Genomic DNA, 144,179 nt, shown 5'->3' with positions numbered 1-144,179 from the left:
CAGCAATAAATCTGTCAGGTTTAGCAGGCATGTTTGATTGAAACTGTGAACTCATTATTGAAATAAACACCATGTGACAAGAGTTACATGGAGGCCAAACAAGGTCGTGATCCCTTGCCTGAAAGCAATTAGAGAACTAGTTGGGTTTTGACAATATTCCAACTGCTTTCATGGTCATTTTCTAGTGTGAGCCACAAATTACCACACTTAATGAATTCAGTTTCATCATTGCCATGATGGGATTTGAACTCTCAATTTCTTGGTTGCTAATCCCGTACATAACCCTCCAGAATGTAACTCTTGTATTAAAGCTTCGAGTGGGACTTGAACCCTTGGCCACCTCTACCACTCAGCGGTGACTGTGCGGAAGCAGTGTTATTTAGCTATTGTGACAGGAACCAAGAATTATTAAAAAAAGTAAACTCTTTATCACAGGGTTATATAAATAAGTAAAAGGGTAAAATTGGCTCAAATAAAGTGAATCCTTGAAGTTAATCCTCATAAAAGTCCACCCATACAGCATCACTGTCAGAAAATAAGGAAAAATTCAATCTGAATAGACGAAGCTGGACAATCATCAAGATTTCACTTTTGTTGCTGTTAGAGATACATGGTTATATTATAGGCAATTGGTGACTTGACTCCCCATTAACACTACTTCATATAGTAGCTGCTTTAGAGACAAGGGTGCAAAATCCAAAAACAAAATACTGTAAACTGATCACATCGCTTCCCAAACACTGGTATATCAATTAGTCAGATCCAAAATTAAGAGACCTTTACTGTATTAAATAGTTTTATTTAAAAGATACAGGCTGGTCAAACACTCGAGGAAGGAAGCTCCACCAGGTTCCTCAGGCAATGAACTGTCGATCAATAATACATAAAAAGCCTCTCTTCTGCTGCACAAGGAAACTATGCCTTTACTTACAGGAAGCTTGTGTTATGACTGTAAGGTTTATAAGATCATTTCTCTAATTCTAGGCAAAAATGGAATAGTGAAGATGGTCGAACGTGAGCTGCTGCACGTTCTGTCTGACAAGCTTGGTTACCATAGGAAAATGGAGATCTGGGGTCAGACTTAGTGGGAGCAAAGTGTTAAATGCTCACGCCTGACAACAAAGGTAAGAACAGCTGGACTAACTGGATAGATTTTCAGTCACCAAGTCTGAGAGAGAGGGAGAAAGAGAGACAAAGGCTGCAGCTGCTGTGATCAGCAGGGAGAAGAAGGCTGCAAGATCTCAAGGTTACCAAATGGAAATGAGGAAAGAAAGATGGTCTTGGGCAAAAGAAACGCATTCAGTAGCAATTTAATGAAACCAGAAAATTTGTCCTGGTGTTTCCAGCAAGGGGGAGTGGGTTTTGCTGTTGGTATTCGTAATGGGAGTGGGCCTTACTGCTTGTATTCAGTTCAGGCCTTCTGCATAAGCTGAAGTTAGCACCTCATGACAGTCACTCAAGTTTTACAACTTGTTGAAATGGGGAAAAACAAACCCGTGGGAAGCTGCGAGTGGTACTGGAGGAGCTCCTGCAAAACCTGCAGTGCTGTGGAGAATGGGTAGTGAGGTCCAACTGCGGCATGGGGTTCTTGGTTGTGTTAAGAAATTAAATGAAGGATACCTTACTGCAGTTTAAAGTGTCAGTTGCCTAGCAAATAGTGTTGATGTTGTGTTTACTTTGTTAGTTAAATGTCTTAAAAACTTGAAATCTTGCCATGTGACCCTTTCAGTTGGTCACTGAATCTCCTGTTAAAAGTTCTGTCTTTACAGGAATCATAACATCTCAATAACTCTACCACACTTACAGAACCAGTTAAAAATAAGCCAAAGCACCCAACAGAGCTGCCTTTGTATTTACTCTACTGTAAATCAAAAGCATCCACTGTAGTTACAGATCTCTATAGCCAATATTTTGGAAATGCTTTTCCAAGTCTTTTCTTTGATAATAGGATAACACAACATGAAAGGTTAGCCTACAATTTTTGAACTGGCCCAGTAAAATAAAGGAAAAATGAATTACCCATGATAGACTAGAATTCTGTCTTTTATAAAATTGAGTATTTTGTCGAAATATGCCAGGTACCGCATATTAATGATTTGACCCCTAAGGAAGAAAGAACACAATTAGTTACTGCCAGTATAAATGCTGCACAATCTACAGAGCACAAAAACGTTAAATACTTCAACTGAAGTTGTGTGAAATCAATTGACAAGCGCAGAGAACCCTCATATTAAGAGGATTTAGAGGTTCCCATTTACCAGGAAATAAGCAGAGATGGCTGGAAGAACTGCTCTCAGATTTTAGATTGAATAAACTAGGCTTGTACTCGTTAGAGTTTAGAAGAATGAGGGGAAATCTCATTGAGACGTATAAGATGATGAATGGGATGGATAGGATAGAGGTGGAGAGACTCTTCCCGCTCAAAAAAGACAGTAGGACTAGGGGGCACAGCCTCAAGATAAAGGGGGGGCGGTTTAGAACGGAGTTGAGGAGGAACTTCTTCACTCAAAGGGTGGTGAATCTCTGGAATTCTCTGCCCGTTGAAGTGGTGGAGGCTGCCTCGCTAAATATTTTTAAGACGCGGGTTGATGGGTTTTTGATAAGAGAGGGGATTAAGGGTTATGGGGAGAGGGCGGGAAGGTGGAACTGAGCCTCGACAGATCAGCCATGATCTTATTGAAAGGCGGGGCAGGCTTGAAGGGCTAGATGGCCTACTCCTGCTCCTATTTCTTATGTTCTTATTGTTTACGAGTAGTGTACTTATCTTAAATTTTACCTGTTTTCCTCACACTCACTTGCTCTCATTCACAAACATGCCAGCTCTGGGACTCACCAATCTGAGTACCACAGGAGCACAATTGTGTTCCATCATTCAACGGTGCAAGCTGATTAATACAGACCAAGTTTTGTATACTAGGTTTATGAGCTACCTAAGTACATAGTCACAGAGTGATAGAGGTTTATAGCATGGAAAACTCTTCAGCCCAACTTGTCCATGCTGCCCCCTTCTTATTAAACCCTTTAGCTGGTCCCAGTTGCCTGCATTTGGCCCATATCCCCCTATACCCATCTTATCCATGTAACTGTCTAAACAATTTTTAATAGAGAAAATTGTACCCGCCTCTACTACTATATCTGGCAGTTTGCTCCAGACACTCACCACCTTCTGTGTGAAAAAATTGCCCCTCTGGACACTTTTGTATCTCTCCCCTCTCACCTTAAACCTATGCCCTCTAATTTTAAACTCCCTGACCTTTGGGAAAAGGTATTGACTATGTAGTTGATCTGTGCCCCTCATTATTTTATAGACCTCTATAAGATCACCCCTCAGCCTCCTATACTCCAGAGAAAAATGCCCCAGTTTATCCAGCCTCTCTTTATAACTCGAACCATCAAGTCCCAGTAGCATCCTAGTAAATCTCTTCTGCACTCTTTCTAGTTTAATAATATCCTTTCTATAATGTGGTGACCAGATCTGTACACAGTATTCCAAGTGTGGCCTTACCAATGTCTTGTACAACTTCAACAAGATGTCCCAACTCCTGTATTCAATGTTCTGACCTGTGAAACCAAGCATACTGAATGCCTTCTTCACCACTTTGTCCACCTGTGACTCCACCTTCAAGGAGTTATGAACCTGTACTCCTAGATCTCTGTTCTGTAACTCTCCCTAACGCCCCACCATTAACTGAGTAAGTCCTGCCCTGGTTCAATCTACCAAAATACATCACTTCGCATTTATCTGAATTAAACTCCATCTGCCATTCATCAGCTCACTGGCCCAACTGATCAAGATCCCGTTGCAATCGAGATAACCTTCTTCACTGTCCACTATTCCACCAATCTTGATATCATCTGCAAACTTACTAACCAAGCCTCCCTATATTCTCATCCAAATCATTTAATGTAAGTGACAAGTAACAATGGACCCAGCACCGATCCCTGAAGCACATCGCTGGTCAGTTCTCCAATTTGAAAAACAACCCTCTACAACCATCCTCTGGCTTCTGTCATCCAGCCAATTTTGCTAATTCACCCTGGATCCCGTGAGGTTTAACCTAATGCAATAACCTACCACATGGCACCTTGTCAAAGAGCTTGCTGAAGTCCATGTAAACAACATCAACTGCACTGCCCTCATCTAACTTCTTGGTTACCCCTTCAAAAAAGTCAATTAAATTTGTGAGACATGATTTTCCACTCACAAAACCATGCTGACTGTCCCTAATCAGTCCTTGTGTCTCTATATGCCTGTAGATCCTGTCTCTCAAAATACCTTCCAACAACTTACCCACCACAGATATGAGGCTCATTGGCCTGTATTTTCCAGGCTTTTCCCTACAACATTTTTAAACAAAGTCACAACATCTCCACTCTCCAATCTTCAGGCACCTCACCTGTGACTATTGATGATTCAAGTATCTCTGCTAAGGGACCCACAATTTCCTCCCTGGCCTCTCACAATGTCCTGGGATACACTTCATCAGGTCCTGGGGATTTATCTACCTTGATGCACTTTAAGATTTCCTGCATCTCCTTTTCTATAATATGTACACTCCTTAAGACATCACTATTTATTTCCCCAAGTTCCCTAACATCCATGCTTTTCTCAACAGAAAATACTGATGAGAAATATTCATTTAGGATCTCACCCATCTCTTGTGGATCCGCACATAAAATTACCTTGTTGACTGTTAAGAGGCCCTATTCTTACCCTGGTTACTCTTTTGGTCTTCATGTATTTGTAGAAGCTCTTTGAATTCTTCTTTGCCATATCAGCCAAAACAATCTTGTGTCCCCCTTTTGCCTTCATGATTTCTCTCTTAACTCTAACTCTATTCCTACAACCCCTATACTCTTCAAGGAATTCACTTGATCCCAGCTGCCTATACATTTCACGTGCCTCCTTCTTTTTGGGGACTGTATAAAGTTTAAATCAGTATTCCCATTCATATGCACATATTTGTGGTTAGTGATACTGATAGATTGTGATGTCCTGGCTTTAGAAATTGTTGCCATCCAGCCATTTCCGAACCTTCAGGCTCACATTATTTAAACAAACTAGCGAACAAGAAACATAAACACATGTGGGAATGAGTTGACTGGGCTTCAAGGGTCATTATGGGGTATATATATGGTCCATATGCCAAAGTCAGGAGACTCTGTTTTACTGAACCCTGTAGCAACAGACAGCTCCAAGGACAACAGCAGTATTTCTATATCCAGCTTCCCTCTTTCCTCCACTCACTCCAACATAAATATGAAAGATTAATATATTAAGACAGCCTTGGAACAGAACACAAACATGTCACAAGTTAGTCTATTTTTTGGACCAACAAAGAAAGGACTTTGAAAAATTTTGACAATTAGCATCACTGCACACTGACAATAAGCACTTCTAATCTTCCCCATTCTCAATATGCTAATTCATCAAGTTAATTGTCACAGAAGCAAAGCTATGTTCTGCATTGCAATGGTGTAAGCTAAGTATCAGTCTTGGTTTAATGCTAGCACTCTCATTCGAGCCAGAATGTCTTCAAGTGTTGGAGGAGCCACCTGTCAGATGGGACATTAGTCAGGTGGGACTTGAGTTTATCAGGAGAACATAAACATTCCCATGGCATTACTCAAACTGCATAAAGTTCTCCTTAATGTTCTGGCCAACATTTATCTTTACTCTATATCACTACAAGTCTGGTCACTTATTTTGTTAGTTTGTGGAGCTGGCTATGCTCATATTTACAGCCACGTTTCCCAACATTACAACAATTTCAAAAGTACTTTATTGGCTGTGAAGCGCTTTGGGATACCTTGAAGTCATGAATGGCACTATAAAATCACAAGTTCTTTCTTTATAGCCTCTATGAAGAAATATTTTTACTTGTAACAAAGTGGTCTTTGCTTTAAATTCCCATGCCGTTTATTCACATTATGTTGCCTTGGGGATGAGAAAATCAATTTTCATGAGGAAAATAAAACCAGAAGAAAATTACAGAAAACAAAATAAATGAACAATGGTCAAAAACAGAGTGTAAAATTTCCATGATTTTAAACAATCAATTTCACTGGTTTAGTAAAATGAACACATACCTGATGAGATTTATATGATTATTGAAACCCCTGCTCAGACTCTGAGCTGGCATCTGGTCTAACCATAGTACTGGTTGATCAGGATCTGCAATCCTATGGTCGAAATGCAAAGAAAGGCTGAATTAACATATGCAGTAAACCCAAATGATCCGGAATCAACTGCTTATCAGTATCGTCAGTTTAGCACGAGCTTTTTATTGTGACATTAAATGCCTAGTGAGCCAATGTTTTCTGTGGCAGCAGCAACAACGATGTGGAGATGCCGGCGTTGGACTGGGATGGGCACAGTAAGAAGTCTCACAACACCAGGTTAAAGTCCAACAAGTTTCTATGGGATCATGGGCTTTCGGAGTGCTGCTCCTTCCTCAGGTGAGTGACTCACCTGATGAAGGAGCAGCGCTCTGAAAGCTTGTGACACCATATAAACCTGTTGGACTTTAACCTGGTGTTGTGAGACTTCTTACTGAGCAGCAACATAGGCCAAAGGCAGTTATGCTTCTTAAAAGTACAAAAGTACCATCCAACTGAGAGTCAACAAGACAGCAAGGGATTAGAGGATTCAGAGCATGAGCCAGGTACACTTTCAGTGAAAATCAGGCATAGATTGCATTTAAGCAACATCAAGATTGCAACAACTGGTCAGGTTGAATTTGCACTCGGATTTGACAAGAACGTTAAATTTCAAAACCTCCAAAGATGCACTTACAGCCAACGTAAAATCCAAATGCTCAGCTCATTGCAATCCATCTTCACGAGGCACAAAATAAAAAGCTACAAAATAGGACTCCTTAAATCAAGGGCATTTTAATATTGTCAAACAAAATGTGTAGAACGATGACAATATCAACAAGAGAATTTGTATTATAGACTGGACATTTCATACCAAAGTTGGCCAATATCCCAACAACAGCAACCAGATTCAGCTGTTACTTTTATCTTCAAATTTTAACATGGTTTACGGCTATAATTGTTTAGTCACAACTATGTATTTTTATGGACACTGAAAGTACCAATGTACATTGTGCTGGAAAGATTACAAAGGTACAACTCCCTTCTCAGTTTGAATCCTACCATCTCAGTCTGCCATTACCTCCTCCATTTCACAGCAATATCAAACATGTCCTTCCACTGCATCAATCTGGTTTTGCCATTCACACGAATTTTTGAATTTGACCACGCTCGTTGCACAACCTGCATAATTTCTAATGTTGCAAGCCCCATCGCTGCAGAGAAACAAAATAGATGTAAATTAAAACAAAACACGTTCAGGATAAAAATGTACAACTTTTCTTTTTAAATTGGATTGTGTATTTTGTTTCTTGGTTCCATATCAGAGTCTACCGTGCATTGCACACTATATTCAGATAATGTTCAGCAAGAAATTTTCTTCACAGTCTTGTGAAGATACAACAGTAAAAACTTCTGCTGTCATCTTATAATATTCAATAGAGCACTCAGAAGGCATAAGTTCACAGTAAAGAACTATTTAGAAGAGTATCTTGCTGTAAACCAGAAGGTGTACATTTTTTCTACCACCGTTTAACACAGAATTATTAACCACACAAAACTAAAATTCAAAACAGCCAATGCCAGACCTTTGATAAGAAAGCCAATCAAAGGGTGGCACGATGGCACAGTGGTTAGCACTATTGCTTCACGCGCCAGGGACCCGGGTTCAACTCTGGCCTCGGGTGACTATGAGGAGTTTGCATAATTTTCCCTGTGTTTGCATGGGATTCCAGTTTCCTCCTAAACTCCAAAGTTTATTAGGTCGATTAGCCATGTTAAATTGTAGGCCGATTAGCAGGACAAATACATAAGATAATGGGGATAGGGCTGGATGGGACTGTTGTCAGCGCAGGCTTGACGGGCCAAATGGCCTCCTTCTACACTGTAGGCGTTCTATGATTCGAGATTGAAATCCAATTAAATGAAGAGAAAATATATATTTTACTAAAAAAGAATGACATTCACAAAAAAGCTTTTTTTTTTCTTTTACATAATTCATGATTGTCACCAGAACTTAAAACAGGTCTTAAAGACAAGGATTCAACAAAAAGTATATTGTCCCAGTAGAATGTTACTGCAAGAATGAATGGTTAGAACTAAACAGAATCTTCAAGAAAATTTGGCATAACAAAATATTCCGTTCTCAAACTGCAGAGGGTGCCGTTGTTCATTAGTGAACTGTGATTTTAGGTACTGAAAACCGCTTACTTAAAACCGTGAGACATTAACTACTCCTATACACAGCAAACATTTCAGTAAATGTTCCTCTTATTGAGGGGATTAGTGCTGAAGCTGGGGGGAGGGGAATCAGAAGTTGAGGTGTAAAGTCCATGGCCTGAGTCACCTCAGCAACGAGGTCCTCTGCTGGAATGGCCTCGAGAAGCAGTTAAACCACACCTTAGTGGGCACTACCTTTAACATGAACACCAATAACATCATGAGAGAGTTAGCGTAGGGATGAGCAAACCCGATATGAAATCTGGAGTAGAATCCCATTAGATGGCTGGTCTTTCCTTCAAGGCAAGCTCTTTTCAATAACTCATGTAACCATCTCAGCATGGGTTGGGGTTGCAAGGATTCAGATGCGAGGCAGCTCAGCCTCCTAAAGCCATGCCTCAGCTAGCAAACATAAAAAAGAAACTGGATTTGCTGCACGTCCATCAACTTACATATTGTAGGAGATGTTTAAAATGAACACATGACTTTAGCAGTCATTACTACATGCAGCTGTTTACTCAAGTTAGATGGTAATAAATGCCCATAAACACTCACAGTTCATTGCTCATCAACCTGACTGCCAGCAAGAGCATTCCAATGAAAGAAAAGATGGGATAGTGAGCCATTTCTCTCATTGAAACTCAATAGTGGTACACCCCACTCCACCCACAGAGTTTAAAAACTACATCTTGGCTTTATGCAGTTGACTGCAGCAACAAAGACTGGGATGAAGAGAAGTTCCTTTACTGAATTAAGAATCTTTGGAATTCTGTACTCCAGGTAGCTGTTGGAGCTCAGTCAATGAATCATACACAAAAGATTTTGGTAACTAAGGAAATTGAGGGATATGGAGATAATGTGAGAAAGTGGCGGACGATCAGTTATGATCTTCTGCATTAATGCAGCAAGCTGAAAATGCCATGTGGCGTGCTCCTGCTTCTATTGCTTTTGTTGTTAAAAGGGGCACAGAATGTTCCAAGGGCAAGAGCCGACACAAATGTAATCAAGCAGGGTCCTCCGTGGCTAAAAGTACACATCAGAATATTCTGACTGCCTCAGCTTGAGCATCTTACCTCGATGTATTCTTTTGTTTGGAAGAAAGCCAGGTGTGTCATATTGCATAAGAGATCCCAAGCGATCTGCAGCGCATATTAGCTCTTGGACCTCTACACTATAGCTTTCAAACTTCTGAGGTAGAACGTCCCTGTGATTTAAAAAAAATGTTTGCAATCAAGCACAGCATATACAGGGAGTAGATAGGTAAGATAATATTTAAAATAGATAAAATTTTGAGAATATGATCCAAAGAGCCACATTTTCTTTCTTTTCTCATAACCAAGTGACTCCCCCCAGTCACCTCAAGATATTGACAACTTTTCTGAAGCTCCCACATTTGGAAGAGAATCTTTTCTCAGTATTTCCTTTCTAAGTCAGGAATGCTGACACCATTTGTGTATTTACTTAGCACAGTTGGAACCTGGGATCTCCGGATTGGCAAAACCTCAGTCAGCACTAGCTAACTTCATTGAGCAATCACGGGAAGTGCCAAAAATCCTATTCCACATAGGCTGCATTCAATCCCTCCAGTCTACATCATCTTCCTTTAAGTTGACTGCCTCAGTGCTCACAGCCTCCGATGAAAATACCAAATCACTGTATCTTGATTTCTTTAATATCCTTTGATGGTGCTCTGAAAATTTCATCCAATTCTTCTAGGAGACAGTTTATTCATTTCTTTCAGTCTCTTGCAATTGGTGCCCCTATTCACCACTAGTAGCAGCTCTATGCTTAAACATTACACACACACATTAAAAAGTCTGACTGAGGAAGCGGTAAAGAACCAACAGCTTGACAATACACAGTAGGAATTTCATTTTTAAAATCAAACTCACTTTATGTGAGGCTGCAATCCTGGTTGTTCTTCGTAGTCTTCTATAAGGAAGGGAAGGTTTTTGGCCCAGTGATCCTTGAAATTTCCAGGAAGATCAAGGTCTATATTGTACTCCGTCACTGGCAGATCGAGGTGTGCATGCAAGTAACGTGAATATTCTACAAAGGATTAAGCAATAATGTGCAAAGTATTTATAAAGCATACACGCTAATTCAAGACACGTTCAGATTTACCACAAAATTCCAGTCCACGTAAATCATTAATTGATGCATTACTGATTACTAAATGTCGCAACAGGCTTTGCTGAAACTTTTGAGTTGGCACCCTCTATAATAATTTCACCTACAATGAGGAGCACCAATGTGGTGGTAGCTTTAATGGCACACATTACAGTGCCAATAAACTATAAGGGGCTGAATAGCTACCTTCTCTGCTGTGCTAGTCTATAATTCTATGAATAAGTAGGTTTGCGCACACAGTGAGTTGCTGTGCACAAATCTCAAGGACAGGCAAGGTGCTCACCATAAAAGGTAGATTGGGGAGAAAAGAAAAATCAGACAAACAATATTGTTGTATATGCTTGCATTGATCATGGAATTAGCAGAAGCTTACCAGCCCTCTTTCTAGTGCTGGGAACATGTGAAGCATAAAAGGGACAATGTATAATTAGGAGAAACAATACCAGTTATTATTTGAGGCAGGCGATGGCCTTGTGGTATTATCGCTAGACTATTAATCCAGAAACTCAGTTAATGTTCTGGGGACCCAGGTTCGAACCCACCATGGAAGATAGTGGAATTTGAATTCAACAAAAAAAATCTGGAATTAAGAATCTACTGATAACCATGAAAGGATTGTTGATTGTCAGAAAAACCCATCTGGTTCACAAATGTCCTTTAGGGAAGGAAATCTGCCATCCTTATCTGGTGATGATGTGGAATGCCAGCGTTGGACTGGGGTAAACACAGTAAGAAGTCTCACAACACCAGGTTAAAGTCCAACAGGTTTATTTGGTAGCAAAAGCATTAGCTTTCAGAGAACTGCACCTTCATCAGGTGAGTGGGATTTCAGTTCACAAACAGGACATATAAAGATACAAACTCAATTTACAAAATAATGGTTGGAATGCGAGTCTTTATAGGTAATCAAGTCTTAAAACACGTGACTCCAGAACCACAGCAATGTGGTTGACTCCAAACTGCCCTCAGACAACCAGCAAAGCCCATATTCCACAAACGAGTAAAGAAAAAATGTCAAGAAGCAACAAATGGTCACTACCCGAATTGTGCAGTAAGTTACATAGATCAGAAATGTCCCAATTTTGAGTGGGGTTTCTGATGGGAACATTATATATATAACATCCGTACACTAGGCTAAGAAGAAAAAAAATCCAACAGGGCTCCTAGTTCCAATGACTGAAATTACATGTACCAACATTTATATACAAATGATGGCCACTAGGGGGAAATTACAGGAAGGTAACTGACAGAACTTTCCATATTTAACCCACTCTTCACTCCATTATCAACCAGCTATATGCCCCCTTTTCCTGCTTCATCTTATTCCCTATTTCCTTCATCGATCAGGGAGTTTTCACGCAGATAAGAAAGGACCGAAGAGGTTTGTAAAAATTTCACAGAATTACTCAAGGATGGAAGTACTGCTATTAAAGCACAAATAGCTTTAGTTTTACGTTGTAATAAATTTCATAAGAACAATAGAATAAGCAAATGATATTGAGTTATCACAATAAATCCCAATGGATACAATGGACTAGTTTTTTAAAAATTAATTTGCGGGACATGGGCGTTGCTGGCTGGTTGGCATTTATTACCCACCCCTAATTGCCCTTGTTCAGAGGGCAGTTGAGAGTCAACCACACCGCTGTGGCTCTGGAATCACATGTAGGCCAGACTAGATAAAATGGCAGATTTCCTACCCTAAAGGATATTGGTGAATCAGGTGGGTTTTTCTGACAATCAACAATGGTTTCATGATCATCAGTAGATTCTTAATTCAGGTATTTTATACTGAATTTAAATTCTACCATCTGCTGTGGCGGGATTCGAACCTGGGTGCCTAGAACATTAGCTGAGTTTCTGGACTAATAGCCCAGCAATAATACCACTAGGCTGTCGCTTGCCCATGATTAATTAAGTTGATTAATGCAGTAAGATTACAGAATACAATGTCTGCACAGTATTCCAATATGCTGGGAAAAAAACCATCAAAATATCCAGAATTTTTTTTTCCTAAGTATATACACCTTTGCATCAGAGGTATCAAAATTAAAGTATTATATAGACTCACCTCTGAGGTATTTCACTTTGAGATATTCCGAACTGGCTTTCTGACCTGGAAGTGGGTCATTTAACATCACTTTAGTCTGAGCTTTAATTCCCTCATAAAACTGACCCATAGCAACATGGCCCAGGCCTCTCATGTACTGGCAAACCTCATTGTATGGTTCCAACTGCAGGCATCCCTACATTTTTTAAAAAAAGGAACCAAACATATTTGCTGAGTTAATTTCTTAAGCTTCATAAATTCTGTGGCAGTATTTGTAGAAATAGGTACTTAAACAATATTAAACTGATCCATAACTCCTTCACTGTACTTGCACAAAAAAATTGGCAGTAGCAGTATTGAGAAAATTTCAGAATGGTAAAGCGTGCAAGGATAACATTCAAACCAATGAAAGTTTGTTACCAAGAAAGATGATTGAAAAACATGCCAAGTTCAAGTTGTAAGGTGACAGTAACCCCCACAATGTTGTGCTTCAGTTAACTTAATGTGGCTTTTCGACATGACTATAGGATAAGATAGTGCTGGAAATGGTTTAAGGGGATGGATAGGCACCTAAATATACTACACTCATATTTTGTGGGGCTGGTAGAGCATACATTAGTGAAGAAATACAAGTGTTGTTCCGAAGGTCACTGGATGCAGTTCCACTTGACCATGCAAAATTCTTTGAAGCAACTTAAGCAATTGAAAGGGTGAAAGCTATTTATAGACTGACAATAAGCAGAAGACAATAGTAGATATGAATTGGTGCAGCAAACTAAAAACCAATGTAGCTGGTATAAATAGGTGAAATCTCTGAAGGTAGACAAAATAGACTACTAACAAACTGCATGGATGGAGTGACATAGTCAGGAAAAGTGTGGAAAAATATATCAAGGAGCCAGCTTTAGCCATTGGATCAATTTCGGTTCCTGTTTTGGTGATGGGCAGGAAGAAGAAGCAGGGACAGGAGGAGGTGAGGATGTGCTACCAACTTGAGCAAACCTGACAGTCTGGATCTATAGGCAGAGTGTGGCTACTTTGGAGCACAACCTGTTACAATCATTAGGTGCAGAAGGTGGAATGTAGCAGAAAGTGAAGATAAAAATGTTAATCAACAAAGAAGAGCAGTGACTGAGATTGTGAAGGAGGAGTAGCAGGTTAGAAAAGCTTGGAAGAACAGAAGAGAGATCTTATGTTCTTCAATTTCTTTCTTCATAAGACATTAGAAAATCAGAGAAGATCTTGGGCAAGCAGGCACTTTGCCTGTGCTTCAACCTGGTACTGTGAGTTGATAAGATTTGATAAACGGCATGCACACGGTGGAACTGATGGTTTTTGTTAGGTGCACAGATCAAGTGATGCAAAGAAAGCTGAAATTTGCAAGCAAGCAGCTGAAAACAGAAATAGACATGTGAGGTGCCGACAATGGAAATTAGATGCTCTGGCTTTACAGAAGAATGGATATGAAGATGATTAATGAGACTGGAAATGAGAAACACAAGGGCTGATACAATGATTAAGAGAGTTGAGGGTACAGCACAGAAAGCATCAGGGTGCACTGCTAAGCATCACACAAACAATTCAGGGGACAAACTACTGTGCAGTGGTTTGTAGGGGGTTGTGCACTCACAATTTCACCAGCTGGACTATTGTGGAGGCTAAAACCACATTGATACTCAGACAACACTGATAGTTGAATGAGGGAGGAAGTGACCATTTTTCCTGTTGGTGAGATACATATAGACTTTGTGTTTAACACCAAGCTTTAAATGCATTGTCAATCACAATTCAAGATAGACAACATGTTTTTATTTCATCTTTAAATACGAAAGCGGGTTTTCATTTTCCAACATATAGATAACAAATGGAGATTTAGTGCCTTTCGCATGTACCGAAGAACCTAGACCCTAAAAAAGCATCATGCATTATGCCTATTAATAGCCTTATGTTGACATCAATTTTGAATATACAAGTAGAGAAATTATGCTTCAGTCAAACAGGACATTGATGAGGCCACATCTGGAGTACTGTGTACAGTATTGGGTCTCCTTATTTCAGGAAAGATGTAAATGCACTTGAAGCAGTTCAGAGAAGGTTTATTAGACTAATACCAGGAATGGGCAAGTTGTCTTATGAGGAAAGGTCAGACAGGCTGGGCTTGTAACAACTGGAGTTTAGAAGAGTAAGAGACATTTGATTGAATCATACAAGATCTTGAGAGGTCTTGACAGGATGGATGTGGAGAGATTGTTTCCCCTGGTGGGAGAATCTCGAACCAGGAGTCACTGTTCAAAAATAAAAGGTCGCCCACTGAAGAGAGATGAGAATTTTTTTCTCCTCAGAGTCATGATTCTTTGGAATTCTCTTCCTCAAAAGGCAAGGGAGCAGAGTCTTTGAATATCTTAAAGACAGAGGTAGATAGATTCTTGATAAGAAAGCGGCGCGAGCTTATCAAGAATCAGGGGGAGGTTACAGTGGTTAGCACTGCTGCCTCAGCGCCAGGGTCACAGGTTCAATTCCCAGTTTGAGTCAGTCTGTGCAGAGTTTGCAGATTCTCCCTGTGTCTGCGTTGGTTTCCTCCAGATGCTCCAGTTTCCTCCCACAACCTGGTTAGCGCATTGGCCGTGCTAAATTCTCCCTCAGTGTATCTGAACAGGTGCGTAGTGTGGCGACTAGGGGATTTTCACAGTAACTTCATTGCAACGTTAGTGTAAGCCTACTTGTGACAAATAAATAAGCTTCAGCCATGATCTCTTTGATTGGCAGAGCAAGTTTGAAAGGCCGAGTAGCCTACTTCTGCTTCTTAATTGTACATATGTTTGCATGTATGTTTGTAATCCATGATAAAACATCATGCTCCAAGGGAAATAACAGCACAGGCAATCAACATAAAATGAAATACTTCCATTCCCAAAATAGACTGCTCACAAAAAAATCACAACTGCCAAACAGGCAACTCTGCATTGCACTGGAATGTTGTGGGAGATTAAATAACAAACACAAGCTGAGCTCAGTGCCTGACATTATCTGAAGCCTGAGATATCATTACTTTGCTAATTTACATTTTCCCTTTTAAAAGAAAAAATCCTCACCGAATCCCCTGCACTTCTGCTGTCATTTAGAACATCATAAAGTAAACCTGGTGCCAGATACAGCATTACATTTTTCAAAATGTCATCCAGAAAAAGTATTTTCAAATTGCCAGAGCAGTTGTTAAAAGTATGGTGAAATGCATTCAAGCTTTTATTCTGACTCCAAATATGGCATGGCATGGTGGCACAGTGGTTAGCACTGTTGCCTCATAGGGCCAGGGACCTGGATTCAATTTCCTTGGGTCTCTGTCAGAGTGGAGTTTGCTCTTTCCCCCCGTGTCCGCATGGGTTTCCTCTGGGTGCTCTGATTTCCTCCCACAGTCCAAAGGTGCGCGGATTAGGTTGATTGGCCATACTAAATTGTCAGGGGGATTAGCAGGGTAAAGTGTGGGGTTACAGGAATAGGGCCTGGGTGGGATTGTGTTTGGTACAGAATCAATGGGTCGAAAGGCTTCCTTCTGTACTGTAGGGATTCTATGATTCTATATGTAAACTTTGACCTTAGCCTCGTCAGGGCTAGCCTTTTGGTTAGATCAAGCGTACTAAGATCAAACCCAGGATCAGGTCTAATGCTTGTTCTCGTCAGCTTGGATCCAGTTTATTTCTGTTGTGGGGACAAAGAATGGGATTCAGTTTGAATCTGAATTCTTTTTTGGAGCAAGCAAGAAGATGGTTTAGGGACTTGCCTGTCCACTCTGCGCATTGGTTTGTAACTTTGAGAAGGAAAGAAGTTTTTTAAAAATCAGAAAAGATTTCAATTCATGCCAACGTGTGGAGGGATCCTTTATTTTTCACATGGAAATTGCGGTCTTGGCTACACTGTTGTGAACTGTCAATCGGAGATCCCACCCACAGGAAGGAAAGAAAAAGAAAAACAAACACATCAGATAGTGGAAAAGTCATCCCAGACACTTTGTAAATATCAGCCATGGCAACGAAGAGCTTAGAGAGAAAGCCAGATGCCTTACGATCCCTCTGGCCCACAGTACTCCAGGCTAAGATGGTGGGGCGCAGGGATCAGGGAAAACCGAGGAGAAGAAGAAATAAATCTAAAACACCTTATACATTATTTGAAAAACATGCAATATCTTCAAATAGCCTATACCTTAAAGTCCTTCAAAGCCTCTTGGAGACTACCATGATGATAAAGCATCATTCCTCTCAACTGGAGAGACTGAATGTGGTTCTGATTCAATATTAAAGCCTTTTGGAAACTTTCCATAGCTGCTGCAAAGTCACCCAGCTCTCTAGAGAAAAATGCAAATTTAAAAAAAATCTCATAGGCATAGCACTAATAACAGGTGCAAGGTTTTAAAAATAAATCCAAATGCTTATAAGGACCTTAGACAAGAATTTGCCACTGTAAATAAATACTAGTGTACTTTCTGTACTTCTGACTGACAGACCAGCACTTCTCAATTTCCTTTTTTCCATCTGTTTAACATCTGATTAGTTCATTAATCTTACGTGCAAGAAATCATTTGTAAACTCATATCAATGCTGTCAACATTTTCCAAATATTAAGAAACCAAGAGGAAAAGCCAAGACTCATCATGGAGCACAAGCCTGTGACTGTAAAAAGTTGAGAGAGACATGGTCATTAAGGAAGTAGTGATTAGGCAAGGTCAAACCTCTGACCTATAAGCCTAGGAGATTTAAGACAGACAAACTGAGAGAAAAACACTATTCAGTTTTTAGGTTCTGGAAAAGAACAAGATAGAGTAGCAGATTGTCAATTTTGATTTAAGCACAGGGAGGATTCCAGGTGGAGGATGAATGCTTAAAATACCATATTTGGAGTTTAGGATTTACATCAATTGGAATCGCTACTTAGAATAGTTACTTTTATGGAGGTCACTCCCACTGAATTTATTATTGTTGATCATTTGAAGGTTCCACGTGTTCATTAACGTAAAAAAAACCACATATACACCTAGACATGTTCCCTCAAATAGTGGACGAGAGGGTCTGAATCTACAAAGACACGGTAGAAGTGGTAATGTTCTGGAAGTAGTAATCGAGAGGGTTAAACCTGAGGTACTGTAACATGAGTTCAAACCTCAGAAGACAACTGGGAAATTTAAGTTCAGTTAATCAAAAAATCTGGGATATAAAGGTGACCATGTAATTATCAGAATATTGTAAAGTGCAACTCCAGATCCAAAACAATGTGATTAACTCTTAACTGTCCTCTGAAATGAACTAGTAAACAAACGAGCTGAAGGGAATGTGGAGTTGAGGTTACAATCAGATCAGTCAAGGTCTTATTGAATGGTGAAGCAGGCCGAGATGCCTACTCCTGCTCCTAATTTGTATGTTCCTTCATACGTCCAGCCAAAATTGATCTTATCCAAATTGTACAAAAATATAACTCTTGATTTTGTTTAAACAGGAATGTAAAAAACATACAGATATCAAGGGAGAGTCACTGGAGAGTAAACTAGTTTTTACAATCCTACTGGCGGATCAAAACCAGTGATTTTCAGTTGCTGGTTTGGCGCCTTTATATTTATTCTAACTTATTACCAAACAGAATTAATTACAATTTATTACTTCCCTTCCCAAATTCAAAATCAAACCAACCTGTATGCTTGCCCTAGACTTCTATAAGCATCTGTAAAATCTGTTTTGAGTTTAACAGCTTCTTTGAAAGCATCAATTGCTTCCTACAAGACAAAAGAACAAAAAGACTTCAGTTTACCATGTAATCACATGAAATAAACATAAATCTGCCAAAGTTTATTTTTGCAGCATAATTTTTCTCTAAATCATCATTTACATCCATCCAGCAGATCAACACAAACTGCAAGTAATTTACACTATTCACTAACAGAAGAGGATGGATTTGAAAATACCTAAGGCAACACTTAACTGTTGCCCAATAACTGAGCCTCAACACACTGTAGCATAAATTAGTAAAGTGCTAGCTTGAGCTGTGATCCTAAATGTCAACTCCCTGTCTCAATCATAGGAATGGCATGGAGCTGAAGGTCACTGCTGGAGAATTGCTCTAAGAATTGCCTTTAATATGTTCTCCAGATACAGTCGGTAGTCTGATTCAATTCTAGGAAAGAAAAGAGCTAATGCTAATTCAACCAGGAAGGGTCCAATACAACAACACATGCTGCACCAGGCATTGAAGCTCCATCTTAAGTATACCTATGTGTAATCACTTTCTTAGTAAAGGCCCATGAAGCTATGGAATAAAGAAGGAACTTTGCAAGTCCAGGTCCTAAATGTTTCATTGCTCAAGGGTTATTGAGATATAATTCTTTTAGTAATTTGTGGGGTAGTTTTATAGAAGCTGTACGTGTACTGTGTCGAATTTGTGGAAAATGGCTTCACAGCAAAATCCTGAATACATCGACAACAGTTTCAGAAGTTAAAATTGTATAGCTATAACTCCCAGATTAAAGCACAAGTTCTTCCAAGATTGAGGGAGAGGAGATTTAAGATGACTACAGGTAGAGAAATCAACATGGATGGTGAATTGACCCAGGAGCTGAAATTCAGGAAGAACAGGTAACACCTCGACAGATGGATGTTCATCACTCTTGCATCTCAGAAGGTCAACTCCATTCTCCCAAAGGAAAACGAGGCAACCAGTTAATCCACTCCAGTTTATGATGTGGCCATACAGGTTGTGAAGACATTGCTACCTACAAACATATAGATTTTAACTTCAAATAATTGGTCAGCTGTCTAAAGAGTCTAATCCAAAATTTATTCCTCAACAGTACCTGTAATTCCAGGTTTATCAGACACCTAAAGTGGACAGATCAGATGTAAAATCTTTATTCTTGCACAACACACTCACCTTCAGCATACCTCTGTGATAGAAAGTTAACCCTTTGTACAGCATTGCAATTGGCTGATATTTCTTCATTTCTAAGGACAGCTGGAAGTCTTCATGCGCTGCTGCATAATCCTAGACGATGCAAAGATACAAAAGTTAACATACTTAAAACTTTCAAATGAAACCAGTAGAATACTTTTAAAACTTAACATAAATAACTATTTTTCCAATTCTATTATGCAAACACATCCAACTTATTATCTTGCTTATAACAAAGTTTGCATGATATTGTGTTTTGTCACACATTAACAGGTCCTAATCAGTCAGAACGTCAATGAGTACAGGTGCCTGTGGTGAAAGAGGGAAGTGAAAAATATCCCGAGGTCCACTTACATAAAAAAACTTAAATTCTTCCAATATCTTAGCTTTGATAACTGCACCTTCTCACATACCAGGCCTTTATCTTCTCTCCCTTTCCTCAGAATTGCTGAGTTACAATTCCGTATTTTCTGGTTGCCCTTCTTTCATGTATCAACATAAAGAGTGTGTTTGGAGGATATTTCTTCAGAAAAACACTGAATCTTGAATATGTATACCCCTGCACTATTAGTCAAAATTGCTGGATAGCAATCAGGGTGGCATCTCTGGCCAATTTTCCATTCACCAACGGCACTGTATTAAATTGTAACACCCCTAGTGCCATTCCAGCTAAAGGATAATTTAGTCTCAACCTGTCACCAATATGGGTGCATCCCTTCTGTGTATGATTGATCTACCCAAAAAGGAAGAAAAAGTGTGAAAATATATTAGGAAAAAAACTCTCTGCTTCAATCAACTGATCCACTAAATGGGCTTATCTTCATATATAGTAATATTTGAGCAAGTATGTACAAATTTGTCTGCCTCAAGAATTTGGCTTTAATGTGAGTCTTGCTAACTGTCATTTATAGTCATAACTTTCTTTGCAGACCTTGAAATTGTAATCAGATTTTATCTTTTCAATTTTTTTAAAGTGTTTTAGATATTTCAACAAGCTCCCTCTCTGCTACAATACAGGATTTAAAATCAGTTATATTTCTGGTCGCTAAAATTTTGCAATGCAACAAGTAATATTTATAACATTTCTTAAACTCAATTTTTATGGTTGGATGATTAGTTTGTGACCACAGTGTAATACAAAAATTGTTGATAAATACAGGAAGCATGATCACCTATGTACATACCTCAGATATAAAGTAAAGGGTGCCTCTATGTCTGTACAAGCGTGCTGATGGGCGCAACTGAATGGCCCTGCTAAGATCGTTTAACGCCTCACTAATTCGGCCAAGTGGGGACAAAATCTGTAGAGTTAAAACACAGAATCACCACCCAATATCATAATGTGCATGTATACCCTCCTAAATAGTATGTATAATAACATTCATGTCATCCGAAATAAATAAGAAGTCACTGAATAAAGACAAATCTTACCTCTGCTCTCTGCTCAAATACCTCAGGTGCATTTGGTTCTAGCGTGATAACTCTGTTCAGTTCAAAGAGGGCAAGTTCAGCATTTTTAATATCCTGAAACATAATTATCACTTTGAAAACCAATACTCTCCAATAAGTTCAATAAAAATAAACGTGAATTGGTGCATTACCAGTACTGTCCAGTAAATTCAATAAAGATAAATGGTAGTAAGGGGAGGTTAAATTAAGTAGGAAAAGGAGATAGCTTGAATAGTCACTTATTGCTTGAATGATGCAAATTTTGATGGCAAAGAGGCATAAAGGGATTTGTGTATGAATACACCCAATCACAAAGTTATAGCAAGGCCATAAAAAAAAAACCAAACCAAATTCAAGATTTTCTTTCTAGAGAGACAGAATTGCAAAGTAGGGAAGGTATGTTAAACCCATATCAAACTTTGGTTTTACCACACTTAGTCTGGCCACCTCTGGAGAAGGTGCAAGGAAGACTTACAAGGATGGCAGCAGAAATGTATGTGTAGATATATCAGGAAAGAATCAACAGGCTGGGTCACTTAAAGAAAAGGGCTGACGATTAAAATTCAGAAATGTTTTGACAGAATGGATATGGAGAAAAAAAATGCTTCCTCTTGTGGGGAACAGCATAACCAGAAGCCATCAATATAAGATAGCCACCAAGAAATCTAATAGGGAATTCAGAATAATGCTCTTTCTCCAAAGAGTTATAAGATGTAGACCTCGCAACCGCAGGGTGCAACTAAAGCAAATCGTACAGATGCATTTAAGGGGAAGCAAAACAAGCATATGAGAGAGAGAAAGCTACAATAATAGATTTAGAGAAGCAAAGATAGGGTAGGCTAGAATCCAGCATAAACACCTGCATGGCCAAGTTGGCTGAATTGCCTGTTTCCGAGCCATATATCCCATGTATGGGTCATTTCCTTTTGGTCCCCCTTCCTTATGCTTACATGAGCATTTCTGAGATTAATGTGGTAGATGGTGGTCAATTAATAAGAAATAATGATCGGCATATATACATTTGTTTATAACCACATTTACAATGCAGATAAACATATTCAAAAAATAATTCCAAATCTGTAATTAAAAATCAAAGCTGATGACAAATTCACAGAAATATCACAAGCTTTTGTGGATCACACCTCGAGCTGTAACTCTAACAGGAGAGCCACTGACCTGTAAACCCTTCTTTCCATATGCTATTCCCCTTCCATAGATGGCACCCACGAGTTCCGGGTTTCCCTACTCCCAGACATAAGAACAAAGGAAAGGCAAGTAGTAGAAATGTAGCTACTTCAAGACAAATTTTCATTGTAAACAGATGCTACATCTCCTATGTCATTATGACTGACACAAATTGTATTTTACCATCAAATTATATATTCAAAAGGAATGCATCCTGTCAGAGGTAATTTATTCAATGTCTATGTCCGAAATTTTCCATCTAATCCATCAGGTCTTAAACAAAGCAAAATGTGTGTGAAATGTATATTACATTCAGTACTGGCTCAGTGATAAATATCCAACTATGCAGTCTCCATATGTTCAGAGCATGCTTTTCAGATGACAGGCACTCATTTACTGAGTACAGAAAACATATCACGCATACACATGCACATAATGAGCACAGGAGTGTACAGCTAAAGCTATGTGTCAGTTTTGTTGTAATTTTTACAAAATGTACATACTTGCAGCAATGCTGAAAAATGTTTTATTGCTTCATCATACAAGCTGTTTCCAATCAAGGCATAGCCAAATGCTGGGGAGAAACAAAAGTGGTTTAACATTAACTTGTAAAATAATTCAAAATCTAAGTGATGCTGCAATTTATTTCCAACAAATTCTAAATATTTTTATTTTGTTTCATCTTCTTATAATTTATAAGCAAATAAGCAGATGATATCAAAAGGTCAGTTGAAAATAAGACCATGAGGGAGATGGATTTAACCCATGGAAATTAAAGATCAGCTTGATAGTTAATAACTGAGTGAGTAACTATTAAAAGCAGCAACAGTCACTAACAGAAAAATTCAGCAATTTGGTCAGTTCAACGGCTATATTTCATCTCTGGAATGACCAAGCTTAGCACAGGCATTCTGCACCCCAATGGGCTCATCATATTCAAAACCAACAAAGATACAGCAAAAACAAAGTTAAATTTATCAATAGTATTTTTGTATCCATCAGATCTAATAAGAACATAAGAAATAGGAGTAGGCCATCTAGCCCCTCGAGCCTGCCCCGCCATTCAATAAGATCATGGCTGATCTGTCGTGGCTCAGTTCCACATTCCCGCCCTCTCCCCATAACCCTTAATCCCCTCTCTTATCAAAAACCCATCAACCCGCGTCTTAAAAACATTTAGCGAGGTAGCCTCCACCACTTCAACGGGCAGAGAATTCCAGAGATTCACCACCCTTTGAGTGAAGAACTTCTTCCTCAACTCCGTTCTAAACCGCCCCTCCTTTATCTTGAGGCTGTGCCCTCCAGTCCTACTGTCCTTTCTGAGCGGGAAGAGTCTCTCCACCTCTATCCTATCCATCCCATTCATCATCTTATACGTCTCAATGAGATCTCCCCTCATTCTTCTAAACTCTAACGAGTACAAGCCTAGTTTATTCAGCCTCTCCTCATAGTTCAACCCCCTCAACTCCGGCATCAGCCTAGTAAACCTCCTCTGCACTCCCTCCAAGGCCAAAATATCCTTGCGTAAGTACGGCGCCCAAAACTGCACACAGTACTCCAGCTGCGGCCTCACCAATGCCCTATACAGCCGCAGCAAGACCTCCCTACTTTTATATTCAATCCCCCTCGCTATGAAGGCCAGCATCCCATTCGCCTTCCTGACCACCTGCTGCACCTGCAAGCTGGGTTTTTGCGACTCATGCACAAGGACCCCGAGGTCCCTCTGCACCGTCGCCTGCTGCAGTTTTTCGCCACGTAATAATCCTTCCTACCATTATTCCTACCAAAGTGGACCACCTCACACTTGCCAACATTAAATTCCATTTGCCAGCTCCTGGCCCATTCGCCCAGCCTATCTAGATCCTTCTGTAGACTCTCCACACCCTCCGCACAATTTGTCGTTCCACCAATCTTGGTGTCATCAGCAAATTTTGACACCATACACTCGGTTCCCTCCTCCAGATCATCTATATAAATGGTAAATAGCTGAGGCCCCAGCACTGACCCCTGGGGCACTCCACTAGTCACCAACCGCCAATCCGAATAGCACCCATTGACCCCCACTCTCTGCCTCCTATTTGACAACCAGTCCTCTATCCACGCTAACACCCTATCCCCAACTCCATGTCCCCTGACCTTCTGCAATAACCTCTTGTGAGGTACCTTGTCAAACGCCTTCTGAAAATCAAGGAAGACCACATCCATCGGCTCTCCTCTATCCACCGCCCTAGACACATCCTCATAGAACTCCAGTAAATTTGTCAGGCACGACTTCCCTTTAACGAAACCGTGCTGCGTCTGCTCTATCAAGCAATTCCCCTCAAGATGCCTCGCTATTTCCTCCTTGATGACAGATTCTAACATTTTACCTACAACAGGCGTTAAACTAACCGGCCTATAACTCCCTGCCTTTTGCCTGGCACCCTTCTTAAACAACGGCGTAACATTAGCCGTTTTCCAATCTTCCGGCACTTCCCCGGAATCCAGCGACGTCTGGAAAATAACCACCAAGGCATCCACTATCACCTCCGCCATTTCTTTCAGAACCCTCGGATGCATTCCATCCGGTCCTGGCGACTTGTCCACAATCAGCCCTCCAGTCTGTCGAGCACCGCCTCTCTAGCAACAGTAATGTCATTCAGACCCTCCAGTCCTACCACTTTTCCATCTCTAACACCCGACAAATTATTCACATCCTCATCCGTGAAGACCGAAACAAAAAAGTTGTTCAAGACCTCAGCCATATCCCCATTCCCTACCACTAAGTCCCCCTTCGCATCCTCTAAGGGTCCAACGTTCACACTAGCCAGCCTCTTCCTTTTTATATATTTATAAAAACTCTTGCTATCCTTTTTTATATTAAGCGCTAGCCCAGCTTCATAGTTTCTCCTACCCTTCTTTATCAACTTCTTTGTCAATCCTTGTTGACGTTTAAACCTCTCCCAATCCTCTTCTCGCCCACTACTCTTAGCTACTCTAAACGCCTCTGCTTTTAGTTTAACATTTTCCTTCACCTCCTTCGTTATCCACGGCTTATTACCTCTCCTCCTACAGTCCTTTTTGACCATCGGAATAAATTTCTGCTGAGCACCAAGAAAGATCTCCTTAAAGATCCTCCACTGCTCCTCAGCAGACTTACCTTCCAACACGCTCCCCCAGTCCACATTATGCAATATAAAACAGAAAGCTCCAAGTACAACCCTTATCCTATGCTGGCTACTGATCTAGAGCAACAACAGGCTCTGGTGCTCAGGTCAAGAAAAGGAAATGCTTCCTGCTCGCCGTCTAATAACAACCTAAAAGATATGGACGCGAGGTGCATCAGGATCATGTCTGTCCATGCTACTCCTGATGTGGGTATGCCGGCGTTGGACTGGCGTAAACACAGTAAAAAGTCTGACAACACCAGGTTTTAGTCCAACCTATTTATTTGATAATATACTCACAAGCTTTCGAGGGGACTGCCTCTTCGTCAGGTGAAGAGGCAGTCCCCTCGAAAGCTTGTGAGTATATTATCAAATAAATAGGTTGGACTAAAACCTGGTGTTGTCAGACTTTTTACCATGCTACTCCTCACAGCCAAACAGTTTTGACATGGTAGGGCTTCACTGTCGAGGTTCACACATAAGAATGGTCCTTTTGGAAACACACCAAAGGTTGGATTATGCTTACAGAATTATCTTTCAGGAGATTACAATAAAAGAAAGAGGTTTTTCTTCTAACCATGTCACAGTTGCAACAACTTTTCCCATAATCAACATTTATCTAAATGTTTTACAGATAATCAACTTCAAATACAGCTACCCAATGACGACACAGTGATCCCAAATGGGACATTTCTGAAATATAGCATCCAAGAACTGCTTGCAATAATTAGATTAGGTTTATGGGATTTACATAGCACTTCGCACAAGTGGCAGGTGCCGACGGAAGGCTGTCAGGTCAGAGCTCCTATGACCATTACCTCAGTTGGAAATGGGATACAACTTTCAACAGTACAATACTTACCCTGCAGAAAAATTATGGCTTTTTGTTGATTTGACAATCCAAATTAAAAATCACCGACAACTGTCAAATGAATACCTACCCAATTCCTCATTTGTATTTGCATCGACCGTGGAAAAGGGAAACCTCTTTTGTTCTGCTAATACTTTAGCTTGACTCTGAAATTGAGAAACATAATGCATTGGCGCAGAATATGCCACGAAACTACAAATTATGTTGCTTCCATTGTTCAAGAAGTTATTGCTACACAGATCACCATCATTAATCCTCAAAGAATGCAATCCAGATACTTTGCATTATGTAATTGATTTTACATGTGTTCACCACCACAAAAAATTCAATATAATCACACTGAAGTCATGAAACCCTCCTTGTATGAATCAACTTCTGTCCATAATATGAAAAATAATGGTTCTGATTAATTTTCTACAAACTCCTGGTCTCTAGAGGTGCCACATTCGCCTGTTGTGACTTTTTTAAAAATCAAATACCTGGTGTTCCTTGCAAGAGGCAATAACTTATGAATCATTTAGAGTCTTAGTGGTGGAAAAAGGTGAAATAACACCCCTCAAGAGCAGCACAGCAAGACCAGAGGGAGAAGTTCACCAATTTGCTCTGTTAGTTAAATACTTGTGGTTTTGCAGAGGCATTTAATTTCTGCCACTGCAGGCCATATTAGCAAAGAGATCTTTCATTTACTAAAACATGCCCTTTCTGTTCAACTGGAGACTATTAGAATTCTGGCACAGTCTCCACATTGCAATATTTGAAAGTCACCACGCAAACCGCATTATCCTCATCCACCCCCTCTGCTATCACATCAAAAATCTCAAGCAACCCTGTGACCTCGGAGTAAAAAGAACTGTAACAGCAGGGGCTTGGAGAGTGACAGGAGCAGTAGTGATGACTGGTCATTTTTTGACAGGAAGAAAGTTTATAATGGAATTCCCCAGGGTTTGCAATAGGACCTCTGCTCTTCTTGATATGCATTCATGACCTAGACTTAGCACACAAGGCACAATTCAAACTTTGCAGGTGACAAGAAAGCATTGCAAATGAAGGAGGATAGTGTAGAGCTTCAAAAGGCCATAGACAAGCTGGTGGAATGGGCAGACAAGTGACAGATGAAATTTGATCCACAGAAGTGTGAAAGGATTAATTTTGGTAAGAAGAATGGGGAAAGGCAATATAAGTTAAAGGGTACAAATCTAAAGGGCATGTAGGAGCAGAGGGATTATGTGCTTAATCATTGAAGGGAGAAGGATAGGTTGAGAGCACAAATTAGAAAAGAATACAGAATTCTCTATTTTTATAAATAGGAGCATAGAGTACAAAAGCAAGGTAATAGTGATAAATTTATTGGTTTGGCCTCAACTGGAGAATTACATTCTATTCTGGGCACCACACCCAACGAAGGATGTGAACACATTACAGTAGATGCAGAAAAGGTTCATGAGAATTATTCCAGGGATAAGAAACTTCATTTATGTGAATAAATTGCAAAAGCTAGGGCTGAGAGCAGAAGATTTGAGAGAAGATTTGATAGAGGTATTCAATATCATGAAAAGCCTGGACAGGGTAGATGGGAAGAAACTTTTCTCATTTGTGCATTGGTAGAAGAATCATGGACAAGAGGATACCAATTTAAGCTGATTGGCAAAAGAATCAATGGCCTCATGGTGAAAGTCCTGTTTCTGTATTTTACACAGCCGGTGGTTAGGATCTTGAATGCACTGCCTGAAAATGTGGTGGAGGCAGATTCAGTCACTGCTTTCAAAGAGAGAATTGAATCCTTATCTGAAGAGGAAGAATTTGCAAGGCTGTAGGGTGACACAGGTGAATTGCTCATGTGAGAGCCAGCACATACATGACATGCTGAATGGTCTCCTTCTGTATTGTACCCATTCTGTGATTCTACGATATTTATTATGAACAATGGTATATTACATTTTTATATTATGCCCCAGAAAGCATTTATAATTTAGGCCAAATTAATTATGCTAGACACCTGAAAACTCTAATTTCTTGAAGTAAAGACAAAATAAATCTTAAGAAATGTCTGAATAATGCGGATACTCACTGTACACAATGCTGCACATATCTTTTTGAAACCTAGTTGAATACAGGGTTAGTTACAAAATTAACAGATTTTATGACTGGAGCTGCTCCAGTTGACTTAATCCTTTTCATTTGGTACTTTTATGACTCATTAAACTGCAGTTGTAAATTACAGGTACAAATTTGACCAGCATTTAAGCCAAGACTGAATTAATTATTTATTTCAAAACAACAAGTCGATTCAGAATCATGAATGGATTTGTGCTAGCCAAGTATTTTCTTTTTAAAATAAACAGAACAACATACCAGGATTTTTTCTGTATCAAGGGACAGTACTGGTTCACATGGTGGAGCTCCACTGGGCACGCAGTCAGTGTCTTCAGGATTCAGAAATGAAGATTCTAAAACAGTACACAAAACAATCCTTTCATGGAGTCACAAAACATTAACACTTTTCCTTTTCATTTTTGCAGTCTTAACCTCAGCCCAGTGATGGATACATAACTGAAACATCATAATTTGTCTTAATTTTGAGCGCTGACTGATCTGCCGCATAATTCCAACATTCTCTGTTTTCATTTTGAACTTCGTTTTTTTAAAATCCCACTATATTTTAATTATTTGTTCAATGGGTTACTTAGATGAATGAAGCTTCACAGGACCACTGGGATGATAAAATAGAATTGTGGTTATGTAAATATGGAAAAATTTGTTAGAAAAAATCATTACAGAGGTCCAACACAGGATAATTTACATCAAATTTTATTAAGGAAACCAAAGCTCATGGATCGGACCCATAGCTGGACTAACAGCTAGCTTCATTGTCAGACTTTAGGCAAATACCTTTGTGTCCCTGATCGTTCATGTGGACATTAAAGTTCCCGTGGTACTAACTGAAGACTGGAAAGATCTAGTTTCCCTCTTCGACCAATATTGCATTGCCGCCGATAGGACACCGTTGTTACACAATGGATGTCATTGCAAAGCAATTAATTTGTGGCACAATTCAAGCTGTTTTATTCTTTCATCTTTTCTTAAGATGATAGTGATGCAATGATCTTTTTCTGAAGTATAGCAATGAGCTAAGTGCACACAGTAATATTATTTTGAATATTCAAAACAACGAACATACACTAAACAACATTTGAAAAGAATAGGCATTAAGATTTAAATATATTTGTTTATATCTGAAGATTTTGCATTGATACATTGCCACATTCCATAAGTGAAAAAACTTTATTGTCACATCATATGTGAAAAGAAATTGCAGCAAATGAACTAAAAAAGTGTAATTAGTAACACGTAATGATAGAATGGTAACAGCACAGATAGTGGCCATTTGGCCAAACATATTCATGCCAACTCTCTTTATGAGCTATCCAGCTAGTCCTATGTTTTGCCTATTTACTGGATCCTTACATATTTTCTCAAGATAGTTAACTAATTCCCTTTGAAAGCCATGATTAAATCTGCCTTCATCCCATTTTCAGGCAACGTATTCCCAATCCTAATCACATGCTGTGTAAAAAAGTCACCTCTGGTGCTTCTGCCAATCACCTTAAATCTGTAGCCTTTGGTTCACAATGCTTTGATCTCCTCTCAACTCTCTGTTTGCCAAGTAAAACAGCTAGCTTTTCCAATCTATCCATGTAACTTGAAGTCTCTTATCCCTGGAATGATTTTCATATTTTTTTCATTACATTCTCATAAGTGCCTTCACATTCATCCTACACTACAGTGCCCAGAATTGGACACAATATATTATTTGAGGCTGAACCGTGTCATAGAAAGTTTCACTAAAGAACAAAGAAAATTACAGCACAGGAACAGGCCCTTCGGCCCTTCAAGCCTCCACCGACAATGCTATTCAACTGAACCAAAAACCCCTACCCTTCCAGGGACCATATCCCTCCAATTCATGTATTTGTCCAGTACTCAAAAGTACTTGACGTTGATCTAAGGTTGAAAATTATAACAGCACACTTTGTAGCCTCATGAAATCCAAGTGTGACCCTTGTTGGAATGAAAGAAGTGTGGCAGCCAATTTACACACAGCAGGTGCAACAAACCGCTGGATAATTTGCTGGCTGAAGAATAAATATTAGTCAGACCACCAAGGAGAACTCAAAGACTCTTCCACCTGTGGACAAGTGACAGAGAAGAGTTAATGTCTCCGCTGAAAGTACAGTAAATCCATTAGGAGTGCCTTCTTAGATTTTATGTTCATTTCCCAGGGTGAGACTTAAAGAATACAGAACTACAGGTTTGAAGATAGATTGATATACAGTTGTTTCTGGACTGCCAAAAGTTTGACGAAATATAGGCATTATCAGAACCAAAAAATTTCCAAACTACTGAAAAATCCTTGCAGGCATCTGGTGTGTGTCTGCCTTTTCATTGTCAATACGGCGATAGGAATATAGGAGTAGGCAGTTCAGCCCATCAAGGGGCAGCATGGTAGCACAGTGATTAGTACTGTTGCCTCACAGCGCCAGGGACCCAGGTTTGATTCCCGGCTTGGGTCACTGTCTGTGTGGAGTTTGCACACTCTCCCCACGTCTGTGTGAGGTTCCTCTGGGTGCTCCGGTTTCCTCCCACAATCCAAAAATGTACAGGTTAGACGGATTGCCCATAATAAATGCTCCCTCAGTGTATCCGAACAGGTGCCGGAGGGTGGCAACTAGGGGATTATCACTGTAACTTCATTGAAGTGTGACTGTAAGCCTACTTGTGACAAAAAAGAACAAGCCTGCCCTGCCATTCAATACTTTCATGGCATATCATCCATTTCAATGCCTTTTTTCAAACTATTCTGTTATCCTTTAACATCATTGACGGATGCCGAAACATCAATCTTTAGTTTAAACATGCTCAATGATTGAACTTCCACAGCCCCTGAGGTAGAGAATTCCAAATATTATCAACCCTCTGAGTGAAACATTTGAATATAATTAAAGCAAGACTTCACTACTCTTGTATTCAATCCTTGTAATAAATGCTAACATGCCATTAATCTTCCCAATTGCTTGATACAGCAGCATGTCGGCCTTTAGTAACTTATTGACAAGGGCACAAAGGTCCCTTTGCATATCTACGCTTCCAATTCTCTCATCATTTAAGAAATACTCTGCACATTTGTTTCTCCTTCCAAAGTGGATAACTTCTCAGTTTTCCACTGCTTTAGCACTGCTGCCTCACAGCGCCAGAGCCCCAGGTTAGATTCCTGGCTTCAGTCACTGTCTGTGCATGTTCTCCTCATGTCTGCATGGGTTTCCTCCAGGTTCTCCAGTTTCCTCCCACAGTCTTAAAAATGTGCTGGTTCAGTATATTGGCCATGTTAAATTCTCACTGAGTGTACCTGAACAGGCACCAGAGTGTGGCAACTAGGGGATTTTCAGTAACTTCACTGCAGTGTTAATGTAAGCCCAGTTGTGACACTAATAAATAAACTTGAACTTATTATATTCCATCTTCCATGTTCTTGCTCAGACTCACTGGCTGGAAATCTACCACCTCATCCACCAGGGAATTAGTGCAGGTGAGGGTCCGACAACGGAAATCTCCATTGACCTCGGGCAGGAATTTCCAATCTCGCCCAAATGAGGCCATAAAATCCTGCCCACTAAATTTGTCCAAATTCTCTGATGCAACTTTGTATCTTCGTCGCAACATGGCAACGCAGTAGCACAGTGGTTAGCACTGCTGCCTCACAGTGCCAGGGACCTGGATTTGATTCCTGGCTTGGGTCAATGTGTGGAGTTTGCACGTTTTCCCTGTATCTGCGTGGGTTTCCTCTGGGTGCTCCGGTTTCCTCCCACAGTCCACAAAGTGCGCTGGTTAGGTGGATTGGCCATGTTAAATTCTCCCACAGTGCACCCAAACAGGCACTGGATTGTGGTGGAGGGGATTTTCACAATAACTTCATTGCAGTATTAAAGTAAATCTATTTGTGACAATAATAAATAAACTTCAAACTTCAACACCCATTCCCACTTTGCTCTGTGTTACCTGCAACTTGGAAATATTACATTTGGATAGAATCTGTGGTTTTAAACTTGTAGATATTTTGAGAAAGACCCCAACAGAAAAAAGGGAAACAGAGAAAGAAACCTGACCCTTTCAAAAAACAAAAATTGAAACAGTGATTGAAAACCAAAAACTTCCAGGGAGATTGAACCAGACAGAATATCATACAAAAGGACACAGATCAATCCAAGCTCAGTAAATATTGATGAATCCATAAGCAAAGTACAGGCAAGCTGAACAGGCTATATTCAGAAGCTGAGAATAAGTAAATACATAATGGTTAGAGCTGTCTCAGTTACCCTAACATAACATTGGTGGATCTATGCCATCAGATTGAGGTCCTGCAGATGTGTACCATTTTTGGTGAAGATGGTGCCCATGGAACTCAGGTTGATTGTGCTGCTGCTGTTGGGAATCAAGCTAAATCCAAGAAGGTGAAGAATTGAAATTCTTCAAGAGGAAGACACTTTTATGACTGAGATTGATGCTTAATGGAGTGCGCAGCCAATTTGTAAGATCTGCATTAGGTGCATCTGCAATTTAACGTGTAATTTATAGTTTGTGAGTGAGCACAATTTCCCATGAACTCATGTCTTAAAACCAAGCATCAAAATGTGCAGCATCAACATATGTTAGAGTTGTAGATGGTTATCCAAGACTGTATTTAATGTTTGCTTTGTTTGATGCTTGTTTAGTAAAAAGTCTTCTACTTTACTGTGGAATTTTGTGACTTCATTCTCTTTATAAATAACTGGGATTTCAGATTTTTATTTTTTACTGGTTTCAACTGAGATTGTAACAATAAACCCTTTTCCACGTCTGGGGATTTTAGATACAGTTACTAAAAGTCAGCGCTCAGGGATCCTCAAATATTTGCAGCAGTGGTGCTGAAGATTAGACAGCTTGCTATCATAGAGCATTTGGCAAACTTCCTGCTAATTATCCAGCCAATCACAAGAGGATGACTGGATGACTTGTTTACGATTTACATAGATGATTTGGAGCTGAGACCAAGTCTACTGTGTCAAAATTCACAGATGACACTAAGATGAGTGCAGAGGATTCTGAAAGTCTGCAAAGGGATATAGATAATGTAAGTGAGTGGGCAAGGGTCTGGCAAATGGAGTACAATGTTGGTAAATGTGAGGTCATCCATTTTGGTACAAATAACAGCAAAATGGAATATTATTTAAATGGTAAAAAATTGCAGCATGCTGCTGTGCAGAGGGACCTGGGTGTCCTTGTGCAAGAATCACAAGAAGTTGGTTTGCAGGTGCAGCAGGTAATTAAGAAGGCAAATGGAATTTTGTCCTTCGTTGCTAGAGGAATGGAGTTTAAAAACAGCGAGGTTATGTTACAGCTGTATAAGGCACTGGTGAGGCCACTCCTGGAATACTGTGTACACTTTTTGTCTCCTCAGCTGAGAAAGGATATACTGACACTGGAGAGGGTGCAGAGGAGATTCACTAGGTTGATTCCAGAATTGAGAGGGTTGGCTTATTAGGAGAGACTGAGTAGACTGGGGCTATACTCATTGGAATTCGGAAGAATGACAGGAGATCTTGTAGAAACATTTCAAATTACGAAGGGAATAGATAAGATAGAAGGAGGGAAGTTGTTTCCGCTGGCAGGGAACTCAGAACTAGGGGGGCATGGCCTCAAAATAAGGGGAAGCAGATTTAGGACTAAGTTGAGGAGGGACTTCTTCACACAAAAGGTTGTGAATCTGTGGAATTCCCTGCATATTGAAGCAGTTGAGGCTACCTCATTGAATGTTTTTAAGGCAAGGATAGATACATTTTTGAACAGCAAGGAATTAAGGGTTATGGTGAGCGGGCAGATAAGTGGAGCTGACTTCACAAAAAGATCAGCCATGATCTTATTGAGTGGCAGAGCATGCTCAAGGGGCCAGATGGCCTACTCCTGTTTCTCATTCTTTTGGCAGGCAAGAACTCAACAAGGAGAATTCAGTGACTATTCGACTCTTCCAGGTTCCACTGATGTGCCAATAATGACTGGTCAAATAAATACCACCTATGCCCAACTCAACTCATACTCAACTGAATCTACAACAGATGATTAGGTTTGTTACACTCTCCCATCAGTGGACAAGTTAGATAAGAACCACATCAACTCCAAACAGACCATTTAACTAGTTCCCCACCCTCCAATTAAGCTAATAATTAGACTACAACAAATGCAGTTTAATATGTTCTCTAGGGGCCCAGTGTCAAGGTGGCTTCTGATTGAACCTTCACCCCCTGTCTTTTTGCCACAGATTCATCTCACAACATTGAGATGAAACCTTTCCAAGACTTACTACACCCAGGCAATTAGGATTGGGCTACAAATGCTAACAGGGCTACATTCAAAATCATCATGGTATAAATTTGAAGTGGACAACAGAGCGCTCTTTGTCGGGGAGTTAGGTGAAGAGTAAATCCTTGTTATTCTTGCATATCCATTTTCAGTCAGATGTAGGAAGTAAAATCAAAAGTGTAGCAAGGAGGAAATAAACCTTTCAAAAACTTCCCATGTCTTTCTCCAGTAGCATAGGGCAACTCCTAATTTTATGTTTATTTATTTGTGTCAAAAGTAGGCTTATATGGCAATGAAATTACTGTGAAAATCCCTAGTCGCCACACTCCGGTGTCTGTTTGGGTACACTGAGGGAGGATTTAGCATGACCAATGCACCCAACCGGCACGTCTTTCAGTTTTCACTCAGCTTTTCAGATTAGAGAAGGTCTGAATTCCCACTCCTCTTGGTTTTCCGGTGAACTTGCACAACTGACCTATCAACACCTGGCAGTCACACACACAGAAATAGAGAAACAGCAGAGTGAAACTGCACTCCTGAGAAAATGGCTAAGAAAATAACGTTCCATGAGAATAAGCTAGAGCCAGCAATTCCTTTCCTTTGGCAACTGTGAATTTGCATAAAGGAGCTGCATCACTTTCAAAACAATATAATAATTGAATTTGATGTTTTCCAACATTAATCAACATTGTACAAATGATAAATAGTTTGCGAAAAATTTTCCATAGATCTGGTGCCTTTTTAAAATAGATGCCACCAAACAGGTGGTATCAGTTAATATTAATCCTTCACGACGCAGGAAATAAATAAAATTGGCAAACAGCTGCTATGCTCTCCACATGACAGACAATATTTACAAACAGTTACGTTTTCAGTACACTAATGACAGTCACTTGTCTTCTAACAAGACACTGGAGACTAATTTACCATTTGGGACAAAATACAAGCCTTCAAACTCTAATACATGCCTAAAGCTAGCCTACAGGCAACTGAAGGCCAAGGTGCAGCAAAGAACCCATGACCTCAAAAGCAACTGGTGAGCAACTTGCCAACAACAACAACTTGCATGGCTTCTTCAACGCAATTAAACCAACTGTGGTCCAAATACCCAGGGGCCCACCCCACAGAGCCATAATTGGACAGGCACTCAAAGACGGAGAGGCAGTCAATGCCTGCTGGAGACAGCACTTCAAGGACCTCCTCAACCACGACACAGCCTACGATGCAAATGCCTTCGACACCATCCCGCAACACACTACTCGCCACTCCATTCATGCAATAGACCAGCTAGATCCCTCTGTACTTCATTCACCTGCAGTCTCTCTCCATTTAGATAATACTCTACCTTTTGATTTCTCCTGCCGAAGTGCATGACCTCACACTTCCCCACATTAAACTCCATTTGCCAGGTTTTCACCCAGTCACCCAATCTATCTATATCCTATGCAGTCATAATATCCTCATCACAGCATGCCCTTCCATCCATCTTCGTTTCAATGGCAAATTTGGAAACCTTATATTCTGTTTCTTCTTTCAGGTCATTAAGGTAAATAATTGTGGGCCAAGAACTAGCCCCTGCAGTACGCCATGAGTTTCATCTTTCCATTCTTAAAAGGATCCATTTATTCCAACTCTCTGTTTTCTACGTGACAGCCAGTTTTCAACTCATGCTTCCTCCAATTCAATGGACTTTTACTTTATGCAGTAGTCTCTTACATGGCACCTTGTCAAATGCCTTTTGGAAATCTAAATACACTACATCTACAGGTTCCCCTCTATCTACTCTCCCTATTACATCCTCAAAGAATTGAAGCAAATTTGTCAAACACGATTTAACTTTCATAAAACCATGTTGACTAGGTTTGATTATATTCTGCTTTCCTAAATGATTAGCTATTTCCTCCTTGAATAGTGACTCCAGCATCTTGCCAATAATAGATGTTAAACTAACTGACCTATACTTTCCTATCTTCTGTCTTTCTCCCTTTTTGAACAAGGGAGTCCAATCTGTTTTCCAATCTTTTGGTACCTTCCCAAATTTAGCGAGTTACGAAAATTTTCAATCAATGGGTCCGCTATCTCTGAAGCCACTTCCATTAAAATCCTAACATGCAGTTCATCAGGTCCTGGCAACTTACCTACCTTTAGCCCTTTGAGATTCTTTAATTCTCTATCTCTTGTAATTCGGATTTTTATAAGTTCTAGCATGTTGTTTGAAATCAGCCCATTTGATATCTTAGGGACATGTGCAATATCATTCATGATGAAGACTGATGCAAAATGTTTATTTATGCTCCATTTCTTTGTTTGCCATTATTAATCCACCAGCCTCATTTAGTCGAGGTCCCACATTTACCTTAGCTGCTGCTTCCTATTTATATTTCCATAAAAACTCTTACTGCTTGTTTTTATGCCGCATGCAAGTTTTCTCTCAACGTTGATTTTCTCCTTTCTTATGAGTTTTTAGTTTTTTGCTGCTGGATCCAGTCCTCTGGCCCACCACTATCCCTTGCCACTTTGCATATCCTACTTTGTAATTTAACATTATCCTTGAGCTCCTTTGTTATCCATGGAGCTTCCCTCTTTCTCATGGAATCTCTCTTTTTAATCCCGCTAAGCATTTTGCACCAGCTGTTTGAATATCTGCCAGTGCCCATCTCCTGACCTGCAGCTTAGCTTGTTTATCCATTTCATCTTAGACAATGCCTCCCTCATACCATAATTGCCCTTATTTAGGTTGAAGACACTAGTTATGGATCTATGGTGTTCATTCTCAAACTGTACCTGGAATTCTATCATATTGTGGTCACTACCCCCCTTGGGGATCCTTAACTACACAATCCCTTATCAGTCCTTCTTCATTATACACAAGCAAATCTAAAGTAGCCTACTCTCTTTTTGTGTGCACACTCTGAGGCTGAGCTACAAACCAGTGTCGACGCATTCATTGAGGCATATGAGAGAATGGACCTCCGACTAAGCATCCGGAAAACAAAGGTTCTCTACCAGCCTGTTCCTGCCATACAAAACTGCCCCTAGACCATCAAGATCCATGGTGAGTCCCCAGACAATGTGGATCATTTCCCATATCTCAGGAACCTCCTCTTGGCACAGAAAGACAACAATGAAATTCAACATCAATTTGATTTAGTTTGTCACTTGTATTAGCATTCAGTGAAAAGTATTGTTGGGGAGGCGGTGGCGTAGTGGTATTGTCGCTGGACTAGTAATCCAGCTACACAGGGTAATGCTCTGGGGGTCCAGATTCGAATCTCATCACTGTAGATGGTGGAATTTGAATTCAGTTTAAAAAATTGATTTAAAAATCCAACGATGACCATGTTGATTGTTGCAAAAACCCATCTGATTCATCTGAATTCAATAAAAATCTGAAAAGTATTGTTTCCTGCTGACAAATCATACCATACATAGACAACGAAAGGAGAGGGTGCATAATGTAGAGTTATAGTCATAGCTAGAGTGTAGAAAAAGATCAACTTAATATGAAGTAGGTCCATTCAAAAGTCTGAGAGCAGCAGGGAAGAAGCTGTTCTTGAGTCGAATGGTATGTGACCTTAGACATTTGTATCTTTTTCCTGATGGAAGAAGGTAGAAGAGTGTGTGTCTGAGGTGCGTGGGGCCCTTGATTATGCTGGTTGTTTTTCCGAGGCAGCAGGAAGTATAGACAGAATCAATGGAAGGGAGGGTGGTTTGCGTGTTGAACTGGGCTTCGCTCATGACCTTTTGTAATTTCTTGTGGTCTTAGACAGAGCAGGAGCCATGCCAAGCTGTGATACAACCAGGAAGAATGCTTTCTAATGGGCATCTGCAGAAGCTGGTGAGAATCATAGTGGCCATGCCAAATTTCCTTAGCCTCCTGAGAAAGTAGAGGCATTGGTGGGCTTTCTTAACTATAACGTCAGTGCGGAGGGAGCAGGACAGGATGTTGGTGATCTGGAAACCTAGAAATTTGAAGCTCTCGACCATTTCCGCTTCATCCCTGTTGATGTAGGCTGGGGCACATTCTCCTCTATGCTTCCTGAAGTCAACGGCTATCTCCTTTGTTTTGCTGACATTGAGGGAGAGATTATTGCCTTTGCACCAGTTAATCAGATTCTCTATCTCTTTCTGTACTCCGTCTCATCAACTTCCAATGCCCCAGTGCAATCTTTGGATGCCTGAGGAAGTGTGTTTGAAGTCAGAGACCTCAAATCCAGTACCAAGCTCATGATCTACAGAGCAGCCATGGTTCCCACGCCCCTATATGCATCAGAAACATGGACAATATATAGCAGACACCTCAAATCCCTGGAGAGACAGCACCAATGGTGCCTCTGCAAAATTCTACAAATCCAATGGCAGGATAGGCATACCAATATGAGCGTCCTCTCCCAGGCCAACATCCCCAGTACCGAGGCACTGGTCGTGCTCGACATTGTCTGCATACCCAACACAAGACTCCTAAAATAAGCCCTCTAGTCCGAGCTCCACAATGGCAAATGATCACTAGGAGGACAGAAGAAATGCTACAATGACACTCTGAAAGCCTCTCTAAATAAATGCAAAACCCTCATCAACACGTGACAATATTATGCGTGGGAATGCACAAACTGTAGCAGCATCCGAGAAGGTACTAATCACCTTCAACATCACTGGGTGGATTATGTGGAGGCCAAGCATAAACAGTGGAAAGAAAGTGCAGAATCCAGAGCATCCCATCCCATCCCTCCACACACACACCCACACCCATCAAAACCTGCCAAACCTATGCCAGAGTCTGCGGAACCAGGGTTGGACTATTTAGCCACCACCAAACCCACCTCCCTGGAGTGAAAACAAGGGATTGACAGAAGAATAACTAAAATATTGCCTTGCCAAAAAAAAGTGAGAGAGAATTCCAATTGAACCTTGAAGCCGAAACTGACTTTTCTTACCCTTTCATAAAAATCTGAATTCACTATAACTCCCTTCGCCAATCCCTGTAGCTTCCAATTTCTCTCGTTGCCTGCACTAAGCCTATATGTCTCAACTTTTGATTACCTCCCGTATTTTTCCTATAATTGAGCGTCTCCTGAAAGACCTTGACATGTTCATTGCATTGAAGGCTAAATCTGTTGTTGCTCTTGCAAGGAATGAGAGAATAAAGCATGCATTAAACTCAGACATTTTTTGAACAATCAGATGTCAAGACTGTTGGTCATTGTGCACAAAAACATTGCAAACAGTTTATCTTAATGTCACTATGCATTTTTTGAAAACTTCAGGGCATCCAGAATACATATTTAAGAAAGGAAATCGATAAATGCAACCCAACACAACCCTGCCTTGGACCCAATCTCCACAGTGACTTAGCAGCTACCTGTCCTGACCGCGGATGCGGAAATCAGAAACAATTCGCAATGGGCAAAAAAAGGACGTGGCAAAAAAAATAAAAGTCCAGGCTCTCACCGCACTCCACAAAGTCTTCCGAGTTTCCAAATTCAGACTGAGTGACGCAGCCTTGCTTCTGTACCTGGTTGTTATTGCTAAAGGACAAGAGGGAAGAAAAGTACTCGGCCCAGGCCGATCGGCACAACGAAAACAATAAAAGTTGAGCGACAACCGCCGCCGCCGCCACTCGCTGACTGGCAGCTGCCATTTTTTTTTGCGCTGCTTCTTGTTCGGGGGCGGGGTGGGGAGAAGAAATGCGGCCGCGGTGCCCTCTGGGAGATGTAGTTCCTCTGGCACGGATGCCAGTTGCGTCATCAGAGGGAAGGACTACATCTCCCGTCAAGCCGTGCACGACGCTCTTTCTCTCTCTCTCTCCAGCGACCACCACACCAGACCCCAGCGCCGCGAGCTGGTAACTGGGGCAACGACGACCAGCTGGCCGAGGGGCGGCTGGCTTGGGCCTCGCGCTTGCCCCTTTGAAAATAAACCGCCGTTTGTTGGTAATGGCGACGCTGGTTTATCGCTGCGTCGAATGTAATGAGGAGGCGTCCGAGCTGCACAGGGATTACAGTCATGGTATTATCAAGATAACCATTTGTGTAAGTTCAGAATGCCCCCTCAGCGCTATCTCGACAATCGCACGCAATGGTTATAGCGCAGAAAGAGGTGGTTCGACCTGTCGTTGCCATGCTGGCCCATTGAAAGAACAGTTCATCTCATGCTATTCCCCCGGCCTTCTCCATGTACCCCACCACATTCTTCCTTTTCAGAAAATACTCCAATTCTCTTTTGTACACCTCCTTTGAACTTGAGTTGATTTATTATTGTCACGTATTGGGATACAGTGAGAAGTATTGTTTCTTGCGCTATGCCAACAAAGCATACCGTTCATAGAGTACTTTGGGGAGAAGGAAAAGTGTGGGTACAAAACATGGTGTCACAGTCATAAGCTAAGATACAGGGAAAGATCAAATTAATGTATAAGTACATTCAAAGTCTGATGGCAGCAGGGAAGAAGCTGTTCTTGAGCTGGTTGGTACATATTTTCAGATTTCTGTATCTTTTTTCTGACAGAAGAAGGTGGAAAAGAGTATGTCTGGGATGTGTGGAGTACTAGATTCTGCTGACTGCTTTTCCAAGGCAGCAGGAAGTGTAGACACCGTCAATGGATCTGCCTCCACCACACTTATTAGGTGGTCCATTCCAAATCCTAACCATTGATAGAATGAAAAAGCTTTTCCTCATGTCTCCACTGCTTCTTTCACTAATTAGTGTTAAATCTGTGCCCTCAGGCTCTCAGTCCTTATATCATGGAAACAATTGCTACCTTGTCCAGACCCTTCATGATATTGAATACTTTTAACAAATCTCTCTCAACCTTTCCAATATATCCAATTGTTCCTCCTTATCCTGAGACTGTCCCCCTTTGTTAGATTCCTGGCTAGGGCAAATAATTTTTCAGTGTCTACTTTATTGAGCTCCTTCAGAATCTTGTATTTTTCAGTGTGATCGTCTCTCATTTTTCTAAATTCCAGAGAATTTAAGCTCAATTTACTCAGCCTCTAAACACATCTCCATCCATTCATCACAGGCACCATTCTAAAGCACCTTTGCTGTACCCACTTCCAATGTTTCCAATATCTTTCCTTAAACATGGAGATAAAATCTGCACACACCATTCCAGACGTCGTCTCATCAACATCCTGTACAATTGTTGTAGGACCATTTTATTCCTGTACTCATTTCTTTGCAGTAAAGATCAGCATGCCATTTATCTTCCTGATTGATTGTAACTGCATGGTAATCTTCTGTTTCCAAAAATCAGCACCTCTGATAATGTGGAATTCTCTTATGCCAGTTTTTAAAAAATTATTATTGTCATGTGTTGGAATACAATGAAAAGTATTGTGTTTTGCGCACTATACAGACAAAAACATACCCTTCATAGAGTACCCAGGAGAAGGAAAGGAAAGGGAGCAGAATATAGTTTTGAAAAAAGACATTGTCTGACAAATTTACTGGAGTTCTATGAGGATGTGTCTAGGGCAGTGGATAGAGGAGAGCCGGTGGATGTGGTCTTTCTGGATTTTCAGAAGGCGTTTGACAAGGTACCTCACAAGAGGTTATTGCAGAAGGTCAGGGGACATGGAGTTGGGGGTAGGGTGTTAGCGTGGATAGAGGATTGGTTGTCAAATAGGAGGCAGAGAGTGGGGGTCAATGGGTGCTATTCGGATTGGCGGTTGGTGACTAGTGGGGTGCCCCAGGGGTCGGTGCTGGGGCCTCAGCTATTTACCATTTATATAGATGATCTGGAGGAGGGAACCGAGTGCAGGGTGTCGAAATTTGCTGATGACACCAAGATTGGGGGAAAGGCAAATTGTGCGGAGGGTGTGGAGAGTCTGCAGAAGGATCTAGATAGGCTGGGCGAATGGGCCAGGAAATGGCAAATGGAATTTAATGTTGGCAAGTGTGAGGTGGTCCACTTTGGTAGGAATAATGGTAGGAAGGATTATTACTTACGTGGCGAAAAACTGCAGCAGGCGACGGTGCAGAGGGACCTTGGGGTCCTTGTGCATGAGTCGCAAAAACCCAGCTTGCAGGTGCAGCAGGTGGTCAGGAAGGCGAATGGGATGCTGGCCTTCATAGCGAGGGGGATTGAATATAAAAGTAGGGAGGTCTTGCTGCAGCTGTATAGGGCATTGGTGAGGCCGCAGCTGGAGTACTGTGTGCAGTTTTGGGCGCCGCACCTGCGCAAGGATATTTTGGCCCTGGAGGGAGTGCAGAGGAGGTTTACTAGGCTGATACCGGAGTTGAGGGGATTGAGCTATGAGGAGAGGCTGAATAAACTAGGCTTGTACTCGTTAGAGTTTAGAAGAATGAGGGGAGATCTCATTGAGACGTATAAGATGATGAATGGGATGGATAGGATAGAGGTGGAGAGACTCTTCCCGCTCAAAAAAGACAGTAGGACTAGGGGGCACAGCCTCAAGATAAGGGGGAGGCGGTTTAGAACGGAGTTGAGGAGGAACTTCTTCACTCAAAGGGTGGTGAATCTCTGGAATTCTCTGCCCGTTGAAGTGGTGGAGGCTGCCTCGCTAAATATTTTTAAGAAGCGGGTTGATGGGTTCTTGATAAGAGAGGGGATTAAGGGTTATGGGGAGAGGGCGGGAAAGTGGAACTGAGCCACGACAGATCAGCCATGATCTTATTGAATGGCGGGGCAGGCTCGAAGGGCTAGATGGCCTACTCCTGCTCCTATTTCTTATGTTCTTATTCCTAGCCCCCAGGTGGGAAGAGTGGCACTTAATTTACACTTCAGTCTGTGTTACATAAAAGTCCACATCCATTCTCTTTTATGCAATAAGTTGTTTAGTGTCCCTTGCTGACATTATTTCACACAATGTTACATTTTTAATTTCAGTAATGATCTCCACCTATTTCTTACATCCTTAAGTTTGCAAAACATTTCATCAATTTTTTTTTCATGATTATACAATGACATTATAGACCTAGGGTCATAGTGGTGCTAAGGCTTATAAATATGTAAATATTAACTTAATAGTATAACAATTAATTATCAGTGGTTCTGAAAAATAATTTTAACTTTTACTTCCAGAAATCATGCCAGAAACCTGTTGACAAGTATATTGAATATGATCCAGTGATAATTCTCATTGATGCAATCTTATGTAAAGTTCAAGCTTATAGGCATATAATCCTCAATACCAAGATTAATGTAAGTATGTCTAAATTGTAGGATTATTTCACAATGAACTCCTTGGTAATTACCTTAAAATATAATATAAGTATTCTCTGTGCACAATGTGACTGACACTTGCCAGTAAAATTGATAAAGTTTATTTATTAGTCACAAGTAGGCTTACATTAACATTGCAGTGAAGTTACTGTGATAATCCCCTATCATGAGGACACCTTTCTGGTCACACTAATCAAATGTTGCTTTATTTCTTCTCTCAATTTTCTATCTTTTCCCCTGTAAGGCATTGACTCTTGAGCGTATGGTGAAAAGGCATCAAGAGCCCGCCAGCATCTTCCTTGGATTTCAATTAGTCATGCATAATTATTTTATTTTAGCCTTTTAAAATATCAGCGTGGTTAATTCAATGTTTTTTTAATAACCTTTTCCTTCAGATTCATTGGAAGCTGTGCATATTCTGCTTGTTGTGTGAAGCATATCTTAGGTGGTCACAGCTGCAGGATTCACAACAAACTGTTGATCCTACAGATATAATTCGTTATGCCAAAGAGTGGGATTTCTACCAAATGTTTGGATTAGCTAGTTTGGGTAAGATCACATTGTTTTACTTCATAAGAAAATCACCTTAAATGCTCATCCTTCTTGAGTGAAAGAATGTCATTTGAACTGGAAGGAATCTGTTTGTCTCATAGCCCTGTTGAGGAAATATAATACATATGTGAACTTTGTTCATGTTTCATAAAATAAAGGCTACTTTGATTGAAACAGATTGTGCTATCTTCAACTCTCTTTCTGTTTGACCCCTTTTCATCATTTACATTGTCCCACCCACCCCCAGTAGAAGATTTACATTTGATCCTGCATGCTTTTGAATGCCACAAAGGCTTTTCCAGGATGCTACAAGAAAGTTCCTGCTTCAATTGGTGACAGAAAATGGACTTTAAGCAACATTGTTACAAACATGAAATGCAGATTACTGTAGTTAATGTGACCTGGGGGAAAGCAAGTGGACTAGAAAGGAAAAAAAGCTAATAAAATTGCCTACCAACTTGAATTCCATTGATTCTTTACAGTGCAGTGCATTTGGCCCATCAAGTCTACGCCGACTTTCTGAAAGCAACTTGCCCATGCCAACCCCTGTCCTATTTCCATAACGCCATACATTTACTATGACTGATCACCTAATCTGCACATCTTCAGATTGTGGGAAGAAACCCAGACAGATACATTGAGAACATGCACACTCCACAAGAGAGTCGCCCAAGGCTGGAATTGAACTCAGGTCCCTGACACTATGAAGAAGCAGAGCTAACCACCGTGCCACCTAAGCTATTAGACTACATAAATCAAGTTATGTAAATAATTTAAAATGGGAATGTTCTCAAAAATTCAGATTACCAGATAATTAGAATGAGGATGAGACAACTTTCAAAAACTTAATTGAGTCAACGGTTATGCCTTGTATGAGTTGTGACTCACTTGTTCAATTATTTAACCATACCAGGTAATCATCTGTGGCTTCTCTTCCTGCTCCCTTCCCTCACTGTTACCTCTGGAGCCCTACCCAAACTCTAATTTACATGCTGTCTGTTGCTGACATTATCCAAAAACATCACACATTGATGACCTTTAGCTCTACCTCACCAACACATTGCTGGACTCCTCCACCATCTGATTTATCTCTGTTTTTCTGATATCCAATACCAGATGAGTATAACTTTCCTCCCACAAAATATTGGGATGATTTAACTCATTGTCTTCAGTCGTTGCCACAAACTTCATTCCTTAGTCACTAATTCTATCCCTCATCCAGACCATTCGAAATCTTGGTATTTTGTTTGATGCCAAGCTTCCAACCACAAATCCAGTCCATGTTTAGTGCTACCTACATCTACTTCCATAGTGTTGACTATCTCTGCTCCTGCTTCAGCTCATCAGTTGAAAGCTTCATCCATGTCTTGGTTGCCTCTAGACTTAAATTCCAAAGCTCTCATGGTCAGCATCTTACCTTCCATTCTCCATAAACCTGAAATCACCTAAAAATAAACTTCCTCCCTGTATCTTAATGCATCAAGTTGCTTTTACCCCTTACCCCTGTACTCACTGGCTTATATTGATTCCAGTCCAAATTGATTTTCAAATTCTCTTCTCTGTTTTCAAATCCTTTCATCAGTGTCCCTCCTTATTTCTGTAACCTCCACCAATCCCACAACATTCTGAGATCCCTGCTTAATTGTGAATCTGGCCACTTGTGCATCCTAAATTTTAATCACTCCAACATGTGCCTTCAGCCACGTTGGCCCTCAGCTCTGGAATTCTCTCCCTTAACCTCTCAGCTTCTCTACCTCCTTTAAGACACTCCTGAAAAACTATCTCTTCTTTTGGTCCCCTGACCTAACACCTTTTGTGGCTCTGTGTTGAACTTTAATTTGCTAATGCACCTGTCACGCAGTCTGGTATGTTTAATGTTAAAAGCAGCATATGAATTAAAGTTTAAAAAAAAGAGTACAGTTGTAACAATCCTGCAAAAAAAAAGGCAAATATGTTTTTTGTTTTATTTCTAGAGCTGGCAGGATTCCTGAGTGGGGCGTTTTTTTTCTTGTGGTTAACAAAAGATGATTTCATCCAGAAAAAATCAAATCGCAACACCTTGCTAATAGCTTTATTATTGTCTGGTTACGGGAAGCTCCTTGTCATTCCAGCTGTGATCTGGGAACATGACTACTCACCATTATACATTAACCTCATCAAATTCTTTGTTCTTGCATCAAATGCACAAGCTGTCAGAGGTAATCTGCTCATTATATCAATTAACTAGCGATATTAAAGTTGTAATCTTCTTTGTTAACTGTGTTTCATTCTGTGAGTTTGCAATGTAAAAGTAAGTTTCCATAACTAGCTTAAATTGGTGATAAATCTATCTACCGACATTTTTGTTTTACATTTGCAATGAAAGAAGGCAATTGACATGAAAGCAGTAGTGGTTTGTGTGTAATAAGATCCATATGACTTATCCACCTCCCTGATCAATTTTTTTCAGAGAGATTCTGAATGTGGTAAATTTAATTTATGTACAAAAGTCATGTTTACTGTTAATTCAAAATTGTGACGAGTAGTTTGTATTTGCTGTAAAATAGTTTGTGGTTTTCAGGAACAGCTATCTGATAGCTTCCATCGCTGAAAGCTAAGTGGAAATGCTGCAGGTTTCTTTTTAATTATGAATATTCATGATTGAAAAGTTTATTTATTAGTATCTCAAGTAGACTTACATTCGCACCGCAATGAAGTTACTGTGAAAATCTCTGAGAAGTCAGTCATTTTGTGCAGAAATCAGATTTTTATCAGTCATTCTCTCTAGGTCAGGTTAGATTGTGGCACCTTCTTCTGAGTTGCAGTTTTAATGGTTAGAAAATGTATTCTATCCCTGTCTGCGCACAAAGGACAAAGAACTTGAGTTTTTCTTTAAAATATTTTGTACTTACTGTCTTCAAGTATTAGCTATAACATTGGCATCTCCCCAGCATTGTGGAAAATTGCCCAGGTATGTCCTATACACAACAATCAGGACAAATCCAACCTGACCAATTACTGCCTCGTCAGGAAAGTGGTGAAAGGAGGTCATCAAAAGTGCCATCAAGCAGCATTTACTCAGCAGTAACCAGCTTGCGCACGCTCAGTTTGGGTTCCGCCAGGATCATTCAAAAGAGCTGAGTGCCCTCAACATTAAGGCATCTTTTGACCAAAGGCATCAAGGAGCCTTAACTCCTTATTGGTCACAAAGTGGCACAATTGCAACCTCCATAGATAGCCCTTCTCCTCAAAAAATATACACAACGCAGATGTTCTTAGGATATTAAACGTGGCTGAACTCTGATCTGTTATTCTGACTACATTGTGTTAATGTTTAAATAATCAGCACAATTGCTGCTCTGTTAGAAATTGTTCTCTGGTTTATCTCTGCGAAACTCAACACCTTTTTCCCCAATTTCATTTATTTGTCTATTAAGCTGAAATTTGTGTAGTTACTTCATTTTTTTTCCTGTATTCAGCCTTGGCTCACTGATACCCGCTGACTTTGGGACATTAGGTTGTGAAAGATGCAATATATATGCCAAGTTCAATGTTTCTCTTGTGAACAGCTAATTTTTATCTTCATCCCCTTCCCACAATAACAGTGCACCATCTTTTAGTTTTATTTTCCTTTCTGCACTGTTATTGTGTTGAGCCTCCAATCTCTAGACACACACTGCCAATTAGAAATTTCATGGGACCTTCACAAATAATTAAAATCCTGTTTTTTTTCAGTTCAAGGATCAATGTAAAAATAAACATTCCGTTTTTTACATAGTTATATTCCTTTTCCGTGTTTATTTTAATGTACTCTAATGGTTTGTTTTCTCTTACAGTGGCACTGAATAGCAGCAGGAGGTTTGCATTGTCTGTTATTTTCGTTGGATGGATGGTGGAGCAGTTTATAGCCTTCATCTTTCAACAGCTCAAATTGAGCACATCATATGTTGCAAATACCTAAGGGCACACATACAGGCTCTTGAACCATCTGACGTTATTCTAGCTGAAAAACTTTTATGGTTTGCACACTTTCCACAATAAGCTCCTGAGAGATTTTAACAGCAACAAGTAAATAGGCAAGATTGTAAGATGCCTTTCTGATCATAAAGGCAATCAAATATAAATTTCAAAATCTGTATCCATCAATCACATGTAACCTATTTATGGTCAAAATCATATTCAATGACTTCATGCATATCATGGACAGAACAGGCAGACATTGTGTGAAGATAAAATTCAGATTCTGAAGAATCATATGGCTTTTTGTACAAAATAGTAAGGTTTTTCCCACTCTGACAGCTGCTGTAACAATTTTAGCTATCTATTGTTTATTTCTAACAAGATTATGAATCTTAAATATTCTGTTGTAGTTTTTGTACTTAAATTATTATATGGCAATACAATAATTATTCAAATGCATACTGAAAAAAAAACATGTTACTACTTTGCCAGATGTATTTACCAGAAAGGACAACTTTAAAATAGAGCAGCTTCATCTCAGTAAGATCTGCAGTGCAATCCATTAGTTTGTTGTAAACTCAACTGGGTAACTTCTGAATTATTCCAATAAAGGTGTTTAGTCTGCTCTGCCACTGAAATAACATTGACCACTGCTGCTATTGAATTTTTATTGTTTTCTTATATGTTTATCTTAGTTAACAATAATTGAAATAAGTGTGATATCATCACATTTCTTAAGTAATTTTTAAATTGCTGGCAAGGCCTGCATTTGTTGATAGTCCTTAATTATCCTTGAGAAGGTGCTAATAAGCACCTGCTTGAACTGCTGCAAATTCTTGTGATGTAAGGAGCAAGTTCCATGATTTTGACCCAGCAATGGTGAAGGAACAATGATGTATTTCCAAGTTGGGATGGTGTATGATTTGGAAGACAACTTGTAAGTGCCAGTGTTCCCATATGCCAGCTATCCTTGTTTCAGGTGATGGCATTTGTGGGTTTGGAAGGTGCTATCTAAGAAGCTACAGTGCACTGGTGTTGGAGGGAGTGGATATTTAAGATGGTGCAGTGGGTGATGATCAAGCATGCTGCTTTTTGCTGTATAGCGTCAAACTTCTTATGCTGTTGGACTCATGCAGGCATGCGGAAAGTATTTAATCACTCATAATTTGTGTATTGTAAGTGGTATTCAGTAAGGTGCCACACAGTGGTTAATATGCAAGATAAGGACTCGAAGTTGGGAGCAATATAGAAAGAAGATTGATTAACAGATTTGAAACGAAGAGTAAGAATAAGTGGGGCATTTTCAAGTTGGTAAGTTGTGACTGTAGTGCCACAAATATGATGGTGTCTCAGCTACTTGCAAACTATATTGTTAGGGACCAGATCAGAAACTCCATGGTATTTTATGAAGTTAACCAAAACCCCAACTTTTTTTGATTGTTACATAGGACGAGCATAAGGTGTTTCACTCCAAGTATTGTTCAATGAACCCTCTAGGAAGCTTTTATTAAAACAAACTTTATTGAACTAAACAAGTAAACTATAACAAAAAGAATCAACATAATTTTTACCAACTGAAAATACTTAAAAACGACGAGGTATAATTCTTAACAGCTAACCATCTCAAAAGTTCCAGACATTACCCTACAGACATAACTCTATTCAGACTGTTAGCACCAAAGAACATCTCACATGGATGTTGGATTTCCATGTTTTTAACCCCTCTGGACAGATAGAGAAAGACAACTGTCTTCTGACTTCCATACAGCAGCCTCCAGGGAAAGGGTCTTATTTCCTGTCAGATCCCAGTCTCCAAATCCAAAGAGAGAAATCTACCTCTTTGTAAAGATGCCAAGTAGCATCTGACTTGATTTCTCTGTGTAAGCCTAATCCCACCCAGTCACATGATCTTTCATATTCGTCACCTCATTAAGTTCTATTCTGAAAAAAAGGTAAAACACTAAAATAACAACAGCATTAGCCCATATTAAAACAAAAATTTGAATAATTAACCAAAAGAGAAAATGCTGGAAAGTCTCAACAGATCTGACAACATCTGTAAGGAGAGAAAAGAGCTGATGTTTCGAGTCCAGATGACCCTTTGTCAAACCTTTTTTTTCCTTAGAGATACTGCCAGACTTGCTGAGATTTTCCAGCATTTTCTCTTTTGGTTTCAGATTCCAGTATCTGCAGTAATTGGCTTTTATTTGAGTAATTAAGATCAATTATGCTGCTGTTGAAAGAGCTGACTGCTAAAATAAATCCTGCCCAAGAAACTTGTTTGTGTCAAGTTTCTTGGGCAGGATTTGTTTTAATATGATCACAGTATTAATGACCTAGATGTGTTTGCAGATTATATAAAATTAGATAGGAATGCGAGATGTGAGAAGGACACAGAAAGACTGCAAAGAAACATAGGTTGAGGGGGCATCAAGGAGACAGATGTAGAGAAGCCTGGAGCAGTTATTCATTTTGTTCATAATAGAAAGGCAGAGTAATTTTAAAAGGTGTGAAACTTGTGAATACTTGTGACTTTTAAGAAGGGCTTGGATAAAACCATACAAGGAAGACAAAGTTGACATGCAGGTACAGCAAGAATTAGGGAGGAAAATAGCATTATTGTAAGTGGATTAATGTACAAGAATAAATGAGTCTTACTACAATTGTACAGGGGTCTGGAATACTGTGTGCAGTTTTGGGTCTCCATATTTAAGGAAGGATGTATTTGCATTGGAGGCAATACAGTGAAGGTTCACTACATTAATTCCTGAGATGTAGGTGTCAAAAAATGAAATATACCTCCTAGTACAGTTGATCTATTAGCCTCAAGTTATCTGAAGAAGAAACTCAACTGTCTTGGCAATGTTCATTAAAACAGGTTTGTGAGGCAAACAGATTAGGAACAGAAAATGGAATTAAAATGTGAGCTGAGATCAACACATCAACAGAAAGAAGGGTTTTGCAGGTGGGTATCTAATCTGCTTTTGATCTCCCAATATAGAGACCACACCATAAACAATGGTTATAATACACTAGTTTTAAAGTATTATGGGCTGAAGTCCCATTCTTGAGTTGTGCCCCATGCAAGGCTTATTGAGAAAGTGAGGGGGCATGGGATCCAAGGGGACATTGCTTTGTGGGTCCAGAACTGGCTTGCCCACAGAAGGCAAAGAGTGGTTATAGATGGGTCATATTCTGCATGGAGGTCGGTCACCAGTGGCGTGCCCCAGGGATCTGTTCTGGGACACTTACTCTTTGTGATTTTTCTAAATGACCTGGATGAGGAAGTGGAGGGATGGGTTGGTAAGTTTGCTGATGACACAAAGGTTGGAGGTGTTGTGGATAGTATGGAGGGTTGTCAGAAGTTGCAGCGAGACATTAATAGGATACAAGACTGGGTGGAGAAGTGGCAGATGGAATTCAACCCTGATAATTGTGAAGTGGTTCATTTTGCCAGGTCAAATAGGATGACAATATAATACTAATGGTAGGACTCTTGGCAGTGTGGAAGATCAGAAGGATCTTGGGGTCCGAGTTCCTAGGACGCTCGAAGCAGCTGCGCAGGTTGAAGCTGTGGTTAAGAAGGCATATGGTGTAGTGGCCTTCATCAATCAAAGAATTGAGTTTAGGAGTCGAGAGATAATGTTGCAGCTATATAGGACCGCGGTCAGACCCTACTTGGAGTACCATGCTCAGTTATGGTCGCCTCATTACAGAAAGGATGTGGAAACCTTGGAAAGGGTGCAGAGGAGATTTACAAGGATGTTTCCTGGATTGGGGAGTATGCCTTATGAGGATAGGTTGCGAGAGCTCAGCCTTTTCTCCTTGGAGAGACGAAGGATGAGGAGTGACCTGATAGAGGTGTATAAGATGTTGAGAGGTATTGATTGAGTGGATAGTCAGAGGCTTTTTCCCAGGGCCACAAGAGGACACAGATTTAAGGTGTTGGGGAGTAGGTACAGAGGAGATGTCAGGGGTAAGTTTTTGACGCGGAGAGTGGTGGGTGTGTGGAATGGGCTGCCAGCAACAGTGGTGGAGGCGTGTTCGATAGGGGGTAGGGTCTTTTAAGAGACTTTAAGATAAGTACATGGAACTTAGTAAGATGGAGGGTTATAGGTAAGCCGAGTAACCTCTAAGGTAGGGACATGTTCAGCATAACTTTGTGGGCCGAAGGGCCTGTATTGTGCTGTAGTTTTTCTATGTTTCTATATAAGCTAAACAGATACTCCAGTGAATTACAAGAGAGTGTTGCACTGACTTTTGGCAAGCCTGAATCCATATCTGTGCTTGCTCAAAAAACCAAATTCATCATTAAGTCCAATTCATTGTCCCCACAAAGAAGACATACACGATAAGCCCATCATGGACTTGATTTTAGCCAAAAGGTGATAGCTGAAACACAGTGGTCGTTTATTTCATAGTTGTTTGCGGGAGCTACTTTTGTACAATTTGGCTGCACCCTTTCAGCATTATAATGATTGCATATCTAGGAGTACTTAATTGATTGTAAATTACTTAATAATGCATTAAATGAATTCCCACGAATGAATAAAAAAGGATGAATTGTGCTTATAAAAAAATGCAAGTTTTTGTTTTTTGATAAACTTTCAGCTTCACCACTCCCACTCGTGCCTATTGATGAATCGCAAGAGATTCTATCTGCATTTAGCTAACTTGAATTTTCAGTCTACAGCATTTCCAGAAAAGTTTGAAAATCACAAATTTATCACATGATTGCATTCATAGATTCATAGAGGTTTATAGCTTGGAAACAGGCCCTTTGGCCCAACTTGTCCATGTTGCCCCCTTTTTATTAAACCCCTAAAGCTAGTCCCATTTGCCCCATGTCCCCCTATTACCCATCTTACCCATGTAACTGTCTAAACGCTTTTTAAAAGACAAAATTGTACCCGCCTCTACTACTACACTCTGGCAATTTGTTGGTAGATGTATCCATGCTATCCATTTATAAAACTATATTTTTAATGAGGCAATTTACGATTTTACCGAATAGCCAACTTTGAGCTCTGCTATTTCGAGATATGACATACACTTTATTCCACTTTTAAGGCTAATTCGGTCAATTACAATAAGTTAAATTCGGATCAGTTTCTCAGTTGTGATTATGTACCAACTAAGTGGAAGAAAAGCAATCGGACCACGGAGGTGATTTTTATTTGTATTGTCTCACTCCTGGCATTTTGAATCGTCTTACAGAAACTGCTTATGACGACGTATATGTCAGAGAATAGACGCAATAAAGTGCCTTTGTGTGACTGACTAACGTCTGAAAACAGCGGCGAGGCTGGGTGGGACCAGCAACATGGTGACCAGGGGCAGGACAGACATTCCCAGACTGAAAACGGAATCTCACATTATTGTATTGAAAAGAGGAAGTACAGGTCAGCAGAGAAACTCTGGCATCCTCCATGCTCGGTTCGGAACAGGATATAAATTGTTATCTTGGATCAGCTGTACTGAGGTTGTTAAAGTGTATCCAACAATTTTTTAAAATGACATTTTTACTATTTTAGTTCTCACCAGTATTCCGTCCTTACAAAGACTGGTGAAGGAAAGTTAGTTTTAAGATTGAAATTTGTATAGTAATAGCATATTTCCCAAAAACCTTTTGTACCTGTAGCTTTTGCTGTAATGTAGGAAGAAAGTTGCAGAAGTTGCAACAAAATAATGACCACTTGATGATTGATGCTGGTTCAGCGTTATATATTGACCAGGACACCAAGGAAAATAATCTCACGAATAAAATAAGCAAAATACTGGAGATGCTAGAATCTGAAAGGACAGAGGATGCTGGAAAAACTCAGCAAGTCTGGTAGCAGCTACGAGTAGAGAAAGTAAACATTTCAAGTCCTTTGACTCTTCCTCAGAACTGAAAGGAGGGAGAATGTGTTAGAGCTGTGAGAGATTGCAACAAAGAGTAGCAACTTCAAGAACAAAAACCAAATGGTCTGGTGTGGAAGGAGATAAGGCAACTACACACATGTGATTTAAAAGGGTTTAGAATGGAGGAGAAAGGCCACAATCTAAATAAAAGCAAATTACTGCAGCTGCTGGAATCTGAAACCAAAAGAGAAAATGCTGGAAAATCTCACCAGGTTGGCAACATCTGCAAGGAGAGAAAAGAGCTGATGTTTTGAGTCCAAATGACCCAATCTCCTTCCAGATGCTGCCAGATCTACTGAGATTTTCCAGCATTTGATTTGATTTATTATTGTCACATGTACTAACGTACAGTGAAAAGCATTGTTTCTTGCAGACTATACAGACAAAACACTGTTCATAGAGAAGGAAAGGAGAGAGTGCAGAATGTAGTGTTACAGTCATAGCTAGGGTGTTAATGCAAAGGAGGTCCATTGAAAAGTCTGAGGGCAGCAGGGAAGAAGCAGTTCTTGAGTTGGTTGGTACGTGATCTCAGACTTTCATATCTTTTTCCTGAAGGAAGACGGTGGAAGAGAGAATGTCTGGGCTGCGCGGGATCCTTAATTATGCTGGCTGCTTTGCATAGGCAGCGGGAAGTGTAGACAGAGTCAATGGACGGAAGGCTGGTTTGCGTGATGGATTGGATTTTCTCTTTCCGACACAATCAAACATTGCTCAATTCAATGTTGAGTCATAAGAACATAAGAAATAGGAGCAGGAGTAGGCCATCTAGCCCTTCGAGCCTGCCCTGCCATTCAATAAGATCATGGCTGATCTGTCATGGCTCAGTTCCACATTCCTGCCCTCTCCCCATAACCCTTAATCCCCTCTCTTATCAAAAACCCATCAACCCGCGTCTTAAAAATATTTAGCGAGGCAGCCTCCACCACTTCAACGGGCAGAGAGTTCCCGAGATTCACCACCCTTTGAGTGAAGAAGTTCCTCCTCAACTCCGTTCTAAACCGCCCCCCCTTTATCTTGAGGCTGTGCCCCCTAGTCCTACTGTCCTTTCTGAGCGGGAAGAGTCTCTCCACCTCTATCCTATCCATCCCATTCATCATCTTATACGTCTCAATGAGATCTCCCCTCATTCTTCTAAACTCTAACAAGTACAAGCCTAGTTTATTCAGCCTCTCCTCATAGTTCAACCCGCTCAACTCCGGCATCAGCCTAGTAAACCTCCTCTGCACTCCCTCCAAGGCCAAAATATCCTTGCGTAAGCCAGTGAGTTGAAAATGCTTTAACCAGAAGATGAGACACTGCTCCTCCAGCTTGCACCAAGCTTCACTGGAGCATTGCAGCAGTGATATGGAGATGCCGGCGTTGGACTGGGGTAAACACAGTAAGAAGTCTCACCACACCAGGTTAAAGTCCAACAGGTTTATTTGGTAACATTATTTGGAAAGCTAGTGGTGTTTGTTACCAAATAAACCTGCTGGACTTTAACCTCGTGTTGTGAGACTTCTTACCACATTGCAGCAGGCCAAGGATGGACATGTGAAAATGGCAAGCAACAAGAAGGTTAAGGTCGTGCTTCTGAGCTGAACAAAGGTGTTCCGCAAAGTGGTCACCCACTCTGTGATTAGTCTCCCTAATGTAGAGGAGACTGCATTGGGAACAGCGAATACAACAGACCAAACTGAAGGAAGTGCAAGTGAAACACTGCTTAACCTAAAAGGAATATATGGGGCCTTGAATGGTGAGGCAATATGAGGCGCAGAAGTGCAGGTGTTGCACTTTATGCGATTGCCATGGGAAGGGGATGGGGAATTGCTCATGGTTGAGAAGAAAACAAGAGTATTATGAGATCTTCCTGCAGAATGCTGATGGAGTTGAGGGGAAGATGTGTTTCATTAGAGCATTGTGCTGGAGTTGGTGGAAATGGAGAAGGTTGACCCTTTGGATGTATATGATGGAAGGGGTCATCAATAGTGGCATTTGCTTAACAATAATCTGTCCACTGATGTTCAGTTTGGGTTCCACCAGGACCACTCTGCTCTTGCCTTGTTACAGCATTGGTTCAAACATGGACAAAAGAACTGAATGCCAGGAGGTGAGGTGAGACTGACTACTCTTGACAACAAGGCAGCATTTGACCAAACATGACATCAAGGAGCCCTAAAAAAATTGGGGTAAAGGAGAATCAGGATGGAAACCCTCAACTGGTTAGAGCCATACCTGGCAGAAAGGAAGATGGTTGTGATGATTGGAGGTTAATCATCTCAATTCCAGGACATCACTGCAGGAGCTCCTCATCTTCAGCTGTTTCATTAACAATGTTCCTTCCATCATATGGTCAGAAGTGGGGATGTTTGCTGATGATTGCACAATGTTCAACATCATCCTTGCCTCCACAGATACAGAGGCAGTCCATGCCCAAATGCAGCAAGACTTGGACAATATCCAGGGTTGGGGTGACAAATGGTAATTAATATTTGTGCCGCAAAAATGGCAGGCAATGACCATCTCCAACAAGACAGGATCTAACTGTTGCCTCTTGACATTTAATCAAATTGGAAATGGTCATTGCCTGGCACTTTTGTGGCACAAATGTGAATCTCAACATCCTGGGGGGTTACCACTGAACTGTCATATAAATACTGTGTTACAAAAGCAGTTCCAAGGTTAGGAATCCTGCAGCAAGTAACTCACTTGCTGACTTCCCAAGTCTTTCCAACATCTACAAGACCACAAGTCAGGAGTGTGATAGAATACTCTCCACTTGCCTGGATGAATGCAGATCCAACAACACTGAATAATCTCAATACCAGATAGGAGAAAGCAGCTTCCCTGATTGCACCCTTTGCACAAATTTCCAATCCCTCCACCATGATTTATAGTTATAGTTATTTAGACAGTATAGTTATTTAGAGAGTAATGAATTGATTGGAGATAGTCAGCACGGTTCTGTGAAGGGTAGGTCGTGCCTTACTAACCTTATTGAGTTTTTTGAGAAAGTGACCAAAGAGGTGGATGGGGGTAAGGCAGTTGTCGTGGTATATATGGACTTTAGTAAGGCGTTTGATAAGGTTGATAATGGAAGGCTTCTGCAGAAAATGCAGATGTATGGGATTGGGGATGATTTAGTTAATTGGATCAGGAATTGGCTAGCAGATAAGAGACAGAGCGTGGTGGTTGATGGAAAGTATTCGTCATGGAGTTCGGTTACAAGTGGTGTGCCTCAGGGATCTGTTTTGGGGCCACTGCTGTTTGTAATTTTTATAAATGATCTGGATGAGGGTATAGTTGGGTGGATCAGTAAATTTGCTGATGACACCAAAGTCAGAGGAGTGGTAGATAGTGAAGAGGGGTGTCATTGTTTACAGAGAGACTTGGACAAGTTGCAGAGCTGGGCCGAGAGGTGGCAGATGGAGTTTAATGTGGAAAAGTGTGAGGTAATTCACTTTGGAGGGAATAACAGATGTGTATAGGGCTAACGGTAGGACTCTGAATAGTGTTGATGAACAGAGGGATCTAGGTGTATGTGTACATAGATCCCTGAAAGTTGGGAATCAATTAGATAAGGTAGTTAGGAAGGCATACGGTGTCTTGGCGTTTATTGGTAGGGGGATTGAATTTAGGAGCCGCAACGTCATATTGCAACTGTACAAAACTCTGGTGCGTCCGCACTTGGAGTATTGTGTGCAGTTCTGGTCCCCACATTATAGGAAGAATGTGGAGGCATTGGAGAGGGTGCAGAGGAGGTTTACCAGGATGTTGCCTGGTATGGAGGGAAGGTCCTATGAGGAGAGACTGAGGGATTAGGTGTTGTTTTCATTAGAAAGAAGGCAGCTAAGAGGGGACCTTATTGAAACATATAAGATGATTAGAGGTTTAGATAGGGTGGACAGTGATAGCCTTTTTCCTCAGATGGAGAAAGCTAGCACGAGGGGGCATAGCTTTAAATTAAGGGGTGGTAGATATAGGACGGATGTCAGAGGTAGGTTCTTTACCCAGAGGGTGGTGAGGGATTGGAATGCCCTGCCTGCTGCAGTTGTGGATGCGCCTAGTTTGGGGGCATTTAAGAGATCCGTGGATAGGTTTATGGATGGAAAGGGATTGGTTTAGGTTAAAGGGTCATTGCTTTTTTTAATTGGTCGGTGCAACATTGTGGGCCGAAGGGCCTGTTCTGCGCTGTAATGTTCTATGTTCTATGATGAACAGTAGCAGCAGTATGCACCATCTACAAGATCCACTCCAGGAACTCACCAAGGATCTTTAGGCAGCACCTTCCAAACTGATAACCATGACCACCTAGAACAGGTTTCCCAAACATTACCAGCCACGGAACCCTTTTAACCTCCCAAGAGTACAAAGGAGCTCTGAGAAACATCCTTATTATTTGAAGAATCAAACCACAAAAAAATGCAATAGGCACAAACATACAAAAACAAATTTAAAATGTGTTGGTGACTTGTATGTATATATTTATTATAACAAAAAGTCCTGTTATTCAACAAATACCTCCAAGTCTCATCTTCTTGTCATTTTTAATGGGAACGCACTCACTCACCTACATCTACTCATCCTCGCCCTCACCCACCCACACCGTCACCCATTCATCTTCCTCTTGGGCTCCTGCTCTTCACAGCTTTGGCTCTTCTTGGTGCTCCTGATTATGGTTTTCCTCAGGGGCCCTCCATCCCCAACCTTGGATCCTTTTGGACTGTCTTCCCCCAACTTGGCTCTTCTCACTGTCTCCCAGCCTTGGTTCTTCTCAGACTGACTGCAGAACATCTCAGGCATCCCATGGAACCCAATTTGGGAATCTCTGATCTCGAAGGACAAGAGTAAGTCACTCACCATCTTTACTTGGAAATATTCCTTCACTGTCGCTGGATCAAAATCCTGGAACTCCCTGACAGCACTGTGGGAGTACCTACACCACAGGGACTGTAGCAGTTCAAGGAGGCAGCTCACCACCACTACCTCAAGGGCAACTAGGGATGGGCAACAAATGTTAACCCAGTCAATGACACCCAGATCCCATAAATGAATTTTAAAAATTGGGAATTGCTCTGTATTTTTATTTTTCTGACCAAACTGGGTAACTTCACATTTTTCCACTTTAAATTCTAACTGCTATTTTCTAATCCATTGAGTTAGCCTCTGTAAATCACCTTGAAGACACCTAACATCTTTGTCACAACTCACATATGGCCCATGGATTTGTTTGCTTCTATTTGTGCCATCAATTCACCTTCCTTACTGCAAGTGTGGTGTGCATTCATTTAGAATGCCTTTAATTCTCTTGTTACTATTTTCACAATCTCTAGTTTTATTTGCTGGTGCACTCAAGTTTATCTGCTCTCTCCCTTCCTGCCACTCTCTGATTATCATTTTCCTTAATACTACCCTACTCTCTTGCTCTCTTACTGAGGTTTTTTTTATACCACAAAGAACCAGTTTACTGAACTATGTCTGCCATATGGACTTTTAAATCATAAACTCTGAGTTGTGAATCTAGTAGAACCATAGTTCTAAATTAATTTGTTGTCACGCACTTGGGAACATCCGGAGATAGTGGTAATGTGCTAATAAGTGCAATCTCTTCCTAATAGTGGAACAGAAGATGCATGGCAAAATGAAATGATGTAGCTTGTTACATGGGAAAAGCTGATTCCAGAATTTATGCGTGATAAAGTAATTGCAGTGAATTAGTTGTTGAATGGAAGCCAGCATTTCAATTTAGACAAATTTTAAACAACATCATGAACTGAATGTTTGCTGAATGTAGAAGAGCCAGCTGGAAACTTTCTTCAGTGTTAAATGGGTGAAGAGGAACAGAACAGCAGCACTATGAATTCAAATTGCAGGAAGTAGTGTTTAAAATTGGACTACAGAGATGAGTGAAATGTTCTACAGCTGACCAAATGCAGTATCCGGTCCAGCTGCCCACATGTATCACTGTCAGCAATATACAGATCAGTCATTGTCTGATCGATTAGTGGAACAGGCTGAATAGCCTGCTTTTGTTCCACTGTTCCATTTCACCTCTGTGTTTCCACCAAATACAGTGAGGAGTCTCACAACACCAGGTTAAAGTCCAACCAGTTTATTTGATAGTAATCCCACAAGCTTTCAGAAATGCTGTTTCTTTGTTAGGTGTGTGTGGAAGGTTCTGATCAGAGGAGGGCATATAAAGTCACACACAGTTTACAGGATACTGATTAGAATGCAAGTCTTTACAGCTAACCTGCTATTCAAGTCTTAAAGGTGCAGACAATGTGAATGGAGATAGCATTCGGTATAGGTTAAAGAGATGTGTATTGTCTCCAGACAGGACAGTAAGGGAGATTTTGCAAGCCCAGGCAAGTCATGGGGGTACAGATAGTGTGATATGAATCCAAGATCCCAGTTGAGGCCGCCCTCACGTGTGCGGAACTTGGCTATCAGTCTCTGCTCAGCGACTCTGCGCTATCGTGTGTCATGAAGGCCGCCTTGGAGAACGCTTACCCGAAGATCAGAGGCTGAATGCCCGTGACCGCTGAAGTGTTCGCCAACAGGAAGGGAACAGTCTTGCCTAGTGATTGTCGAGCAATGTTCATTCATCCATTGTCGTAGCAACTGCATGGTCTCCCCAGTGTACCATGCTTTGGGACATCCTTTCCTGCAGCGTTTTAGGAAGACAACGTTGGTTGAGTTGCAAGAGTAAGTGCCGTGTACCTGGTGGACAGTGTTCTCACGTGACATGATGTCATCCATGCCGATGATCTGGCATGTCTTGCAGAGGTTGCTGTGGCAGGGTTGTGTGGTGTTGTGGTCACTGTTCTCCTGAAGGCTGGGTAGTTTGCTGCGAACAACCGTCTGTTTGAGGTTGTGTGGTTGTTTGAAGGCAAGAAGTGGGGGTGTGGGGATGGCCCTGGTGAGATGTTCGTCTTCATCAATGATGTGTTGAAGACTCCGGAGAAGATGTCGTAGCTTGTGACTAATAAATAAACTTTAAACTTAAACTTGATTAAGGACAGCAGTTTCCTTCTTAAAAGAACATTAGTAAACAAGCTAGGGTTTTGTCACAAGCTAACAGTTTCATGGCCACTTTTGGTCACTTTTACTGACCAGATTTCAACTGAATTCAAATACTCAAACTGTTATAGTGGGATTTGCACTAAAATTCGTTGGGTTATTTCTCTGGATTTTTAGCCTGGTGATAAATACCTCAATAACCAATAAGTGCCCCATCTTTTTTTTTGCAGTTTTAATTCACTTGCCTTTATGATTTTATATGTATAAATAGATGATGATAGCTATCTCCCGTGCAAACAAGATTATTATTGAAGAGTTTTATTGTACCTAACATTACAATTCAGTGTCATTTTGATTTACATTCATGCTTGGTACTTATTTACAGGGTTTGGGTTTAACATCTTGGGAGGAGTAGATAAACCCTGTTATCCTGGAAATTTTGGAATCTATGTTGCTAAAATAAGAGAAAATGAATCAGCAGCTCTTGATGGAAGACTTAGAGAGGGCGACAAGATCTTGGAGGTATGTTCCTGCAATTGTTTTGATCTAAACATGATTTTTTTTCTTGAATTATGGATTATGGCAAAGAAAGAAAAAATCAAAACAGAAAATTTGATAGGTCTCCCAGCATCTGAGAAGACTGGTTAATATTTGTTATGTATATTTTTGGCAGAGCTCAAAAGGTAAGTGAACGAGAAGCTATTAAATGGTCAGAACAAAGAACAAAACAGCCTGGGAAACAGGCCCTTCGGCCCGATGAGCCCGCGCCGCCATTTTAACATTGTGAGTTCCCCCCTCCACCCATGACCTAACAAGTCAGCTAACAAGTTTTAGTTTGTCCATATGAAGTGTCACTGGCACAGCTGGTCCCATTCCAAATTACCCTTGAGAAAGTCTTCATGAACAGCTGCAGCTCATGTGGTGTAGGTACACACACAGTGTTGTTGAGGAGGAAGTTCCGGAATTTTGGCCCAGTAGCAGTAAATAGTGGCTTGTTTCCAAGTCAGGATGGCTTGTGATTTGAAGGGGAACTTGCAGTGCTGGTGTTCCCATGTCCCTGCTCCCCTGGTTATGATAGGCAGTGGAGGTTGTGTGTTTGGAACTATCATCTCAGTACATGTATGGGACTTTTGGATATTCGAGACAACTATAAATTTGTACTTTGTGAAATGGCCACAAACTCTGATAAGGTTGCTGCAACATGTAACTGTGGGCATTTAAACTATGAAAAGTGTTTGATTCTGTGGCCAACATTTAGTTAAATAGGACTGGAATAAGGGTGCTTTGCAACCACCTATGAATTTAAACATTTCATTGTTTAAGGATGAATCAATATTTGAGGAGTATGGGATCACCAGACTGGCCACCAGGTGTCATATTGAAGAAAGGGGACTATTTGAACTCAAGTTGGGACAGAATGAAAGACCATTGTCAACTACTATTGTATCATGGTGGTCTGAATTGTGTTAATCCTGCAGTCATGTGACTGAAACTAACTTTCTGGCATTGCAGTATAATATAATCTGACCGAAGCACATCTGGCAGGAAGAATTATCTGAAAGAGCTGAATGCCTTCTAATGCAGCCCAAAGTACTCTACTTGTTCCAGTTTCCAAGTTGACATGAGATCCAAACTCCTAGCTATTTGTAGACAAGAAGCTGTGCAGTTTTTTTTTGTTTCTAAATAATGTTCACTCCAATTAAAGTATCAACTCAACTAAGAGGATATCAGACTTATATTGATATTGAAACGGAGTTAGACATCTCATTTTTATAATTACAAATTTAACTTAATCTGTATCTAACCTTTGCATGTGAGGTAGTGTGAGTGAGATGCGTGATTGAGGTGTTGCATTTCAAAATTGGAGCAAGTGTGTGATAATAAATAACTTAAAACCACCAAAAGCCTGCTGCCACAATTTATTTTTAATTAGAAAAAATCATCTGAAAACCAAGAAATACACAGACTTTACATACAAACATCCTGATTATGGACTGGAAAGGACCTGTCAAATTATGTCTGCTGTCAAAGCTGCCTCACTGAGTTGTTAGTGTGCATCTCATAGATGGTATACACTGCAGCCATGGTGCATTGGTGATGGAGGCAGCGGATGGTTAACAGTACTTAACTACGTCACTGTTGGTGAAAATTAACTCCATCAGTGGTTCAATTATGATGCTTTCTTAAAAAATACTATTTCATCTATAAGCTTATCCACAAGGATGCCACCTCCAGGCTTCCTCCAATCGTTATTTGGAGCTATCCCAATGAGGCAACCATTTCCCAATTTCATGATTGGAAAGGTGCATGGAAAGCATTTGATTGCCATTTTCAGCTCAACCATCAAGATATGATGCAGTCAAGATTGAAGAAAATAAAAGATGAGTTAAATAGAACATAGAACATTACAGCGCAGAACAGGCCCTTCGGCCCACGATGTTGCGCCGACCAGTTAAAAAACAATGACCCTCTAACCTAAACCAATCCCTTTCCATCCATAAACCTATCCACGGATCTCTTAAACACCCCCAAACTAGGCGCATTTACAACTGCAGCAGGCAGGGCATTCCAATCCCTCACCACCCTCTGGGTAAAGAACCTACCTCTGACATCCGTCCTATAACTACCCCCCCTTAATTTAAAGCTATGCCCCCTCGTGCTAGCCCTCTCCATCCGAGGAAAAAGGCTATCACTGTCCACCCTATCTAAACCTCTAATCATCTTATATGTTTCAATAAGATCCCCTCTTAGCCGCCTTCTTTCTAACGAAAACAACCCCAAATCCCTCAGTCTCTCCTCATAGGACCTCCCCTCCATACCAGGCAACATCCTGGTAAACCTCCTCTGCACCCTCTCCAAAGCCTCCACTTCCTTCCTATAATGTGGGGACCAGAACTGCACACAATACTCCAAGTGCGGCCGCACCAGAGTTGTGTACAGTTGCAACATGACACTGCGACTCCTAAATTCAATCCCCCTACCAATAAACGCCAAGGCACTGTATGCCTTCTTAACAACCTTATCTACTTGATTCCCAACTTTCAGGGATCTATGTACACATACACCTAGATCCCTCTGTTCATCCACACTATTCAGAGTCCTCTCATTAGCCCTATACTCGACACATCTGTTATTCCTGCCAAAGTGAATTACCTCACACTTCTCCGTATTAAACTCCATCCACCACCTCTCGGCCCAGCTCTGCAACCTGTCCAAGTCTCCCTGCAAACTATGACACCCTTCCTCACTATCTACCACACCTCCGACTTTGGTGTCATCAGCAAATTTACTAATTCACCCAAATATACCCTCATCCAGATCATTAATAAAAATTACAAACAGCAGTGGCCCCAAAACAGATCCCTGAGGCACACCACTCGTAACTGAACTCCATGACGAATACTTACCATCAACCGCCACCCTCTGTCTCCTATCTGCTAGCCAATTCCTGATCCAATTACCTAGATTACCCCCAATCCCATACATCTGCATTTTCTGCAGAAGCCTTCCATAGTGAACCTTATCAAACGCCTTACTAAAATCCATATATACCACGTCAACTGCCTTACCCCCATCCATCTCTTTGGTCACTTTCTCAAAAAACTCAATAAGATTAGTAAGGCACGACCTACCCGCTACAAAACCATGCTGACTATCTCCAATCAATTCATTACTCTCCAAATAACTATAAATCCTATCCCTAATAATTTTTTCTAAAACCTTGCCCACAACAGAAGTAAGACTCACTGGTCTATAATTCCTGGGGAAGTCTCTGTTCCCCTTCTTAAACAATGGGACAACATTCGCTATCCTCCAATCTTCCGGCACTATACCTGAGACCAACGACGACCTGAAGATCAGAGCCAGAGGCTCTGCAATCGCCTCTCTTGCCTCCCAGAGAATCCTAGGATAAATCCCATCCGGCCCAGGGGACTTATCTATTTTCAAACCCTCAAGAATATCCAGCACATCCCCCCTATCAACTGCAATACTGTCTAGTTTACACCCCTGTAACCCAGTGTTCTCCTCAGCTACATTTATGTCCCCCTGCGTGAACACCGAAGAGAAATATTGGTTCAATGCCTCTCCAATCTCTTCTGGTTCCACACACAACTTCCCTCTGCTGTCTGTAACTGGCCCTAATCTTGCCCTAACCAACCTTCTGTTCTTAACATGTCTATAGAACGCCTTAGGATTCTCCTTAATCCTATCAGCCAAAGTCTTCTCATGTCCTCTTTTAGCCCTTCTTAACTCACTGTTCAACTCCCTCCTAGCCAATCTAAGGCTTTCTAGTGCACTACCTGAGCCCTCAAGTCTCATCCGAACATAAGCCTCCTTTTTCTTTTTAACCAGCGAATCAACTTTTGTACAACAATAGTGTACTGTTTTGAAGCTAAGCTCAGAGTTTAAATGCTGAAAATTATGGGAGCAACTGGAAGGTAAAAATTCTGACAGTTTTGAAAATTGAGTTATAAAAGCGTGCAATAAAGTTTAATTAGTACATGTTCAGTAGAGGAGGAAGAAAAGCATATCGACAGAAAAGAACCTTTTCTTGAGCTACTTTTGAATCCACATTCTAAATGTGAAAGAATAGTGCTAACCCATTGCACAATCTAGTTCCCATCCAATATTTGCATAAAAATTATCACTTGCATCTGCACTGCTACGTCATTGTACCTCCTTTGATCTCCTGTCTTTAGGCTGGTGGAGTTTCACTTGTTAATGTACAGCATGAGGAAGCAGCAGAAATTTTTCGGAACGTGACCAACAATGAGTTAGTATTACTAATTGAGAGGCAGGTAAGGAACAATTCAAAAGAAGTCAATTGTTTGCAATAGATTTTTGTGGATAGAGTCAGCTAGAGCAACTTGCGTTTGGTAATACTGATACAGACCATAGCATACACCAATATAGGAACTGCTCTTCACAAGAAGGTAAATAAGATCCCACCTGGGGAAAGCAATTCTTGTAAGGACAGGGTAGGTTAGCCCTGAACATTCTGCTGTTCTAAGCCAATAGATCATTTGAATGAATATGCGGTCACTCAGTTACCATATAAGCAAAATGTGTGGCACCTTCACCAACATGTAAACTAATTTCAAACTCTGCGTAAATTTAAAATATATATATTGGAACTCTATTTTTGCTTTGACAATAGGGTAATATGAAGCACATCTTTGAAGAAATGCTTTCATAAAGAAGCTGTTTAGGAGTCAGGTTTTGGAATTTTTGGTTTCAGCCTTACTTGAGCCACTGATTTCAATCTATTCTTAATTGTTTTGTATGTAAGCAAAACATGTACATTGCTGACACACTGACTGGACAGCATATAATGGTCCTAGAAGTTTTCTACAGTGCGGAAGGAGGCCATTTGGCCCATTGGGTCTGCACCAACTCTCCAAAAGAGTATCTTACGCAGCCTCTCCATCCCGCCACCCCCATCCCCATAACACTGTGCATTTTCAAAGGCTAATCCATCCAACCTACACATCTTTTGCAGTGTAGGAGGAAACTGGAGCACCCTGAGGAAACCCACACAGAGAGGACATGCAAACTACATATAGACAATTACCCAAGGCTGGAATTGAACCCAGGTCCCAGGTGCTGCCAGGCAGCAATGCTAGCCACTGTGTCGATGTCCTGTTCTAGAAGCAAAAATAATGGATATTACAAAGAGAAAGGAAATCTTTTCTTGATCAATTCCCTTTTCTTTCCCATAATTTTGTTTGGGATTTGGAGTTCACCGTGTATCATTCTCAGCAGAGGATGATGATGTATCCTTCGCACAGAAATCAGAAACAAGGGGCTGAATTTGACAGTGCCTGCCAGGCGTGTTTTCAGCAGAGGTGGGTGCATGTAAAATATGAGGAGTGCCCAGACCACCAACATTCGACTTCAGCAGCCTGCCTCCATATTTAAATAAATAATTGTCAATGGAGCTTGTTAAGAAGCCAGTTAACCCAGACAATACCCTGGTTGACATCGAAAGGCAGGAGTGGGCAAGTGTTTAAAAGGCAGGGAGGGGTACATCCTCTGGGAGTGCCTCTGTGGGAATCAGGGGCACCCCTTCCCTAAATCTGTAACACTCCCACCTGGCCTCCAAAGCCAGCTACCCCTCTCCTCCGCCCCCACCCCTGGCTGTCCCTGTTCTTTTGCTATCTGATTCTCTCCCTGCCCAAAAAGGCCCAACCTATCTGGCTCCAAAGTCCATCTTGTCTTCCTTATGGGTGTGCTTGCAGTCCCAGCAGTTATGCCAATGACCAGACTGGCCAATCAGATTGGCCAGCGGTTCACAAGGGTGGCATGTCTTCCAATTGAATTATCATCCAGTTTAGCCCACCTGTAGCATGTCATGGCTGTGGGTGAGCTGCAGTCCGGTCCTCCATAGATAACATTCAGCACAGGGAGCCTTTTGACAGCAACCTGAGAAGACTCTTGTGTTTCTCTGTGGAAAGCATGGTCTCTACTCGTCAATCTTCCTCAACGGCAAGGCTGAGATTGATAATTATGTGCAGATTTCTGAACTTAGTCCTTATCACAAAGGCTGCAACCAGCAAGATGAGATTTTGAAATGTACATACTTGAATATGGAATTCATAACAGCAAAAATCCTGTTCCTGACTCCACAGTCAAAGGATTGCGACCACCTCCAGCCATCAATTTCCCTGCCATCCTCATCAGATCACTGCTGCCTCTGTTTCCTAACCATCCTTTCCCCAACCTGCCTCTCATTTATGCCCTTTTCTCATTAGCTGGGGGTCACTATGGTGCCAGCAGTGACCTGATCTCCCATTATGCTACATGGAAGAGACTTGATAGGCCCATAATCAGGAATGCCTCAGCCCTCACCATGCAGACATGCTCAAATTTCTCAGCCACACTGTTATACAAAACCAACATTTCTAAAACTATTCAAGTGATGTTTTTCAGGTTGGATGTCAGCTTGACAATGAGGTGTGTGCAACAGCCGAATGGAAGCCACCACAACTCTGGCAGGTCATTTGAATATCTTCCACTGCGTATTAAAACAATGTGGTATAGACAGCTTTCCCTCAGGTTCAATAACAAAAATTCCTATTGATACACTAAAATAGCCCAAGGTTTTTCACAGGGACATCTATAATTTGACATTGAGAGACATGAAATATTAGGGCAGATTGGTTTTAAGGAGTGTCTTAAAGGAGAAAGGAAAGACAGGCGAGGCTTATGCAGGAAATTCCAGAGATTCTCCTTTATCTGCAAAATACGAAAAACAAAACATACATAAATTACACTACACTCTTTATTGCAATTGCAAACAAACTTAAAAAGCATGAGGAAAAAATGAGATAGTTATATAATGATAGGTGTTTCTGACCTGAAGCAGAAATGATAACCATAATGTTTAAAGTTCCCTGAACAAGCTGCAATCAAACCGAATGATTTAACCTGTATTTGCTTTAAAAAGAGACACAGATACACCCAGCAGAATAATACTTTGTGTTGTGCTTTGTATAAACCTCCCATCCTGAAAAGCAGAATATGCTTTGGCTTGTCTTGGACAACACAGGACTATTTTGGTATTTAAAATTGGAACATGGACATCCCAACCAGAATGATAGCTGGATTGAGAGGATTAAATTATGAGCACAACTTCCATTCCCTTAAGTTTAAGTTAATATCACAAGTAGGTTTACATTAAGATTGCAATGAAGTTACTGTGAAAATCCCCTAGTGGTTACACTCCAGTGCCTGTTCTGGTACACGGAGGGAGAATTTAGCATGGCCAATGCACCTAACCAGCGCATCTTTCAGACTGTGGGAGGAAACCGGAGCACCTGGAGGAAACCCACGCAGATAAAGAGAAAATTTTTTATCTGTTAAGTGAATCCAGGATGAGGAGATACAAAACTCAAATGATATTGGGATATCTCACTCCCAAAAGACTGCAAATGCTGGGACAAGTCTTCAAGACTGATATTGATAGATTCTTGTTAGATAAAAGTATCAAGGGATGTGGGGTTGAGGTACAGATTCACCACAATATAATTGAATGCTTGGGCCAGTTCAAGAATTGAATGCTTTACTGCTGTCTCTGTTAGGGTTTTACAGAAAGCTGTTTCTGGTTGTTCTAAAAATACATACTTGTCTAAAACTCTCAAATGAGGTGAGAAATCATATGGAATAAAGTGAAGAAAGAGTAAATCCAGGAGCAACAATATATTATCATCACAGAAATTACTGGAAAAGCTCAGCAGGTCTGGCAGCGCCTGTGGAGAGGCACACAATTAACATGTCAAGTTGAATTTAACTGCAGAACCATTCTTTACCAAATAGACTCATTTGAGCTTATTCCATTGGTGCTGATTGTCTCACTAAATTGTCAAGAATGGGTGAGGGGAAACATTAACACAAAACTAGTGATCACTGTTGAGTTGATGATGACAAAATAGGTTTAGTGTAAAGTACTACAGCTCAAAGTTAATTTCACCCCACTTCACATATAAATCTGGGCACTAACTCTAGAAGAACTGGACATCACTATCAACCACCATTCATAAACAAAAGCAATATACTACAGATGCTGAAAATCTGAAATAAAAATGAAATGCTGGAAACACTCAGCAGATCTGACAGCATCTGTGGAGAGAGACAGTTAACAATTGAGGTCAAGGATCTTTCTTCAGAACTGAAGGGAGATAAAAAAAAAAGCAGAGGTGCAGTTGGAGGGGGAGTAGGAGAAAGAACAAAAGGGAAGGTCTGTGATAGATTGGAGGGCAAGAGAAATTAACTGACAAAAGAAATATTGGTAAAAAAGGCAAAGGGAATGGTAATGGTTGTAGTAAAGAAACTAAACATGTGCCCAGAATGGGTGTGTATAATGAACAGCTGTGTCCATAAGCAAAAAAAAATGAAAAATAAAATAAGATGCGGGCAGGGGGTAACACTGCAGGGAGGCTGGCAGTAAAGGCAGAGTTTATGATCTGAAATTGTTGAACCCTCAGTGTTGTGTCCAAAAGTACCTACTCAAATTATGAGATGCACTCCTTCAGCTTGTTTAGAGCTTCAATGGAACATTGTACCAGACTTTGGACAGAGATAGCTGCTTGGGAGAAAGGTGGAGAATTAAAATACCAGCCCCCGAAATCTCAGGATTGCATTTGCAGACCGAGAGGAGGAATTCTGTAGAGACCCAACTTGCATTGAATTTCTCCAGCGCAGAGGAGATTGTATTGTGAGCAACGAATACTGATTTGATTTTGATTTATTATTGTCACATGTATTAACATAGTGAAAAGTATTGTTTCTTGCACGTTATACAAAGTATACCATTCATAGAGAAGGAGATGTTGCAAAATGTAGTGTTACAGTCATAGCTAGGGTGCTGAGGAAGATCAACTGAATGCAAGGTAGGTCCGTTCAAAAGTCTGATGGTAGCAGGGAAAAAGCTGTTCTTGAGTCAGTTGGTATGTGACCTCAGACTTTTGTATCTTTTTCCCGATGAAAGAAGGTGGAAGAGAGCACGTCCAGGGTGCGTGGCGACCTTATGCTGGTTGCTTTGCCGGGGCAGCAGGACGTGCAGACAAGAGTCAATCAATGGAAGGCTAGTATGTGTGATAGATTGGGGCTACATTCACGACCTTTGGTACTTTGTTGTGGTGTTGGGCAGAGCAGGAGCCATACCAAGCTGTTACACAACCAGAAAGAATGCTTTCTATGGTGCATCTGTAAACACTGGAGAGAGTCAAAGCTGAAATGGCAAATTTCCTTAGTCTTCTGTGGAAGTAGAGGCATTGGTGGGCTTTCTTAACCATTGTGTCAGCATGGTCAAGTTGTTGGTGACCTGGATACCTTAAAGCTTGAAGCTCTCGATCCTTTCTACTTTGTCCCTCTTGATGTAGATAGGGGCTTGTTCTCCTTTACACTTCCTGAAGTCAATGACAATTCCTTTGTTTGTTGACATTGAGGGAGATTATTGTCAGAACCCTAATTCACCAGATTCTCTATTTCATTCCTGTACTCTGTCTTGTCATTGTTTGAGATCCGACCCACTATGGTAGTTTCATCAGCAAACTTGAAAATTGAATTGGAGGGAATTTGGCCACACAGTCATGGGTGTGTAAGAAGTATAGTAGAGGGCTGAGAACACATCCTTGTGGGGCACCCATGTTGTTGTCTTTCCTTACTGATTGTGATCTGTGAGTTACGAAGTTCATCCAGAAGTGCTTGTGGTCTTGCCCAATGAGAGAGGAGGTCTCAAGGCAGGTATTGTGCCTCCTTTGTTTGCATTAAGGAGGTGCCTTCGGAAAGAAGTGAAGGGTTGGGCATAATTGAGAAGTGGACAAGGGTGTTGTAGAGGGAACAATCCTTTCAGAATGTTAACAGGGAATAATGAATATTAGTTAAATTATCAACTATTATCACATAATATTCATTATAAACCGACTGATCGTCAAGCTGCAGTTCCTCACACCCTGCTCTCTTTACGGACTTCATTTTAAATTTCAAACAATGTTTGTCAGATAACTGTCAATCATCATCAATTGGAGAGGCAATGCCTCTCTAATCAAAGGTCACCTGCCAACCAAACAGTACTCTCTTCTCATACAGTATCATTTTTTGTTTTCCCCTTACATTGATATTTTTGCAAAGTGTCCTGATGAGGCAAGATGAAAAGTTTCGACACGTCTCTTTTTTCCAGCGATATTCAAGTTCTGGACTACCAAAGAACTGTTTGCCTTCGTTGATTCTATATTAAACTAGTAGCCAAAATCCTCTTCAGGTGCTTATGATAGGGTGTCAGTAGTCATAAATAAAGTGACAAATAAAATGTTTCCTATTGATGTCTAAGCAATTAATCATTTACAAAAGCTTCACAGATCCCTAAAAAAATGGGTAGTAGCTGAAACTGAACCAGAACCAGAATAAATATCAACAAACTCAGATTTTGTGCTGGGGGGTGGAAGGCTGAGGCTAAGAGACTGAATGTATGGTGACAACTTTATTGTCTGACCAACCTGCCAACCTCAGTCTGATACAACTGAGTGTTCGGGCAACTGAACTGGTACGATATCCTGCAAATTCCTGCCTTTATGCAACTGCTGTACAGTTTACTGCTGCACTGATTGCTCAATTAAATCCCAAAGGCTATAAAACTATAATAAATAATTTTTGTGATAATTCACTTCTAATTAAAAGCAAAGTACTCCGGATGCTGGAAATTGGAAATAAAAACAAAATGCTGGATAAACTCAGCAGGTTTGGCAGCATCTGTAGAGAGAGAAACAAGAGTTAATGTTTCAAGTCCATATAACCCTTCAACAGAACTCTTCAAATTTCTTGATTACTGTTTAGTTGTGGTTTATGTTTGTAATAACAATAAAACACTGTTTTGTATGCTGACCCCTAATTTTCTGTTTTATTTATGGCAGTACTCTGTAAAGAAACCTCAAAAACCGCAGCACAGGTCAAGGACGTTTAATAAAGGTAGATTGCCATGGATCGTTCTAGCAACTTCTGTGATGACTGTAGCCATCGTGATAGGGGCATTGAAACTCACAGCTGTAAAGAAATGAAATAAATCCTCATTTATTTATGTAATAACCTTGCCAGTGACAATAAAAGTGTGCCAGTGCCTTTATTTTGTTAGAGCACAATTACAGCCACATCAAACTATTAGTGCAAAGGACAGGTAGCACAAAGCAGAAATATGGTTTATAAATGCAGATTCAGGAAATGTGAAACACTAAAGACAATACCAGGAATCCACAGTAAGATTGGTCAGCATTTGAAAGAGAAAGAAAAGTAATCTTTTCAAAGAAAGCTGCTGTGTCAGAACTGATGTAGTACTGTTACATACCATAGAAATCATAGAAACCCGACAGAGCAGGCCATTTGGCCCACTGGGTCTGCACCAAAATCAACCCCACACGTTTGGCCTGTTAATCCTAACCTACATATTCTAGAACACTAAGGGGCAATTCAGCATAGTCATCATACCTAACTTGCACATCTTTGGACTGTGGGAGGAAAGCAGAGCACCTGGAGAAAACCCACACAGACATGGGGAGAATGTGCAAACTCCACACCGACAGTGACTCAAGCCAGGAATCGAATCTAGTCCCTGGAGCTGTAAGGCAACAGTGCTAACCACTATGCCACCGTGCTGCTCATAAATATACCCGAAAATGTATCTTTCCAGATACTGTCTGATTTGCTGTGGCACTTCCAGCATTTAATGGTTGACTTTTTAAAAAGTCAACATTTGCTCTGGATGAACGATGGCTGATACTCCTTTGATATATCTGAGGCAGGACCTATATTTAGAGAAAAATACCTTCAATTACATATGCAAGATACAAAACACAGTATTTGGGCAAAAGCAAGAGTTTTAACAAAGGACCGGCTGGGCTTGAAACGTCAGATCTTTTCTCTCCTTACAGATGCTGCCAGACCCGCTGAGATTTTCCAGCATTTTCTCTTTTGGTTACAGTATTTGGATTATTATGAAAACGAATGACAATTAACGTCCCCCTCCTGGATCCTTGCTGTAATGAGACGCAAGAGGTCCATCTCCTGCTCCATTTTATCTCCCTGACTACGGATGCATTGACACTCTGACCTTTCGATTACCTCTCATTCAGCGATGCCCTTCCGTGGGATAGTCGCTGCGTTCTCCCGGGGCAGAGCCCCTCCTCCTGGTATAGCGCTCCCCGGCGGTGGGGAGGTCTGGATTTCAATCACCATAACCACCTCCTACCGCTGCAGCGCCCCTGGGCGGTGGGGAGGGCTGATTTCCATCACTACCACCTCGTCCGACCGCCGCAGCGCCCCTAGGCGGTGGGAAGGTCTGATTTCCATCACTACCACCTTGTCCGACCGCTGCAGCCCCCCTGGGCGATGGAGTGGAAAGACTTGATTGACTTCCACCACCACCACCTCCTGCTCCAGCGCGACCAGGCGGTGTGGAGGATTGGATTTCTATCACCATAGCCCGCCTCCGACTACCGCTGCAGCGCCCCCGGGAGCTGGGGAGGGCTGGACCTCCGCCACCACCTCCTACCGCTGCAGCGCCCCCGGGCGGTGCGGAGGGATGAAAAACCGTTCCGTCTTTTGTCCGCCGACGATGGGGACGGGGAGAGAGTGGATGCGGTGATAGAGTAGCTCGAGCGCCGTTGCTGAAGGAGCGGCCGTTGGGGCGGCGGCGGCGTCGTCTCGCCCGGTGAGACGGAGGGGGCCAGGGCGAGGGCGGGGTCGGGGTCGGGGCCGGGCCGGGGGGAGGGGGAAACCGGAGGGGATAGCCCCGGGAAGCCGCGGCTTGGGGAGAGCGAAGAGGAGGGGGAAGCCCAACCTGCGCCGCCCGCTGGAGCAACCGGGAGAGAATGGCCAACGAGCTGGTGATCCTCAATGTGTACGACATGGTGAGTGAGCGGCAATTTAACCCTCAGTAACGTTCACAACTTATTAACTCATACACTCTGCCTTTCAACTGCTACAGATAATCTTGAAGCTGCTTCAAGATATTTGTTCCATTGCTGCTGATATAAACTCGAGAAATTTAGGACTAGAGAAGTGAAGTAGATCTCAAAATCCATTCAAACTTTTAACTCGGAGTTCATCCCAAAATCCACTCGGAGTTCATCCCAAAATCCACTCGGAGTTCATCCCAAAATCCACTCGGAGTTCATCCCAAAATCCATCTGAAAAACCATTCAAATTTCATCCATTCAAACCTATATAAATGAAACGTTCCCCCCCACACACATTTATTTATTTTTATGATTGCACTTTTGAGCCAAAAAAATCCAATTTGCTTTAAGCAAATTAGTCAAATTCAGTTTTTCTCATTTGAGATTTTTGTTTAAATCTGGTTTGGAAGTTGAATTCCTGTTTTCTCTTAAATTATTGTCTTTGTGATTTGCTGATCTTATTGCTTTTGCTTTAATGATTTGATCAAATAAAGGCAAAACTAACCTTTTAAACTGTGAATATATTTGTTGCACTGTGTTACATGGTGAAATGGTTTATGTGATGAAAGTCACTGTGAAAATGGAACTGAAGTGGAACCTTTCAAAACTAAGAAACTTTGTCTGAAGCTGAAAGGCACTCTGTTGCAGATTAAAATGTTTCTGGTAAATTATTAGTGACAGTGCATTTATTTGTTTAACTTATCAACAATGAGGTTCAGTCATTACCACTTTTACTTGAGACAATTTTAGTTCTTGTTGAATAACTTGATTCTGATATTTTTTAACAAAATTTAGAGCTTACCTTTGTGTATTTTATTGAGTGTGATCAAAATAACCTAACCCTTTGGAGTTACAAATTTATGTAAATCTCCACAACTTTACTGGCCCAGCAGATGGTGATATTGTGGTAACTGGACTATCAATTCAGAGACTCTGACTGCTGGAGACATGGGTTCAAGTCCCACTGTGGCAGCTGCTGGAACTGGAATCACAATAAAAATCCGGAATTGAAAACAAGTATTAGTGACGGCAATGTCTTTTAGGGAAGGAAATCTGCCATCTTTACCTTGTCTGACCTGCTGTGACTCCAGATCCATGGCATTGTGGTTGATTCTTAACTGCCCTCTGAAATGACCTAGCAAGCCTTTCTGTTTGAGGCCAATTAAGAATAGGCGTAAATGCTGTCCTGCCAATGATGTCCACTTCCTATTCGTAACCATATCTGTCTTGTTAGTATGTTAAACTCAAGGGGAAGTATTCACAAAGGTTTTCCCTCCCATCTAACCTTGAATATGACAGTTTCATTTGGTCAATGGGATCGATTTAATGTGGCACAACTTCAGTTTAACTGGAAATCTTGCCTGCATCACCCTCTCCAAGTAAGTATTGGCAAAGGATTGCCCTGATAGTCAATTTGTAGCAGCGTTGTTAACATATTTTGAAAGTACATGATTGCATTACACAACGAGCACAGGAACTAATTTACCACAGAGACTAACCTGAGTTTTAAAAGTCAGTATTTACCAAGATGTATTTCATCCTTTGTACTTTAAGTGGGATTGTTCAATACCAAAGCAGAGAGAGTCAGACATGACTCAGACGTTTCAACACCTCATTTTTCTTTCAACAATTCCCATGTGAATTGCTGGATGGGTGCAGTATCAGAGAAGAGGAACGTTATGTTCATACCAGGTTTCCTTTATGATTTGGTTAGTGATTGGAACTTGTGTAGTTTGAGGTGATTGCCAGTGTTTTGAGTTAAGCTAGAGTGGCTTGCTGTGTTACCCCACCTACAGTTTATTTTCTCTTCTGGGACTCAGAAATAAATAAAATCCTACATCTATTTAGCACTTTCCACAACCACTGAACATCTCAAAGCATTTTATCGGCAATTAAGTACTTATTTAAAAAGTGCAGTCACTTTTCTCATGAAAGAAATGGCCTGCCAGTTTGCACATAACAAGCTCCCATAGACAGCAATGTGAAAATGACCAGGGGTATGTTTTGAGATGTTGAATGAGAGATAAATATTGACCAGGACACTGGGGATAACTCCTCCTGTTCTTCTTTGAAAGGGTGCCATAGGACCTTTTGCAATGACCCATATGAGCAGCCTTTGTTTAACGTCCCTCCTGAAGACGGCACCTCCAACTATAAGAAATGCACTGGGATACCAGCCTTGGTTTTCATATTCGAGATCTGGAGTGGCTGTTGAACTGGGACGTTTGATTCGAGTGAGAATGCTATAAACTGAGCCACAGCTGATGTTATAAATGAATTTGAATATCTTGAAACTTGCATCAGTGAGGGTGTAGCTAATATGTCATCTGTATTACCTAATTGATGCCATAGCTGTACTGCAAAATAAATTAGGTGCATACTTACCTTAAAGGGTGGTTTGTTCTTTGTCTCAGCAAAATATTCCAGGAGAGCACGTTTGTTGTTAATCATGGACAGGACCAGTAAGGACACTTAATTTAGTGCTGTGCAGGGCCAACAACTTACCCTGTCCAAGGACATGATAGTGAGGTGAAAGCCTACATGAGGAAGAACACACATGAGTAGCTCAGTTAAAATTAGATTCATAGTCATTTAAGCAAATACTGCTTTCAGAGTTACTTGTACTTAGTTGAGCACCTGCTCAATTTCAAGTCGTGTCATCTCCAATTGCAAATATTAATGCTCTCGATGTATAGGGATAATATTGAATTTGGTAACCATGGCAAGTATTTGGTGTTGGAAAACAAAATTATTGTACAGTACAGTGCTGTATTGGTGTGGTATTGATGCTTACATCCTTTCATACACTGCCTATTCCTGTGCTCTGAGTGACCCTTGACCCCACCTGTCCTGATTTGGCTCAAATGGGGCAAGATCCTAAGTCTGGTACAGCTTAAATCCCGAGGTTGCCTGTGTCATAGTGCAGAACACTTAATGTAATACCATACATTAAACCGTGTGTATAGTAAAATCGTATGCAAAATAAAACTGAAACCACTTTTACAAAATTTAACGGAATATATTTTACATGTACTTTTGCAAATCAAAATTACCACTTCATTCTTGATGAATAATGGTGTGCAGTATGAAGAGTTTGTTTACTTTAAAATTTTATTTTGATGTTTAAATCACTCATTTGTTCCATTTGGAAATCTTTTCAAAGCTTGTTATGAGTTTTTATGAACGCAATACATTGTCATGGGTGAAATGGGGCGATGGTGATGTAGTGCTAACGTCAGTGGGTTAGTAATACAGACAATACAATGCTCTGGGGACATGGGTTCGAATCCCACCAAGGCAGCTGGTGGAATCTAAATTTGGTTCATTAAAATCTGGAATTAGAACATAAGAACATAAGAAATAGGAGCAGGAGTAGGCCAACTAGCCCTTCAAGCCTGCCCCACCATTCAATAAGATCATGGCTGATCTGTCATGGCTCAGTTCCACTTTCCCGCCCTCTCCCCATAACCCTTAATCCCCTCTCTTATCAAAAACCCATCAACCCGCATCTTAAAAATATTTAGCGAGGCAGCCTCCACCACTTCAACAGGCAGAGAATTCCAGAGATTCACCACCCTTTGAGTGAAGAAGTTCCTCCTCAACTCCGTTCTAAACCGCCCCCCCCTTTATCTTGAGGCTGTGCCCCCTAGTCCTACTATCCTTTCTGAGCGGGAAGAGTCTCTCCACCTCTATCCTATCCATCCCATTCATCATCTTATACGTCTCAATGAGATCTCCCCTCATTCTTCTAAACTCTAACGAGTACAAGCCTAATTTATTCAGCCTCTCCTCATAGCTCAACCCCCTCAACTCCGGCATCAGCCTAGTAAACCTCCTCTGCACTCCCTCCAAGGCCAAAATATCCTTGCGTAAGTACAGCGCCCAAAACTGCACACAGTATTCCAGCTGCGGCCTCACCAATGCCCTATACAGCCGCAGCAAGACCTCCCTACTTTTATATTCAATCCCCCTCGCGATGAAGGCCAGCATCCCATTCGCTTTCCTGACCACCTGCTGCACCTGCAGGCTGGGTTTTTGCGACTCATGCACAAGGACCCCAAGGTCCCTCTGCACCGTCGCCTGCTGCAGTTTTTCTCCACATAAGTAATAATCCTTCCTACCATTATTCCAACCAAAGTGGACCACCTCGCACTTGCCAACATTAAATTCCATCTGCTATTTCCTGGCCCATTCGCCCAGCCTATCTAGATCCTTCTGTAGACTCTCACCACCCTCCGCACAATTTGCCTTTCCACCAATTTTGGTGTCATCAGCAAATTTCGACACCCTACACTCGGTTCCCTCCTCCAGATCATCTATATAAATGGTAAATAGCTGAGGCCCCAGCACCGACCCCTGGGGCACTCCACTAGTCACCATCCGCCAATCCGAATAGCACCCATTGACCCCCACTCTCTGCCTCTATCCAGTCCTCTATCCACGCTAACACCCTACCCCCAACTCCATGCCCCCTCACCTTCTGCAATAACCTCTTGTGAGGTACCTTGTCAAATGCCTTCTGAAAATCAAGGAAGACCACATCCACCGGCTCTCCTCTATCCACCGCCCTCGACACATCCTCATAGAATGCCAGTAAATTTGTCAGACACGACTTCCCTTTAACGAAACTGTGCTGCGTCTGCTCTATCAAGCAGTTCCCCTCAAGATGCCTCAAGATTGAAAGCCTGTCTCAGTAATGGTAACCGTGAAACCATCACTGATTGTCGTTAAAAACTCATATGGTAACTAATGCCCTTTAGGGAAGGAAATCTACTGTCCTTGCCTCACCTGGCTTATTTGAGACTCCAGATCCACTGATATGTGGTTGACTCTTAACTGTTCTCGGGAAGGGTCCTGCAACCCATTTAGTTCAAGGGAAACTAAAGACGGGCAACAAATTCTGGCCTTGCCAGCGATGCCCACGTCCCATCGAGGAATAAAAAAATTTGAAACATAAAATTAACTGTGTAATTCCCATTTTCTTAAAGGCAACCTCCTTTTAGATGATGTTGAACTTTTATTTCATTGTCACCAATCTCCGGATATGTCCTGTAGTTTGATTTGACTGAATTCAGAGCACAGGCAGTCATATTATATTGTAGTTATTTTGCAATGTAAGTATGTTATTAGTTACTTGAATGAAACTCTCTGCAGTTTATAGTTAGAATATTTTGGTTGGATTCTGATCCTGCACCACTATGACAGAATTGATTATTGTAATTCAGACCAGAACTAATAATTTTTCATTGAAATCGTTCAGATTCAAGATTGTCTAGTATAGTGATTTGCAATCTCCATGTGGATATGCACTAAAAAAGTTGCAGTTTTGACTCTAAAGTGTGTGTTGAGTTTATTTGCCTCATGCTCAGGAACTGTAATACCACTATATCGCAAGTAGCAATGAGTAATCAAATAAGGGTTTCCACGCCGCACCCTTATTTGGAAGTATCTGGTAAATGGGTATGTGTGTAAGTCGTAAGAAAAGGGCTGGGTCGAGATTTCACCCCTTCAAATTATTCAGTAGTATGTAGAAATTCTTGGTGCTCAGAAAAGTTGAATGGGCGAGAGAGCAGAGAGCTGCCAAGGTTTATACACTAGGCCAACAGTCAGCGATTTTCTAAGGAGAGAGAATTGGGAGGGGAGGTGAGCATTTTATAGTATTTGAGCAGATTATTTGCTACTTTTTGGCCTTGAGCAATAAATTATCATGGACCAATCTGGCAGCCATGTTGGCTGTTTCTCGCACTATGACTGGAACATCTGGAAGCCAATCTGTAATGCGCCATCATTCTGAGTGTCAGTCTAGGTGCTTATACTGCACATCAACGTTTCAGAGCAATTATTACCCTTATTGCTCCAGATGTGCTTTCTAGTCGTGGTATGAGACCATTCCCTTGTTTTGACTTCCTCGGTTCTTCCAGTTATATTCCCAGTTATCTGCTGTACAATATACTGATGTCAAAATGCAGAGTACATGCAGGTACATAAAATTGCAGTACATTAATAGTCTTTCACAGAATCAAAGGTTACAACACAGGTGACCATTGCTCCTATCTGAACAGTGTTGGTTCCAGCTCATCAACTTGGGTTGGGTCAGGGATCATTCTCTTTCAGAATGCAGTTTATGTCCAGGCATGTGTTCAACTGGGATGAATACCCCTGTAGTGAGACAGGCTGAGTAACTTCAGCTTGAACAGTGTCAGTGAGTCATCCAACTGAGTAGTGATTTATTTCTTAATGACACATTGATTTACAGTAATAGATGGGTCTGACATGACCGAAGGGCAATTTCCTGATCAAGATTGAGGTCATTTGTTTTGGAACACTGGTACAAAACTCAGAAAGACAAAGTTATATGAACCACACATAAGTTATGTAAAGAATCTGTGTACTCTGCAATATTTATGTGAAATTCCTGAAATTTTAATTTGAATATTGTTACATGTTTATTGCTCTTACTGGCAGTTTTCTCTAAGCAATTCTTGAGTACATTGGAGCGTTATAGGTTGAGCATTAACATTGAAGTATTGATGAATGAAATGTAGTCCTATCCAGGTGCCCTTCTCTGTGTATACATTTCTGGTGACTCCATCTTGTGTTCAGGCAAAAGCCTGAGATGATTTTGTAGCCAGTGTGCTGAGAGCTCCAAGCAGCTTAGGGCCAGTGTTTTTAATTATTGAGCCCTGTCTGGCATTCATTACCTGTGCTTATAACCAATCTCTCACCTCATATGCTGACATCATGAATGAAGTACATTGCCTCCCTACCTCTGTCATGTCCTCCAGCCCCATAATTCTGAGATATTTGTGCTCGTTGAATTCTGGTCTGTTGAGCACCCTTGATTTTAATTGGGTGGCTGTGCCTTTAGTTGCCTCAATCCCAAGCTCTGAAATTCCCTCCCTGTATCTCTCTCTCTTTTTCCTCTTGTAAGACGCTCTTTAAAACTTACTACTTTGATCAAGTGGTTAACATTGCTGCTTCACAGTGCCAGGATCTGGGTTTGATTCCAGGCTTGGGTCACTGTCTGTGTGGAGTTTGCACGTTCTCCCCGTGTCGGTGTGGGTTTCCTCTGGGTATTCCGGTTTTCCCCCCCACATTCTGAAAGACATCCTGGTGAGGTGCATTGACCCAAACAGGCCCTGGACTGTGGTGACTAAGGGAATTTCGCAATAACTTCATTGCAGTGTTAATATAAGCCTTACTTGTGACAAATAAATAAATATAAGAAAGGTCCCCAGGATAACACATCTCCTTTTGAGCTACTGCACATGCAAGATCTCTGCATTTGCTTATAACCATTAACAATTTGTGGGACTGGAGCCGTATATAGGATGAATGAGCCAAATAAAGAGGAGAGAAGAGCTCAGAGATAACCAGATATACTTCACAGACTACAATACACCAATAACCTGAAAAGGTCAGACATGTATTGATCACATTCTGTCGTGCCATACAATAAAACTTTTTTAAATGTTAATTTTAAATGTATAAATGTTTGGCCAACAGACTCCTGCTATTTGGAATCTTAACTTTTTCTGTTAAAACTTCTAATTGTTGCCTTTCCAGCCTGACCTAACCTCTGACCCATTATAAACAATGCCATTGTGCACTTTTGAGTATGTGTGGATGTGTACACATGCACACCCTGGAGAAGCTGTGATTCTCCTTGGAGCACAGGAAAAAGGAGCGTTTCAGTTAAATTATTCAATATCATGAAGGATTTCGATAGTTTTTCCTTAGAGACTCCTGCAAAGTGGCAGAAGGATCAATAGTCAGCGGCAGAGATTGAAAGTGGGTGGCAAAAGAACCAGAGTTGAGATGAGAATTGTTTAACATGGGTTGTTTATGGCCTGGAAGACACAGACTGAAATTCGGTAATAAACTTTCAAAGAAGGAGAACAATTTGAACGCTTATTGGGAAAGGCAAGACAATGGGACTATTTGATCAGCTTTCAAAGTGCCGGGGCAGGTACAGTGGGCTGAATGGCCTCCTTCTGTTTGATTGTCGTTCCATGATATTTAACAATTCTGTCTCGTGATCATTGAGTTATGTTTAAATATGGCTGAGGGCAAGGAATGCAGATTTAACTTTTTGAGCAAGAGATGCAGGGGATGTGAAGAAGAACTTGTTTACACGCCTAATGATAATGACCTGGAACTGGCTGACTCCGAGGTGGTGGAAATAGACAATTCATGACTTCAAAAAGAAATTGGATGGGCGCTTGAGGGACATAACTTGAAGTGAAATGCGAGTGCTCAACAGAGTCATCATGGATTGGACTGAATGCCTTTTTTTTATTTCAGGAGTTGTGAATGTCACTGGCTAGGCCAGCATTTATTGCCTATCCCCTATTGCCCTTTAAGGGGGTGATGAGCCACCTTGAACAGCTGCAGTCATGTGCCGGAGCTACACCCACAATGATGTTAGGAAGGACTTTATCTCTCTAACTCCACTTTCAACCGGCAATATTCTTTAACCTCTGTGCCCACCCCTCCCCTAAATACAGTAAAGGTCTAGTTAACGAAAACCTGATTTAGAAAAAAATTGCTTGATTTAAGGAAATAGTAGAATTGTCAATTTTTTTTCTCCCTCATATTGTCCCCTTAAATTATTTTCCCTAGAAGAGTTCTGTCCTATCATGTAGCTCTCTTCAGCTGGTAAGGTGGGATGTACTACATCATATTGCTTGCTGGGATGATGTTTCTCCCATTTTCTCCCCTTCACTACAATAATTTGCACTCTTCATTTCAGCTGAATCTGTTAGCTGTGATTTAAAATATACCACGTTGCTGATACATGCACGTCTGGATATGGAGCCGCCACTGTGAACTCTGAAATAACGTATCGTACTGGCTGAAATTATACCTGCTGACAGAATTCTATGTGCTCATGAGATCCACACGAATGCATGTGTGAAACTTCTTAACTATACATTTTACTTTCAACATGATGCTTTTTCAGATTTGGTAACTAATGCAAGAAGCTATTATTTGACTGAAACTATGACAACCCTAATGGTAATGCAATTTTTGGAATTTGTGTTTCATGTCACAGCAGAAGGAATGAAAATACATGTAATTATTGTAATGGAATTGAGTAATATTGAGAAATGTTGCTAGATAGAGATCAAAGGGGAAATAAGAGAGTTCCGCAACAAAATTAATCAACATGGTGACTATTTCTAACGGAAAACCTGGGCTGTATGCGAAATTACCAACGTTGTAGGTCACAGCAATCTGCTGTCATTGAAACCATATGTATGTGTGTGCTAAATCTGTCCGCATGTTATTTTCTGCATTGAGTCTGGAGTCCATCATTAATGGACAGGATTGCTTGGAAACAATGTGGGTAGCAATGGGTATTGTTTCCCATCGTCTTGAATTGGGAACTCTATATCATAGCTGTCTGCTTTGGATTTATCTTTGAAACTTTTTAAAAATACCAAATATGCCAGCTATTTGAAACTGAGCACTTTTCAGTTCAAGACACTCTCTCATGCCTCCTTAGGCTACTTCTCTTCAAGGTGTCAATTGTTTCCGTCACATTTGATGTGCTTTTGGAAACTGAAATGTGCTTTATAAGAACTGTTACTGACTCTTGAGCTCTTAAGCACAGTATTTTTTTTCAAAAAGACAGCTTTGTAAAAGTAAAGTATATATTTGTATCCCAAAGTATGCTACAGGCATTCAGATGGTCCAAGGATTAAATTGCCTATGACTGTAATTTGAATCCTGTGGTTAAATTACAGCTGCAATCTCACTTTCTACCATGTAGCACTTCTATGAAGTAATCTGAATAAATTAAAACTGTTTATGCAATAACAGTTTGTATTCGTTTAGTCAGTTCAACATAGATATCCTAATCAAACATGTATGTCAAATCAAACAAGGAGATGTTGGATGGGTGACCTAAACTTAGGTTCTCGGGTGGAGAGACAGATCTCTTTATGGAGAAATTCCAGAATCTCAGGCCCAGAGGCTGATGGAACATACGTTAGTAGATATAGGAAAAGAGATAGACACAAGGCCAAAATCAGAGGAACAGAGTTTTTGGAAGGGCCATGGGGTTGAATGGTTCAGGGCTAAAGATTATGATATGAAGGAATTTGAGCTCAAAGAGCAGAATTTTGAATTGGAGGCTTTGGAAACCAATATACGGAGGTGAATGGAAATACGACATAGGCAGCAAAATTTTCAATTAGTTGAAGCTTAGTATGTGGAGGCTGAGTTATCAAAGGCATGGATGATTATTCCAGCAGCAGGTGGGCTGAGGATCAGTGGAAGTGGATGATAAGGATAAGGGTCGGAAGCTTAGCCCTGGGCAAAATACATGCCAAAGTTGAGAATAGTTTGCTTTAACATGGTTAGTAGCCAAGGACAAAGATGAAATTGATGGCACGTTGGCAAATGCAATGACTATTTCTGGTTCTAAAATAATGACAAATAGTCGTTATGGTGTGAAGTAACATTGATTAAAGGTTATGAGCAATTATTCTGATGGCATTGAAGAGCAAAATGATTTCACAATTAATGGGAAACATCAATATAGAAAGTAATGGTTTCCAAAAATTGGTTGCAAAATGATCATCTTATTGAAGAGTTGAGTCATTTCTATAAGGAATTTAGGAACCAATTTACAGAAAATAAGGATCTGAATCCTATTCACTAAGTTGTTTCTGTTTGTGGAAACCACTGTACATTCTGTTTACATAATAGTACACTGGTAATTCAAAGTCATTTTGTGTTTGGACATCAACAATCACAAGCAGCCCAAACTAAAGAATCTTTATAAATTGCACAAGAGGTCGATTGTTACGTGGTTTTAGTTTGAGCAAAAGAGAACTGGACTCCATATCTTCTCAGAGTCCTATAATTAATATATTTCAAAGTGTTATTTTTTCAATGCATTTCACATTTTAAATGTGAAGTATGACATGTATGGTTGAATTTTAGTTTAGTTTATTTATTAGTGTCACAAGTAGGCTTACATTAACACTTCAATGAAGTCACTGTGAAAATCCCCTCGTCGCCACACTGTGGCACCTGTTCGGGTACACTGAGGGAGAATTTAGCACAGCCCGTCCATCTAACCAGCACGTCTTTCGGATTATGGGAGGAAACCGGAGCACCCGGGAGGAAACCCATGTAGACAAGTTTAATTATGCTATGCAGTCAGAAAATGCCATCGTGCCCATTTCATGCACAAACGATCTGTTCTAGTAAGGATTCTATCCAACCCATTCAACCTTCGGAGGAAATGTTCCTCAGAGTTTCTCACTCTTTCTGCACTGTCTGTGTCAAACCCTTCCCGTCAGAGGTATTAAATTGAGCAAGAATGAATCATATAATTTTTAATTGCTTTGTGGTCATTATTGCTCATAAATCATTTATATTCCATGGCGTATTCAGTCACCCTAATCTGTGCGCGCTTTTAACCTAAATCTTGCTCTCAACTAAGTTTTCTTTTAGTTTTTTTAATGGATGATTCTAAAAATTTTTGCATTAATAGTTTGAAAGATGGAATCCCAATTGTGGCCAAATTATGGTTGGGATATTGAATGTTTTCCATCAGTTTTAACGAACGGTGAAAGTAGAATATTAGAGAAAGAAACAGAGGATTGTAGACGAGGAATTGATTTTGAAAAAATATGAGCATAATTCCAACTTGATGAATCATTGGATCTTGGTGGTTAACTTTGTTAAACACAATCAGTGATGGAGTATCACCAATTCCAGTCACAGTTTATAAATTCTCTTTCTATATGCAAATTGTGTTGTTAAATTGGAAAATAGTATAACAATTTTGTTCAAGGGAGAAAAGGATAAACCAGGTAACTTATTGGGATTACTTTTAGCCAGCATATAAAAATGTAGATTAATCAATGACCGTCAACACAGATTGATTAAATGTAGTAGATTTAGTTTATGTAGGCTTTTTGGAAACATTCCATAAGGTTTCAAGAAAGAAAACATTGGACATGAGGTCTGAGGAAATGTGGTACCATGGATAAAGCAAAGTCAAGTGACGTTACGGAGGTGATAGTAAAGAGGTGGGATTACTGAGTTCCTGGGTTGCCTGGATCCACTATGGTTTGTCTACTGCTGCAACAGATCCACAGCAACCGCCATCTCTCTGGCCCTGCACTCAACCCTGCAACCCCTGGATAACAAAAAGACCTATGCCAGATTCGTATTTCTCGACTACACATCAGCCTTCATTATTCCTACAAAGCTCATTTCCAAACTCCATGGCCTGGGGCTCAGCTCTTCCGTCTGTGACTGGATCCTGAACGTCCTAACTCACAGACCACAATCAGTAAGGATAGGCAACAACGCCTTTCCGTGATCTTCTGCAAAAGTGGTGCTCCACAAGGCTGTATTCCCAGCCCCTTATGGACCTATGACTGTGTGGCTGAATTCCCCTCCAACTCAATTTTAAAGTTTGCTGATGACGCCACTAGTGGGTTGGACCTCAAACAATGACGAGACGGAGTATAGGAAAGAGATAAAGAATCTGGTGAACTGGTGCGAAAACAATAATCTCTTTCTCTGTCAACAAAACAAAGGAGATTGTCAATGACTTCAAGAAGTGTAGTGGAGGACATGCCTCTGTCTACGTCAGTGGGGATGAAGTAGAAATGGTTGAGAGCTTCAGGATTTTAGATATCCAGGTCACCAACAACCTGCCCTGTCCTGCCACCCCCGCCCCCAATGCTGACACTATAAATAAGAAAGCTCACCGATGCCTCTACTTTCTTAGAAGATAAAGGAAATTTGGTATGTCCACGAAGACGCTTGCCAAGTTTGCAGATGCACCACAGAAAGCATTCTTTCTGGTTGTATCACAGTTTGGTATGGGTCCTACTCTATCCAAGACCACAAGAAGCTACAAAGGGTTGTGATTGAAGCCCAGTCCACCACTCAAACCAGCCTCCCACCTGTTGACACTGTTGATACTTCCCACTATCTCGGAAAAGCAGTCAGCATAATTAAGGACCCATGCACCCCAGACATACTTTCCACCTTTATCAGGAAAAAGATATGAAGTCTGAGGCCATGTAGCAACTGTCTCAAGAACAGGGAAGGAAGTCGTGTCTGACAAATTTACTGGAGTTCTATGAGGATGTGTCTAGGGCAGTGGATAGAGGAGAGCCGGTGGATGTGGTCTTTCTGGATTTTCAGAAGGCGTTTGACAAGGTACCTCACAAGAGGTTATTGCAGAAGGTCAGGGGACATGGAGTTGGGGGTAGGGTGTTAGCGTGGATAGAGGATTGGTTGTCAAATAGGAGGCAGAGAGTGGGGGTCAATGGGTGCTATTCGGATTGGCGGTTGGTGACTAGTGGGGTGCCCCAGGGGTCGGTGCTGGGGCCTCAGCTATTTACCATTTATATAGATGATCTGGAGGAGGGAACCGAGTGCAGGGTGTCGAAATTTGCTGATGACACCAAGATTGGGGGAAAGGCAAATTGTGCGGAGGGTGTGGAGAGTCTGCAGAAGGATCTAGATAGGCTGGGCGAATGGGCCAGGAAATGGCAAATGGAATTTAATGTTGGCAAGTGTGAGGTGGTCCACTTTGGCAGGAAGAATGGTAGGAAGGACTATTACTTACGTGGCGAAAAACTGCAGCAGGCGACGGTGCAGAGGGACCTCGGGGTCCTTGTGCATGAGTCGCAAAAACCCAGCTTGCAGGTGCAGCAGGTGGTCAGGAAGGCGAATGGGATGCTGGCCTTCATAGCGAGGGGGATTGAATATAAAAGTAGGGAGGTCTTGCTGCAGCTGTATAGGGCATTGGTGAGGCCGCAGCTGGAGTACTGTGTGCAGTTTTGGGCGCCGCACCTGCGCAAGGATATTTTGGCCCTGGAGGGAGTGCAGAGGAGGTTTACTAGGCTGATACCGGAGTTGAGGGGATTGAGCTATGAGGAGAGGCTGAATAAACTAGGCTTGTACTCGTTAGAGTTTAGAAGAATGAGGGGAGATCTCATTGAGACGTATAAGATGATGAATGGGATGGATAGGATAGAGGTGGAGAGACTCTTCCTGCTCAAAAAAGACGGTAGGACTAGGGGGCACAGCCTCAAGATAAAGGGGAGGCGGTTTAGAACGGAGTTGAGGAGGAACTTCTTCACTCAAAGGGTGGTGAATCTCTGGAATTCTCTGCCCGTTGAAGTGGTGGAGGCTGCCTCGCTAAATATTTTTAAGAAGCGGGTTGATGGGTTCTTGATAAGAGAGGGGATTAAGGGTTATGGGGAGAGGGCGGGAAAGTGGAACTGAGCCACGACAGATCAGCCATGATCTTATTGAATGGCGGGGCAGGCTCGAAGGGCTAGATGGCCTACTCCTGCTCCTATTTCTTATGTTCTTATGTTCTTATGTAACAGCTTCTTCCCTACTGCCACTTATGAATTTACCTACCTCACATTAAGTTGATCTTTCTCTACACCCAGCTATGACTGTAACACTACATTCTGCTCTCTCTCCTTTCCTTCTCTGTGTACAGTGTACTTTGTCTGTGTAGTTTGCAAGAAACAATACCTTTCATTGTGTATCAATACCTGTGACAATAATAACTCAAATCGAGGAATTAGGGTTAGAATGATTAAGTAGATGACGAGGTATTTTTGATATGGACACTTTATATCAAGTGTCAAATATAAACTTGAAGTGTAAACATTGAAGATGTTTTTAAGACAATTTAACGCTAACTTTTCATTGAATCCAGGCATATTGATCTAAACTACAGCAGCTTACGAACTTCCTGCTTAGTTTGAAGTTTGTGGTCTTTCTGTCACTAATTATTTCTGAGACAGGCAATGGAAGAGAATTGTCAGGCCTGCCATAATCTGTGTAAGATTGTGGCTTTACAGTTCACCATAAGGCATTATTAGTTTGACCTATTTATCCTTTTATACATTTTGTAATGCGGATATGTCACTGTTGATCAGTTAGCAGATAAACATTGGGAATACTGAAACCGTTGTCTTTAGTCCCTGCCACTAACTCCATTCCTAAACCACCAATTCCATTTCTTTCCGTGGCAACTGTGCGGTTGAACCAGTTTGTTACCCACCTTGTTGTTCACCCTGAGATGAAATTACGATGACACACCTACCATTGCCAAGACTGCTTATTCCACTTCCATTGCATATTTCATCACCAAGATCACCTATTCCACTTCCATAACATTGTCCAGTTTTGCACCTTTTCAGAGCTGATTTATTACTAAAACCCACATACCATAAACTCCAAAATACTCAACTCTATGTCAAGAACTGGCATTCTGTGGTACATGAGCCACACTCCAGCACCTGTTTGGGTACACTGGGAGAATTTAGCATGGCCAATGCACCAACCTGCACGTGTTTCAGACTGTGAAGGAAACTGGAGCACCCAGAGGAAACCCATGCAGACATAGGGCAAATATGCAGATTCCTCACAGACAGTGACCCAAGCTGGGTCCCTATATGTGCAGGTCCCTGATGATGTGAGGCAGCTGTATTAACCACTCTGCCAGTTTGCCCCCAAAAGTGACACATGCCAAGAAAGGACACTATTTAAAAAAAAAAATTCTTAAGTGGGAGAATTGTAATTTTAACAACTGACAATCCACAACTGAAGATCAGATCAAAAATCTGCAGTCCTGGCTCAACCAGACAGGAATATTGTTGAATAACTGAACAACTAACAGAGGAGGAGGTGCTGTCATAGCTCACAGTTGAATGTGCTGGATACAGTAAAAATCCATATAGCTACGGATTTCCACATTTCAAAAAGGCAACTTAACCACCAACAGCCCCACTCAGTTGCATGGCTACATAATAATCCTGAAATGCCATGTGAGGGACCAATAAGCTGCAAACAGTGGTCTGTTTAAGATGTAGGCATGTTTGTTTGTGCAGCAGTCCATGAAGCCCACCAAACACACGCTACACCGAGAAGGACAAGGGCAGCAGATGCAAATTCCCCTTCCAGTTGCACATCATCCTGACTTGGAACTTTCATACCAGTTTGTCATTGTTGCTGGTTCAAAATCCTGGAACTCCCTTCATAATGGCACTGTGGGTGTTCTTGCAACAAAATATAGACTGCAATGGTTCAAAAGGCTCACAGTGCCTTCTCTAGGGCAGTTAGGGATGAGCAACAAATGTTGGCCATGCTAATAATGTTTACATCCCATTAATTTTTTTAAACCTGGAGAGATTTTAATTTAGTTAATTATTCCTTTCAGTAACTGTAGAATTAAATTCCGCTTTTGATTTTTTTATGTATTGTATTTTTGAAGTGCTTCAATCACAAATTCATGAGGTATGTATGAAATTTTCTTTCAGTGAGTCTTATTTTTGCATATTAATCTGTGCTGTGTAGAAAAGAAATCAGGAACTACCTGGAATTTGTATAATGCCTTTCATGATATCCAGACATCAGTCTAGGTCTGAGGCATTCAAGTCAGGCAACCCTGACCTGTACAAGAAAGCCACATATGATCTAAGAAGATTCATCAAAGATGCCAAAAGACAGTACAGGAACAAGCTAGTCTCACAGACCCTCGCCGACTATGACGAGGTCTGCAAGACAAAATAAGCTACAAGATGAAGGCATGTAAAATCACTAGCTCCGACGCATCCCTCCCTCTTGAGTTCAATGCATTCTACCCCTGTTTTGAGCAAGAGATCAGCAAGAGCGCGCCCTCCACTATGGAAGCCCTAGATGAACCTGTATTCGAGGTCATCATTGCAGATGTCAGAGCAGTTTTTTTCGAAGGTCAACTCATGGAAAGCATTGGGCTGGATCGGGTACCCAGATGAGCATTCATATCCTGGGCAGATTGGCTGGTGGAGGTATTTGCAGACATCTTCAAGCTCTCTTTACAACAATCTGAGGTTCTACCTGCTTCAAGAAGATGACCATCATCCCGGTATCTAAGAAAAGCCAAGCAGCGTGCCTTAATGACCATCGTCCGGTGGCTCTGACATCCATCATTGTGAAGTGCTTCGAAAGACTAGTCATGGCGCGAATCAATTCCAGCCTCTCGGACTGCCTGGATCCACTACAGTTTGTCTACCACCACAACAGGTCCACAGCAGACGCCATCTCCCTGGCCCTGCACTCAGTCCTGGAACATCTAGATAGCAAGAACACCTACGTCAGACTCCTATTTATCGACTATAACTCAGCCTTCAACACCATTATTCCGACAAAACACATCTCCAAACTCCACAGCCTGGGCCTTGGCTCCTCTCTCTGTGGCTGGATCCTGAACTTCCTAACCCACAGACCACATTCAGTAAGGAAAGGCAACAACACCACCTCCATGATCATCCTCAACATGGGTGCCCCACAAGGCTGTGTCCTCAGCCCTCTACCATACTCCTTGAACATCTATGATTGTGTGGCCAAATTCCCTTCCAACTCGATTTTCAAGTTGCTGACGACACCACTGTATTGGGTCGGATCTCAAACAATGTTGTGCAGAGTACATGAATGAGATAGAGAACCTGGTGAACTGGTGTGACGACAATAATCTCTCCCTCAATGTCAACAAAACGAAGGAGATTGTCATCAACTTCAAGAAGTGTGGAGGAGAACATGTCCCCATCTGTATCACCAGGGAAGAAGTAGAAAGGGTCAAGAATTTAAGGTTTTTAGATGTCCAAATCACCAGCAACCTGTCCTGGTCCTCCCATGCCAACACTACAGTTAAGGAAGCCCACCCACACTTCTACTTTCTCAGAAGCCTAAGGGAATTTGGCATGGCAGCTATGACTCTCACCAACTTTTATAGATGCACCATAGAAAGCATCCTTTCAGGTTGTATCACAGCTTGGTATGGCTCCTGCTCTGCCCAAGACTATAAGAAACTACAAAGGGTTGTGAATGTAGCCCAATCCATCATGCAAATCAGCCTCCCATCCATCGACTCTATCTACGCTTCCCACTGCCTCGGCAAAGCAGCCAGCATACTTAGGGACAAAATAAGGACAAAATTCTCTTCCATCAAAAGTCTGAGGCCATGTACTAATTAACTCAAAAACAGCTTCTTCCCTGCAGCCATCAGACTTTTGAATGGACCTACCTTTATTTAATTTGATCTTTTTCTACACCCCAGCTATGACTGTAACACTACGTTTTGCACCCTCTCGTTTCCTTCTCTATGAACGGTATGTTTTGTCTATATAGCACGCAAGAAACAATACTTTTCACTGTATGCCAATGTATGACAAATCAAATTAAATCAAAAACATCCCAAATGCTTCACAACAAAAGCACATGACAATCATAGCTGCAAAATACAACAGAAATGTTATGCAAAGCTAGACCCCACAACAATAAAGTAAATAACCGCATCGTCTGTTTTTGGGTGGTGTTGGTTGAGGACCACGTGTTCTCTGTGACACCAGGAGAACTGTACAGGCCTTTGAGGGGGAATGGGGACCTTGGTTTACCACTTATCTAAAAAGTAACATCTCACATAGTGCTGCACTCCTTCAGTGCTCAAGTCTCTGGAAGTGGTCTTTAATATCACTTTCTGACTTAGAAATGAGAGTGTTACAGTTGAACCAAACCTGTAGTTTGTTAGTATTCCTGTGTATCTTTTACCGGAAGTTCTTGTGTACTGAATGGGTTCTCCACTTTTCCGAGAATTTATTTTAGTTACTGCTGACCTTATTCAGTTTATCATTAAACAAGCTTCCCCATCTTCAGAATTTTGAAGACTTAAACGCAAAAAGCCAGTGTGTTTTGTTTTACTTAGGCCATTGAGCTACATTGGTTTTGTGTGCTGCTCCTGGATCTTAATATGTTGTTTTTTGTTAATGCTCTTCATTTGATTAAAAAGTTGGTACTCTTGCCCATTTTCACCTGCTTTTACGGTTGCTTGTGCCATTTGTGGCTTTCAAATTGTTTATTTGCACAGCATCAAATTATACATTTTTAAGTTGTGCAAGTGCTTGTGGAGGATGATATGAGTTATCTTCCTAAATGTTGGCTTTCTGTTTGAATTGTTGGCCTTAACTTCATTAAAGGAGGAAAACATACTTCAAACAAGTGCATCTCTTCTCCTCCTCCGTTCACTCCATCAATTTTAAAAATGGTTCCTTCACAACAATAGAAATTGCACTTAAAGTAATTAATTGACTGTGAAGCAGTTTGACATCCTGATCAGATACAAGATAAATGTAAATTCTACTAGTTTAAGAAACCCTTTGTACAGCATTTTCAATCTCATGGCTTCCTACCATTTTAGGTTCATGCAATTTGATTTATTATTGTCACATGCATTAACATACAATGTAAAGTATTGCTTCTGCGCTGTTCAGGCAAAACATACTGTTCATAGCGAAGGAAACGAGAGTGCAGAATGTAGTGTTACAGTCATAACTAGGGTGTAGAGAAAGATCAACTTAATGCAAGCTAAGTCCTTTCAAAAGACTGACAGCAGCAGGGAAGAAGCTGTTCTTGAGTCAGCTGGTATGTGACCTCAGACTTTTGTATCTTTTTCCTGAAGGAAGAAGGTGGAAGAGGGAATGTCCGGGGTACATTGGGTCCTTAATTATGTTAGCTGCTTTGCCGAGGCAGCGGGAAGTGTAAACAGAGTCGATGGTTGGGAGGTTGGTTTTCTTTTTATGAGCTACTTGTATTAATTGAGTATACTAATGCTTCACATATATCCTAGCGTTGCCTCTCATTTGTCCATGAGCTCATGATTTTGAGCAAGCCTGCCAACTATTGCACATGTGGTATCTCCTGCCAGTCTGATATCTTGAGCTATTTAGGGAAGAAAGCAGAGCTTCCCTGTCATCTATCTCACCAGAGTGACTTGGGAACAATGCACAGATTTGAAATGGTAGGTGAATTTCCTCAAAATCTGAAGCTACTTTGCATTTTAGAATAATTTTGAAGAAGTGGGAAATGTAGATCTGCTCATTAATAATTGTGGGATCTGAATTGCTGACACTCTTGTAAAATAGGAAGTACCATTGCAGGTGCATTTTGTGAAATCACAGTCTGTGACTACTGGCAGCAGATGCAAACATACGCAGTTATTTTTCTTAATTCTTTCATGGGATGTGGGCATTGAACGAGGCAATGGCCTGGTGATATTATTGCTAGGTTATTAATCCAGAAACTCACTAATGTTCTGGAGACTGGGGTTTGAATCCCATTACAGCAGATAGTGGAATTTGAATTTGATTTTTAAAATATCTGGAATTAAGAACCTAGCATGAAACTATTGTTGAAAAACCCACCTGGTTCACTAATGTACTTTAGGGAAGGAAATCTGCCGTCCTTACTAGCTCTTGCCTACATGTGACTCCAGAGTCACTGCAATGTGGTTGGCTCTGGGCTGCCCTCCAACAGGAGGGATGGCAATAAATGCTGTCCACTCGTGCCAGCATTTTTGCTTTTAAATCATTTGTGGGACAAGGCCAGCATTTGTTGCCAACCCAGTTTTCCCTTGCAACAAGTGGCTTGCTGAGCCATTTCAGAGGGGCAATTAAGATTCAACTATGTTGCTGTGGCTCTGGAGTCACATGTAGACCAGACTAAGTAAGCAGGTTTCTTTCCCTAAAGGACATTGTTGAGCCAGATGGGTTTTTGCAACAATTGATCATATTTGTTATGGACACCATTACTAAGACTAGCTTTATGTTCCATATTTATTAATTAAAATCCAGGGCTTCCATGATTTGAACCCATGGCTACAGAGCATTAGCCTGGGACTTTGGACTGTTTGTCTACTGATGGCATCCCCAATGCATATTACAAATGTTACTAAAATCCTGTGTTATCCTAAACTAAAACAAAATCCCTGCGTTTAGGTGCATAACAACTTGAATTTTGGGGAAATATGCTTCATATGGTAATCCTTATTCGAGGGTATGAAAGATCCATCCAAAATGTTCATTCTAAAGTTGGGTGCAAGGAAAACCATGGTATTTTCCATTGAAAGTTTAGCTGAGTTACTGACACTGTGGAGAATTTCCAAAAACAATTGCTTATCTTCTCACAATCTTGCAACTCTGCCAAGTGTTTCACCATTTAAAAGATTGTCACAATTATATGACAAACACTGCAGCTCATTTTTGCTCAAGCTGTCAAACAGCAGATCAACTGAATGATGAATATTTTGGTGGAAGTTGAGAGAGGAGTATTGTCCATGACACTGGGAGAACTTGCTGCCGCTCTTCAAATTGTGGCATGTGATCTTTTCCATAGACTTGACATCCGACTACAATGCTCTCTCTCAGTGCTGTGTTCGAATGGCAGCCATTTTTTAGTACTCTTTAGAGAGTGAAATAGACTGGTATTTTAGAGTGTTAAGTTAGCTATTGGTGATCTATAGGGTGGAATAAAATGTTGTTCCATTTGCAAATGTGAAGAATTTTATTTAAGAGCGCTCTTGCAGGCTACCTTTCTCTTTCAGTTATGATTGTTTTGGACTGAAAACTTTAACATATTTGCTGATTATGCTTATGATATGGCAGGAACTTGCTCTATATTTAAGCTTCTGCTTACTGCATTGAGTGCAGTATTGTATGGAACTTCTTGATTATGTTTGCAACATTGTGGTTTGTTTGGCAACAGTGTGACAATTGCAGTTCAGAAGCAAAATACTGCTGATGCTGAGAATTGTTAAATAAAAACATAGGAAATTTATGGAAGAGAAATCACGTTTGACAAACCTATTGGAAATTTTTAGGACATACCTAGTACAATAGATGAGGGAGAATCAGTGGATGTGGTGTATTTGGCTTTTCAGAAACCTTTTCGTAAAGTCTTGGATAAGAGAATAGTGTGCAAATTAAAACATATGGGATTGGGGTTAATATATTGGCATGGATTGAGAATTGGTTAGCAGACAGGAAACAGAGTAGGAATAAATGGGTCTTTCGCAATCGCACTGACTAGTGGGGTTTCACTAGAATTGGTGTTTAGGCCCCAGCTATTCACCATATAGATCAATGATTTGGAAGAGTGAACCAGAAGTAATATTCCAAATTTGTTATGACACAAAACTTGGTGGGAATATGAGTGGTGAGGAGGACGTTACGGTGATTTAAACAAGTTGAGTGAGTGGACAGATATGTGGCAGATGCAGTATAATGTGTATGAATGTGAAATTATTCAATTTGGATGGCTCAAGAGAATGGCAGAGTGTTATTTAAATGGTGACAATTGGGAAGTGTTAATGTACAAAGAGACCTGGGTGTCCTAGTACACCTGTCGCTGAAAACAAGCATGCAGGTACAGCAAGCACTTACGAAAGCAACTGGTATATTGACCTTCATTGCAAGAAAACTTTTGAGTCCAGGAGCAAGGATATCTTGCAGCAGATGGTAAAGTCTTGGTGAGGTGACAGCTGGTGTATTGTGCAATTTTTGGGGTTTCCTTATCCAAGAAAGGATATACACCATTGAGGGAATGCAGAGAAGGTTCACCAGACTGATTCCTGGAATGACGATATTATCGTATGAGGAGAGACTGGGTCAACTGTATTGACTGGAATTTAAAAGAATGAGCGGGGATCTCTTTGGAATGTATAAAATTCTGACAGGAATTAGATGAAGGAATGTTGTATCCTCTGGCTGGTGGGGGGGGGGGGGTGATGGCGTGATGGCGGCAGCGGTGGTGTCGAGAACAAAGGGATCATTGTCTCGAATATGGGTAAGCCATTTATCAAAGAATCCCTACAGTGCAGAAAGAGACCTTGAGTCTGCACTGACTCTTTGAAATAACATTCCACCTAGGGGTCTTCCCCTCTGTCCTCTCCCCATAACTCTGCACATTTACCATGGTTAATCCACCAAACCTACATATCTTCAGACTGAGAGGAAATCAGCATTCTAAGAAAACCTGTGCAGACATGGGGGTAAGTGTGCAAACTCCACACACACACACACTCATCCAAGGCCGGAATCTCTGATGCTATGAGGCAGCAGTGCTAACCACTGTACCAGAACTGAAATGAGAAATTTCTTCACTTAGAGAGTGGTGAGCTTGTGCCATTCTCTACCAAAGAAGGCTGTGGAGGCCAAATCACTGAAAATATTTAAGAAGGAAATAAATGGATGTTTAGACTCTAAAGCTATCAAGTGGTATGGGGTGAGTGCTGGAGTATAGTGTTGAGATAGAAGATTAGCCATACTAAATGGCAGAGCATGCTCGAAGGGCTGAATGGCCTACTCCTATCGTCTGTGTTACTATGAAATACTCAAGTTGGGCAGCATCGAGAAATTAATTTTTTGTGTTGATAGTTTTTTTTATTGGTTCTGCTGAAAAGTCATCGACCTAAAATGTTTACCGAGTTTCCCCCTCCACGTAAACCTGCCGATTATTTCCAGCATTTTTTTTTACGTTATAAACACATACCCGCAATGCAGTGAACAGAAGCTGGGAGCAGCACAAGTACATGGTGGCACAGAGGTTAGCATTGCTGCCTCAGCACTAGGGACCCAGGTCCAATTCCTGCCATGGGTGACTGTCTGTGTAGAGTTTGAATGCTCTCCCTGTGTGTGTGTGTGGGTTTCAGTTGACTGCTCTGGTTTCCTCCCACAGTCCAAAGACCTGCAGATTAGGTGGATTGCCATACTAAATTGCCCCATAGTATCCAAAGATGTACAGGAAGATAAATTAGCCATGATATATTATTTCTTCATGTTCAAAGATGGGTAGGATAAGGGGATTAACAGACAGTTACGTGGATAAAGCCTGGGTAAGATGCTCTGTTGGAGAGTCATTGCAGACTCAGTGGGTTGAATGGCCTCATTCTGCACTGTATAGATACTATGATTCGATGAATATATTTTGTTTCACTTTGCAGCATCAGTCCCTTGCTTCGTTTCATACAATGCTGATCTCCTTTATCTGCACAGTGCAAAAAGTTGCATGTTTTCCACCAAAGATAGCTTAGTGGCTGATAGATTTGGGTTCTGAGGGTGTAGGAGATTTGAACCCCCAGCTGTATGAAGGTAGGACTACTTTTGTAATTACAAGGTATATCACCATTATAGAAATTACAGCACAACAGAAGTCTCATGGTCTTGTGCTGAAATTTGCTGGGAGCTATGAAACTTCATTTATTTGCCCTTTCCTGGCATCCTTTTACATTCTTCCTTTTGAAATAGTTAACCAGTTACCTTTTCAAAAATATTATAATTATACTTCAATAACTGCTTCTTGATGAAGTATTTTATATTCTAATAATTCTCCATATGGAAAAAGGAATTTGTTTTCCTATATTTGTTTCATGAGATGTGCATGGCAGCATTTTATGCCCATCTTTAATTGCCTTTGAACTGAATGGCTTGCTAGTCCATTTCAGAGGGCAGTTAAGAGTCAACCACATTGTGTGGATCTAGAGTCACGTGTTGGTCAGACAGGATTTCCTTCCCTAAAGGACATTAGTAAACCAGGTTGGGTGTCCAATGTCAAGAAACAAAAATAATTTGGGGGATGCTACTATCAACAACCCAGCAACCTGAAAAATATCTACTATCCTCCCTTTTCCTTTCTGTCGTCTTATTCATGCAGCTGAGTTGCCTTTAATGCCATGTATCTTAATTTCCACAATGCTTCCATGTGGCACCTTTTCAAATTCCTGGAAACACTTGGTAGTGTTTTTCCCTTCAAACACTTCCTCAGACGGTGCAATTCAATTAATTCAACGCAGCCTGCTATGTACAAATCCATGCTGACTACCCCCAGTCTTGTTTTGACTGTTTTGTAGAATTCTATACAAAATTAAAGTAAGATTAATTGCCATACAAATTCTCATTATGACAATCCTTTTCCCTTGCCAAGTCTGTAAAATTGATTACTGTGCGGACTTTTGGAACAGTTTCCATTTCCAAGTAGTTGGAAGTATTACAGTGAATGCTACTGCTATTTCCTTACCAGACTTGACCTTCAGTATTCTGGTATTCATTACCATCTGGGTTTGGATAATTTACAGCTATTAGACCTATTATATTTTTCTTTTGCCCATTTACTTTGAACTTCTATCTTCACTAAAATATCTTTCACATTCCCTCAGATACCCTTGGAATCCCACTTACACCTGGTGCAAAATAATGTAATTTTAACAATGTTTATCATTCCTTCACTTTCAGGATTTTTTTTAAACTAAGTGGCCCCACCTCTCCTTTGACTGTCTGGTCACTAGTTATGATTTTCTTGTGATTTCCCTTAATTGTGAGCACATTCATAGCTCCTCTTGATTTCCTAATCTGCTTTCTCTTTCCTTCCATACATTTTATACTTATTCTTTGTTCTACTTTTCATGTACCTTTTTTTTGAGGTATAATCTTGGTTTTAATCACTTTATTGTGATTGAGTCCCTGCTTTCTTTCACACCTCCTTAACTTTTAGTTGAAAGATATTTAACATAATACTTATCCATTTTATATTTAAGTAACTCCCAATGATGGTCAATTGTGATCTCCCATTTGGTTCCCCAAGCAATTAATCTGGGATTAAAAGTCCTCTTTCATTCCATTGATTTTCGCTGACACCCAGTTAAACACCTTATTTTGACTTTTCCTACTTCCAGAGTGAACCTAACTTTTCAAATGTTACCTAAAATTAGATCTAGTTCTGCATTTTTCATTTTAAATATGCTGACTACCAATATTGTTCTGGTAACATTCCAGGAAGCTCTCATTATTCCAATCACAAAGTTTGTCTCACACAAGTCCCAGTCAGATTTTTATTCCACCATTCTTACAGCCCTGTCAGTATTGCAAACCACACCTTGATTTCTTTCCCTGCTACATTTTACAGTGTATTCTTGGTAATGTGACACAGTGCTTCTGTTTTTTTTGGGAGACCTGTTTTTACAAAATGGCCACCCCCTTGCAGCCCACTGACCAGGCAAAGAGCAGTACTGCTGCTGTAGTTGCAATCTAAAAGGGATTTACTGTTGCATTTAAAAATACACCACTTTATCTTTTCCTCTATTCATAAAGTGTACATAACTTTGAATTGTACCAGGCAATACTTCATGCTGGCTACATCATTGTCTGAGGTAAGAGGTCCTCATTTTGTAAAAATGACAATATGCGCTGCAAACAGGACTTTCCACTTTTCTTTTGAACAAGATCACAGAACATCTCACCAATTTTTGAATACACCTCAGAATGTTTTGAAAAGAATCACAGAACATCTGCTTTTCTTTTGAAAAGTGCCACAGAGCATCCCACTTTTTTTTTTAAATAGGATACCCGGTGTCCCGTTTCCAACATCCCAAGACCCACGCATGGGTTGCATCCCCCATTTTGAAAAACCCTGCAGTAACAGTATCCTGACTTAACTGAATGAAGACAGCTTCCCCCTGAGCATTAACATTGACTTTTCTTTTTCTCAACTTTATTTTCTGTGGCTGTGCAACTTATCCTCAGCTCTCAAAAACAGCCTGCTTTTTCTCTATATAATCTTCGCTGAAAATTTTATGACTCAGAATATTTAGATCCCAGACATTATTCATTTATTAGTGTCACAGGTAGACTTATATTAACACTGCAATTAAGTTATTATGAAAATCCCCTAGCTGCCTGTTTGGATACACTGAGGTGGACTTTAGCATGAGGAGAAGTTTGAAATCCAGAAAATAATGTCCCTGACTTTGATGATTTTAATGAAGAAAATGTTTATTAAGAAATAGGATTTAAAAAAACTAAACCAGAAGTGCTTAACTAAGACAACAGCTTTACACAGTATAAGTACTTTAAACAGTTCCAATCAATCTTAACATACATACCTTCAAGAGCTACCTCTTGCCAGTCTGTTCAACAACACCTTATAGAATTTAAGTTCTGTAAAAATCCAGTAACTGTTACCACACAGTGCTTTTACATCTCTTGGGGTTGCTTTTGAAGTGAATGAAGAGCTTGATTATCAAATCAGGCTTCCTTCACACACACACACTCCTTGCTGGGAGTTTCTGCTGTTGAATTTGAAGCAATTGTTTAAAGTGGCATCTCGGCCTTTTGGCTAAGATGCAAATGAGATCAAGCCTTGGAGGAGGAGCTATGCCTACTCCAATCAGTTTGGATCATGTAGATCAAGCCCAAGACAGGAGGTGAAAGCCCTGTCTTGTCAGCTTGGATCGGGAATATCTCAACTTGTTGAGACTCTGAATTGGACTTGATTGGATTGAATTGGAATAAAAACAAACTGGGATCCAAAAAACAGCACCTCTGCATAGGTTTCTGTATCCCCTTAAATATTTTTCCCTTTGATCTCTCCCTTTTTTGACCTAATCTCTTTAGAACTGCACTTGCCCAAACTTAATTACCTTAATTTCTCTATACTAGATTTTAGAGTTTAAAAGCTGAGTAAACTCACTTTATACACTGTCCCTATGACATTTCCTTCACACGTTGCAACTCTTCCTTTGAATCCTTCTGTGTCCGTTTTTACTAAATTGCCTTAGGTAACCATTTCTTTGAAGTGTTGCCAGGCTCATTAACTTATCAAATACACTAGTTCTTCATTCTGTCCCTGCCTTAATTATCTTGCTTACGTATTCCTACAGTTTAAAATATATAGCCAGAACAGAACCCACAGAATGTATTCTAATTTCTTGGATTTCCCTGACATTTTTATGACACATTCTAATTAGTGCATTTAGTTCACTGACTTGCTTTCTAAGATTTGCCTGTAAATGCCAATGCAGGCCAATTCCATCCTTATAAGGAAAAAAGAGTTTGCGTTTGAACAACACAGTACCCAAAAGGTTTAAGAAATAATTAAGTACTATTGAATTCTAATGACTGTTGCAGGCCAATGCTGTGCCTGATTTGCACACACCAAGGTCCCACTAAGACAGAGAGGTAAATTAAGACATAGAAAACTAAGATTATTGGAAGCATTCAGGTCAAGCAATACCTGTGGAGAAAGAAACAGAGTTGCTAGCTCAGGTTGATAGTTCACCAGAACTGGAAGAAGTTGGCAATTGAGGGATAAATTGCTTTATCTGTTTTCTCTTTCAATGCCTTCTTCCTGGGCATCTCCATTTCAACTTTCAGAAAGTTGGTGCAGATTCAATGGGTCAAATGGCCGCCTTCTGCACTGTAGGGATTCTATGACTAGTGAAACGGTGCTTAATTTTCACCCTACAGTGCCCACCCTGATTGCATAACTTCCGATTACACTTTGGTCACTATTCTCTACCCTGTTTCCTTGTCCTACCTCTTCTTTGCAGGATGGATGTAGAAAGGATGTTTCCTCAATTCAGAGAATCCTAAAGTTACTGTTTTAAAAATAAGGGGTCACACATTTAATACAGGAATGAGGATAATTTTTTTTCTCTGTGGATCATGAGACTTTGAAACTCTCTTCCTCAAAAGATGGTGGAAGCAGTGCCTTTGAGTATTTTTAAGGCACAAGTAGATGGATTCTTGACAGGCAAGGAATTGAAAGGTTATCGGCGGTAGGTGGGAATGTGGATTGAGGTTACAATCAGATCAGCAATACAGAATGGCAAAGCAGGCATGAGGGGCCAAATGGCCTACTCCTAATTCATGCATTCAAATGCTCTTTCCTTCATAAGAACATGAGAAATAGGAGCAGGAGTAGGCCATCTAGCCCCTCGAGCCTGCCCCGCCATTTGATAAGATCGTGGCTGATCTGTCGTGGCTCAGTTCCACATTCCCGCCCTCTCCCCATAACCCTTAATCCCCTTGCCTATCAAAAACCTATCAACCCGTGTCTTAAAAATATTGAACGAGGCAGCCTCCACCACTTCAACGGGCAGAGTATTCCAGAGATTCACCACCCTTTGAGTGAAGAAGCTCCTCCTCAACTCCGTTCTAAACCGCACCCCCCCCCCCCTCTTTTATCTTGAGGCTGTGCCCTCTAGTCCTACTGTCCTTTCTGAGCGGGTAGAGCCTCTCCACCTCTATCCTATCCATCCCATTCAACATCTTGTACGTCTCAATGAGATCTCCCCTCATTCTTCTAAACCCTAACGAGTACAAGCCTAGTTTATTCAGCCTCTCCTCATAGTTCAACCCCCCCAACTCTGGAATCAGCCTAGTAAACCACCTCTGCACTCCCTCCAAGGCCAAAATATCCTTGCGTAAGTGTGGCGCCCAAAACTGCACACAGTACTCCAGCTGCGGCCTCACCAGTGCCCTATACAGCTGCAGCAAGACCTCCCTACTTTTATATTCAATCTCCCTCGCTATGAAGGCCAGCATCCCATTAGCCTTCCTGACCACCTGCTGCACCTGCAGGCTGGGTTTTTGCGACTCATGCACAGGGACCCCGAGGTCCCTCTGCACCGTCGCATGCTGCAGTTTTTCGCCACATAAGTAATAGTCCTTCCTACCATTATTCCTACCAAAGTGGACAACCTCACATTTGCCAACATTAAATTCCATTTGCCAGTTCCTGGCCCATTCGCCCAGCCTATCTAGATCCTTCTGCAGACTCTCCACACCCTCCGCACAATTTGCCGTTCCACCAATCTTGGTGTCATCAGCAAATTTCGACAACATACACTCGGTTCCCTCCTCCAGATCATCTATATAAATGGTAAATAGCTGAGGCCCCAGCACCGACCCCTGGGGCACTCCACTAGTCACCAACCGCCAATCTGAATAACACCCATTGACCCCCACTCTCTGCCTCCTATTTGACAGCCAATCCTCTATCCACGCTAACACCCTACACCCAACTCCATGCCCCCTAACCTTCTGTAATAACCTCTTGTGAGGCACCTTGTCAAACGCCTTCTGAAAATCAAGAAAGACCACATCGACCGGCTCTCCTCTATCCACCGCCCTAGACACATCCTCATAGAACTCCAATAAATTCGTCAGACACGACTTCCCCTTAACGAAACCGTGCTGCGTCTGCTCTACCAAACAATTCTCTTCAAGATGCCTCGCTATTTTCTCCTTGATCACGGATTCTAACATTTTTCCTACAACAGACGTTAAACTAACCGGCCTATAATTCCCCACCTTTTGCCTGGCGCCCTTCTTAAACAATGGCGTAACATTAGCCGTTTTCCAATCTTCCGGCACTTCCCCGGAATCCAGCGACATTTGGAAAATAATCACCAAGGCATCCACTATCACCTCTGCCATTTCTTTCAGAACCCTCGGATGCATTCCATCCGGTCCTGGGGACTTGTCCACAATCAGTCCCTCCAGTCTGTTCAGTCCTTATCATCTTATCTAGGTGCACCAATGCTGTGGGACATTTGGTCTAAAACTTACCCCCCAGTGTATTGTGCTATCTAATGTATTAAATTACTTCTCAGTTTCAATAATATGTTGCTCAAATGTGAGGGCTGTCATAAAATCACAGGAAGATACAGCACTTAAGATGGCCATTTAACCATTGCATATCTATGCCAGGTCTTTGAAAGAACTATCCAATGTATTTAACTCATCAGTTCAAAAATCAAATATCCGTTGGTTTTAATGAGGTACAAATGTGAAATAACTAGCTTTTCAACTTCTTCAATAAAGGTGTGTGACCCATCAGTCCCAGGGAGTTGTGGTGTAAACAGTGATGCAATTCACTTACATCATATTTTTTGGAACTTTTACAACATAATGGCATACACTGCCAGTTTGTTCTTTTCAAATGCATCTGCTTAGCTGACAAATCTTAGCAAATACTCCAAGAAATTGTAACTATTGGGCCAGAATTTATTGAAAGCCTGCACTATGATGCATTTACAGTATACAGCACTATCTTAATGAATTTGAATTTACTGAGTTAGAACCACTGTGATCATCGCAGACAAACCAGAACAATGATGATGGATTCAGTATGTTTGGTGCAACCGCAGGAATCATAGCTTAGTTTTTAAAATCAAGGGATTAGTTTTGGTGCTGTTTGTTATTCAGTTTGGCAGTTCTGACAGTATCTAGGGTCACTCACTGGTACAAAATGCAAAACAAGTCTTTATATGAATCTGGCAAGAGCATTGACTTTTTTTTTAATCTTTTAACTTTGCTTAAAAACTGTTGCAGATTCTTAGCCTTAAAGTACCATCTGAATGCAACCTTTTTTAAATATGTAGATTGGATAATTAATCCGCTATGTTGTGATTGTTAGTGGTCACAACATGCCCAATTACACTTTATGGTTTCACTAACTGCCATTTGTACCTTGTACATATGGTTATCATTCACTTACATAGAGGGTGGTGTACGGCTATTTGATGTCAGTGGGAAATACAGACAAGTTGAATACTGTTTTCACCACAGCTTTCCAACAAGCTTCACAGTCAGCATGTCTATGAGGAGTAGGAATGCTTTCTGTTTTTCTCCTCCCTCTCAAGCCACGGCTAACTATGCAATGGCCTGGAAACAAATCTACAACCTTTTTAATCTGTGTAATTTTGTATAAACCATTCATTTTATTTTTCTTTAGTGTTCATGTAAAAATATCTTAATTCATTCTTTAGATTTGCTACATTTTCTTCCTGACTATTGCTTCTTATCCACTACCACCCACTTTTCAAATTTAAATTCTTTCCAACTGTTAGACTTTTTCTATTTTAAGAACATAAGAAATAGGAGCAGGAGTAGGCCATCTGGCCCTTCGAGCCTGCCCCGCCATTCAATAAGATCATGGCTGATCTGTCGTGGCTCAATTCCACATTCCCACCCTCTCCCCATAACCCTTAATCCCCTCTCTTATCAAAAACCCATCAACCTTCTTCTTAAAAATATTTAGCGAGGTAGCCTCCACCACTTCAACAGGCAGAGAATTCCAGAGATTCACCACCCTTTGAGTGAAGAAGTTCCTCCTCAACTCCGTTCTAAACCGCCCCCCCTTTATCTTGAGGCTGTGCCCCCTTGTCCTACTGTCCTTTCTGAGTGGGAGGAGTCTCTCCACCTCTATCCTATCCATCCCATTCATCATCATATACGTCTCAATGAGATCTCCCCTCATTCTTCTAAACTCTAACGAGTACAAGCCTAGTTTATTCAGCCTCTCCTCATAGCTCAACCCCCTCAACTCCGGTATCAGCCTAGTAAACCTCCTCTGCACTCCCTCCAAGGCCAAAATATCCTTGCGTAAGTACGGCGCCCAAAACTGCACACAGTACTCCAGCTGCGGCCTCACCAATGCCCTATACAGCCGCAGCAAGACCTCCCTACTTTTATATTCAATCCCCCTCGCTATGAAGGCCAGCATCCCATTCGCCTTCCTGACCACCTACTGCACCTGCAGGCTGGGTTTTTGCGACTCATGCACAAGGACCCTGAGGTCCCTCTGCACCGCCGCCTGCTGCAGTTTTTCTCCACGTAAGTAATAATCCTTCCTACCGTTATTCCTACCAAAGTGGACCACCTCGCACTTGCCAACATTAAATTCCATTTGCCAGTTCCTGGCCCATTCGCCCAGACTCTCCACACCCTCCGCACAATTTGCCTTTCCACCAATCTTGGTGTCATCAGCAAATTTCGACACCATACACTCGGTTCCCTCCTCCAGATCATCTATATAAATGGTAAATAGCTGAGGCCCCAGCACCAACCCCTGGGGCACTCCACTGGTCACCAACCGCCAATCCGAATAGCACCCATTGACCCCCATTCTCTGCCTCCTATTTGACAACCAGTCCTCTATCCACACTAACACCCTACCCCCAACTCCATGTCCCCTGACCTTCTGCAATAATCTCTTGTGAGGTACCTTGTCAAACGCCTTCTGAAAATCAAGAAAGACCACATCCACCGGCTCTCCTCTATCCACCGCCCTAGACACGTCCTCATAGAACTCAAGTAAATTTGTCAGACACGACTTCCCCTTAACGAAACCGTGCTGCGTCTGCTCTATCAAGCAATTCCCCTCAAGATGCCTCGCTATTTCCTCCTTGATGACGGATTCTAACATTTTACCTACAACAGACATTAAACTAACCGGCCTATAATTCCCCGCCTTTTGCCTGGCACCCTTCTTAAACAACGGCGTAACATTAGCCGTTTTCCAATCTTCTGCCACTTCCCCGGAATCCAGCGACGTCTGGAAAATAACCACCAAGGCATCCACTATCACCTCCGCCATTTCTTTCAGAACCCTCGGATGCATTCCATCCGGTCCTGGGGACTTGTCCACAATCAGCCCCTCCAGTCTGTCGAGCACCACCTCTCTAGTAACAGTAATGTCATCGAGACCCTCCATTCCTACCACCGTTCCATCTCTAACACCTGGCAAATTATTCACGTCCTCATCCGTGAAGACAGAAACAAAAAAGTTATTCAAGACCTCAGCCATTTCCTCATCCCCTACCACTAAGTCCCCCTTCTCATCCTCTAAGGGTCCAACGTTCACCCTAGCCAGCCTCTTCCTTTTTATATACTTATAAAAACTCTTGCTATCCTTTTTTATATTAAGCGCTAGCCCAGCTTCATAGTTTATCCTACCCTTCTTTATCAATTTCTTTGTCAATCTTTGTTGACATTTAAACCTCTCCCAATCCTCTTCTCGCCCACTACTCTTAGCTACTCTAAACGCCTCCGCTTTTAATTTAACACTTTCCTTCACCTCCTTCGTTATCCACGGCTGATTACCTCTCCTCCTACGGTCCTTTTTGACCATGTGTTGTCTGCCTGGTGCTCGGGTACAGGATGTCGCAGCTGGGCTGCAGAGGAACCTGGAGTGGGAGGGTGAGAACCCGGTCGTTGTAGTACATGTGGGTGCCGGCGACGTAGGCAAAGTGCGGACTGAGGATCTGGGGAGGGAGTATGAGAAGCTGGGAATGGAATTAAAAAGTAGAACCGACAAGGTGGTCGTCTCTGGGCTACTGCCTGAACTGAGTGCAGACGGGCGTAGGGTTGACAGGATAAAGGAAGTGAATGGGTGGCTCAGGGATTGGTGTGGGAGGAATGGGTTTGAATTTATGGGGCATTGGCACCAGTATTGGGGTAGGTGGGACTTGTTCGGGCGGGATGGGGTTGGTCTGAATCGTGCTGGGACCAGAGTGTTGGCGAATCGAGTAAAGAGGACTGTAGACAGGGCTTTAAACTAATTAGGGGGGGGGAGGGTGCGAGGGTAGGTGACGCTACGAGGTCTAAAGTTAAGGATAGGGTACAGGTAAGGGAAGAGGCCGAGGATGTCCCAATTGGTGGCGTTACGGCAAATAGGGTCCAGGTGAAGGCTGGGATGAAAGCGCTTTATCTGAATGCACGAAGCATTCGGAATAAAGTGGATGAGCTGGTGGCGCAGATCGACACAAATGGATACGATCTGGTGGCCATTACAGAGACGTGGCTGCAAGGTGACAGGGACTGGGAGATGAATGTACAGGGCTATCAAGTGTTTAGGAAGGATAGGCAGGAGGAAAGAGGGGGTGGCGTAGCTCTGCTGATTAAGGATAGTATCAAGGTGGTAGCAAGGGATGATATCGGAGCCAAAGAGCAGAAAGTGGAATCGTTGTGGGTGGAGATTAGGAACAGCAAAGGGAGGAAGACGCTGGTGGGTGTCGTCTATAGGCCCCCGAATAATGATCTGGAGGTGGGGCGGGCTGTTAACACGCAAATAAGTGCGGCGTGCAGGAATGGGACGGCAGTGGTTACGGGAGATTTCAATCTGCATATTGATTGGTCGACCCATGTTGGACGAGGTGGGCTCGAGGAGGAGTTCTTGGAATGCTGCCGGGATAATTTCCTTGAACAGTGTGTGTTGGAGCCGACGAGGGAGCGAGCTATCTTGGATCTGGTGCTATGTAATGAGGCGGGTAGAATTAGGGACCTTGCGGTGAAGGATCCTCTTGGAGAGAGTGATCATTGTATGGTGGAGTTTCTGGTGCAGATGGAGGAGGAGAAAGTGGGTTCCCGGACACGCGTCCTTTGTTTGAATAGAGGGGAGTATGGTAGGATGAGAGAAGAATTGGCAAATGTGGACTGGGGGAATGCGTTGGAAGGTAGGTCTGCTGAGGAGCAGTGGAGGATCTTTAAGGAGATCTTTCTTGGTGCTCAGCAGAAATTTATTCCGATGGTTAAAAAGGACAGTAGGAAGAGAGGTAATAAGCCGTGGATAACGAAGGAGGTGAAGGAAAGTGTTAAATTAAAAGCGGAGGAATTTAGAGTAGCTAAGAGCAGTGGGCGAGAAGAGGATTGGGAAAGGTTTAAATGTCAACAAAGATTGACAAAGAAGTTGATAAAGGAGGGTAGGAGAAGCTATGAGGCTGGGCTAGCACTTAATATAAAAAAGGATAGCAAGAGTTTTTATAAATATATAAAAAGGAAGAGGCTGGCTAGGGTGAACGTTGGTCCTTTAGAGGATGAGAAAGGGGAGCTAGTGGTAGGGGATGGGGATATGGCTAAGGTCTTGAATAACTTTTTTGTTTCTGTCTTCACGGAGGAGGACGTGAATAATTTGCCGGGTGTTAGAGATGGAAAGGTGGTAGGAATGGAGGGTCTTAATGACATTACTGTTACTAGAGAGGTGGTGCTCGACAGACTGGAGGGGCTGATTGTGGACAAGTCCCCAGGACCGGATGGAATGCATCCGAGGGTTCTGAAAGAAATGGCGGAGGTTATAGTGGATGCCTTGGTGGTTATTTTCCAGACGTCGCTGGATTCCGGGGAAGTGGCGGAAGATTGGAAAACGGCTAATGTTACGCCGTTGTTTAAGAAGGGTGCCAGGCAAAAGGCGGGGAATTATAGGCCGGTTAGTTTAACGTCTGTGGTAGGTAAAATGTTAGAATCCGTCATTAAGGAGGAAATTGCGAGGCATCTTGAAGGGAATTGCTTGATAGGGTGGACGCAACACGGTTTCATTAAAGGGAAGTCGTGTCTGACAAATTTACTGGAGTTCTATGAGGATGTGTCTAGGGCAGTGGATAGAGGAGAGCCGGTGGATGTGGTCTTTCTTGATTTTCAGAAGGCGTTTGACAAGGTACCTCACAAGAGGTTATTGCAGAAGGTCAGGGGACATGGAGTTGGGGGTAGAGTGTTAGCGTGGATAGAGGATTGGTTGTCAAATAGGAGGCAGAGAGTGGGGGTCAATGGGTGCTATTCGGATTGGCGGTTGGTGACTAGTGGGGTGCCCCAGGGGTCGGTGCTGGGGCCTCAGCTATTTACCATTTATATAGATGATCTGGAGGAGGGAACCGAGTGCAGGGTGTCGAAATTTGTTGATGACACCAAGATTGGGGGAAAGGCAAATTGTGCGGAGGGTGTGGAGAGTCTGCAGAAGGATCGAGATAGGCTGGGCGAATGGGCCAGGAACTGGCAAATGGAATTTAATGTTGGCAAGTGTGAGGTGGTCCACTTTGGTAGGAAGAATGGTAGGAAGGACTATTACTTACGTGGCGAAAAACTGCAGCAGGCGACAGTGCAGAGGGACCTTGGGGTCCTTGTGCATGAGTCGCAAAAACCCAGCTTGCAGGTGCAGCAGGTGGTCAGGAAGGCGAATGGGATGCTGGCCTTCATAGCGAGGGGGATTGAATATAAAAGTAGGGAGGTCTTGCTGCAGCTGTATAGGGCATTGGTGAGGCCGCAGCTGGAGTACTGTGTGCAGTTTTGGGCGCCGCACCTGCGCAAGGATATTTTGGCCCTGGAGGGAGTGCAGAGGAGGTTTACTAGGCTGATACCGGAGTTGAGGGGATTGAGCTATGAGGAGAGGCTGAATAAACTAGGCTTGTACTCGTTAGAGTTTAGAAGAATGAGGGGAGATCTCATTGAGACGTATAAGATGATGAATGGGATGGATAGGATAGAGGTGGAAAGACTCTTCCCGCTCAAAAAAGACAGTAGGACTAGGGGGCACAGCCTCAAGATAAAGGGGAGGCGGTTTAGAACGGAGTTGAGGAGGAACTTCTTCACTCAAAGGGTGGTGAATCTCTGGAATTCTCTGCCCGTTGAAGTGGTGGAGGCTGCCTCGCTAAATATTTTTAAGAAGCGGGTTGATGGGTTCTTGATAAGAGAGGGGATTAAGGGTTATGGGGAGAGGGCGGGAAAGTGGAACTGAGCCACAACAGATCAGCCATGATCTTATTGAATGGCGGGGCAGGCTCGAAGGGCTGGATGGCCTACTCCTGCTCCTATTTCTTATGTTCTTATGTTCTTATCTCTCTGTGACACCCTGGTCCACTACTCTATCATCTCCAACTGCTCAATCCCTTCTCACAGCACCTTTTCTTGCAATTGCAGAAGGTACAACACCTGCTCCAGTATCTTCTTACTCCCCACTGTTCAAGGCCCCAAACAACCCTTGCAGGTGAAGCAACATTTCACTTGTTCCTCCCTCAATTTGGTCTACTGTATTCGCTGTTCCCAGTGCAGTCTCCTGCACATTAAACACAGACTGAGTAACCGCTTTGTGGAATACTTTTGTTCAGCCTGCATGACCCCAACTTGCCATTTCAGCTCAGCCTCGTGCTCTCATGCTCATATGTCCTTGGCCTGCTGCAATGCTCCAATGGCATCTACCATGCATACTGGAGGCACAGCACCTCATCTTCCCATTAGGCATATTAAAACCCTCAGGACTCAACACTGAGTTCAACAGCTTTAGACTGTGACCTTTCTCCTCCATCATAACCTTTGTTTACTATCCCAAGCATTTTTGGTTCCTACGCCACTGGGCCATCTGTCACTTTTTTTAAGTTACGCTTTCACTGTACTTTATCCCCTCATTAACACGTTTTGATATCTGGCCTTTCTCCAGCCAGCATTTTCTCTTGCCATTAATTCTTCCTTTGTCTCGTGACCCACATATCTATCCTTGCTCCCACCAATCACTGACCTTCTACTCTGCTGCAGCTGTTCCATCCCCTCTTGCACGGTAGATAATCCACCACATTTCTCCCTCTTTAGCTCTGAAGAAGTCATATAGATGCAAAATGTTAACACTCTTTTCTCTCTCCACAGATGCAGCCAGACCTGCGGGGTTTTTCTGACATTTCCTGTTTTTGTTTCAGAATTGTTTGTCCCAAATTTGAGCTGTTATCATCAGGTATTTATAATTTCTCTGAATGTTTTTTTGTTTTGTGTTTCTAGTACTGGATTAATGAATACACATCATCATTGGGAATTGGGGTCTTCCACTCAGGCATCGAAATATATGGCAGAGGTAAGGATTAAACAAAATTAAAACTCCATTATTTACTTTTTAACTGCACGCTATCAAATGCTTGTACAGTTCTGTTTGACATTCCTTTAGTCATACGGTTGACATTATCTGTGAAGTTTGTGGTGAGCCTCCGTTTGTTATAGTCCCTACTGCATTACCTCATAGATTGTGGGTGCTGGGTATCGATTACTACTTAGCTGCTTTCATTGCTGCTTTGTAATGCCTCCTGGTTCTGGGATTGCTTCTGCCGACTGTTCTGCCTGTCTCCCTCCTGACAAGGCAAAACATCCCTGAGGACAATGATATTTAAAACCAACGCTTTAAATTGACAGTTGCTTTTGAAACTCTCAATCTGCAAATTGTAATCCATACCACAACCTTTCTTTGCATAATGTTGATTTTAATTTTGTCTCTTTCTACACTGTAGTAGATGTTGTAATTGAGAACGTTGAGTGTAAGTAACAGAGAATCATAAATTGTTGAGAGTTGGTGCAGTTTCTCATTTTGTAGCTCAAAATGGAGTTCATTTTGCAATTTGTCCTGCTGCAGAGTGGTTCAAATTACACCACAAGTTCATGTCAATGTTGTTACAAAGGAAAATATAGGTCAGAACTCAATATCTTAAAGTCACTTTCTTTTCTACAGAGTTTGCATATGGTGGCCATCCTTATCCATTTTCAGGAATATTTGAGATCAGTCCTGGAGACTCAACAGAGCTAGGAGACACATTCAAATTTAAGTAAGTCATGTGTGCAAGAATTATTTTATTTCTGATGCTTTTGAAAGTTCAATAATCTGTCTATATTAAGAATCCATCACACTCATAAGAGTCAAACTGGTTTGATGAACTTGAGGAAAACTGCACATAAAGCGTGAACAAAATTATTGGTGCAGTTGCAGATGGGCAGTGCCATCTATTCTTGCTGTATGATAAAGGCCAACGACATGTCATAGCACTATTTGACCCCTCCCACTACCCAGCTGAAGATGTTGTGTTCTTTGGCCATAATTAGATAGGTATCAATGCTAAATGATTTTATGGGATTTTCAGAGGATGGAGCTGGGAAGACCAAAAGGTCAACCTTCACTGATACTTTTTGAAATGTTGGGGAGCAACCTGTAATCAGGACCAGAGTATGAAATGTGCATGCTGGCATATATAGTTGAAAATGGGGTGGAATCGGATTAGAAGGGGGAGATAAACGGATTGGGGTAATGGGTATGGAATGTTTCATTTATTGTTAGGATTTGGGTAACACTGGCAAAACTGCACGTATTGCCATTGCTAGTGGAGAATGTGGTGTCCTTGGAACCCAGCAATCTTTAGCTTGTGGCGCTTCCATCGTGGTGTTATGTAAAGAGTTCCAGGGCATTGATCTTATGACGTTACCTCACTTCTATGAATCACTGCCCTAAAATAAGATCCAGCCTGAGAGAAAGTGCCTGTTTAGTACAAATTGCCTTTGTCTTTGCAAATTATGGTTGTTTATGTAGAAATTTTGTTCCTTGCACAAGTAGCACTCCAGAATGATTCTCAAATTAGTACAAAGTCCAAGATAATTTTACATAACATTACAGGGTCATTGTGTTCACTTGAAGTGATATTTTCCAGTACCTTGATCAACTGTTTCCCCTTTTGGATTTAATACCCTACAACATAGAGGTACTGAAAATCATTCTCATCTGAGTGGCTCTAGAATTTTGACTATTACATTGAGGGAGTAAAAGTGCTCTATTTCCTATTGTAAAATCATCCTTGTTCAAAAAAGATGTAAAGATGGTCCCAACAATTGCAGGTCAGTCGATTAATATCAGTAGTGGGCAAGCTTCTGGATATAATTAATCGGGATAGAGTTAGTGGTTACATAGAAAAGTATGGTTTATTAGGAAGAGGTAGCATGGATTGCTAACGGGGAAGTTGTATTTAACTTGGTGGAATTTTTTGAGAAGGTAACAGAAAGGATCAGCGATGCAGTTGACGCGATGTACAAGGACTTTCAGAAGGCATTTGATACAGTGCTACACAACAGGGCTGTGAGAAAGGTTATAGCTCATGAACTGATAGGAACAGTAGCAATATGGATTCAAAATTCATGGGATGTTGGGAAGCTGAGAGTAATGGAGATTTTTTGGGCTAGAGGAAGGTTTGTAGTGGTGTTCTCCAGGGATTAGTATTGGGACCCTTGTTTTTCCATATATATATATATATATATATATATATGTATACCTATCTAGATCTTGATGCATGGGACATTTCAAAGTTTGCTGACTACATAAAACTTGGAACCATTAACTTTGAAGAGGACAGTATGGCACTTCACTAGGACTTAGACAAGGGACAGATAGATGGCAGATGGAAGTTCAATTGGGAGAAATGTGAGGTGATGCATCTTGCTAGGAAGAACATAGACCATATAAATTAGTGGGTGAAATTCTTAAATTGGTGCAGAAATAGAGGGACCTGGGTGTAGATATGTATAAATCATTGGAAGTGGTAGGATAGGTGGAAACCGTAGTTTATAAATAAAGCATATAATATTCTGGGCTCTATTAATAGGCGCATGGAGTACAAGAGCAAGGAGGTTATACTGCACTCCTGCAAGACACTGTACAGTTTTGGACGCCAGACTATAGGAAGGATGTGTACACATTGGAGAGCATGCAGAAGAAGTTCCCAAAAATGATTTCAGGAATGAGAAACTTCAGGGTTCACTAGAATGATTTCAGGAATGAGGATAGATTAGAGAGGTTGTGACTGTTCCATGGAGAGAAGAAGACAAAGAGGAGATTTGATAGAGATGTTCATAAATCACAAGGGGACTGGATAGAGTCGAGAGGGAGAAACGGTTCCCCCTCCTAAAAGGGTGAAGAACGAGAGGGCACAGATTTAAAGTGATTTTCAAAAGAAGCAAATATAATGCAAGCAAAAACTTTTCCACACCGAGTGATTGAGGCCTAGAATGCACTGTCAGGAAGTGTGGTGGAGGCAAATTCATTTGAGGCATTCAAGAGGGCATTAGATGATTGTTTCTAATCAGGTAATGTGTAGGAGTTACAGGGAAAAGGCAGGGGAATGGCACCAAGTCATGTTGCTTGTTTGGAGAACCTGTGCAGATTCTGTGGTATGTTAAATTTGTGTAATATTTAAGACTGGGGGTAACATATCAGTATTTGACATTTAAAACTACTCTGCACAATGCTTGATGAAGTTATATGTACATGTTTGGCTAGAATGAGTTGTGGACAAGCCCTCTTTTACGTGTAAATAGTTCACTTTCTACCATGGCCACTTCCAAATCCAAGAAAGTTTGACTAGTGTGGAGAAAGGGATATTTCTGATGACTTCAGAACCATCTGCGGAACTTAAGATAGTACACGAAATAAGAATTTGTGAAGTAAATGGAATTCAGTGTCATAGGATTTGTTGCACAAGATGAACATTCATTACTTTCCTGTATGAGTTCACTTAACCTATTTGTGTTCCATAGGGAAGCAATTGTGATGGGTAGCACCGATTTTACAGAGGATGACGTGGAGCGTATTGTAGAGGAGCTTGGAAAGGAATACAAGGGAAATGCATATCATTTAATGCACAAAAATTGCAACCATTTTTCTTCAGCTATATCCGAGGCAAGTACATTGTAATTTACAGAACCAGCATGAGTTAATTTCATTTGAGCTTTGTTTTAATTGGCTGTTGCATTTGGAAGTCACATTGTCAGCAGCAAAATAGCTCAGATTTTTTTTTATCTAGACCTTTCTCTTCTCTATCTCTTTCTTTCTGCCAACTTAATTTATTCAGCCTTCTGTAATTTAGACAGTGACACCAATATTAGCATTCTGGATTTTCTTTGTGCGTCTCCAGTCATGAACCCAGTTGACATGGACAAGTTGGGCCGAAGGGCCTGTTTCCATGCTCTAAGATGTTATGACATTATAACTGGATGGGAAGATCGCAGAATGGAACCCTAACCCTGGCTCAAAAAACTAATTCTTTTTTAACAAAAGGTGGAAGAACAGAGTCATAGGGCTGCTAATTAATTTTAACAACAAGGAAAGAATATTTATTAAATAATTAAAAATTGGATTATGATGCAATATTCTTTTACTACCCCCTTACCTTAAGTTTAAGATTAATACAGATTACAAAGTACATCTTAAACCACAATGGTTTCATTGGCACATCCAAGATGACTGTGGTCAAATACATGCACTCCACTTTGAACCCAAGCTAGTATCTATGGATTTCTCTCTGAATCCCCACCAGGTGATTGTCACACGAGAGTTTTCAAACTCCACTCCCAAAAAAATTTTAATGCTTTCTCTTAGTTTTCTCTCTGAAATGCAGCCCAGGTCTTCCAAATGACACTTTTAAACAATGTATCTGCTCTAATTTTAACAGTGAATCTGATCCAGGCTTTACACCACCTCCTTTAGGATTTCTTTGAATTGACTATGCTGTTGAAACTGTTCACTTGTAATTCCTAAACTGTATTAAAATGGCATCAAACTTTTGATTTACTTCTGAAGCCTGCTTTTCCACTTTAAATCTGGTTACTGCAGTTGTCTTTCTAACTTGGAATAATTAGGTTACTTTTCCTTGAATTCTTCTGAAGAATACTTTGATATTTGTCTCTCGACTTCAGTTGCTCTTAAGACATTATTTCTGTCCCAATTCCCTGGTTGTCCGGACACTAACTGGTTCTTTAGGAAGCCTGCCTCTTTGCAGTCCTCATCTTGTCTAGTCTGTCTTCTGGCAGATTGAGAGATGTTCACTCCCCTCTAACTGAAATATATCTAGCTAAAACTAAAACTTAAAGGCTTTCCTATCTTACAAGGCCCCCAGTAGCTAAGCAGCCACTGCTAGTTTGTTTATTCTTTGCACTGTAGCCCTCTCGAAGCACAGTTGGAACTTAACTAACTCCCACACATTAAACTTTGTCCAGCATGAATCTATTTACCCTTTCTTCCCCCGAAAAATTTAATTAAACCAACTTACAACTATACCTTATTTCTAGGGTGGCATGGTGGCATAGTGATTAGCACTGCTGCCTCACAGCACCAGGGACTCTGGTTCAGTTCTCTGTGGTTTTGTGTGTGTGTTCTTTTCCCACTTTGGTTGATGAGCACTAGAAACATCTGGTCTCACTGGAACGACGGATGTTGAGGGACGATCTGATAGGAGTTTACAACATTATGGGAGGCATGGACAGAATGGATGGTCAGAAGATTTTTCCCAGGGTGGAAGAGTCAATTACTACGGGGCATAGGTTTAAGGTGTGAGAGGCAAAGTTTAAAGGAGATGTACAGGGCAGATATTTTACACAGAGGGTGGTGGGTGCCTGGAACTCAATGCCGGAGGAGGTAGTGGAAGCAGATGCAATAGTGAGTTTTAAGGGGCGTCTGGACAAATACATGAATAGGATGGGAGTAAAGGGATATGGTCCCCAAAAGGGTAGGGGGTTTTAATTATGTCGGGTAGCATGGTTGGTGCAGGTTTGGAGGACTGAAGGGCCTGTTCCTGTGCTGTAATTTTCTTTGTTGTAATGTTCTGGGAGCTGAATTCAATAAAAAGTATCTGGAATTAAGAATCTACTGATGATCGTGATACCACTGTCGATTGTCGGAAAAACCCATCTGGTTCACTAATGTCCTTTTAGGGAAGGAAATCCTTACCTGGTCTGGCCCATATATGATTCCAGTGCCATAGAAATATGGATGATTCTGAACAGCCCTCCAAGGGCAACTACGGATGGGCAATAAATGCTGACCAACCGGCAATGCCCATGTCCCACAAATATAAAAAAAAGTCAGCCATGTTACTCATTGTAATATGCATTTCTTTTTGCACATATCCCGAGAAGAGTGCAGGACAGTGAGAATGTAGAAAGTTTTGTGTGGTACAAGGTATTACAACGTATAAAATCTGTAATTATAAATGCAGATTTTTGTTCATACTAATAGTCAATATTTATTTTCATAGTTAATTGTGAAGGATGGCACAAAGCTTAAGGTTCACCTGGGATATGTAATGTTCCTGCAGTAGCTCTGGCTACAGTGGTTACTTGATGATTAAGAGCAGCAAAACCTGGCCTATTTTGCTTTCAGCGATGCTGAAAATAATTGTATTGCCCCTAATTTGTTTACTGTTCTTTCATGGAATGTAGGCGTCACCAGTATTCTAACATTTGTTGCCTATTCCTAATTGCTGTTGAGAAGGTGATAGTGAGTTCTTAAATTGCTGCTATCCATGTGGTTCAGGTACAGCTACAGTACTGTTAGAAAAGGAGTTAATTTGATTTTGATCCAGCAAAAGTAAAGGAATGACAAAATAGTTTCAAGATGTGTAAACAGAGGAGAAGCTGTAGGTGATCCCATGCATGTTGTCCTTGTCCTTTGCAGTGGTAAAGGTCACAGGTTTTGAAGGTGCTGTTGAACAAGCACTGGTGAGTTGTGGTAGAGCATCTTGTAAGTGGTAATGTGACCTTAACTACTCCATTTGCCTTGCAACTTTCAAAGCAAAAGCAAAGCGGTTGCATTTTTTCCCCAAAACCAAGATAAATAGTTATGGTTCAATACATCAAGCATTAAGGTTAAAATAGGAGGAGAAGCTACTGATTGACAGCCTAAAACCTGGGTTTGAAAAGCCCGAAGTCTGCAGAAGGAAGGTGATGAATTTGAGATGTCACAATAGATATTTTCCTTGATTTTAGTGTCACAATCCTGAACTGACCTCCTAGATTTTGCAAAGCAGATTATGTCTTTACCTGTGCTCATGTTTATCCGTATCTCATTAAAGGAGTTGCATGTGAGCCGAATGGGACAGGAAGGATAGGAAATATGTAAGAGTTTCTTATCTGAATAATATCTCTCCCATTCTGTCACAGTCCTTGGCAGCCTTTGAGCAACGTGCTGTTTTGCAAGGAAATAGGAAAGACAAGGATTTAAATTATTTTAAGGTCATGCAGTTTTTTCGCAAGCTGTGCTCCCCAGTTTTACGTCATGAAGCAGTTGAAGTAGTTCTTGTTACAAAACGAGAATGAATTCCTACCTTTCTGAACCTCATGTTTTTAGTAATCATAAGTCTTTTTCTGTGCCGCAGTATTCAAGATTTTCTTTGGTGTAATCATTATAAGGCTTTCAAATAAGCCTCAATCCAGATGCCAGAATAATCAGGATGTCGATGAAAGATTTTTAAAAAAAAAGCTCCAGTTATTTTATGAAGTGCTTTGAAGTGGTATAGGTAACTTTTCTCAATTTTGTGGTATATTTTAAATATTGTCAGTTTGCCAAAATACTGGCGTTTCAACTATGAAGGGTTTCATAAACCACTTCTTAAAAATACATATTTTGTAAGTCTGAGGGCGAAAGGTCATAGGAAGCCACATGCTGGCTAAACTTCAAACACTTCTTTTTGTTCAGTTTCCATATAACTGAACAACCTTAAAAACTATCAACCTGCTGAGATTGCACTGAACTCTAAAGATCCAACATTAAAAAATAGAAAAATTAAATGGATGTGCAAAACTTGATACGTCCTTTTCCACAGGATATGTTTAAATCAAAGTTACTTTTCATAGTATAGATGTGGCTGACAAGGCTAGCACTTGTTGCCATTCCTCATTGCACTGAAACAAAGAAACAAAATTTTGGTTTGATTTGTTAATGTCACATGTATTAGTATACAGTGAAAAATATTGTTTCTTGTTCACTACACAGATAAAGTATACCATATATAGGGAAGGAAAGGAGCGACAGCAGAATGTAGCGTTACAGTCATAGAATTTAAGAGTGTTTGGATAAAGTATTAGAAGCACAGAACAAGAGTAAAAGATAGAATTAGAGAGTATGCTGGGCACAGCTTGCAAGAAGTTGCAATGCTCTGACACCACCTTGGAAAGATTGGAAAGAGAGTAGGAGCAGAAGTGGGCCATTTGGCCCATCGTGCCTGCTCCACCATTCATCATAGCTAACCCTCTATCTCAACGCCATGCTACCGCTCTCTACGCATACCCCTTGATGTCCTAACAAAGAACAAAGAAATTACAGCACAGGAACAGGTCTTTCGACCATCCAAACCTTCACCGACCGTGCACCTTCTCTACCTGCATTGCCACTTTCAGTGACCTGTGTACCTGTATACCCTCTGCCTGTCGATACTCTTAAGGGTTCTGCCATTTACTGTGTATTTCCTATCTATATTGGACTTCCAAAATGCTTACGTCCACTAAATTCCAAGTGGGAATAAATCCTGTCTCAAAGAATCCTCTCCAAAAATTGCCCTATCATTGATGTAAGACTCACCGGCCTGTAATTACCTGGATTATTCTTGCTATCCTTCTTAAACAAAGGAACAAAATTAGCTATTCTCCAATCCTCTGGGACCTCCCCTGTAGCCAGTGAGGATACGAAAATTTCTCTCAAGGCCCTAGCAGTTTCCTCCCTTGCCCTTCTCAGTATTCTGGGGTATATCCATCAGGCCTTGGGGACTTGTGTAGCTTAATATTTCTCAATATCACCTCCTTTTTGATCTCAACATGATTCAAACTATCTATGCATCCTTTCCCAGGTTCGTCATCCACCAGGTCCTTTTTTTTGGTGAATACTGACGCATAGTATTCATTTAATACCTTGCCCATCTCCTCTGGCTCCACGCATAGATTCCCTTTTCTGTCCTTGAATGGCCAACCCCCTCCCTGGTCACCCTCTTGCTCTTTATATATGTATAAAAGCCCTGGGATTTTCCTTAATCTTGCTGTCTTTAGTCTCTAGAAATTTATTTCTTAAATACATTGTGACTTGGTCGCCACGGCCTTCTGTAATAGAAAATTCCACAGGATTACCACTCTCCTGAGTGAAGAAAGTTCTCCTCATCTCAGTCCTAAATGGTGTCCTGAGATCACGATCCCCAACTAGCAGAAACATCATCCCTGCATCTATCCAATCTTGTCAGTATTTCTTTTGTTTCAATTAGTGCCCTCTCGTCCTTCTAAGCGCCATTGAATATGGGCCCAGTCGACCCAATTTCCCCTCATGTGACCATCCTGCCATCCCAGGAACCTTTGCTGCATTCCCTCTTTGGCAAGTATATCTTTTCTTGGGTAATAAAACCAAAATTGCGCATAATACTCCTGAATGTTACAAATTTTTAAACTGGCACTGATGAAGGAACAGTGATTATTTGTCCAAGTCGATATGATGTGGGCCATGGAGATGATGGTGTTCACATGCTTCTTCTGCCCTTGTCTTTCTAGGCAGTGGAGATCGCAGGTTTGGGAGATGCTGCTCAAAGTTGGGCAGAGCCTTGGCTAAACAGATTAATATTAGTGGGCAGGGTAAAACAGTTTAATACTAGTGGGCTGGGTAGTATGCAGTCAGCAGGAAAAGTTTAGTGGCTGATTAGTTGGAAAGTTGAATTAATTCAGCTCGGAAATTTTGGAAAGATAAACCTAACAAAACTTTGTTAGGTTTATCTTTGTGGATTAATTTTGTTTTTTGTAATGATTTATACTGGGTACTCTCCTTAGATTCAGCATTGCTGCCCAATCTCTTGTGCAAATCTAGTTTGGTATAGTCCAGACTATATGTGACCATATTTAGTTTAATTTAGGATTTGGGCAGAGAACCCTTGCACGGGATTTTGGTATACTCTTTCATATATGTGCTACCACGTCTTCAACTTCAAAAAGGCAGAAGAACAAACACTGTGGTTTAGGCTATGAACCAACACAGATTAATTGACCATTAAGCAGGTTAACTAACAGTAATCATACAGTTGTTTAATTTATAGTAATTAAAAAGTTACTCCCCTGCATGTTAAATCTGCAATCAGTTCTCACATGCAAACACTAAACAAAAGCATGATCCTTGAATCATAGGCTTGCTCAATCTTTAAGTGGTTTTGAACTTTGGTTATCCCTAGTGCTCCTTGGCTGCAATTCAGCAATTATATAATTTCAAAACTCTTGGAAGATATCCCAGAAAAGGAATTACAAACAGTGAAGCAAAAAGCTGGAAATCAAACACAAAATGAAAACACTGGAAGTAGTTAGCAGGTCAGACAGGGTCTGTATAGAGAGTAAAATAAGGTTAAAGTTTCAGATCTTGTATAGAACTTACAACATATCATTGGGTTCACTGTTCAAAATTTATAAACATGTAATTCCAGTATTGGTTTACATCATAAGAGTCATGTAAATTGCCAGCATCCTTTTTTAATACTTCCCCAAAGCTCCTTGTGTTTGGGAATGTTTAGGATGTGCTTGTTATCAGTGATGAAGTGTTTTCGCTGTTTAAGGCCCAGTGACTACCACAATTCTTTTCCATAAGGGTTGACCCTTTCTTCAATAAACGACGGAAGGGTCATCAACAGTGCTATCAAGCAGCACTTGCTCAGCGATAACCTGTTCAGTGACGCCCAGTTTGGGTTTTGCCAGGGTCACTCAGCTCCTGACCTCGTTACAGCCTTGATTCAAACATTGGCGAAAGAGCTGGATTCCAGAGGTGAGGTGGGATGACAGCCCTTAACATCAAAGCTTCATTCAACTGAATGTGGCATCAAGGAGCCCGAGCGAAACTGGAATCGGTGGGTATCAGGGAGCAAACTCTCCATTGTATGGAATCATACCTGGCATATAGAAAGGTAGTTATGGTTGTGGAAGGACAGTCATCTCAGCTCCAGGACATCTCTGCAAGTGTCCCTCAGGGTACTGTCCTAGGCCCAGCCGTCTTCAGCTGCTTCATCAATGACCTTTCCTCTGTCATGAAATCAGAAGTAGGGATGTTTGCTGATGATTGCACAATATTCAGCATCATTTGTGACTCCTCAGGTACTGACGCAGTCCGTGTTCAAATGTGATAAGATCTGAACAAAATCCAGGCTTGGGCTGACAAGTAACATTTGCACCACACAAATGCCAGGCATTGACCATCACCAGTAAGAAACACTCTAACTATCACCCCTTGACATTCAATGGTGTTACCATCACTGAAGCTCCCACTGTCAACATCCTTGGGGTTACCGTTGACCAGAACTCAATTGGACTTACCACATTAACAAGAACAGGTCAGAGGCTAGGAATACTGCAGCGAGTAATTCAATTCCTGACTCGCCAAAGCCTATCCACCATCTACAAGGCACAAGTCATGGAGTGTGATGGAATACTTCACACTTGCGTGGATGGGTGCAGTTCCAACAACATTCAGGAAGCTTGACACCATCCAGGACTAAGCAGTCCACTTGATTGGCACCACATCTACAAACATCCACTCCCTCCACCACCTGACGCTCAGTAGCAGCAATGTGTACTATCTACAAGATGCATATGGCAATTCACCAAAGATTGTTAGCACCTTCCAAACCCACAACCACTTTCTTCGAGAAGGCCAAGGGCAGCAGATATATGGGAACACCACCACCTGCAACTTCCCCTCCAAGCCACTCAATGTCCTGACTTGGAAATATATCGCCGTCCTTTCGCAGTCACTGGATCAAAATCCTGGAATTCCCTCCCTAATGGCATTGTGGGTCAACCCACAGCACTTGGACTGCAGCGATTCAAGAAGGCAGCTCATCACCTTCACAAAAGCAACTAGGGATGGGCAATAACTGCTGGCTAGCCAGCGACGCCCATGTCCCACAAATTAATTTTAAAACTGTAAATGAGTAATTTTGACTCAAATGGCAGTATTGATGTTCTTGATGTGCCTTTTCCTTCACCTAACCCAGCAACATATCCCTTGATTGCATGCTCTCTAGTGTCTGATTTTACCTCAAATACATCTGTATTCTTTGCGTCTAGCACTCCATGGAGTGTCAAGGAGTAATTCTGATTAAACGTCACCTGGCCTAAGATGCTAACACTTCCCTCTGGTCTCCATCACCTGACCTACTCAGTGTTTCCATTATTTTCTGTTTCTAATGAAATACTGTACTACTTTTAACTGCATTAGCTTGTTTGCCCACACTATCAGCATTTCTCAGCTGATTGACATGCCAAACTGGCACATTAAGTCACCTAAGTGAAAGGTGTCATAAGATATTACTTGGGAGCAGTGCATTTCAAGTGACCATTTTGCATCTCAGACTATAATCTGCAGCCAGAAAAATACATGTACCTGAATTTAATCCCATGTACACAATAGCCAGAAAATAATTAAAATGGATAAAACCTAACCATTTTTGTGACATAGTATATAGTGAATTTGGGTTGATCTTCCCTCCTTGTTGGTCTCCCATTTGGCATCACAGACCAAGAATTGTTTTCTGTAATTGTACAATTATATAAGAACATAAGAACATAAGAAATAGGAGCAGGAGTAGGCCAACTAGCCCTTCGAGCCTGCCCCGCCATTCACTAAGATCATGGCTGATCTGTCGTGTCTCAGTTCCACATTCCCGCCCTCTCCCCATAACCCTTAATCCCCTCTCTCATCAAAAACCCATCAACCCACGTCTTAAAAATATTTAGCGAGGCAGCCTCCACCACTTCAACGGGCAGAGAATTCCAGAGATACTTTTACTTTTCCTAAACTTCTACTTTGCCTTGTAATTATTACAGCATTGGAATTTTAAACTTGAAGTTACTACACTGCGTAACACTAGCAATTTAGATGCAGCTGGGTTTGCAAAATGAATTTCAAAGTCTTGTATAACCAAAATAAATTCCTCGCAGTCTTTTTGTTCCACATGAGAATCTTGCGGATTGAAACGTGGCTTGTCTCCAGTTGAAAAGCTAGAAAACAGTGCATTCTTTTAGGCTTTGGAAAATAACTGGCAATATAATTTTTGACTATTTATACTTGATAATTTACCCTGCTTTTATATAGCTCTGCATGACACAAGCACAGCTCTCCTGGATTGCTTTGTTATCAATTTGAAACTGGTACATTTGCAAGCCCTTTTTCTCTTGTTTTCCACAGCAAGTATCATCTTGGCTTAGTTGGTGGTTTCGCCCCAGGAGCGGTGCAAAAAGTAGACTGACATTTCAACAATAAATTGCTTTTGTGTAACATTTCTAAAACATTCCTTGAACAGGATCAAAGCAGTTGTGGGCCTTTTGGCCAAATGTGGAGTTGCATTTTACGATATCCAAGTGCTTTTTAAAGGTTATATGTTTTCCAGCCTCTACCTCCTTCCCAGTGGTTAACACTGCCGCCCCTCAGTGCTTGGAACCCCAGTTCAATTCGCGACTTGCGTGACTGTGTGAAGCCTGTCATTCTCCCCATATCTGTGTGGGTTTCCTTTGGTTCTCCAGTTTCCTCCCACAGTCCGAAAGATGTGCTGACTATGTACATTGGCCATGCTAAGTTCTTCCTCAGTGTATCTGTACGGGTGCTCTGGTTTCCTCCCACTGTCCAAAAGATGTGCTGGTTAAGTACATTGACCATACTAAATTCTCCTTCAGTGCACGTGTACAAATACTGGAATGTGGCCACTAGGGGATTTTCATTGCAGTAATGTAACAAAAACCTACTTGTGACACCAATAAATAAACTTTAAAGAAGGCAATGCATTCTAGATTCTCACCACCCTCTGAGTGAAAAATCTTTTTCTCAAATCCCCTTTGAACCCCCTGCTCTTCACCCTAAAATTATGTCCCCCTTGTGTTTGACCCCTCAACCAAGGGGAACAGTTGCTCCCTGCACACCCTGTCCGTATCCCTCATAATCTTCTACACCTCAATCATGGGTCCCCCTCAGCCTCCTCTGCTTGAAAGAAAACAATCCAAGCCTATGCTGTCTCTCCTTAGAGCTCAGTTGCTCCATCCCATGCCTTAACTACTCTATTCACCTTCAGGGACCTAAGTGCCCCAAAATTCATACAAAGCACCTATTGAATTAATTCTGGCACTAGGAACAGTGTGTATTTTGGTTACACCCAAAGATTTACTTGATGTACTGAATAAAATAAGGCAGTTAAGCTTGAGATGCAACAATAATTATTGTTTTGATATTTCACTTGCAGACTATCTAAAGGCTAGCTTGCTGATTTGCCATTTCCCGACGCACATTATTGTTATGTGCTGGTGCATGCTGCAGCAAGCATTATAATTACTAAGCATCCGGAAGTTTTTGGCTTGAAGCCGTTTTCACCAGTATGAATGCCAACTTGGAATCACTGTTATAGCACAGAGTTTGTGAAGCCAGGGGTGTGTTGGATCAGGCATGCAAATTGGAGCATGTTGCTGCCAAGAGTAAAGATTTATGATTAACTTGTTCTTAAGGTAACTGTATGGGTTTGAACTCATGACCACCTGACTCTGCAGCAAGCTGGCATTTGAGGTAAAAGAGAGAGATGGTATAATAATGTGCCAGACTGTTGTCCCCCTTCAATATCTGTAAGTTCCATTTTGAGATTACTTAATTTTATCGAAGCCACCTGTCATTTTGAGGCGAAAGAGGTGTGGTCATCCTGTGACACTAACGTTCAGCCTCATTGCTTTGCTCTGCATCACATCGAGAGCCTGTATAGCCCTTTTATGATGCAGTGAACAGAATTGCACAGCGTATACTGGGCAAGACCATTTGTCAATTGCTGCAGATTTGACTTGAGACCGTAACACTCTGGATTAAACATTCCCAAATACTATCCTCTGGAAATTTCATTTACATCCTATCCTTTTCTTCCAATATATATAAAACTTCACATGTATGTTATTTACCTCTAATGAGTCCAGCCTTCATCAGTCGAGGAATTGAGTTTAGGAGTCGGGAGATAATGCTGCAGCTGTATAAGACCCTGGTCAGACCCCACTTGGAGTACTGTGCTCAGTTCTGGTCGCCTCATTACAGGAAGGATGTGGAAGCCATTGAAAGGGTGCAGAGGAGATTTACAAGGATGTTACCTGGTTTGGGGAGCATGCCTTATGAGGATAGGTTGAGAGAGCTCAGTCTTTTCTCCTTAGAGAGACGAAGGATGAGAGGGGTCCTGATAGAGGTGTATAAGATGATAAGAGGTCTTGATCAGGTGGACTCTCAGAGGCTTTTCCCCAGGGTTGAAATGGCTGCCACAAGAGGACACAGGTTTAAGGTGCTGGGGAGTAGGTACAGAGGAGATGTTAGGGATAAGTTTTTCACTGAGGGTGTTGGGTGAGTGGAATCGGCTGGCGTCGGTGGTGGTGGAGGCAAATTCGTTAGGATCTTTTAAGAGACTTCTGGATGAGTACGTGGGACTTAATAGGATTGAGGGTTGTAGGTAAGCCTAGTAGGTAGAGATAAGACCGCAACTTGTGGGCTGAAGGGCCTGTTTGTGCTGTAGTTTTTCTATGATTCTTTTCTGTAAAGAGGCCCCTTGGCCCATTGTGTCTGTATCGGCCATGCAGGAATAAAGATCCACAAGTTGGAAAATATACGTTAAGTCAAAACAACAACAAACATGTGACAGATGTGCCAAAATGGGCGAGTGATTGCTGGAGCAAGGTAGTCAATACAAGTATTGTGGCAAAAAATGGTCACATTGCAAAAGCTTGTTGGGCTAGACTAGGTACCCCTGGAAGAATATTCAGAAGAAGAATCTGGTACAATCAAGAATAAGAACAAGTTGCATTCCACAAAAATAATTTACAACATGGAAGAAAAGAATTTTGACTGTGAAGGAGAGACTGTCCAGAAATGATGAAGAGCTCCAACTGGATGTCTTATCCATACAAGGTGAATCATATAGACTCTGGGTGATTCCGAACTTATGTGGATGGCATTTTAGGATGGAGGTGGATACTGGTGCTGCTGTAACTGTAATTCTTGAGACAACATGCCAACAAAGCTGAAGTTTCTTTCTTTAAGACTAGCTGATGTGATTTTAAGAACGTACATGGAAGAGGTTGTCCCATTAAAAGGTTATATTATAGTCAGCTTGTAATTGAATGGACAAACAGTAGATTTGCCTCTCCACATGATGCGTGGTGATCTTTCAGCTTTGTTTGAGAGATTTGGTTGGAGAAGATGAAGCTTAACTGGAGTGCTGTCAACAGGTTGGTCAAGGCCAAAACAGATCTACAGTATCATCTGGACAAATACAAGATGTATTTTAAGAGACACTGGACTCAATGAAGGGAGCTCGAGATGAAGCCAATCGTCAACCAAAACACCTCGGTGCCATTTGCAGTTCATTCCAAGGTCAAAGAAGAATTAGCATCATTGGTTAAAATTGTTAGAGCCAGTTACAATGTGTTGCTGGGCTTTCCCCATCGTACCTGTCATGAAACCAGATGGTTCATTTCATTTTTGTGATGATTTTAAAATAACCATAAATCTGGTGTTGTGTGCTGATCATAATCTGCTTGCTTTATTTGAAGATTTGTTTGCTGGGTTATCAGGTGGGAAAAATTCAACAAAATTTATCTTTTACAACCAGATGCATGTAGCTGCTGAATTACAACTACTTACCCATCATTACTCGTAAGGTCTTTTTCTCTATAAAAGATTACCTTTTGAAATAACATTCACACCAGCCTGATTCCAAGAATTGATGAATCAGATTTTAAGTGGTGTCTCTACAGTGTTACCTGGCCTTCTAATTAATGGGTCCAGTGACCAAGAACACTTGAATGAGTGAAGCAACAATGGGACGTCTTCAAGCACATGGTCTGCATATCAACAGTAAAGAAAAGTGAGACTTTCTCCTGATGTCAGTCCAGTATTTGGATTATGTTATTGACAGTAAAGGCCTATGTAAAGCATCTAAAAAGATCGGTGCTATTTTAGAAGCACTATGTAACACATTTGAAGTCTTCTAGGATTAGCAAATTATTATGGCCAATTTATACCTTGCCGTACATAATTATTGAAGCCATTGCGTAATTTATTGTGTGAAACAGTCATGGGACTGGACAACAGAATGTGAGGAAGCATACAAATATGTCAAAGATGCTTTGCGGAAGCTTGAAGTATTAGTTCATTTTAATCCAAAGTTGCCGTTATTGCTTGCTTATGATGCTTCACCTTATGAAACGACCAATAGATTTTGCTGATTAGTGCTAATCTAACTATGTTCAGCTTGAAAAAGAAGTATTGAATATAACTTTTGGTGGACAAAAGTTTCATCATTATATAGTTGTCATTTCATGTTATTGACTGATCATTGACCCTAACTATTTTTGAACCAGGTAAAGGTATATCGTTGTTAGCTGCCAGTTGCTTGCAACGATGGTCAATGATCTTATCTGCACGTTCTTACGATATAAAGTATTGTCAATCAAACTGCGATGCTGATGTATTATCATATTTACGTTTGCCTGTTGGGCAGATACTACCAAATAGTTTTTCTAATATCCATTCTTTTTCGCTAGAAGGTCATTTGCATGTGACGTACCAAAAATGTCCCATGATGGGGAAGGTGATCGATATGGTAGTGAAAAGAACAATAGCTGGAACACATCATCCTCATCCTGATTTGAAACCGTGTGTCAAGAAAGCTTGAGTTGACATCCAAGTTGGGTGTTCATTGTGAGGAATCAGTGATCATCCCTCCAGTCTGTGTGGAAGAGTTCTTGAACAACTACATGAACAGCATCCTAGTATAGTCTGGATGAAGGAATTAGCACGTAATTATTTTTGATGGCCAGGCCTGGATGCTCAGATTGAAAAAAATGTGGGAGAGTGTCAATCTTGTACACAAAAATTACACCACTGTTGTCTCCTCTACACCTTTGAGAGTGGTTTAAAATGCCATGGGAATGATTGCATGTAGATTTTGCTGGTCTGTTTGAAGGTTACATGTTCTTAGTTATAATGGATGCACACTCAAGGTGGCCAGAGTTGTCATGAGATCTATTACATCTGAACAAACCATTTAGGAAAAATTGACGAAAGTTTTGCTAGATTTGGTGAACTGGAACAGGTTGTTAGCAATAATGGTTCATCATTTTTGAGAGCTTGAGAATGATCTCAAAGCAATTGGTGTTCAGCGTGTAAAATCTGCACCATATTACTCATAGAACATAGAACATTACAGTGCAGTACAGGCCCTTCAGCCCTCGATGTTGCGCTGACCAATGGAACCAATCTAATGACCCTCTAACCTAAACTATTCCAATGTTATCCATATGCCTATCCACGGACCATTTGAATGCCCTTAAAGTTGGCGAGTCCACAACTGCTGCAGGCAGGGCATTCCACGACCTTACTACCCTCTGAGTAAAGAACCTACCTCTGACATCCATCCTATAATTACCACCCCTTAATTTAAAGCTATGTCCCCTTGTGTTAGCTATCACCATCCCAGGTAAAAGGCTCTCACTGTCCACCCTATCTAATCCTTTGATCATCTTGTATACCTCAATCAGGTCACCTCGTAACCTTCTTCTCTCCAATGAAAATAACCTCAAGTCCCTCATAAGACCTTCCCAACATACCAGGCAACATCCTAGTAAACCTCCTCTGCACCCTTTCCAATGCCTCCACATCCTTCTTATAATGCGGCGACCAGAACTGTAAGCAATACTCCAAGTGCGGCCGCACCAGAGTTTTGTACAGTTGTAACATGACCTCACAGCTCCGAAATTCAATCCCTCTACCAATAAAAGCTAACACACCATACGCCTTCTTAACAACCTTATCAACCTGGGTGCCAACTTTCAGGGAGCTATGCACATGTACCCCGAGATCTCTCTGCTCGTCAACATTACTAAGAGTCCTTCCATTAGCCCTATATTCTGTACTCCTGTTATTCTTACCAATGTGAATTACCTAACACTTTTCTGTATTAAACGCCATCTGCCACCTCTCGGTCCAGCTCTGCAGCTTATCTACGTCCCTCTGCAAACTGTAACATCCATCCTCACTCTCTACAACTCCTCCAACTTTGGTGTCGTCAGCAAATTTACTAATCCATCCTTCTACACCCTCATCTAGGTCATTTATAAAAATGACAAACAGCAGTGGCCCCAAAACAGATCCCTGAGGTACACCACTTGTAACTGCACTCCAGGTTGAATATTTCCCATCAACTACCTCCCTCTGTCTTCTATCAGCTAGCCAATTCCTGATCCAAACTGCTAAATCACCCTCAATCCCATGCATCTGCATTTTCTGCAATAGCCTACCATGGGGAACCTTATCAAACGCTTTGCTAAAATCCATATACACCACGTCAACTGCCTTACCCTTATCCACCTCTTTGGTCACATAAGAACATAAGAAATAGGAGCAGGAGTAGGCCATCTAGCCCTTCGAGCCTGCCCCGCCATTCAATAAGATCATCACTGATCTGTCGTGGCTCAGTTCCACAGTCCCGCCCTCTCCCCTTAACCCTTAATCCCCTCGCTTATCAAAAACCCATCAACCCGCGTCTTAAAAATATTTAGCGAGGCAGCCTCCACCACTTCAACGGGCAGAGAATTCCAGAATCAACCAATGAAATAGCTGAAAGATCCGTACAATTAGGAACAGCAAAGGGAGGAAGACGCTGGTGGGTGTCGTCTACAGGCCCCCGAATAATGATCTGGAGGTGGGGCGGGCTGTAAACACGCAAATAAGTGCGGCGTGCAGGAATGGGACGGCAGTAGTTATGGGAGATTTCAATCTGCATATTGATTGGTCGACCCATGTTGGACGAGGTGGGCTCAAGGAGGAGTTCTTGGAATGCTGCCGGGATAATTTCCTTGAACAGTGTGTGTTGGAGCCGACGAGGGAGTGAGCTATCTTGGATCTGGTGCTATGTAATGAGGCGGGTAGAATTAGGGACCTTGTGGTGAAGGATCCTCTTGGAGAGAGTGATCATTGTATGGTGGAGTTTCTGGTGCAGATGGAGGAGGAGAAAGTGGGTTCCCGGACACGCGTCCTTTGTTTGAATAGAGGGGAGTATGGTAGGATGAGAGAAGAATTGGCGAATGTGGACTGGGGGAGTGCGTTGGAAGGTAGGTCTGCTGAGGAGCAGTGGAGGATCTTTAAGGAGATCTTTCTTGGTGCTCAGCAGAAATTTATTCCGATGGTTAAAAAGGACAGTAGGAAGAGAGGTAATAAGCCGTGGATAACGAAGGAGGTGAAGGAAAGTGTTAAATTAAAAGCGGAGGAATTTAGAGTAGCTAAGAGCAGTGGGCGAGAAGAGGATTGGGAAAGGTTTAAATGTCAACAAAGATTGACAAAGAAGTTGATAAAGGAGGGTAGGAGAAGCTATGAGGTTGGGCTAGCACTTAATATAAAAAAGGATAGCAAGAGTTTTTATAAATATATAAAAAGGAAGAGGCTGGCTAGGGTGAACGTTGGTCCTTTAGAGAATGAGAAAGGGGAGCTAGTGGTAGGGGATGGGGATATGGCTAAGGTCTTGAATAACTTTTTTGTTTCTGTCTTCACGGAAGAGGACGTGAATAATTTGCCGGGTGTTAGCGATGGAAAGGTGGTAGGAATGGAGGGTCTTAATGACATTACTGTTACTAGAGAGGTGGTGCGCGACAGACTGGAGGGGCTGATTGTGGACAAGTCCCCAGGACCGGATGGAATGCATCCGAGGGTTCTGAAAGAAATGGCGGAGGTTATAGTGGATGCCTTGGTGGTTATTTTCCAGACGTCGCTGGATTCCGGGGAAGTGCCGGAAGATTGGAAAACGGCTAATGTTACGCCGTTGTTTAAGAAGGGTGCCAGGCAAAAGGCGGGGAATTATAGGCTGGTTAGTTTAACGTCTGTGGTAGGTAAAATGTTAGAATCCGTCATTAAGCAGGAAATTGCGAGGCATCTTGAAGGGAATTGCTTGATAGGGCGGACGCAACACGGTTTCATTAAAGGGAAGTCGTGTCTGACAAATTTACTGGAGTTCTATGAGGATGTGTCTAGGGCAGTGGATAGAGGAGAGCCGGTGGATGTGGTCTTTCTGGATTTTCAGAAGGCGTTTGACAAGGTACCTCACAAGAGGTTATTGCAGAAGGTCAGGGGACATGGAGTTGGGGGTAGGGTGTTAGCGTGGATAGAGGATTGGTTGTCAAATAGGAGGCAGAGAGTGGGGGTCAATGGGTGCTATTCGGATTGGCGGTTGGTGACTAGTGGGGTGCCCCAGGGGTCGGTGCTGGGGCCTCAGCTATTTACCATTTATATAGATGATCTGGAGGAGGGAACCGAGTGCAGGGTGTCGAAATTTGCTGATGACACCAAGATTGGGGGAAAGGCAAATTGTGCGGAGGGTGTGGAGAGTCTGCAGAAGGATCTAGATAGGCTGGGCGAATGGGCCAGGAAATGGCAAATGGAATTTAATGTTGGCAAGTGTGAGGTGGTCCACTTTGGCAGGAAGAATGGTAGGAAGGACTATTACTTACGTGGCGAAAAACTACAGCAGGCGACGGTGCAGAGGGACCTCGGGGTCCTTGTGCATGAGTCGCAAAAACCCAGCTTGCAGGTGCAGCAGGTGGTCAGGAAGGCGAATGGGATGCTGGCCTTCATAGCGACGGGGATTGAATATAAAAGTAGGGAGGTCTTGCTGCAGCTGTATAGGGCATTGGTGAGGCCGCAGCTGGAGTACTGTGTGCAGTTTTGGGCGCCGCACCTGTGCAAGGATATTTTGGCCCTGGAGGGAGTGCAGAGGAGGTTTACTAGGCTGATACCGGAGTTGAGGGGGTTGAGCTATGAGGAGAGGCTGAATAAACTAGGCTTGTACTCGCTAGAGTTTAGAAGAATGAGGGGAGATCTCATTGAGACGTATAAGATGATGAATGGGATGGATAGGATAGAGGTGGAGAGACTCTTCCCGCTCAAAAAAGACAGTAGGACTAGGGGGCACAGCCTCAAGATAAAGGGGAGGCGGTTTAGAACGGAGTTGAGGAGGAACTTCTTCACTCAAAGGGTGGTGAATCTCTGGAATTCTCTGCCCGTTGAAGTGGTGGAGGCTGCCTCGCTAAATATTTTTAAGAAGCGGGTTGATGGGTTTTTGATAAGAGAGGGGATTAAGGGTTATGGGGTGAGGGCGGGAAAGTGGAACTGAGCCACAACAGATCAGCCATGATCTTATGGAATGGCGGGGCAGACTCAAAGGGCTAGATGGCCTACTCCTGCTCCTATTTCTTATGTTCTTATGTAATCCTTGAAACATTCTTTAAAAACTTCAGATGATCAAGGTTTGTCATCACGTTGTGTAAATAACTTTTTGCATCTTATAGAAACACTACTTATGTGACTACCCAAAGTTCACCTACATTCTTTACTTTTAAAGAGAAAACTGAGAACTATGTTTGATTTGTTATTGTCTCCAGAAACTTCAGAGATTAAAATAGAGTGTCCACAGCAATCTCAAGTTGCTAGATTAGAAGTGAAGGCGAAACAATGTTCATTTCGACAAGGAGATTGAGTGTTGCTGTGTAATTATGCCATGAGTGAGAAATGGGTATTCGTCATAGTTTTAGCAAAAGCTGGTCCAATTTCTTACACAGTTCAAATAGAAGATGAACTAGTTCAGTGATGCTTTGCTGACCAGTTGTCTTCTCGAAATGATTTCTTATCCTCATCACCAGAAGTACCACCTTTTTTTACTCCCTAATGTTGTGAATACTGCTATGGAAGACTTAGTTAAATCTGAGTTGTCTAATTGTGTCTTAGTTACTATATCAAGTGAGAATGATACAGAATTAATTCGAAGAGAAGGGGTCAAAAGTTCGAAATCATCACAAGGACAGTCAAATTCCAGGACATTGTATGCAACCAGAGAGGGAGAGACACCCTCTTAATCAACTTTCTTATTGACTGTGTATAATGAAGCATCATTCTGTGTCTAGAGTATTATTGATCCTATGTATAACATTGTCATGACCACATCTTACATGGGTATGGGGGGATATGGGCCAAATGCGAGCACTGGCAAGTAACTTATGGGTTTAAAAAAGGGCAGCATGGAGAAGTTGAGCTGAAAGGCCTGTTTCCATGCTGTAAACCACTGACTCTTAAATACAGGTGTAGGGATGTTATATATTTGAGTTGCAGGTTGTTTTAGGAGCTGATCACATGTTTTGATGGTGATGTCATTAGGGTGTAAGCTGCTGTATTACCTTGTTTTGTATTCTATGTGGAGCATCTTCAGTAAAATGTGTTGCATGTTAATTTGAATCTATGTGCACAAACCACATATTTTTCTTTTGTGCCAAAACCCACACCCCTAACATAGTTAGGACATTACAGCATGGATGTACTGTAATGCCTTTTTTCCCCTGCTTTAGCCTTCAATGCTAATACCCTATTAACTGTTTTTAAATGGAGTAACATGTGCTGAAGTCTCTGATGTGAGGTTTCAGCTTGAAAGCTTCAGATACAGAACCAAGAGTCTTGGCATTGAGCCGAGGTCAACATAAGTTCCTGATTATGTAACTCACCCATAATTTTTAGCACATGTCCTGATAATTACAATAATATAAATAGATAGGAACATAATGCCTGTACAAAGATAATGAGACCCTTTGAGCATAATTGATAGTTAGTTGACCTGAACTGGGTTTAATGAAATGTTGGTGCACTCCATGATGACAGTATTAGCGAGTGCACCACCCACTGTGAATTGAGCCACGGAAACCCAGAATATTCCGTGTTTCATCCTCTGCCTGCACTGAATTAACTGATCTCGTTCTGAGTCACAGCAGAAGCACTGCAGTTGTAGAGGGAACAAAGTTGCTGGATTCCTACTCCTGATTGCTCTCTGTCAGTACCCGCAGGTAGAAAGTGCCTGTGGTTGAAGGACAACATCAGACTTGGGCGTAATCCATAATGAACTGCCTCCTGACACTCGGTATCTGCAGTCATTCCACGCTACAGAACTCTCGCATCCCTTTTTAGTGCATAAGGTCCACACCAGTGGACTGATGAGGGCAAACCCACCCTACTCATTCCCTTTATCTTTCAATATTACTCTCTTTATGGGAAGGGTAATGACTTGAGCATGGGCACAGGGGCCACCAGTGCTTTCAGAAAGTTAGGTGGAGCAGAAAATTTGAGGGAAGAATGTATTTATCTTGGTAGGCTCAACCCAATCCATGAAGACTTGTCAGCTGTCTGCAAAGCAGCTTTTGAGTTTGTCCCTGGAATAACATCCAATTTTATTACATTTAAAGGGAATTAAATTTGGAAACTGCTTAAAAATAATGTTCTGTTTCTATTTTTCTGTTTGTAACAGATTCTCTGTGGAAAAGAGATCCCTCGCTGGGTTAACCGGCTGGCTCACTTCAGTTCCTGTATTCCGTTTCTCCAGAGTTGCTTGCCGAAAGAATGGCTGACACCAGCAGCACTGCAGACCAGTGTAAGCCAGGAGCTGCAGGACGAGCTCGGGGAGGGGGGAGATGCCGGGGCTTCAACTTCCGCTTCAGCGTCAACCTCTAGGTCTACTTTGCCCACCTCAGGCCACCAAACCAAATTGTGATCCTCCACAGACTTGAGACTGACTTTGTAGACATACAACTGACTTTTTTTTAATTTAAAAAAAAGTAATTATCACAATCATTAGAAACTGCTCTGCAGGGTGCTGAACATTCTAGATCCTCGTTTCTCATTTTTATTTTTTAATACTTTACCTAGTGTTTGTTCCATGCTGAAAATTTGTAGTTGGTATTCCATGGTTTTTTTCCTTTCTGATGGCTTGAAGGGGTCACTGTAAAGAAGTCTTTTAAAAGCTATATATGTATATATACATATATATATATATATATATATATATATATGTGTGTATACATATATAACATTACAGTATTTTGGATAATTGTTTACAAAGATCCTTTTACTGGGATCTGTGCTTAACCTGTTGTAACGATAATACTGGTAATTTTATATTTTATAAAGCACTCTAACTGTTGTAGACCGGTAGAGTAATGAAACCACACTTTACTGGCAATTAATCTACGCCAAAAACCTTAACTCCCCTTTCACATCATTCTTTATTCCCTCAACCCTCCCTGATTAAATACAATACACAGCTGACAGACTTTTACATTATTTAATAATCCTTGTGCTTTACTGCAACATAATCAATTTTTTGCATGCTTCCAAAACTGTACCAGTCTACAACATCTGAAGTTAATATGCTATTATTGTGCAAGACAGAGTACAAAACATCCAAGTGAGCAATAAGCCTTTCACCAGCATTCTCAATGAACAGGGAGTTCGAGTTTGTAACAATGACATTAATTAATGACTCTGTTCTTGAAGTGGAGAATCAAAGACCTCTTCAGCTGCATGGAGCAGTACATGAAACAAACCCTAATACTAACTGGTATACTGTCCAGGATGTCTCGTTCTGCTAGTATTGTACATAGTCTGTCTAAAACTATAGCATCGAGAGTTGCTCCCAAGAAATTTGAAACCTGTAGGAACGCTTGTCTAATCTTTTCTAACTGAATTGCATTGTAGGAGGGATTAGCACTTTATAATGTACACTTAGACTATTGTGAATCATGAAATGTGAGATAAAATGTTCAGTGTCATTTTCTAATTATGAAATCCCTTTGACAATGTTGGGAGTTCATTCTGGGAGTTCCACTTTTCAGAAGTGATTTACAGTATTCTAAGGAAATGGTGTTTTGATCATGTGCATATTGACCCACCCTGAGGCTGAATGATTTAACTGTCCCAGGCTTGTGCAAACCCTCATCCCTTGCCTTTGTGTTTTTTTTAATGAAAACCACTGTACGTTTCAGCAACCCTTTAGCAGGTTGTCTTCGCGGTTGACGCTGCGCTGTTGTGTGCCTTAGAAAGTTTGTAAATGGGGTATTACAGACTATCCTAAACTTATAAAAGGTGACTTAAAGGGACATTGTGTTTCTGTGCTTGGCAATCATGTGTACACGAATCCTCCTTGGATACCACCATGCCAAACAGATCTTTCTAGCCAGTCCATAAGAGTTCATTTGCAAAAATAGTAATATACTAGATGTTAGAATACACTTGATAAGAGTTACCACCTGAGAATGTATGGTCAGAGGAGTTACATGGCAAAGTTGTCAAATATAGATCAAGATTCCCAGACTTTTTCTTCAACATTCTCCAATTTTGATTTTGTGTCATTGTTTGAACTTGTATAATTCTGATAGATACTGACTCTGATCCCTAATTCTAATTATGTTTCACACAGGAGTTCTTGGCAAGAGTTGTGTTGCTATGCAATGGTATTCCTGACACTGCCTAACTTTTGTCAAGCAATGCAACTGTTGTCAACATCACTGGCAATTGTTATCTGTCCAAGTACAGAGTTGATCCTAGTCCAATGGTCTAACCTTACTCATGAGTTCCCTATCTCTGCTGCATCTACCGGAGGAGATGCGTTAATTGAGTGACAAACAAGCAAAATAGACAGTCAGTCAGTTCGGCTAATAGACATACCGATTGGTTTGTCAGTAATACACTCGCCTACGGACTCTGATGGAATGTCACATGGAGTGTAAGGAAATGTTTTGGCACGGTGTATCGTGGGGGAAAGATAAACAATATGAGGCTGGTTCTTGGTTAATTTTTACTAAGTAAAGGAGTTTGTAATTGCCTTACACCAAGCGTCAGTCCCTGCATATGCTTTTAACCCTTTTGCAGACCAGTGGTAGTTTAGTGTATTAATCCAAGGCCTTTCTAATGGAACTAGGGACAAATCTTGTTGATAGCACATACAATTCTGCAGTTAATGTCCATTTCCCTTAAACTACTAAATATTGTGCACAGTTCCATTACCATGCCTGTGCAAGTGATCTATCCAAATTAATCATGGGCTTCTGAGAGCCACAGCTTTTGTAAACTCTCCTACACTCCAGTGTGGGGATCTTCCTACTTCATTATTATATTCCCTTGATCTGCACAGTTTAGAGGGTCTGCAATGATATTTCAGGCCCCTTTGGTGAGGGAGGGCTCGTGACTGAGCAAGGCCAGGAGTAGACAAAGCTTGATGTCTCCCAGGTGAATATAGAGGAATTCAGGTGCAAATGCATCACCAGAAAAAGTGACTTCCCTCGAAGACTGAGCCCTACTTTAAGCCACAATTTAAAGTGGTCCAAATTGGTAATAGCTACTACCTGTCCAAAAAAATTATTTATGTAACGTGGCAAGAGTAGAATTGGGTCTTTAGAGGGGAAAAAAATGTACAAAGATCTGTGTAAAATTGAACATTGGACTGAAGGGGTTAAATACATATGCATGATGCTCCAGATATTGGTTCTGGCCTTGTGTAGCACTACTTCACTGAGTGAGATCCGCAGGCACAGTGTGCCTCTGATTGTATCTTGTGTAAAAGTTGCGCATATTCACACAGCACTGCCTCCTAGATGGTACAGATTATGTTACGTACCCAATCGCCAGGGTACTTCTGTGAGGTGCCTTTTAATTGTGACACAGGGACCTATTGATGATCCAGGTCAATTAATCCAAAATACCTCGTAACATTTTCCACTCCAGTAGCTGTATGTAATATTAAGTCATGTTGTATCTAATTTAAGCAAAGGGTAGGCAACTGTTCCTTTACTATTCCTGACTTTGCAAACTTTGAAAGTAGTTCTTGTACTTTATTTTTTGAACAAAATGTGATGGCAGCATTAAAAAAAAAACTTGTTTGTTCTAAAACTTTGTTGTTTTTGAACTTGCTTTATTGTTTAAAAAAAAACCTAATTTCCGTTGTTTACAACCCATGTTATCTGCATCTTTCTTACAGTGGAATCTGTAGTCAAAGGGAGACCATGTTCAGAACTGTTCAGGGCACTTTGGCACCTTGCCATGTGGACTCTGGTCACTTTTCTTCAAAGATTTCTCAGGTTTAAGGTTCTTTATTTTTGACTTCATCTGTCACAATAATTCCAGGTTGTACATTGCTGATTCCCATTGGTTGAAAGAAGTGTTGCAGTTCAGCATGCCACACTCTTTTCTCATAGGTCTTCTATATACAGTGGGTGAAATTGGTTGTATAACCAATGTTTTTGTTTATTCGTTCGTGGGACATGGGTGTCACTGGCTGGTCCAATATTTATTGCCCATCCCTAGTTGTGCAAGGGCAGCTGAGAGTCAACCACATTGGAGTCACATTTAGACCAGACCAAGTAAGGATGGCAGATTTCCTTCCCTGAAGGACATTAGTGAACCAGGTGTGTTTTTCTGGCAATCAATTCATGATTATTGGTAGATTCTTAATTCCAGATTTTTTTAAATTCAAATTCTACCATCTGCTGTGGTGGGCTTCAAACCCGGGTCCCCAGAACATGAGCTGAGTTTCTAGATTAATGGTGTCATGATGATACCACTAAGCCATCGCCTCCCCTGCATGGTTCTTGTTCTAATACACACTGAGGAGCAGGGGATTCCAGAATCTGTGCCCAACTTGCGTGTGTCAGCTCCTGCAGTCAGTTGCCAGCAGGAGGAGAAGATGATAGGAAGAGAAAGCCCTGTCCAGCAGTGCTTGTAGCGTACGGGATCCAGGACATTGGAGGGAGAGGAAGAAAGTGTACCTGTATTGCCATTATAGCAATCTCCTGCCTCTACCAGTCCCAGAGACATACCTCGGTGGATACTAGATCTGGGTCAGCCAAGCACATCAGCAAGAGGACAGCTGGAGAGGATGAGCCTCTGGGATCGGCCCTGCTCAGGATGCTAAAGATGCTGCATGAGGCAGGGGAACATGAGGCAGAGCTGTCGAAAGTCCTCGAGAGTGGCATGTGAGGTGGAGGAGTCTGCCTGCTGTCTAATGAAGAGGTATCCAGCTGTTTGCAATGGAAGTTTCCATGTAGTGGACGGTGAACATCATTGAGAATCTCATCCAAAAGCATACTGTTTGTGCTGGAGATGCATGCAGGCCTGCACTTTATTGCTATAGTCACAGGTGAGATTTTGCTGTGGCGAGAGAGGGACCAGGTGCCCCTTCTCAAGGAGCTTTGGGCAATCAAAGCAGCTGTTGGATACTCCTTGGATCTTCACTCAGGACCCTGAGGTTGTCTGGCCCTTCAGAACCTTCCTTGTCTGTGACCCCTTCAGCTTCACCTTCTCTGACCACAGAGGGGGCTTCTAGTCCACAGCAGAGTTCCCAAGTAAGCTGAGCTCCTCCAGGCCTTGGGTCTCCAGCGGACTACAGGGCAAACTGTAGTGGTTATCTTGTAAGGAAAGGTTGCACAAGTTGGGCCTATACCCAGCGGAGTTCGGAAGAATGAGAAGTGATTTTATTGATGCCTATAAGAAGATCCTGAGAGGACGTAACTGGGTGGATGCTGAGAGAATGCTTCACCTTGTGGGAGAGACTGGAACTCAGACACACGGTTTTGAAAAAAGAGAGGTGCTGTTTTAGAGTGAGATGAGATACTATTTCTCTGAGGGTCATTAGTCTGTGGACTTCTGTCTCCCAGAGAGTAGCGGAGGCTGTGGGTCATCAAATATATTCAAAGCTGTTAGACAGATTTTCAGTATAAAGTGTTGTGTGGGGTAGTCTGCAAAGTGGATCCGAGATCAGCCATGATCTTACTGAATGGTGGAGGAGGTTCGAAGGGTCAAATGGCTTATTCCTGTTTCCAAGCCCCATGATGGGAGGACCATGGACCATCTACCATCCTGATGATCAGATGAGGCAGTGATAATGGAATTATTGACTAACCATGGCAATTAACCTTACCAGTTAGTTGCAGCAAACTTGGGCAGCACCTGAGGAAAATCCCAGTAGGGGGGAGCTTTGGGAACAAGTAAGTCCAAACTTGCACTTCCTCCTAAGCATGCTGCAGAGTTTCCTATTCCCGCTCTGCAGCCGATGACACTCAGGAAAGAAAGGTTGGCGTATATCAAAATTAGACTTGGTTGTGTCTCCCTGTTTAATGATGCGTTTAATCCCTGCCCTGGTCCTGGACAAGCTAATCTGTTTAAAGATCATCACAATATATTAATGTCACCTGCTTTCCCTGCTTTCAATTATTGTAATAATGGAATCATTTTCATCCACATCTATCATCATCATCATAACGTCAAGACATTATAAATGTAAAATGCTAGGAGTGTTTAAACTGCCAGGTTTGTGTGCTCTCGGACAGCCTCAAAGGACTTAAATAATGAATTTTGATTCACTGCCTCTAATCCTGAACAGGAAATAAGACTTGCATTAAGATACCACCTTCCACAACCACCGTAAGCCTCCAAAGTGCTTTACAGACAATGAAGTATTCTTATTTTTGAAGCATAGTCACTGTCGTAATGTAGGGAGCGGTGTCTCAACTTGTGCATAGCAAACTCCCACAAACAGCAATGTGATGAAGGTCAAACAATGGCCAGAATTTTACTGCCGCAGGAATCGGAACGGACAAGAGACGGACTTGAGTGGGACTTTAGGGTTTTGGGATGAGCAAGACTGTAAACTCCCATCTGATGTTTTTTGTTGTGATGTTGGTTGAGGGATAAATATTGGCCAGAGCACTGGAAATAATCCCCCTGCTCCTCTTTTATACCCTCCTAAGAGGACAGCTGGGAAGCTCAATTTAACATTTCTTTCATCAAAAGACAACACAAAGTCCTGATGGTGGGACTTGAACCTGCTGAGGTGCGAGTGCTAATGCACTGAGCCACAGCTGACTAAGATACAGCAGTGACCTAGTCGTGTGCAGACCATGCTAATGCTAACTAATGTCAAGGGCGTTTGACAACATACGGTGGCAATAATCTGCTTTGTACCTTTCGATTGTCACAGAACACCTGCAATTGGATTTATCTAATCGTCTTAATCCTAAATTCAGTCTTCAACTAATGAGATTTTTTTTCTGCATCAGTTGGAGTTCAGAGTAAACTGTTAGTGGAATTAGTTGCTGCGTTCCAAAGCCTGAAAATGATCTTTTCAGCTGTCTACGGGAATGAAATATTATGAGCCTCACTCTACAACTTTTTGACTAAAGAGGTTACAGTCCAGAGACATTGGCTACTCTCTGATAGTTTCTTCCAGTGGTTGTTTATCCTGTTGAAGACTAGACAGTGAGTGTGTGAGCCAACTATTTCACCAGAGCTGAGGGAAGGGGAGGGGAAGGGTTTTACAGGTGAACTTGACCCTACCCTCAACTGACGCAAATCGTTGTCCAGTTTAGGATTGGTCTGCACCCCCAGAGCAGAGAGCCCTTTTCCCTGATTCATCGAACTTCCTTGAACTTAAAGACTGATAGAGTGACTAACTTGTCACAACGTTGAGGTTTACAGAAGAATTGCATCGCTGTTGGGGCAATACTCGCTTCAAAGACAGAGGGCCACAGTCTCATTTCTCTTCAGAAACTTGCTGAAGTAACCTCGACCGGCCTTTCAGTGCAGGAGTGCTGTGCCGCTAGGACTGATTTATGTAAATAGATACCTGAACCCCATTGCTGGCCCACAGCACCTGACCTCCTGTCGTTCAGACCTCTCATTTCACCTCCCCACTCAACTCCTGTCTGCCATTTTCCAACCGCACACTGGGGAAAGTTTAGGTAACTTCCTATAAACATGCACTTTTGCAGACTTCATTAATAAACACAAAAGGCCTTTATTAAAAAGCAGCTACGTGGGTTGTAGATACAAAATGTCTCTGCCTTGGAGCCTTTCTCACCATGGAGTAATTCCACACTGAGTCCTGACTGGTCATGTGACCCTTACCCTGCTGTGTGGCTCTTAAAGAGACAACCACATTCCGCCCCCCCCTTTTAAGTCCTTTATATACTCTTCAATAAGTAATTTTACTCGGTCCTAAACATTAACTAAACATTATGTACGAGTTGGCCAATTC

The 144,179-nt window shown here is 41.4% G+C and overlaps 4 protein-coding genes across 8 annotated transcripts in view; 3 read left to right on the top strand and 1 right to left on the bottom strand.

The window, feature by feature from the left end:
- The window catches only part of ttc13 (tetratricopeptide repeat domain 13), a 55,859-nt gene extending 15,755 nt beyond the window's left edge, over positions 1 to 40,104 (bottom strand). For both annotated transcript variants that reach the window (XM_080200797.1, XM_080200798.1), the window contains exons 1-16: positions 39,914 to 40,104; positions 28,427 to 28,521; positions 26,145 to 26,220; positions 22,561 to 22,631; positions 22,049 to 22,114; positions 20,855 to 20,947; positions 20,608 to 20,724; positions 19,406 to 19,516; positions 18,172 to 18,254; positions 16,694 to 16,835; positions 12,518 to 12,692; positions 10,209 to 10,365; positions 9,390 to 9,520; positions 7,181 to 7,313; positions 6,091 to 6,183; positions 2,020 to 2,103 (exon numbers count right to left, since the gene is read on the bottom strand). In XM_080200797.1, the coding sequence (XP_080056923.1) occupies positions 2,020 to 2,103; positions 6,091 to 6,183; positions 7,181 to 7,313; positions 9,390 to 9,520; positions 10,209 to 10,365; positions 12,518 to 12,692; positions 16,694 to 16,835; positions 18,172 to 18,254; positions 19,406 to 19,516; positions 20,608 to 20,724; positions 20,855 to 20,947; positions 22,049 to 22,114; positions 22,561 to 22,631; positions 26,145 to 26,220; positions 28,427 to 28,521; positions 39,914 to 40,103 (1,817 nt within the window). In that variant the 5' untranslated portion in view covers position 40,104. The remainder of the gene's footprint in view (positions 1 to 2,019; positions 2,104 to 6,090; positions 6,184 to 7,180; positions 7,314 to 9,389; positions 9,521 to 10,208; positions 10,366 to 12,517; positions 12,693 to 16,693; positions 16,836 to 18,171; positions 18,255 to 19,405; positions 19,517 to 20,607; positions 20,725 to 20,854; positions 20,948 to 22,048; positions 22,115 to 22,560; positions 22,632 to 26,144; positions 26,221 to 28,426; positions 28,522 to 39,913) is intronic.
- A 138-nt stretch (positions 40,105 to 40,242) lies between these two features.
- arv1 (ARV1 fatty acid homeostasis modulator) lies at positions 40,243 to 48,790 on the top strand. The gene is made up of 5 exons (XM_080200796.1): positions 40,243 to 40,494; positions 43,512 to 43,631; positions 44,048 to 44,201; positions 46,178 to 46,402; positions 48,020 to 48,790. Exons 1-5 carry the CDS (start codon positions 40,399 to 40,401, stop codon positions 48,142 to 48,144), a joined length of 720 nt encoding a protein of 239 aa, XP_080056922.1. The 5' UTR covers positions 40,243 to 40,398; the 3' UTR covers positions 48,145 to 48,790.
- Positions 48,791 to 53,351: 4,561 nt separating this feature from the next.
- On the top strand, positions 53,352 to 73,548 carry LOC145350639 (synaptojanin-2-binding protein-like). 2 transcript variants are annotated; one of them, XM_080199849.1, is made up of 5 exons: positions 53,352 to 53,545; positions 61,435 to 61,571; positions 65,750 to 65,848; positions 67,980 to 68,045; positions 72,461 to 73,548. In XM_080199849.1, exons 1-5 carry the CDS (start codon positions 53,467 to 53,469, stop codon positions 72,602 to 72,604), a joined length of 525 nt encoding a protein of 174 aa, XP_080055975.1. In that variant the 5' UTR covers positions 53,352 to 53,466; the 3' UTR covers positions 72,605 to 73,548. The 2 variants fall into 2 exon arrangements, with proteins under 2 accessions (XP_080055975.1, XP_080055976.1); XM_080199850.1 differs by lacking the exon at positions 67,980 to 68,045.
- Positions 73,549 to 74,334: 786 nt separating this feature from the next.
- On the top strand, positions 74,335 to 140,038 carry LOC145351133 (deubiquitinase DESI2). 3 transcript variants are annotated; one of them, XR_013888329.1, is made up of 6 exons: positions 74,335 to 74,449; positions 112,471 to 112,543; positions 113,189 to 113,282; positions 116,032 to 116,173; positions 121,518 to 123,128; positions 136,623 to 136,711. XR_013888329.1 is itself a non-coding variant. In XM_080200795.1 (6 exons), the coding sequence occupies exons 1-6, from the start codon at positions 74,411 to 74,413 to the stop codon at positions 138,621 to 138,623; spliced, it is 525 nt and encodes a 174-aa protein (XP_080056921.1). In that variant the 5' UTR covers positions 74,335 to 74,410; the 3' UTR covers positions 138,624 to 140,038. The 3 variants fall into 3 exon arrangements, 2 of the variants coding, with proteins under 2 accessions (XP_080056921.1, XP_080056920.1); XM_080200795.1 differs by lacking the exon at positions 121,518 to 123,128 and adding an exon at positions 138,570 to 140,038 and having other exon boundaries at positions 136,623 to 136,745; XM_080200794.1 differs by lacking the exon at positions 121,518 to 123,128 and having other exon boundaries at positions 136,623 to 140,038.
- Positions 140,039 to 144,179: the final 4,141 nt, after the last annotated feature.

Source organism: Carcharhinus amblyrhynchos, chromosome 12 (assembly GCF_965287045.1).
Source record: "Carcharhinus amblyrhynchos chromosome 12, sCarAmb.v2.hapA, whole genome shotgun sequence".
In the NCBI taxonomy this organism is placed as follows: domain Eukaryota; kingdom Metazoa; phylum Chordata; class Chondrichthyes; order Carcharhiniformes; family Carcharhinidae; genus Carcharhinus; species Carcharhinus amblyrhynchos.
The sequence above is the reverse complement of the archived record's forward strand: the minus strand, read 5'-3'. Positions and strand labels throughout refer to the sequence as shown.

Excerpts from the sequence above, each read along its gene's own strand:
- arv1 (XM_080200796.1), top strand. The coding sequence starts at position 40,399 with ATGGCGACGCTGGTTTATCGCTGCGTCGAATGTAATGAGGAGGCGTCC. Across the intron at positions 40,495-43,511 it reads TTATCAAGATAACCATTTGT|AAATCATGCCAGAAACCTGT; the intron begins GTAAGTTCAGAA and ends TTTTACTTCCAG. Across the intron at positions 46,403-48,019 it reads AAATGCACAAGCTGTCAGAG|TGGCACTGAATAGCAGCAGG; the intron begins GTAATCTGCTCA and ends TTTCTCTTACAG.
- LOC145350639 (XM_080199849.1), top strand. The coding sequence starts at position 53,467 with ATGGTGACCAGGGGCAGGACAGACATTCCCAGACTGAAAACGGAATCT. Across the intron at positions 61,572-65,749 it reads AGGGCGACAAGATCTTGGAG|GCTGGTGGAGTTTCACTTGT; the intron begins GTATGTTCCTGC and ends TCCTGTCTTTAG. Across the intron at positions 65,849-67,979 it reads TATTACTAATTGAGAGGCAG|GTTGGATGTCAGCTTGACAA; the intron begins GTAAGGAACAAT and ends GATGTTTTTCAG.
- LOC145351133 (XM_080200794.1), top strand. The coding sequence starts at position 74,411 with ATGGCCAACGAGCTGGTGATCCTCAATGTGTACGACATG. Across the intron at positions 74,450-112,470 it reads TCCTCAATGTGTACGACATG|TACTGGATTAATGAATACAC; the intron begins GTGAGTGAGCGG and ends TTGTGTTTCTAG. Across the intron at positions 112,544-113,188 it reads CATCGAAATATATGGCAGAG|AGTTTGCATATGGTGGCCAT; the intron begins GTAAGGATTAAA and ends TCTTTTCTACAG.